This window comes from Tyto alba, unplaced genomic scaffold, assembly GCF_018691265.1.
Source record: "Tyto alba isolate M040663 unplaced genomic scaffold, T.alba_DEE_v4.0 Super-Scaffold_19, whole genome shotgun sequence".
Classification (NCBI taxonomy): Eukaryota; Metazoa; Chordata; class Aves; order Strigiformes; family Tytonidae; genus Tyto; species Tyto alba.
The window spans coordinates 10,701,634-10,843,169 of record NW_024881281.1 but is presented as its reverse complement, the minus strand read 5'-3'; the positions used below and the strand labels follow the sequence as shown (position 1 = coordinate 10,843,169).

Here is a 141,536-nt window from a genome sequence, read left to right as displayed (position 1 = left end):
CTTTATTTAACTGGCTGAAGCTGTGTCGGCACATCTTATCCATGGCCTCGGTGAGGACCACACCAATGAATCAGGAGTTGTGCTCCTTTGTACTCAAGCCCTGGCTACAAACTATTTTCATATGACAGATTTGGCTGCTGTGTTTTATAGCAAATAGAGGTTCAGTGAGACTTGTGGGCAACAGACACTGATGCTGGACTGTAATTGCTTCTGCTTTAATATTTTAAAGCTGTTTATCAGTCTATGAGCATTGGAGGCGGTTTTATTTTGCAAATTACAGCCAGGAAAGCATAGGGAACGGTCAGTGAGAGGCACTCGGCCCACATATCACACAGGTTTTGCTTGCAATGATGTTAAGTGCTTCAACTCACCATTCTCTGAAACATCCCAGTAGTGACCACAAACCCAGCACATCCCAACACCCAACTCCACACATCCACACTGTCCCTGAAGATGACCTAAACTCAGATTATAACAAATCCCATTTGCCCTTGTGACAAGGGACACAAAAGCCTCGTGGGGGAAGGACCCTGGCTGCTGTGCCAGCCTGACGTCAGCCCCTGACACGGTGGCAATGAAGGACAGAGGATGGAGGAGGCTGGACTGGGCAGACAGCACTGAGCCCGGTTGTGCTGCGTGCCCATGCAGAGATGTCCCAGCATGTCACTAGCCATACTGAATTTTTTGTGCTACCTCCAAGTGACCCTAGGAAAAGCCATATGAAAGAATTGGGCTTGTTAATGCACACATACAGCCTGGACAACATCTGAATCACTCAGTTTGATGTCAGGGAAGAGCAAAAACTCAGGAGACCCCTGTTTCCAAAGCTGCTTCTGTGCATGCTCCTATCTGGCACTCAATGAAACTGACTCAGACCTCAGAGCCTCCCTACCCCAACCTCCTCTTCTAATAACCATCAAGAGTGCAGGAAATATGCCAAATGCAACTTGCACCATGCACAGGGAGAGCTGGACCCCATAATCCAGTGGAAGAGCAGTCTTCTGACCATCAACTGTAAGAGTACATGCCGTTACAGCTTGAGGTTGCACACGTGGGCATAGGCAACATCAACTCACACAGACAGGTTCCTTGAAAGGGTGAGTGCAGAATTTGTGCAGCAGAGGGAGCAGATTCCTGGGGCTGAACCTGAGCAAAGAGGAGGAGGAGGAAGAGGAGGAGAAAGTGTCATGGTTGCTGTCACTTGCTGAGCTGAGAGGCAGCGTGATTCCCAGGAGAGGGGGCAGCAGTGGCAGGGAGCACAGCTTGCTGGAGGTGGCATTTAAACAGCCAGAAAGGGGGTGTTTCAAAATAACTGAGAATGTCATATTACATGAAGTTTGAAAGGCTTAGATTATTTGTAAAATATTAACAATCAAGGCAGTAGCCAGACCCTGTTGATTCAATGAGAAAAATAAAGACTTCGTAATTCTGGGGTAGTTAATATTTAGGTTCTTCACTGCAATAATGACTTTTCTAATGTCTGTACCATGGTGAGGTAAATGGTAGGTTAAAGGAAATATATTTTCAATTGTTCTAAGGGAAATGGATTAATCTCAGATGAGCCATCTTCTGCTGCAATCTGTAATGATATCTCAAAATTGCCACAGAAGATGATACAGTGATGAACAAACTAAAAAAGAAGAAATCAAGACAACCTGAACTGCTAACAGTCTGCAAGATCGAGGTCTAACCCTCCACAATGGCCAAATCCCCTCTGATCTCATGGGAACAGAATTGAGCACTCAAATCAAACCAGTCTCAAAAACACTGCAATTGTCGCAGTGCCTTCAGGTGACTGTGCTGCAAAGCAGGACACAGCCGATCAAAATGGGCCCTGGGCACCTGCAAGCAGCCTGCAGAAAGCATCTCTTGTGGCACTGAGAGAAAGAAAAGGGAATAAGTGAAATAGAACCAAAACCACAACACAGAGCAGGGAGTGAGCACACACACAAACAGACACGGCACATGGCATCTGGTTTTAGTGTGAAGTCTGGTTTTTAAGCCCGATAAGCCCAGCCTGCAGCAAAGGCTCCAGAAAAGCAGGGGAGCCTGCCAACCCTGCAAACCAGCACACACACCAATCTGTGACCCTGAAGAACAGAAAACACATGTAAGCAACAGCCGATCTTCTGGGTTTGTTCCCTGGTGGGGTTATGTGGTCCCTCCTGCACCAGTGTACAACCAGGAGTCTGCAGTAGGTGCTTGCACATGTCAAGCCAGAGACCAAAAGCCACATGGACCACACATCACATACAGCTGCACCCACCTTCCACTGACCATGAGAAACAGCCTGCCCGCTCCCTTTGCAAGGCAACTTTGTTCAAGGCTGGCAGCCTCCACTCAGCTGCCTGCTATGCAGTAAAAAGAAAGGGGGCGGTTCCTTTTTAAATGGAGTTTTCTGTATTTCAGTTTGTGCCCATTACCTCATGTTCATTCACTGGGCTCCACTGAGACAAATCTGCCTCTGTCTTCTTTGCTGTCTCTTCCCATCAGGCATTTACACACACAGAGAAGATCTCCAGCCTTCCTCCAGTCCCATCCCCTACTGCTGCCAACGTTCACCACCCATGCAGGAACCTCACACCTCCAAGGGTTCCCCCTCTGCCCAACTGGCCTCAAAAGCTGCAAAGAAGAGGAGCAGAGAGGAAAATACACCACCCTCCTCCTGCCAGGATGAGTTTACAGAAGTCTTGTAAAAAACATGTTAAGCAGCTTTCCTTTCAGTGCTCTGCATCAAGACTAAGCAGGTTACAAGTGAACCAAGGGGTTTCCCAACCACGAATGCTGCCAGCTCAACTCTGGGCCTGCAACTGTTTCCCTACTCAAATTTCTGGTATATATTCTGCAGCGTGGCCCCATGAGCCTGAGCAGCCTCTTGCTTCCTCAGCAGAGCCCACAGTATACACTAGTAAATAAATTAAGGAGAAGCGAAGCGGCAACCTGAAATTGTGCAGACAGGCTGCTGCTTCAGCAACGGTGTCTCAGCCCACAGCTGCACACCAGCACCCAGCAAACAGTTTGCATGATTCCAGGCCATTGCTTTCCTCCTCCCCAATTTATTTATTTCACCAGCATATTTCTCAGTCCTGTCTGCCTCCTCCCCTGCACCCATTAGCACCTTCAATACCAACTGCCATGGTTAACTCAGTTTCCGAGGTGCTCACAGATGCTCAGATTTCTTATTGCTGCACAATATAGAAAAATTCAATGACAGAAAAGCAAATCACTGCAGAACAATGCAGGTATAGTTTAGGAGCAGCAAAGTGGGATCTGGGAAAGCACACATATAGATCATCAACACAAAGTAATTCAGCATCAGATATCTTTGCCAGTCTCAGATCTCACAGCACAGACCAGCATTGAGGTTAGTGTTGTTTAAAAAGCATCCATAACAAACTGAACAAGCCACCAGGCAGAACAAGTTCACATTTATACATGTCAGTCTGAGAGGTTCATCGTCCTCCCAGATAAGAAAAAAGCTTTGGGCTGCCTTTAAGAGATCTGGAGGTATTTCAGGGGATATAGCAAGTTGTTTAGTTCTGTAAGCCAGCTGAAGTGAAAAGTCTTTCCAGCATTTTAAAAACATTAATTTCCAGCTGTTCCAGGATTGCCAATCTACAATAAAAACATACAGCACAGAACACAGCAGGCTTTACTTCCCAGCAGTTCAAATATGGGTAGATATTTCTATTCAAGGTGATCTCTGCAAAGACTTTTGTGATAAATAATAGAAGAATTTTGCTTTTGCTAAAAGTAATTAAACAATTACTTTTACTGAGTTAGGCTAAAGCTATTATTAGTACAACGATCCACATTTTAAGAAAAGTAAAATAATTTACTAGTGGGAAAAGAGAAGGGGGGAATTGATCAGAGGAAACAACAATCCAACAGCCCCCCCCTTTTCTTTGGGATGCTCACCAGATGGTCCATATCAAAGGGTGGTAACTCCTTTACAATGGAATGAGAAAGAACAGGATGGGCCATCCCTGGCATCTCCTGTCCTTGAGATAAGAGAGGAACTGAAACCACTGAGCCATAAAGACAAAGGAGCTGCAAATTGGCCCAGACTTGAAGGACAAGGTGTACCTGACCACAAGACTGAGTTTGCGCAGAAATAAGGGTCAACGAGCGAACACAGTGAAGAAGACTACGAGCCTTCATCTGCAGACCCCTGCCCACGACCACCAGGGAGCACTGCGCAAGCGCGACGGGAGGAATTTGGGGTGGGGGGATATGTTAATGATTTCTCGGAACTAATTGTAATATTCCCTCCCTATCCTTAGAAGTAGTGATGCATATGTATTAGAGTAGATGAATATGTAACCATTTATACAATAAAAGGGAGCCCCTTTTGGCTCCAGGGCGCGCCATTGCACCCAGCGCTGTATTCTTTGCTCCACTGACTTTGTCCCCAATAAAACTTTTTTATATATACGTGGGCTTGTTTCTCACACTTTTAACCAGGGAAATGATCTCAGCACCCATCTTTAAGTGTCCTCGGGGCTGAAGGTCTTCATCAACTCTGCTAGTCTGCATACCCCAAGGCAAAAGACAAAGCACAGAACTACACAGGGCAAGACAAAAAGCAGTGAACGCTGTAAGAAAAGACAAACGGGCTTCAAATCCAGAGCTCAAAGTATTTGCTGCATTTCCACATGGAAAACCCACATCTTCTGATAATCCTCACGTCTTCAGAAACCCCAAGACTTGAAAACATGGCCTCAGTTAACCTGCGCAAAATCAAAGGCGGCAGCAGCGATGCTCTCTGCACAGAGGGAACAGGCTCCGGGGGCTGAGCGACAGATCCCACAGGAGTCAGAACCAGGTAAACCGCTCCTACGATTACCCTTGTCCATGCACACATAAGCCAGGCTGCTTGGAAACGTAAAGGGTAGAGGGCTTCCCAATTCCTTTGAAGCCTTAAACTTTAGCTCTTTAAGCCCAAATGCACTTTCAAAGCCCCCGGGTCAATGACTGGAGATTATCCAGAGTCACTAGGCAAAGGCTGCAGGGGAGAAGGCTGCTCTTTTGAGTCACTCCAATGCTATTCCAGAAATTTAGGCTGATGATAATCTCAGCACTTGTCAGAGCATGAAAAAGGCTTTGCAGCACCAAAGGAACAACAAAAGTTTCCAGGTGCAGCTTTACTTGGAAAAACAAGTATGAAAACACCATCCTGTGGCACCGGAGTTGCACCCCAGATTCTGGCTGCGCACAGCAAGCCTGCAACTTGAGCAAGCCTGCAACCAGAGCAGTGCCCCCCTTCTCTGTGGCTCCAGCTGAACCCTCTCTGAAGCATTAGAAGTGACACAAACCCATCCAACACCTCTATCACTTCTGCAGGGCCGCAATAAGAAGAGCAGAAAAAGGCACGTTTCTGGTCATCAAGTCAGCAGGTGCAGGAGCAGAACGGGGAGTAAATCCACTGGGAAGGAGACATCTCTTGGTGAGGGAAGTGCAGTTTTTGACAGCAAGACAGGATTTAGTCTTGCCTAGCATGCCCTGGTAAGGCATGCAGAGCTGCAGGAGGAGCAGGCCCAGCTGAAGACACAGGGACAGAAGAGAGACAGCCGATACTGATCGCAGCACACAAGGCCATCTCGTTGCAGAATCAAAGCCTCCTTCCCAGCCTCTGACTAGGCCTGTGGCACCTTCCTCCTGCACACAGCAGGCAAAGCCAAAGAACAACGCCTTGAAAACCCCAGAGCAGCTAGGAGCCATCAACTTCCAGAGAATTTTTAGGCTCCTCTCTGCCCTGCCCTGGGCTCCACTGCAGACGATGCCGCTTCCAAATAAAACCTGAATTTGGCAGTTTCCCACCAAAATTTTCAAGGCAGAGGAAAGGCAAATACAGTTTAAGAGGAGAAGGGGGAAGGAAATATGACCTGTGCAGCTTAACAACAAGCAAAGACATGTGGAAAGATGGGATGTGGTTTACAAATGTAGTTTGGGCATTGCTCATGCACCCTGGCCTGCCCTGTGCCCAGCAGGAAAATACTGAGGAAAAAAATTTGAAGCCAACTGACTTGGGCACTGGTCACAATACCTGCTACCATTAGCTATCCCATGTCCTGGAAGACATCCCTGTGTTGCTGGCAGATAAATTACACTGCTCTCGCTACTCAGATATCCTTCCCTAGTTGCCAGGGGAAAAGAAATCAAAGAACAAAACTGGTAACAACATGGAAAAAAAAAAAAAAAAAACAAACCCAAAGCATGTGTTTAAAAGTCTTGCTGGCTCCCAGCCAGGGTGCTCAGCACCTTTCAGGATGCATCTTGGAACAATTAGTCTGTGTGCAGCCACCGAGTTTCCCAACACACTGCTGCTCTCTGCAAGGAAAATGTCGGCTCTACTCCAGCAAAACACTTAAGCACATACTTGAACTTTAACTATGGTCTGAGGACATCAGAAGGGACAACGTTTATGTGCCGAAGAGTCAACAACACTGAAAATCTCAGCCTCAAAAATGTGGAAATACTCATATGAGTGTCTGGATTAATGTGTTTCACATGTATCTAAACAAGAGAGCTGCCCAGTTCCACTGAAGCCATCACAGGGCTCCTTTTCCAGCAGGGGAGGAGGAGAAGAGCATTTTCTTCCATATTTGCGTTTACAGCTCTTCCTTAGGCTAGCAGGGCTCACATCAAGGAAGCATCAGAAAATTCCCACTGCATCCATCCTCTTAGATGGGGTCCAACTCTATCCACCTTACTTTCTTCCACCTGGGCAAGCTGCAACACCATCAGCCACACTGAGCTCTGCATCTTATCGCGTAGCGAGGAAGAGCAGCACACAGCAGCACCATGGCCCCAGCACTGCCCTCGGCCCCCCGGGCACACACGCAGCACGGCAGCAGCACTGGGCTCTGTCCAGATGAGTTTGCAGCTGCCTACACACAAGAGATGGAGAGCAAGGACACAACCCAGCTGTGGGGTCTGGAGGGCTGTAGGAAGGTCTCATCTGGTCATGCAGGTCAGCTGTGCTCAGATCAAGTCTTCCAGAGCCCCTCCTGCTCAGCTCCTCTCACTTTGTCCCTCTCCAGCCCCAAATCACCGTGGCTGTTTGCTTTGCAGCTGCCTGAGCCCATGAGAGAGGTGCACGGGGGTGCAGGGAGAACGGCCATCTCCCATGCTTTCCTAATTGCTTGTTGATGTCTGGGAGGCACACATACACAACACTCACTTGGAAGGGCTGCCAGAAACACCCAATATCAGCAACCAAACACTGAGCAGAAGTACAAATAAACCCAGAGGTAACCCACACTTGGAGGCAGCTTTATCTGCATTCTCCGCATGTAAACTAACCTAACCTGGAAGGTTTTCTGTGCAGTAACAACACTAAACTGCTAACATTTGCCTTTATTATATTATTATTATGTATTAGTAGTATTCCTTTGCCTGTGAGGTTTAGCAAGAATCTCGTAAATTAGTTACATTTTAAAACAGAGAACACAAAGAAACTACTTCTGCAATTAAAAGAGGCAAAACAAATTGGAAAACTTCTTGAGGAAGTGATCAATTCCTCTTGACTTGACTTCTTCAAAAGGAAATGCTGGTAAAATCCTCCACACTTGTGACCCAGGAGATCTAGCATAGACAGTTATAGAGACGTTAAAACCTACAAGCCTGTGAATTATTCTCTTAGTACCTGACAAAGGATACTCATAAGAAAACTATTTTTGGCTTTCCTTTCACCAGTTCTGTTTAACAATAAAACCCTATTCTTCAGCTTCCTGTTTTTGAAATTGTAGCCTAATACATATCAGTGGGAAATTCTCATTTACATAGTATCTGTCACCTGCCATGACCTATCCATGTTTTACAGACGGTGCCTATTCACCAGGGGCCAAAAGAACATTTACAGAGAGGAGTTAGGAAGAGACACTTTCCCTCAGGGTCACCCAGACAGCAACACAGTGCTCAGTAAAAGCAGCCCAAGTTTCTGATTCCCAAACTCTGGCTACTTTGTGTGCCTTTGTACCCTTCCTGTATTTGAACACACCACTGCAAGAGTAGATCTAACATCAGCATTGTTTTTCATAACACAACATCATCATTCTGGACACAAACCAAAACATCTGCACTGGTGTCATGCTTACAGACCTATTACTGACAGTCAGTGCATCCCCATTTTCAATATCTGGAGCACTGATAAGAGTTTAACCACATCCAGTTTAGCAAAGCCTGTGCCTAAGCCGGCAGCAACGCCCTGTGTCACTCCCTGCACGGCTCTCCCACTTCAGCTGCCGCCCAGCCACATGAGTCAAGTAAGAAGCAGAGATCACACTGTGCCACTCTGAGCTCAACTGATTCATCAGGAACCTGGTTTGATCAGGAATAGCCTACATTCTATTTGTTGCAAGATGACCGTGAGATTAGAAAGAAGATCGACATTAGAAAGAAAAAGAAAAAAATAGTTCATTTGCTATATAAATCTTACAGTGGATTACAACGTAATTTCTCATTGTTTCCCTAGGTTCTCAGATTCACTTGCTTACACATATGCACATTTCTGAATAATCGGGTTCAACTTCTTCAATATTTTGGTAATGGAAAAATATAGTTACATATAAATAGAAGTTGAGAACAGCAGGGTTTTATTTGCACAGCAATCTTGAGTGTGTTTCAGGGGCCAGTTTCCATCTAAGGATGCTTTTATGTACTGCTGGTGGCACAGGAATTTGAGAATAGGCTCAGACTTGTAGCTACCCACATTGTGGACTCACTAGAGTAACCTGAGAACAAAGCTTAGGAAGTCTGATTTGAAACATGAGATCACTGTGCCTGACCAGGAAGCAAACAGCAGCATTAAAGTCTCTCAGTGCTGTAGAATTCAGGCTAAGCTCCTGGGACGCACCTTACTTTCCAGATAGAGCTGTCTCCTCTTCTGTCCAATAAACCATCCTGTCACGTTCTTTCCAAAGGCCTTGATTTGACTGTATTATCTTCCCTCCCACAATCATTCTGTTTTTAGAAACTTTTTAAAAAATTATCAAAGGGGGAGGTAGAAATTTTAAACTCATCTCTACCCATGCCATTCTGGAAGCACCCAAAAAGAGAAGCACTTATTCTAAAAGTGACTAAGATGTGAGTCATCTGATGAGTAAGCACATTGGCTCTAGAAGTCTCATTCAATCCATGACCATACCCAAATCAATTCATTACCTAAATCACTTGTCCATTTTATATGTTAATGCAGCAGCACTCCAAGGTCAGGAACGGGCTCCTGTTTCCAACACCAGTGCTGAAACAGCAGAGGAAAACCACTGTCACGAGTTTGCATTTAAAGTGTCCTGAAAGTCAATTTTGGAGACGCCTCCAACCTCAGCTAACACTTGGGTTACGCATGTACAAGCTGCTGGCACCAGTCACTTGTGCAGCTGATCACCCCTGCAAATACAAGCATAAGCCCTGCTCCTGGCAGGGGGAAAGGCAGAGCCTGGCTCCGGAGCCAGCGGGGCTCTGCAGGCAGGTGCCAGGACTGCAGCCAAACTCTTTCGACATCCCTCTGTTACTCTTGCAAAAGCACTTACATGAAACTGCAAAAGCATTAAGTTAAACCGCTTACGGTACTTAAATATCTCTCCATTCTGGAGGAATACAAGAACCTTGCAAAATAAATGCACTCATTTTCACATACATCCTGTGGGAAGCATCCTTGGGCAGGGGAGCAGAAGTAATTCTCATAAATACTTCTTAACAGACCCTAGCAGATACCTTGATGCCTTTGTAATGTTAGTTTAAGAACCGACAGCAGGTCTATGGCAGATGTCCCTCTGACCTCTTCCAAAAACCCAGGTGAGGACATCAGTCAGCAGGTCCAGTCTCTCCTCCAAAGGCCATTCACACCGCTGTGGTCCATCAGGGCAGCCACAAGCAAAGAGGCGGTAACGCACCCAGAAAACAGCTTGGGCGCCCCCACAAACCATTAGTCTCTTCGATCTGTTTTACAGTCCAGTGCACGGCCTTTCTGTGGGGCTGCCAGCTTCTCCATGTTCAATTAGCACAGCACAAAAAATACACTCGTAAGTGGAATAACTTCACAGAACTAATTTAAATTGTCTGTACCATACTGCTGGCAACATACTACAACCAGTATCTTGGTACTGCACTTCCACAATTTTTAGGTTTTTCAAGTCTTTCACTCGCAGGAGAATTCAGCCAGGGTTTTCACCTAACTGGCCGTCCCTGTGAGCATCTGCCTTTACATAAATATAAAAGAATAGAGATTTCTCACCAGGAAATGAATTTGCAATTTGCCTGTGCTGGACTAAAGGTGTTCACAGTTGCCAACACCCACCTGCTTTCCTCCACAGACCTGAGGCTGCTTTGCCTCCATTATTCTCTTTGGCCCAGAGGAAAACTTTGCACCCCTTCGTGCTAAATCCAGTGAACGCAACTCAACCCCTCACAAACTCAGGTCAGATAACAGGACCTAATCCTATGAATCCATGGAGCCTTGGCTCCACAGCTGCTGTGCCAGAGCATGGCAGTGATCTTCCTCAGCTGAAACATTAGACTGCCGATGCCTCCTGGCCACCTCCCTACACCCTGCTTCCCTCCAAGAACTTCAACTTCACCGAAGAAATAATCTAACATGGAAAATGATCCATCTCAGGTAGCAAAAGGGATGAGAGCCCAGACAACAGGCTGGCCTGAGGATGGAGAGGCTTACACCCAAAGAAACAGCCCAGAAAAGTCTGGATGTTGTAACTCAGTCAAAATTACCATGAGCCAGAAGTGGCAGCTGCCAGCATTGATGAGGAAGGATGAAAAGGCTGAAAATCTCCACAAACGCTCACAACAGCTGCCTGCAGGTGCAGGTACAAGATTAGCAAAGGATAAGCCAGTTTTCAGCATCATGACAGCAGAAAACACTAAAGCTGCGGGTGGGTGGACACACACTTCTGAAGGGTTCAGAGGGAGGCCCTCAGGACTGATATCTTCAGCTGTGAACACAGCCTGGCTGCTGCCAGGATGGCACATGCACTCACATACACCTTCAGACACACATGCACACAAATTTAAGTGAACAGCTCAGACCCCACCAGCACATCATCATCTATTTCTCTCCATGGTGATCATATCAGATGCACAAAGTCTCCAGGAGCGAGGAAAACCCAACAGCCTTTAAGAGTGCACAGCAGCTCTATCACAAATCCACTTCATACTGATTCAAACACATCCCCCCCTCCCACACTAAAGGCATCCTTCAAAATAAAGGGTAATTACCATCTCTTCTGCTACAGTTATAACATCATGAGATCTGTCTGCTCCCTGCTGGGATAACCGCTCAGTGTCTGTACCCGTCCAAGCCACTTTCCCAAGCACCGATGAGGCGGCAAGACTTCAGCAGCTGCCTCCAGCTCTCCAGGCCATCACACAGGGCACGCGCTGGCTGCTGGAGGATTACAGACCAGCACGCCACCACGTCACTTTGAGCTTACACCTCTGGCACTTGTGAATCACAAACCCAAAGACAGATCCTCTCAGTAGATAGTTGCACCTTGGGGAAAGAGAGGCAGGCAAAAGGAGCTTACTGTTATCCTTAATCCCTTCTCTAGGAGTCCGCTGCAGAGGTGTAAGGACAGTCTCACCCTTGGAAATACTCCCTCAGCTGTTTGCATCTGACCTGTGGGCAAGGCTGGTCTGCTCTTGGGGTACCGGCAGCACACCGACGCAGCTCTCTTTCCTAGCAGTTGAATTCAAAAAGGACTTCAGGGAACAAAGAAGCAGGAGGAAAACATCCAGAATAAAATACTTTATAAAGACCCACCCATTACAAGCCCCTGGTTTCAGGCTAAGGGTTTCACCCTGCTCCAACTGGAAAGCACTGGTGAAATTTCATTCACCCTCTGCTCTGTGACAATGCAAATCCCAGACAAGTTATACACTTCACACAGATTTCTCACCCCTGGGAAGACTCCTTCCCACCCTGCCGTAAGCACATTAGTAAAGTCAGTAATGACAAAGCTCCCCAGGATGGAGGGAGCTGTGTGCAGCCACCACCACAATGCCCCAACGCTGGCACCCGATCTGTTCTGCAGAGGACTGCTGACTGTGGCCAAAGCAGCTTCAGAGAGCTCTGGTTGTTTAAAAACAGAGTGGGGATGAAGTCATTAACTCATATAAACATTCCAGGTCTGTTTAGGAAGCTCCGTTTTCACAAGCATTCATACATTCTTGAAAAGCAATCACTGAGCGCATTCAAGAAGAGGTGAAATCAAGAGAGGAAGAAGCTTTTCCTATAAATAGTAGAACATTTATCTGAGTGCATGTTGCACAGCCTGGTTCCTCCAGCTCTACGCCTCACTCTATTTTGTGTCACACAGCCTTTAAATCCTGTTACCTTCAACATCTGCATCTTCACTGTAAATATTTTGCCTCCCCATACCATTGCTGCGTTTTTCAGAAAGTCACAGCCAGCCAGAGCATTTGAGGCCTGCCCCAGGGAGACACTAGTCTGACTAGCTAAAGATTGATACTTTCTCCCCTGCTTCCCCAACCTTCTCTCCTTCCCTTGCTACATCTTGACCTTTAGACAGTAAGTTTGAGTCAGGGTCTGTCACTGACTCTTTGTATGGCACCAACACCATCACCACAGTATAAACCATAAACAACTGAAATGCAAAATTCTGCTTGTACAGTGTCTGGTCCAAAGCTCATCGGAAATATGTCTCTCTTCAATGGCAAGTGGACCAGAGTCATCATACCAGCACGAGCAGAAGAGAGCGATTTGCAAAGCTAACTATTTGGGGAATACAATCATGCAAAAACATGATCTTCCAGCAGAATGTCTTCGCACTTTCCAACAGGCCAAAAAAAAAAGCGTGTGCACACGTATATGTATGTTTTTATCAAGCGTTTTTGGCATAGGAAGCATTCTGATGCCATGGTGACGGGTGCTCTTGCAAACCCTTAACATAATAGATATAGATAAACCTGAAGCCAATTAGGAAAACAATACTGCTGTGCTTACATGATCCACAGCTACTCTGAAAGGGACAAAAATTTAACTCTCATGAAAAAGATCAAAACAAAAACCCAGATCCATTGTTAAACAGATTAATCAGACTCTTGGAAAGCTCATCAGGGATTGGGTTCAATCTCTGCTGTTGTTATTAGCATAAACCCTGTACAGCACTAACAAAAGACTCGCCTAAGTCCCACGCTCTCAGTTTACTTTTCAATGAGAGTCTGCTCAGGCTCATAGCATTTAACATACAAACTCTTAATTAAGGGGACAGGGCCAAGAAGCAGAATTTGTCTGAAATTTATACTGTAGCAAACCAAAACTCTTAATGGCCCTTTTTATAAGGGTGGAACTACCAGTCCCTCCTCTCCAGAGCAGGGCCAATGTGGTAGAGAAAAGACCTCCAGTGCGACCATCACTTCCCCTGACCCTGCAGGGTCTGGGCACGATGCTGTGCAGGGACCCAAGCTGCTGCAGGCCAGGCACCAAACAAGAGCCAGTCCTTCCCCAGGGAGATGACAGCCCTGTCGGGGAGAGAGGAGAGCTAGGGATGACTGTATGCCAGCTAAGTAAAACCATGGTGCGTTGGCAGGAGCGAGCCTGGAGCTGATGGGGCATCAGGGCTGGGCAGCACATGGCCCATCAGCAATAAGCCACAGATGGACTTATAGCAGAAGGGCTCCTGCTCACCAGGTGCAAAGGTACAGCCAATTAAAAAAAAAAAGCCAAAGCACAACCCCAAAGTGGTTCCCTGCAGCTGTGGGGACTGGATGGGGCCCCTCGTGTGCTGCCAGCTCCCAGGAGAGGCTGCAGGGACATGTTGTGGGAAATGGGTTAATGGCATCCAGAGAGACATCTCCGCGGGAGTGCTGACAGGTAAATGGAGCACAGGAATGACAGCCTGCTGAGAAACAACATCCTGCACCCCTCCTTGGGTGTCAATCACACGTTCCCAAAAAAGTCCCCAAATTAGAGTAAAATACAACGCTGCCGCCTCTGCACCAAAACCTATTCATTCCATAAAAAGCATTTTCCTATATCTCTCATGCCTTTTCCATTCCTCTCCGGGCCCCCTCACTCCTCTCCCACAAGAGTCATTTGATTAAGGAACTTTTCTAATTGCATCATTCTGCAAACTTTTCTTGCAAAAGGGTTAAATGAGCCTCTCTCTGCAGGGATGGCTACTGCAGGAGGGAAGGGCTCACCTCCAGTTACATGGGCAGTGGCAAGGGGATTCTTCCCACTGCAGCTGAACATCACATCTACTTTGCTAAAGGCAGAGAGAGTTCCACCACCCCTTCCGCTGTGATTTTATTATACTATTCTTCCAGATGTGCAGATCACAAGTAAGTAACTACCTCAACACCTGCCTCATTTGCTTAGGTCTTGTTAAAGCTAATCATATTGCTTAGGGAAAAACTGCTGGATGGGATCTGTGCTTTGCTCACCCAGTGCTTTGGGTGGGCTTCACATGAATTAAAGATGTTTTCTAGTCACAGCTTGGGAACCTCCGCAGGAATAGAGATGGTGGTACATGGTCTTACATAAAGCAACATCTAACAGTGGGTCCAGGGAGGACACGAAGCCAGCAGGTTGCTGCACAGTGAGGCCATGGATTCAGAGCCAGTTGCACAACTGGGACTGGTAAAAGTGACCTCCTTTTTTCAAGCAATTGCCTTGCACTTCTATTCCAGTCCAGAGGAATACAGCTTCTACTAGTGTAGAAGCAGGTAGCCCAAGTCCCTGCTGGCAGCCTGATGCTTGCAAGCTGAGTTTTACTCCTGACTGTCATCACTTTGCCACACAAGAGTCAGACGTGTTAAACCCACCTTGATGCTTCTCCACAAAATGGAGCCAGCAACTCCTCATCCTCATGCTGGGAGGACTGAGCCATCACCAAGTATCTCTCTGATCCTGTTCTCCTGCAGCTCCCACTGACTTCTACCAGTGCTTGCACCGAGTGCCACGCTGTCATCTTCTACTGCTCAAACTCCCAACTTCCATAAATCAACTGTAGCACTTTCATCTCCTGCAATGTTTAACTGGGACAAATGACAGCATATACTTTGCTGGAGCATTGCTTGGTGAAGAGTACACAGAGCCATAACATCAACCAAAAGGTTTCAAGTCATAATTAATCAGCTACAATAATAAATAATACATATACTTTCAAGTGTTTGCTCATTTCCTGAATGTCTTCCATAAATACCTAACCAGTAAAGCACACTTTGAACAGTGGCACTTATATCTTTTCCCTTCTGAGCTAACTCTGTGCTATTTACTTAAAATAGAAAATTCAATAGCAGAAAAACAGGTTGAAAGGTAACAGGATTTTGGAAGTATTTTGAGCACTCAAACCTGCTCCGAACAACAATTACTTAAGTGTTTAATCTTTTCTCAGTCTTACATTATTTTATAGACAAATTTTACACACCTGTTTTAACCCCTTCAGTCAGCCAGGTTAATGGTCAACAGCTTTCATCAGCAAGCATCACATGTGATGCTCACTGGTCAGGCTGCAGTCCTGCCAGGGCAGAGCTTGGGTGTGCAGCCTCATGGAAGCCAGCACTAAGAAAAAAGCCTGGCCTCAAAAATACAACCCAAAGTGGCCTCCACTGAAGTACAAGACCTTTGCTGTTAATGTAGATGGAATTTCTAGTTCAGGCTTTTGAAACTAAGTGTTGTGTTAAAAAAAAAAAAAAAAAAAAAAAAATCAGTGCAAATCTCCCCCAGAAAAGTTGTCAAAACAACTGGAACACTCTTCACAGCCTTCAGCATTTGTTAAAGAAGGGGCTGGAAAAGGTCAGTGTCATTTGGTTCTCAGCAAGGCTTAAATGAGTTTCAGCCCTTTAGGTGGGTGCTGACCAGTCTGATAGGGGTTAATTTACAATACTGAACCCTGGCACCCTGCACGACATCCCAGCACAGGCAGTCCGTGCCAGAAGCTGCTCACCACTGCCATCCTCCCTGGGGAGCTCCTCAGGTGACACCAGTCTCACACCGACCTCTGCACCATGGCCAGTCTCTTTTCTATCACAGCACAGGGACACTCAGCCGTAATCACCCATCCCATCAAGGCTGAATGGGCTTTTATGCTACATATATAGAAGGAAGGTGCAAAAAACCTACCTTAATATTCCAGATGGTACCTAATCCCTTCAACTCTCCTGGAGAGGTGCTTTTCATTTCCAAAGAAAAGTGAGTTAATGTTCTTGCCAGTACTGTTAATCAGAGCAGTAAAGCCTCTTTTCATCACGCAGGGCCCAGGTGACTGTTTCCAAGGGATTAGCTGTTACTTCATTTAGTTCAGTAAAGGGTTTATCTCAGCCACGTTCACAAAGGCCGACTATGAAGACATTCGCCTGCTGAATTCCCGCGGGCTGACACCTCGTGCAGCCACAGGGCTCAGCGCACCGGGGGAAGGCATGAAATGATGAGTGTTAGGAGTAGGGAATTTTTCACTGGTCTTTGGCACAAGAAGCCAGGGCAAGAGACAGATCTTTGAGGGATACAGCCACCACCAGCTGCCAGCAGACTGGGCTCTCCAGACGAGAGAAGGGTGAGGAAGCCAGGGGCAGGAGAGGGAAGATTTTCAGAGGCCCCTCCAGGGCAGGCACCAAGTCTTTTGGTAATCAGTCTGCTAATGGTCACAGCAGCTGCTGTCAGGGACATCTGGTTGACAAATCCATGAAACATATTCCAGAGAGCCTCTGAAAATTGCATGGAGTGAAACCATTGGACTTTTGCCACCAACTTGAATCTAGAGCTCAGTCAGACTCTACTGAACACTGTGAGCAAGTAGTGCTAAAGGAAGCACTGGTGTCTGCAGCCACCCTGAGGGTTTCAAAGGAGACAAGTGGTTAGGCATCCGGGCTCTTCTCAAAGCAGTGCAAGCTTCCAGCTGATGGAAAGGAATTATGTTTTAAAAATCTAGATTCTGTGCACTGCTGTTCCCTCTGGCATTGATCAAGCATTTCAATTCTTAACTCGCTGCCTCCTCTATCTTCTCGAGCAACAACTCAGGTTTTCATTAGTGTCAAGGACAAACACTGAAGCTTTGGGACTGCTTCCTAAACTCTTCAGGAGACCAGAGGGAAATTCATATTTTTCCTCTTAGTCATTGAGAAAGCAGGCAGGGGTGGGGCTGGAAAGACTTACAAAGCCCTGTGTGCCCAAGGAGAAGAAATTCCACTCTGATGCTGCCTCCCCAGCTCCCCCCAGGCTTGCAGAGGGCTCTGCTGGCATCCCACACCAGCTGGCCGAGCACTCACTGCCTGCATTGTGCCAATACAGCTGCCTGCAGCCCCGGAGAGCGCTTTTATAACAGCAGTGTCAAGTGGCTGAACGAAGAAGTATCAGAAAAGAAGGCTGGAAGAAGAACGCCTGAAGATACCAGTGAGCAGGACCTCACCGGGCGTTCAGAAGAATGACAAAGGCTGTTTTCACAAATGGAGGGGGGAAATAAAGGAGAAATGAGACTGGAGACTGAAAACAATTTCCTAGTGTTTGGCATGCTCTAAAATTAGTGCTGTAATGGATCTCATCAGCCAGCATTTATTTTCCATTCTAAAGACAAGAATTCAAATAAGCAAGCTGCAGCAAGAAAAGCTCATGCTTAGCTGAACAGCCAACCTCTGACACAGGCAGCAACTCAGACCCAGCTATTCCATTCCTGCTGTCTCTTGCTCTGTGTTTTTGTAAACGGCAACTCAAGTTGGAGGCCCATTTTGCTTGATCACATCACAAAACCCCGCCACTTCAGAGGTGACAGAGCCTCTGGAGCAGGGGGGGTCAGGCTGCCCATGGCAGAGGCACTCTGGAGGTTTGCTGCATTCATACAACTGTGAAAGACAACTGAAGGAGACCCAAATTTATTTATTCTGCCTGGACCAGACCTAAAGCAGCAGGTTACACACCACACTTTGAGAAACCCCTGCTGTTAATCATCCTGACAGATCTCACTCCTGTTGTCCCCAAGGAACAAGCCCTGCTCACCTGGCTCATGCCTGGACAGGGCGACCCCGGCAGCTCTGCCGTCTTGCTGACGGCACAGGGGCACAGGGCCAGCTCTCACCCAGCTGAGCTCCAACCCAGTCTGGCCCCAAAATCCCACACATGGGTTGCCAGATCCCAGGAAGATGTGCTGGTACACATCAGCATCCCACTGTGCTGATAGGCATGCCTTGAGGACCTGGCCCACAAAGCTCTGGCACAAACAAAGGCTACATGTTTTTTAACTGAAAAAACAAACAGCAGATTATTGCAGGCCTCATCTTTCAACTCTTACAGCTATACTCCCTCTCTCCAAACATGCACACCCCACAAGGCTGCAGAGCACCAGGGACATGCAGCACTGATGGGTTGCTCTGGAAAGGCCACCAAGCTCAGCCAGAAGCAGCAATGGGAGCACTGGTGTGACACATCCATTGCTCTTTCAAAGTTTCAGAACAAATCCCCGATGGCAGAGGAGAACTGGCAGCATCACTCAGCTATGAGGTGTCAGAGATATTTCAGGCAGCCAGATATTCCCATGCAGAAACCCAGAAAAAAAAGTCACCTCCTCACTCCCCCAGCTGCCTCTCTTTGCATTATTGCTAACATGGATGTGACTCACTAGAGTTGGGTTTATATTAAACTCCCGAAACAGATTGTTTGGCTGTTATGTAAATCCAGTAAATGTTAAAATACTAGAATAAATCAGTCAAGCAGTTACCATAGTCAGCTCTCCAGAGACATCCAAGAGTTTGTTTTTTTTTTTTTTTAAAAAAAGAAAGGTGGCAAGAGATGAAGGGGGTGGAAAAAATAATATAAAGAAAAAAATCACAGGAGTGGGAAAGCTGTGCTGGTGGCTACAGTATCTGTATCAGCGCTGCTACCAGTGTCCTGCCCATCTACATACAGGCAAATCACCCAACTGCTGATCAGCACAGATGAAGTTATGAAGCATCACCTGCACAAAACACAAGCTCTGTGTCAGCAGGACTGCCTCCTTACCATGCCACATGAAACAGCAATGCGACCTCAGGGGATGCCAGTATGATAGTGCTGATACTAAGGATAGGACTTCAGCCATACTATGCTTTACAATAAACACAAAACTGGGCATGAAGGTGCTACTTCCCATCCTGTCACTGGGAGGGAGGTTCTGCTTTAGGAGCTGTCCCTCTCCCACAGACCAGAGGGCATCTGCCACCTAGAGAAAGTCTCCTGCTCACAGTGACATCAGCAAGCAGGCACAGGAACAGATTTTAAAATTTGCAAACACAAGTGTTTTTACCAGAAACCTGACTCCAGGATTTTAAACAGTCTACCGGCCAAAGGATTAGTCAGAAAATTATCTGGCAAATAATCTGCAACAATAAGCAAAAGCAGAGCATATCACCATCTGCTCACAGATACCTCCTAAGATAGAAATAAGGAGCCTTCAAATTCAGGTCTTCACTTTGTATCCAACTGTTGATAGCCAAGCCATCGTACTCAAAATGCTCCTGTACCTACATCAGCAACAAAAAAGGAAGCAGGTAGAACCCCAAATCTTCGTTGTACTGTAAAGCATGTTAGCTGAGCTGTCACTTGAATGGGCCACGTGGCTCAGCCCGAACACCTGCTCAGCTTCACGGGCTGCCCCAAGTGCCTCATTCCCCATCATACTGAAGGGCAGCTGGAGCCCCTCCAGGATTAGCAGACCATTGGGCACATCTGGGCGGGCACATCTGGGCAGGGGACAGTGACCCGCCTGGCCTGTGCTCTGGCAGACTACAAGCTCCATTTCTAACTGCCCCAGAGATGTGACTGTAGAGCAACATAGTCACAGCATTAAAATGAAGCTGAAGAGATCACCGAGTTCTGTTTAATTAAATATAGTCTGGGAAAGTCTTTGCTTTTGTTAAACACTGCCTCAAAAGAACAGAGCTGAGTAATCCACCAATGGGGAAAAACATATTCTTTAGCTACAAGGTGTTATTATTATAGGCTTAATATCAAAACGGCTTGTTCAGCTTATAATAGTAGACTGGAACAAATGCTCCCAGCCTTGGCAAGACTCAGAGATACTTTTACACACCTACATAAGCACTTGAGGTTCATATGGAGAGGAGTCTCCTGTCTGGAGCGGTAAGGCACTGACTTGCACCAGGTTTCCATGGCACAGCAAAACTGGTTAGACAGATTACAGCAGAGTGTGCATGTTGTAATGGGCACCAAGAGGGACAGGAGCCAGCACTGCAGCAAGGCCAGGGCAATCAGTGGCAGGAATTGATCTCATTGACCAGGGCCAGCAGCATTACAGATGGGTGGCTGCAGAAACTCCAGGCATGGACAACACAAGCATGGGCCATCAGGGAAATGCTCTGCAGGTGTACTGAATACTGAGGGCACCTTGATTAGCACCATATGTTCAACACTGAACCTACACCCTGCCTAACTTCGGGCTACTGCTTCCTCACTTTCCACTTCTGCAAAACAGAGATGCTCACATATAAACACAGGTAAAAGGCTTTGGAGTGGCGGGTTAAGCAGTATTACTGCTACTGAGTCTGTCCTTGGGGAATCCAAGCTGCAGCAAGCAGCCACCGATTGCTCCGTGCTGGTGCAGCACTGTGGGGGCTGGCGAGGCCTTGCTGCCACCAGCGCCCACTCTCCTCCCCGCAGGCACAGCTAGCCCCAGGCTGACTCCCATCTCAAACACCTAAGCCATTACAAATAATAATTGCAATAATCTAAGACTTCCTGAGAAACCATGGCATGCAAGTCTCTTTTTGAGCATTCAGTGAAGAAGAATCTCTCACAAGTTGAAAAACAAACCCTTTCTCTGTCTTTAATTGCTAATTAAATGCATTCATTGTATTCAGATCTCATTTTTTGTGCATAATGTTTTGTCCATCTGTTTGATTAAAAAAGAACCCAACCATCCAGCTTCATTAAGCTAATTAGATGCATTCAGCCATTGGTTAATATTCTGAAGTACTTTACAATTATTCTCCCCAGTTATTAAGTCTCCTCTGAGGATTTTATTTTCTGTGCTGCACTCTTTATTAACCAGCTCCCAAGTCAAACTGCATTTGCCCACTCCTTACCCACATGCAAACATCCCACCAACTCCTTCAGTGGTTTGTGATTCAAGACACAGATAAATTCCATGCCTGGATCTGACACTGGCCTCAAAACAGCACCTTTCTCCCTCTGTGGAACAGGAGTTCAACACTGCCCACCCAGGCACTGCTGGAGGATGACGCAGTGTTAAAAAGAGCACCACAAATTCTGTTCCCTGGGGAGCTGTGTCCAGCTGAAAACTGTAGGATTATTTATCTTTCCAATATTTCTCTGTTCCATATTTACTCCCCCCATATTAACTTTTAAAGGCAAAAATTGTCTCAAAGGCTCAGGACTACAAACCCAAGTGCACCATACTAGAGGATGAAAACCAACACCAACTGAACTGGTGTAGCAACAGTACGGCTGTATGGCATCACCCAAGGTCGCCTTGCTGGCAGTCCTGTGAAGAAGGTTTCTATGGTGTCTTAGGGTTCAGGTTTCTGTCCTAAATTGTGGTCAGGAAAGGTACCTGCATCCTGTACCCCTAACACGCCAGTCTCCCCAAGCTCTCTGCTCTATCACATAAAGCATGCTGCAGCTCTCAGGCTCGGTCTCTACCTATCACAGTATCACTGCCTCACAGCTTCTCCAAAATGACTGAAGCTTTGGCCAGTATTGCCCCCACAGCGGCCCAGCCCCCAGCCAGAGTGGTCCCTGCTCAGCCTCAGAAATGGTCACAGGACAAGGATCCTCCAGGACCAAGCACTGTGGGCAGGCAAAAGGAAAGAATGGCACTAGAAGGATGGCAGGAAAGAGACTGAAGATGAGAGAAGCAGCATTAAGTCATATTATCCCGGTACGAGCAGAACTAATGACTGGAACCTCCCACCTTTCCCACACTGTAACATCTTCTTCCTCTACCCAGCCATCCATTTCCATGAAAACTTATAACAAATCTTTGCAGCCTTATCTACTTGCAAGACCCTTGAGCCCAGGACAAAGGCTCCCAAAGCTGACAGGTGGCAGGGTGGGAGACAGGACACAGCAGACATCTGGCTTGTCTTCTGCACAGGGTCTGGTTTCAGAAAGAAATCAGGTTAATATATTTTTTTTTTTTTTTTTACAGCAAGTTCTGATTTACATGGTTCTAGTCCCACCTCCCATCTTGAGAAGGACCTGAAATAGAATGATGAAACTCTGCAGTCATGCGCGTTATGGACTCATGACTGCTTTTCCTTCCTGAACCAGCACAAAGTTTGAGATGTAGGTCAAAAGCTTCTAGAAAACAAGCCGGCAGATAGTTGATAAGAAAAGCTGTACTGAGTCAGGACACATATCTACCTTGCCCTGATTTCTGCCTCCAACAGGGGCCGGTAGAGGATGCTTGGAGGGGTGCTGGTACAGAAATTAAGAGCTTAAAAATAGTAATGATAATCAGGAAAAGTTTAGAGTTTGTCCTCCTGACAGCACCTCCCAGCTTCAAGCAGTCACTCAGAGAGCATCTCCTAATTCATCTACCACCATTCTGAAGCTATTTATTTTTTCAGCCTCTACAACACTTAAGGGAATTGAGCGCTGCAACATGACAAGCACTGCACAGAAAGCACTATTGTGCCATACCTGCCAGCCACACAGCAGAGCTCAGGTACCCCCAACACCCATTTCACATGATATTAGAGGATAAACCCCCCCACACACATTCACTGCCCCGTGGTAGACCCCATGGGTCAGCAGGAAGCCAACACAAATACTCCACACAGTGTTACAGAGCAAGAAGGCCTAGGAAGGGAAGATACTGTCCTCTTCTATTTGCTTCTTCAATCCCAGCCCAGCCACCATTATTTGGATTTAGAGAAAACAGCCAATTCATTCTCTCAGTATAAAAGGTGGTTACAATTGCAAGAAATCACTTGCTGGTAATTTAACTGAAGGAGGAAGAAATTTAGAGGTTGATGCAGCTGTGATTTGATATGGGCTGACCTTGGGCCTGAGGAAAACCTTAATGACATTTCCTTCAGGCCAGTCTGTTCTCCTTGGTTCACACTGTAATTAGCTTTCTCTTTTTGACATCCAGGCAGAGAGCCTAGACCAGCACTTGAAAATTTAGCCAGGCTATTACAACTTTTCAATAGCCTGGCAACAGCACCAATTAATATAGAGCTCACTGACCCACTGTGCTTAATGCTGTAAGGCACACTGAAAGGAAAACTTTGGCTCAAAGAGCTTAGAATCAAAGCAGGCATTAAAAAGAGAGCTTAAGAAATTATCCCCAAAGGCCAGTGCATTTAAGTGGATGCTCAACTTCCTTGAAACTCTAGTCCCAACTGGCATCTGCACAAAAAAGCATACTATGTCTATTTAGGGAGCAGCAGCAAGGGAAACCCTACCAAGTGACACAGGGCTATAGTTTGAGGTGTGATTTGTCAAAAGGCTCATACAGTGTAACAGCATCTGTGACATACTGATGACTGACTACCCCTCAGCAGATGAATCACACTCCCAGATTAAAAAAAAAAAAAAAAAAAAAAGATGATATTTTGTTCCTTCCTTAATGCTTCCTTTCATTTGTCTTCCAGGTTTGGAGCCTTACAGATTTAAGGTTTTGACCATTTTCTCTGATCCCAAGGTATTTCTGTATGCCATTTATAAATGACAAGGTGAAAGTCACCCAGTTACAGGACTCCAGCAGGTCTTGAAGGCACCCAAATACCATGCTCCAGCTGCACACACAACTCAGTTTGGCTCTGTGAAACTTACCCAGGGAGCATAACAGAGAGATCTGAAAAGCTGCAGGCAAGGTGGGACCACCAGCTCCCCACTGCCCCTTCACGAGTGCACAGCTTTTGTGAAATCTTACTCCAGCTAGACTGAACAGCCAACAGCTCCACAGCCCTCCAGAGAAGGGAGGGATTTAGGATCAGGCCTCACTCCTGACAAGCTCTGCCTCCCCCAGCCTTCCCCTGGGGACGTAGTCAAAACCAAAGGGAGAACACCAAGGGCTGGGTCTGAGGTCCTGGGAAACACAAAACAAGCTGCTCTTCTGCATCTCCCTTCCCCTATCACCAGCAGTATTTCTTCATCTTAGCCCCAAGGAGAAGTTAAAATTGCCAGGGACTAATTCAGGCTGTTCTTAGGGTACCACCAAGGAATAGGTGAGCTCTGCTGCACATCCCGCTGGCCATGAAAGAACCAAGGGGCAAACAGCTGACAAAATAATGCCCATGTTAGTCAAACTCAAGAGCAGTGCTGGCTTTCAGCCAGGGGTTACTCCAGATTTGCTGTGTCCTGTATCTTGGCTGCCTTACACACTGCTTTCCTCACTCATGTCCACAGCAGAGACAATGATCTTGTCCCTCTGCTGAAAGGGCTACAGGTCCCAACAGGAAGAACACAAGGCTGCAGACTTCCAAAGGGACAAATCTAGTGCTTCACTTCCCTGAACTCCCTTTATTCAAGCTGAATCCACCTCTTGCCACTGACTCCAGGCACCTTCCCAGCATACTGTTTCAGGGAAACTGGTTGGTACCCACAGGAGTGGGAAGCGCCATCCCACCCACCCGTCCCCTATTAACCCAAGCAGTGCCAGCAAGGTGGTGGCAGGTCCCATCTCCCTACCTCCTGCTGAACAGTGCGACCCAGGTGATCTGTGCCAAAGCCGGTAACAGCAACAGCAGCTCCACAGCATTATGCAAACTAGGAATTTACATCCTCCAGTGAAACCACTAACCCACTCCCCAGACCCAAAAATCTCTTCAGTGGTTTCTTCTTGGAATCAGCCAATGCAACAGCCAACCCAGAGGCCAGGAGTAGGACACTACTGCCTGGGAGAGACCTGCAGCAGTACACAAATGCACTGCAGAAAGGACCCCCCTCACTCCCAGTCTTCCTTTTTGTTTCCCTTAAGATGATGTCTGCAGCTAAATGAACACATTACAGCAGAAGTTTTATTCTTAATTTATCCCTTGGGTGTTTTACTGACCCTACTAAGAACTATATTTAAACATGCAATTTCCTGACTAGGCTCATTTGCAGTCCCTTCCCCCCTGGCTGCCTGGGCAAGTCTGGCCCAGAATCCAATTAGCTACTACCACCCTTTAAATCAAAGGAATTAAAAAAATTCAAACAAGAAAAATAAAATTAAGCATTTTAATTACATCATTCTTATTATATGTCTAAATACTTACAACTCCCCTGATCTCTGGGAGGTGGGCTTGAAAGGCTAGAAAAGCAGCAAGTTTCCAAGCAGACAAAATTGTAGCCAGACCAAACAGTTTGACAGGAGAGAGACTCTGCCCACCCTAATCATCAGAGCACTTTTGGTCTAATACACTGCAGAGCCAGATGCAGGACCTGCCTGGCCCCAGGGGAAGGAGCAGCTGCTCCCCAGCAGCTGGGAGAGGTGAGACAAGCCTCATACCTGAAGGAGCAGCCAGCTGCAGTCCATCTGTTTTTAAGGAACCTCCTTTCATCAGCACCACCCCAAGATGCCCAGGAGGTGTCATGACCACAGTTTTCAGAGGAGCCTAAAGTGAAGTGACCTGAAGCCCACAGACACTTTGGGCATCCCTTCAGCTAGGATCACAGCTCGTGGCAGCTTCGGTATGGGGAGTGGGACTAGGACAAAGAACAGCCAGGTTGTGGTTTACACTTGGTCAGAGACAGCTATCTTCCACAGACAAGCCCAGAGAACACCCACTTCTGTTTCGAAGTGACCCAGCAATCAGAACACTGGTTTGCTTCTGGGATTTTGCTAGTGTCACACTTGACCAGTTTCAGCTGGTCATGGTGGCAGACACTGCAGCAGCTGTACTGTGTTCCCTACAGCACAGCGCAGGAACAAGGCAAGGAGGATGTAGATTCCCAAGGCCATGTATCCCAGGCCTTCACCAGGACAGAGGGGTGTTTCACTCCTTTCCCTATCACATCCTTTACAGCTCCAGCTTTTGCAAGTCAGGCTCCCAAATGAGCGTTGCTGTGGCTCTTCAGACTTAACAGTGATCTCAGTGCTTCTCCAGAGTCCCTTTTGAGCAGGCTTCTCCAAGCCCCTCCTGCTCAGCAGCCTGTGCTCCCGCTCTTGGCTTCCCACCTGCCTCCAGGAGCTGCTCAGCTGATCCCCACAAAGCCTTTGGCTCCAGTAAGTCTCCACAGAACTGTCTAGCCAGAGGATGGGGCTGTGCAGGGCTGGAAGAGCCAGGCCCTGTGAGGTTGGAAGCCATCAGGAAAGCAGACATGCCATTTGCCCCAGAGCTGGCTGACTACAAATGCCTCGGCCTGGACACTGGAGTTCCCAACTGCCAGCACTGCTCAGCTTGGGAGACACCAGGGCTGCAGAAAGGCACAGAGGAGGCCAAGGACTTTGGAATAGCCAAGGTGCTGCTGGAAATAGTGCTTCTCAATGTCAGCAAGTAAGGAGTTGCTGAGATGGCTTTGCTTCGAGGTATTAACTGTCCAGGTACAAGCAAGCTGCCTTCAGCTGCTGGCAGGAGCTCTGTCCATCCTGAACAGTGCAGCCACCTGTACCTGCTCCTGGAAAACACAGGGGCTTTGCTCAGACATCCTGCCCTTCAGGAGCCAAACCTGACACCAAATCAGGGAACTGCAGAAATCCCACAGATGAACCAAAGAACTCTTTTAGGAGAGAGTGTTAAGAGAGCGCAGCCTCCTGGGGAACGGAGCAGGAAAGGGCTCAGTATGAGTCACAGGCTTCTTGCCAAGGAAGTAGAACAAGAACTGCAGAAGCACCAAGTGATCCACAGGTCATGACAGTGGAACAGACAGTTTCAAAGAGGCACAAATCAGTACACTGGCATGGTGGGAACAGGGATGCTCTACAGGAGGAAGGATTCCCAAAATAAATGTATTAAAGCACAACAATGAAATATCTTTCTTCATTGACTCCCCAATCCCACACCCTTCCTTTAGAGGGGAGCAGATACACACAGACAGAGCTGTCAGGCAGTTTTGTAGAAAACCAACAGCTAGTAAGAACAATTCCCCAGGAGATGAACAATTCTGAGCCACCTTCCTCTTCTCTTGCATGCAGCTACACTGACAACTTGCAAAAATGTTCTGCAGAGCTCCCTAACATGCTAGAAACCAGTTTGATGGTGAAGTGTCAGCACATTTCTAGGTTAGTAAAAGCTGAGGCATGGGAGGAGAGAGGGAAAGAAGGAGACTGATTGTCTTAGACAAAGACTGGAATGGATTTCACAGCAGGAAAATGTTTCAGGCCAAGGAAATACTTATTAATACCCAAAAAGCATGGATTACTAAAGACTCTGGAAGGCTTCCTTCCCTCCACATGAGCTTAGTGTAATGAGACTCTCAGGACTTTGCAGTAACCACCACATACCCTTAATGAATCCAGGTGGTTTTATCCAGCTCACAGCAAAAATTCAAAAATAACTTAGCACTGCAGCCACGCCATTAGCAGGAGGCTGTTTCACCCATTGCGAGGAGCAAGGAAGGGCAACCAGCCTCAGCCCTGGGAGCAGCAAGGGCCATGGACCTCCCTGGGAGCAAAGGGAAGGGGCTTCCCCAGGGAAGCTGGGCAGGCACTGACCCAAAGGCAGCCCAGCACCGCACTACTCCGGAGTCAAACCAGAAACATCACCTTAGCCAACAGCCAGCCCCGTGGTCTTGCATCCCCAGAGCGTCTGCAGTCCTTTGACTCAGATCTGGAAGCTTATTTTCCATTACTGTGGCATCTCAGACACAGTTATCACCTGTGCCTGATGCTGTACAGAGAAAACACTGGTCCCTGCTGTGAAGTTTATGCTCTTCACACAGGAAGTAATGAGGCAAGCAGACAGATGTTTGGGAGAGGATGAAGAAAGCCATACTGGTTTTGCTCGTTCATTCATTTGGTGGCTGGGAGGATGGGCCACAGAAGAACTGATTCCCACGGGTGGGGCATCATCTTACATTGCCTTTTGCATCTGTGACAATCATTCTGGATGGCAGACAGATACATTCGGGTGGAACAGCCATTTTTTGGCTCACTGGAAACAGCAAACCCTGAAAATTAATAAAAATTGCCAGTTCCATTTTGCAGTCTGACGTAAATCAATCTGATTGGCCTGATCTGCCAACTGAGAGCACTAAAGTTCGTGACCACTACGCTGCAGGACAAAGGCAGGCAAAGCCCACATCACACCCTTGAGTGCACTGGGCTGGCAGCACTGTAGAGGAAGCTACGAGCCCTCTCAAGTTTGCATAAAACCCTTCCTTCTGCCTCTTTCCCTACTTGTTCACACTTCCCCAGCCTTTCCTCCGCCAGTGCTGCGCACACGAGACAAGCTGAGCCAGAGGACCTTGTTCTCACCGTGCCAACGACTCGCACCCTGCACACGCAGTAACCCCATACCCCAGCCCTGAGGCAGAGGCGCACATTCTGTTCCCTCGGTGCTCAGCAAGGGTTGGCCTGACAAGCTGCACTCGGACATCTTCCACTTCTCCAGAGCTGTGCCTCAGCCCGGGAACGACGCGCGGACACAGCAAAGCAAAACATCCCCCATCTCCTGTCTGTTTTACACTCGGCCTTGCAGAGCTGGGAGCCACAGCTGTCATTAACCTTCGTCAGTCAAGCTACCTGACAGCTACAGAAGGGTCACTTCAGCATCAAATCATCTCATCAGCAAGAGGTCAGTGGATGAATCTGCTGTCCTCATGCTGCCACACCATTGGCACGGGCAGACCCAAACCCTTGGTTCCAGCACAAGTATTATCACAGAACAGCACTACCCAGACAGCATTACCAGAAGCAGGTGTTAGGAAGTGACAAAATTAAGACTTGATTTCTCTAAGTGGCTGGCTTATGCATGCGTCCTGTAATAACTTGTCACAGCAACACTACACGGGGTCCTCCTGCCTTTCAAGCACCTCTGTTTCTTCGGCACAGAGCTACCACCGTCTTCTATATTACCAGTATCCAAACCCTGCTCTCTCTCCTTCCCTCTCAGATTTTCCACACTGAAGACAGGGAAGGGAGCTCTGAAGAAGCAGAATAAACTTTTCCAAGGCTGCACTCAACATCCTTGGGGGGCAACAAATCCATCCTTTTTCTTTCATGTTACCGTCAATCACTTTTCACATCCTGCAGCAAAGAAGCCTCCTTCCCTAATGGAGCGGTGCTTCATCCTCAGATCACATTGACCCTGGGTTCCTAATAAGGAGGCAGCTCACACACCTGCCAGCTTCTTGTCCGCAAACAGGCAAGGTCCCATGTGCTGGGGTTGATGAGGGGAAGGGAGGGTCTGGTGGCAGACACCCAGTATGAAGCAACAGTTATAAATCCTCTTCTAGCAAGGGTCCCTTTGAGCATCCCAATTTCTCTCCAAGAGCCCGTATCAGAGCAGCTAATCAGACTAAGATCACCAGCTGCATCTAGCATGTGAGGAGGTCCAGAGGCAGAAGAAAAGTTCTAGTGATGCCTGCGTGTTGCCAGTACCATGGTAAGGAAGCACAAAGGCAGGAACTAGTTGAGAGTAACTTGACAGAGCTGGATGCAGCAGCAGAACAGCATGGGAGCTGGTAATTGGAGCCAGCCTCAGGTAGGTATGCAAAGCTGTGCTGGCACATTTTTTTTCTGCTGCTGCCTGATTCCTTCAGCTTTAGCTACTGTAAATGTGACAGCCTGAAACTGTGGGCTTCATGAGGCTGTGCCCATGCTACTTATATATTAAAAAATCCTATCCTCACCAGCCCTTTTGCTGGTTTAGAACTCACTTCTATTCTATAAAAACCTGAACTACTGACTAGAGTGGGAGTGGGGAAAGGAGAGACAGACACCCATGGTAGTCTCTCATGTCTAAAGGGGATCAACAGCAAAACAGTCTTTGAGTTAATATGTACACCATGCAAAAGCAGGGCAGAAACCAAGACAAACTATGGGGTGGCTGGTCCAAGCTTTGCTGCCCTCACAGGACTGCAAGATAAATAGTGAATAATCTCTGCAATAGAGGGACAGCTGAAAAATACAAGCCACCAGCAGGAGAGCAGCATCTGACTGCAAAGCACTGCTCCAACACAGTACCCAGCTGTCAAAGGTAGGCACTGAAGTCCAGGTCACCAGAATATGATGATCTCACACCCCTCGGTACCACTGATTCACACCTTCATCAGTCACAAATGCAACACTAACACATCCTCAGAAAGTGTTATTCAGACTGGGCTTCCACAGCGCTTCTTTATTCCTCCCCAGCTGAGCCCTCATGCCTGCTCCCAGCTTAACACCCATGCTAAGCATTTAATGTTTGGGTCTATCTATGACTTGGAGCTCCAGGTTACCAAGGAAATCTGCAGCCAGAGGAAACAACTGAATGAGTCTTCTTTGTCTTAATTTAACACGCTACATACCAAATCATCCTTCTCCACTTGAAAGCCTTGTGGGTCTGTAGGGCTTGAACTCTAAGCATGCTACATAGAATCAACAGCCACACCAGAAATCCATGTAAAGTAAATACCAGAGACAAGTTTTTCCTCTGAAGTTGAAGAAAATGTTATCCGCACAGCTGTGCAAAGTCAGGAGTCTTGCCCTGCACAGTTTCCCCATGGGAACAGGCACAAAACATCCATCCAAAATGTGTCATTAATGCTTTGTCCTCACAAGGTCACACAATTATGGAGCCACTTGGCTGAGAAAAAACAATAACCAGACCTCAGAAACATTCATGGGATATTGCACAGGAACTGAAGGTTTCAGGGAGCTGCCCTCTTCCTCCAGACCTTGGCACATAGCTCTGTGCTCTTGGTGGCTTAATACAGACCCCTCTGCCCCATCTCCGCTCTGCAGCAAGGACTTCCATCACAACCCCAGGCTCTGCTGCCAGCTGAAAAGGATGGGACAGTCCTCCTCACTTATACTGGTATGAGTGGAAGCTATTTGAGACAGGGAATTGCAGAAGGTAACAAAAAAGTGAGGTAATGAATTTGGTTTCACTGACCTCAGGGGAGCAGCTGCTGCTCAGCACCAGTATCAACAGAAATGAAGGCTGGACTTCCATGGCTTTCCTACTTGTCCAAGACATACACACCTGGGTGCTCTGCAGAGAGTACAGGAAAGGGGAAGGCTACCTATATCTCAAAAAGACACATATTCAAGTGCTGCTTCAGCAGCCAGTGGCACATCACAGCCTCACTGTTTACACTCACACCAGAATAATTAGAGTAGTCACTGTTAACTAGCTAACAACTTCACCATAAACTCTCTGAACAATAATGAAGAATTAATCACAATATTTCACAGCCTTCCCTGAACACAGCCACCAATCTACAGAAGCACTGAACCACCTTGGAGGCAAACAGGCTAAATTAATCCCACATGACTTCTGGTAAAAAGAGCAACTATTTCATAGGGACTCCCCCTAAAATAATGCCTGCCCAGGGCAGCAACCCAAAAGAAAAAAGTCCTCAAACCACACCTTTATCCACAAGGCATGACCCAGCTCATGTGCTGACTACCATCAAGAAATAAAATACAAGGGTTCATATTCAGCCAGATTCACTCCCTAAACCAGCAGGTTCTGGGCTAAGAAGCTCCCAGGTGCCATGTGGCAAATTTCCCTTTCATCTGCAAGCCTCAGTCCACAGAGAATTTGTGTCCTCAGAAGGTTTTGACCTTTCAGGAGAACTTCCCCATCCAGAGACACCAGCACATAAAACTCTCTAATGTAATCTCTTTGACACTTATGACAAATATTTATGCTTCTCCATTTCTGGTCATATCACTTATGTCAAAAATAAAACTGAAAACTGCAACCGAACAGGAAAATGTTTCTAAAGACTTAATACAGTAGGAAAAGTGACCAAAAAATCCAGACTGGAAATTCCTAAGCAAGTTAGAAATGCAAGTTATGCAGTGCTTGACTATACCCCATCTATAAAATTATTGTATTTTTATAGGGTACAGGGAAAAAATAGACTGGAAAGCAACACAGTAGCTGGAAATTAGGAAAATAGGAAAGGTTGAGTTAGATTTTCAGATGGATTTTTTGATAGCCCTGATGTTTGATTCTGGAAAAAAAAAATGCAACACTTGCTAATTCATAGCAACCCTTGAAGTAATGCACAAGCCTTCCCTAGAAGCCCACAGGAGACCTCCCTGTTTCACCACATCTCTGGTTTCATCTCTTCTCCCCTGTGCCTGTCACCAGGTGCCACTTCTCAACCAGATCAGCACCAAGGGCCCCCATCTGTAGAACAGGCAGCTCTGGGCCTGGGGCACACCACACCAGCTGGTGCAGGGCTGCAGCTCAGGGCCTGAGCTGCTCCATTTCATGACAATTCTGCAACATCCTGGTCTGGTGTAGATGTCCCTAATTGAGCATGTTTCTGTTATTAAGGCTCAATCCTTAAAGCCACCACCTGTGGCCAACTACACAAGCCTGAGAAACATCTGACTTTCTGAAGAGCTAGAAACATGCATGTACACTTGCACCTCACCCACCACCACAAATCAGCAGCCACTCACCCACACATCCATGAAGTCATTGCAGCTTCTTCCCACCATTATCTTTCCAGATTAGTATCCTACCCTGATTTATCAATTATCAGGATTTCTTCTCTTTAGATTTCAAACATTTTTCTCCAACCATGCTAAGCTTAACCACCATCTTAAAACAACATGCTTGACTACATTACATTATTTAATATCATTCATTTATCTGCTGTACCCAATGCTTTGATGCTTTATCTATCACAAATATCACTAACCAACCTTCAGATCTGCCATGATGACTGTGTTATGTCAACGATTGCTTCTGTACACTTCAATCATCCCCACCGCTTTTACAGTCAGCTACCCACATTCATTTCTTCAACTGCGTATTTTCTGATGACCGGGTCACCTCCCTGCATGTTAGATGCTTACTTCTCAAAGCAGGTGGCATCCTATGCCAAAAAACATAAAGGACTGGAGATCAGATCATGAGAAGAAACCATGAAAAGAAAGATGTAAGAGGAAGAATTTTGATACGGGTTACTGTGTAACTAGTTTTCCCCAGATGTTTCTGCTTTCTCACCTTTTAAGGTACAAGCCAATAGCATTTTATCTCATACCAGCTTTAGACTTGGAGTTTACACTGACAGCTCAGGCCTCGCTTTCGTCCAAAGGATGAAAGGATAACTTGCCTCCTTGATGGTTCTCAGCAAAGGGACAGGCTCAGCTTCCTGTCTTCTCCAACTGCGAAACTTCAGCAGCAGTGGCAGGGTTGAGTAGCAGGAAGCATCTGCCAGAGGCCATGCAGGAACAAGTATTCACATACATCCCCCCCCCCCCTCCCCCGACCCTGCCCCAGTCAAATTAGAGGTGGGTAAAACGCCACCCAGAAATCTTATTCACCCACCCTCCTTCACACTCAGGTGTTGGGAGAGCTCCTTCTACAGCCTGATGCTGCCCAAACCTGGGCTCTGCTGCTGACCTCACGCAAACCATTTTCCCTCCCACCTTTTGCCCACTTACATTGCCTAACTCTGTGTGCTCAGCATCCCCAGAGCCCTGAAGCCAAGTGTGTTCTCCCACACCAGCTGAGCCCACCTCCCTCTACCCCAGTGTTTATCAGTGCTTTGAGTGGCTGAACAGACCCATCGACACTCCACCTGCACGTCGGGGCAGCCATGGGTATGCTCTCTCCAGGCATCTTCCTAAGGCAGAGTGATCATGCATATTGATTTCAGAAGTTAGCAAACAAACTGTCTTCCACAACTCCAGCACAGACAAAATCCTCACACTGACCTCCCCACCAACACACATCCCTTCCTCTCCACTAGCTTGGCATGCTCTGATTTGCAACAAATTTATCCTCTCTGCCCCTCAGCCAGGCAGGTATGTCCTCTGGAGACCCGAACCACCCTGTTAGTAGTCCAAAGAAGCCATCTAGCACCCCCAATCTTTTCCTGAAATCTCCTACAAAAGAAGTTTCTCCTTCCTCTGCTCTCAAGTAGCAATGACCCTATAAAGGCTCTTCGAAGGTCAGCTCTGACACTTAACAGGAGACCTGGCCTTCAGACAGGACTGTTCTTTCCACAGTTTGGGAGAGGCTGGCACAAATGACTGGGTTCGTACACCCTTCAGTAACTTCAGGGATCAAACACCAGCAAGAAGAGATGCTGCACTCTGACAAGCAGACCCTTGGCTGAAGTACAAAGCTCAGCATGGTGCCACCTCTTCAAACCCAGCCAAGGTCTAAACCACATAAGCGTTTGTGGCGACTGCTACCTAAACAGTGCTTCTTCCTCCAGCACACAGCTACAACTGTCCTTCCAAATACCTCCTCTGCCGCAGGCTGATGAGATTCCCACTGTAGCCACCCCACAAGGGAAAAGAAATCCTACAATCCCTTCCCAGAAAAAGAAAGCAGGGCTTTGAAAGGCTGGTTAGTGCAAGCACGATTCATTGTACCAAGCAAAGCCATTCAGGGCTCAATGAACACCCCAATTAGGGGGCATCTGTGCCCCCAGCAGCACAGGCTTTGAAAGCCATGGCAGAAGTAAAGCACCAACAGGCTGTGTGAATCAATGGGGTGCCTCGGCACTCTCTGGAGCAACGCTAGCACAGACAGGGTCCCCTTGCAGCTCAGCTCCAGAGCAGACTGGATGAAGCACCCTGCCCACCCGCTCTGGGCCAGGAGCTGTCCTGGGAGCATACGCACCCGCACACATCCCACTCCAAGCACTCCAGCTCTTCTTCCCAAAAGCAAGGAAAAGAAATTGCTGGAGACAGTTCCAGATTGAAGGCAATTCATGCCAATGAACACTGCTTGCCTCAAAAAAGAAAACTATTAGGATCCAGTAGCCCAGCACTTACTGTGACTTAAAAGCCAAGCCTTCCTACCATATCAAACAATAACATGCCTGAACTCCTCGCTGGAACAGTAAGAGGCTGGTGCTTGTGCTCCTGGTTGCTAAGATCTGGCCTTCTCCAGGCAAAAGCCAAAGAAGCAAGCCCAGGAAAGCAATTTATTGCTATGCCTGGAGACTAATCCTACTCACACCATGCACCCCAGCCCGAGCACAGGGTGCAGCACGGCAAGCTGCGCCATGCGCAGGGACATGCTGGAGCACGGCCCCAGCATGCTGGCTTTGGTTTTTCTCTTCAAGCAACCGAGATAACGGCTCTCTGTTTGCCTTATCCAGTTTCAAAAGCAACACTTCAAAGCCATCCCATGTCAAATGCCAGAACAAATTGGAGCTGCCAGAGATGCCTCACAGGGAAAAAATTAACACATTATGGGAAGTGGCACTGTAAGCTTAACTTGGAACCACAGACTACCGTAAGTAGAAAAGCAACAGTTTCCTATTAAACAAAACCTTTTCCATTAAGTTACAACTACAAGTGAATGGTAATTTTAGCTCCATCAGAGCAGCTGAAGAAAGTGATAGCCCTGCAGAATCAGCAGTTTTCCTTGTTCACAGCATACAGGCCTTTGAGAGCTGCAGCTTATTTTCCCCTCAGAGACAAGGTAAGCAGAGAGAAGATAAGACCCTCTTCACACTAGCCTGGCCGCAAGGTGCATGCTCCGAGACACTGCCAGGGCAGGGCACCTCATACCAAAGCACTGACCCACGAGAAAATACAAACTCTGAGGAGCTCAGCGTGATCCCCAAGGGCAGCGAGGAGGATTAGGAAGCAGCGACAAACCCGCATGGAGCTCACCACACTTCTTACATCCTCCTCTGACTGCTCTCTCCCTCGAGAAAAGGGTGAGATGACTGGCGTGATTAGTAAATTGCTCAAAAAGCCCAGTTTTTTGAATGATTTTTTTTTGTTTGTTTTTTCTTCCCTATTTATTTTCGGGCTGGGTAGAAGCGACCGCTCTGGAACTGCGGCTGCCCGTCCCCACGGCGCATCCCCAGCCTCGCTGCGGCGGCGGAGCGCAGCTCCCGCAGCCCGGGGTGACGGCGAGCGGCTGCCCGGCAGAGCCCACCCGCACCGGCCACCCGCCCGCGGCCGGTGCGCACACCCGCTCCGACACCCGGAGCTCCCACCCGCCGCGCTGAGTAAACCCACGCGCGTGTGTGTGCGTGTGTGTGTCCCGACACACCCCTCCGCGCTGCACCTGCCCCACAGGCACGCCGGGGTGGGGCCGCCGCCCCGCGATGGGTTTGGAGGAAGGGCGGGCGACCCGCGGGGCGGGCAGCGCGGCCTAAGCGGCCCCTCAGCGCGCCCGGTGCCCTCAGCCCGCCCGGCGGAGCAGAGGAGCGGAGCCCGCCCCGGGAGCGCGCGCGCGCGCGCCCGCCGCCGCCCCGCGCGCTCGCGCTCACCTGCACCCGCCGCCGCCGGCCCCAACGTGACTCTGTTTGCAGCGCCCGGCCAAACTCCCCGGCCCCGCGCCCTATCAGCGCGCACCGCCCCCGCCCCCGCGCACCCTCCCATTGGCCAGCATTGGGGGGGGGGGGGTGTCTGAATCTCCCCCCTCCCGCGCGCCCGCTTCCATTGGCTGGCGGCGGCCGCGCCTCCCGGGGCGCGCGCGGCCGCCGTGTGGCCGTGAGGGAGAGGCGGCGGCGGCGGGGTCCCGCACAGCCGCGCTTTTTTTTTTGAGGCAAAACCTTTCCCCCTCACCTCCCCCAGCTTTTTTTTCGGTGGCGTGCGGTGTCCAACCAAGAAGCACAGCCGGGCTGGGGGGCTGGGTAGAAAAAAAATGGGGATTCTTGCCCCGTAGAACCAGGCAAAATGGTGCTGGGCGGACGGGGAGCGGAGCGTCTGCTGGGCTTGGGGGAGCGGTTGCAGGCAGAGGGATGGGGTGTGGAGCGGGGACGGGCTGTGGGGGACCCCCGATGGTGCGGGGGGGGGGGAAGGCAGCAAACTGGCTGCTCCCTGGCTGTGGGTGCGGGTGGTTCTCCCGGGGCTGAAGCAGCCTGCCCGTGTTCTCCCCAGGCACCGAGGAGGCCGTGGTGGGAGCGTCCCTCCTGGGGCTGGGGGGGGTTGTTCTCCGGGGTGCTGGCATGGGGATGCCTGCTCACCCCCCACGCGGCTAGGTGTCCCCTCATCCAGGCTCCATCTCTAGATTAGTAGCAGTCAACCTTGATCATACACACAAGCACCTTCTGAAGTCTTACCGCAATGGGAAGAAGCGCTGCACATCAACTAAATCCATTGCCATCACTACAGGAATTCCTGCAAGCAAATGTCCTCTATGTTTCCTCACTCGTGTTTTGGCTTCTGTTTTCTCTCTGCTCTCTTTTACCAACTTGGCTTACGGTTACCCATGCCCCTGGGTCGATGGGTTCCCACTGCAGCCCTGCACCCAGCTGTGAAGTGTGTTTCCTGTGGGATTCGTGAGGATATTGGTTCAGTGACAAATGACTGGCGGCCGGGCTCGCTGAGCTGTCCTGTGACCCCACTGGTGGTCAGGGTCCCCACCAGGGAATCTTGGCTTTAGCCGGAGAGCAAAAGTTGGATTAAATCCACATCCTGACTCAACCCACTGCTGACTGCTGATCCTTCCCTCTGTGACAACAAGCAGATAGAAATGCCTGCACTTACTTCCAGTGCGTCTCAAATAATCCTCTGCTTTGGAAACATTAATTTCTTACCACGGGTTTCATATCACAAAACAACATTTTAATAATGCAGCTTGTGGTACCAGCTTTGTTTTCCATCCCAAAAAATTTTGCTCAGGTTGTCCCTGTGTTTAGAGAAGCATTGAAATGTCATTAAGAAACAGTAATGATTAAAATTGCACAGTCGTCTTGCAAGCCTTGCAAAGCCCATGAACTTTTTCACTTACTCATTCCATGGGTATGTGTCTTCTTATAGTTGGACATACCCTGCTGCAATGTACCATGTGCATCCACGTCTTACGTTTCCTGCAGGAATGTGCTTTGTCACCCTGGCTGGTCATAGGCAGCTGAGCAGCTCTCTACAGATGAACAGGTTTAGCCAGGGCTAGTGCCCTTTCACTTCCACCTAAAGTATTTGTCCATTCTCTTTGCCAATTTTCAGTCAAAAATGCGTTGAACAAAAATGCTTTGAATTTTGCTTGAAACCTTTGAGAACTTACTTGCCTACTGCTAATCCTTAAATTGACTAAGAAAATAATGGATCCATTTATGTGACTACAGCATATTCTGCCCCCTTATTTATTTTTAAAGGAAGAAAACAACTCAAAAAAAAAAAAAAAGCGAGGGCCAGGGACCTCCCTGGGAGCAAAGGGAAGGGGCTTCCCCAGGGAAGCTGGGCAGGCACTGACCCAAAGGCAGCCCAGCACCGCACTACTCCGGAGTCAAACCAGAAACATCACTTTAGCCAACAGCCAGCCCTGTGGTCTTGCATCCCCAGAGCGTCTGCAGTCCTTTGACTCAGATCTGGAGGCTTATTTTCCATTACTGTGGCATCTCAGACACAGTTATCACCTGTGCCTGATGCTGTACAGAGAAAACACTGGTCCCTGCTGTGAAGTTTATGCTCTTCACACAGGAAATAATGAGGCAAGCAGACAGATGTTTGGGAGAGGATGAAGAAAGCCATACTGGTTTTGCTCATTCATTCATTTGGTGGCTGGGAGGATGGGTCACAGAAGAACTGATTCCCACGGGTGGGGCATCATCTTACATAGCCTTTTGCATCTGTGACAATCATTCTGGATGGCAGACAGATACATTCGGGTGGAACAGCCATTTTTTGGCTCACTGGAAACAGCAAACCCTGAAAATTAATAAAAATTGCCAGTTCTATTTTGCAGTCTGACTTAAATCAATCTATCTGGCATTAAGGAATGGACTGCCAGCAATTTCTATGAATAAACCATGCCTTTTCACTATTGCTTCAAGGCAAATTACAGGCACTGCTCACATCAATACCGTACAAGAAAGGAAAAAGCAGAAGCCTGATTAGAGTATGGAAACATGCTGGAAGAGATGCCTGATCTCTAATATGTAAGTGCACAGCAGTAGCATGGCCTGATCTGCCAGCTGAGAGCACTGAAGTTCGTGACCACTACGCTGCAGGACAAAGGCAGGCAAAGCCCACATCACACCCTTGAGTGCACTGGGCTGGCAGCACTGTAGAGGAAGCTACGAGCCCTCTCAAGTTTGCATAAAACCCTTCCTTCTGCCTCTTTCCCTACTTGTTCACACTTCCCCAGCCTTTCCTCCGCCAGTGCTGCGCACACGAGACAAGCTGAGCCAGAGGACCTTGTTCTCACCGTGCCAACGACTCGCACCCTGCACACGCAGTAACCCCATACCCCAGCCCTGAGGCAGAGGCGCACATTCTGTTCCCTCGGTGCTCGGCAAGGGTTGGCCTGACAAGCTGCACTCGGACATCTTCCACTTCTCCAGAGCTGTGCCTCAGCCCGGGAACGACGCGCGGACACAGCAAAGCAAAACATCCCCCATCTCCTGTCTGTTTTACACTCGGCCTTGCAGAGCTGGGAGCCACAGCTGTCATTAACCTTCGTCAGTCAAGCTACCTGACAGCTACAGAAGGGTCACTTCAGCATCAAATCATCTCATCAGCAAGAGGTCAGTGGATGAATCTGCTGTCCTCATGCTGCCACACCATTGGCACGGGCAGACCCAAACCCTTGGTTCCAGCACAAGTATTATCACAGAACAGCACTACCCAGACAGCATTACCAGAAGCAGGTGTTACGAAGCGACAAAATTAAGACTTGATTTCTCTAAGTGGCTGGCTTATGCATGCGTCCTGTAATAACTTGTCACAGCAACACTGCACGGGGTCCTCCTGCCTTTCAAGCACCTCTGTTTCTTCGGCACAGAGCTACCACCGTCTTCTATATTACCAGTATCCAAACCCTGCTCTCTCTCCTTCCCTCTCAGATTTTCCACACTGAAGACAGGGAAGGGAGCTCTGAAGAAGCAGAATAAACTTTTCCAAGGCTGCACTCGACATCCTTGGGGGGCAACAAATCCATCCTTTTTCTTTCATGTTACCGTCAATCACTTTTCACATCCTGCAGCAAAGAAGCCTCCTTCCCTAATGGAGCAGTGCTTCATCCTCAGATCACATTGACCCTGGGTTCCTAATAAGGAGGCAGCTCACACACCTGCCATATTTTAGAGTGACCAACAAACGTTTTTTCTAGTTTTTACTATTGGCAATTTGTCGGTTAGTCTCCTTCAGTGTAATTTATTCATAATTCTGACAGTGTTTCTGTTGTTTCATTTCTTTAATTACTATTTGGTCCAGTTATGCATTTCAGATATACACAATGCCTTCCTGAGTCAGCCAGAGCAAAGAAACCAAAACAAAAATATAAATGATGCCTTGAGGGCCCATGGTTTCTGAAGAAGGATGGTTAGGACAGCATTTCTCCATCCTTGGATAAACCACTGACAGATGGAAATACTTTTTAATTTTTCTTTCCATCCAGAAAGCCTTTCTGACAGGAATAAGAAGGGAAGAAAATACTAGGGTTTGTTTTCAACACCAAAGCCTTGCACAAAAGGTTTCCAGCATCTCAAGCTGCCTGGGTTTTCTGGGACCTTTCTCTTCCAGCCCACGTTCAGTCTTTTCTCAAGGCAGTGGAGATTCCTTTGGCTAAAATCCAGAACATTTAGGAACAGGAGTTTGGCTGGTCTTTCTCTAGTAGTGCCCTGGTTCCTTTCTGTGTCCAAAAAACAACAGCAAAGCTGGTGAAGGGTCTGGAGCACAAATGTTATGAGGAGCAGCTGAGGAAACTGGGCTTGTTTAGTCTGGAGAAAAGAAGGCTGAGGGGAGACCTTATCGCTCTACAACTACCTGAAAGGAGGTTGTAGCTAGGTGGAGGTCAGTCTCTTCTCCCAAATAACAAGTGATAGGACAAGAGGAAATGGCCTCAAGATGCACCAGAGGAGGTTTAGATTGGATATTAAAAGTTTCTTCACTGAAGGGGTTGCCAAGCACTGGGACAGGTTGCCCAGGGAAGTGCTTGAGTCACTATCCCTGGAGGTATTTAAAAGACATGTAGGTGTGGCACTTAGGGGCATGGTTTAGTTGGCCTTGGCAGTGCTAGGTTAACAGTTGAACTTGATGTTCTTAAAGGTCTTTTCCAACCTAAATGATTCTGTGATTGTAACAGGGCAGCAGGGAGCCTTATCACCTTGAGCTCATGCATCCAAAGCTGTTGCCTTCTTCCAGCAGCTCTGGATATTAACTAATGATCAACAATAAGGTAACCATCTCGAGACTGCTCATCTGCAATCACCAATGAGATATCATCTCAGACAGCTACCAGCCTGAACTCTTGGGCTGTGTGTTGGCCATGGTGGACTCTCAGGAAAAGCAAAATGTGCCCACGAGCAAAAGCAAAGCCTCCTCCCAGCCTTGAGCAGGGAAAGCCCCAGCAACCTCCTTCTCGGATGCCCAGATGTGAGTGCCCAGGACCCAGGAATGTGGCTGTGCCTATGCAGAGACTGTGCTCCTGTGGCTCCAGGGCACGAGAGGTGCTCTGAAAGACCAAAACATATATAAGATAAAATGCTGACCTGTTTCACAGGAGCTTTCAATTCAGTCAAGCAGGGCCTTGCTCATACAGGGACAACTTGGCTACTCTTGAGCAATGAGTAAAACTTTCAGCCTCCTGCTCTTGCCATAACTACCGCTGAGATGTATTTTCACAGGTTTCAAAAGTCATTTGGGCTGATTCACGTTTGGCTTTGAGATGACTAGAAGATGCTGGCTGCTTGGGAATTGCTGAGGATTGGCCCCTAAAGACCTGTCTCTTGTAGCATCACGTAGTTTAAATCACCAGTGACGTCTGAAGCACTGTTTTAACACCAGCATCAGGGTTTGAAACTATCCCCTCTGGCAAAGACTGCTAGCACTTGACCTAATGAAATAACCTGCTTAGCTAGCCTCAGACAGAGTCTGCTATTTCTTCCAGAAAACTGAACAAAACAGTTTCCCTTTTCACAGTACACAGGTTATTACACGGCAGAGCGGCAATGACCAGTGCAAAAAGAGTCTCTCTGATGCTTAGACCATGATGTCTATGACAATGTTAAAATAAGGCTTTGGTATATCTGTTCAATAATTACTGGGTATAGTTGGTTGGTAACTGTTATTTCCCACTTGTTTTCTGGGTGCAAGGACTGGGAGGGTGTTTATTTAACCTGTTCTTGAGTTACAGTCATGAGAGGGAGACTTTACATATCCCCAGGCATTTCACAAGTATGTTTAGATTAAAAAAAGAGTTGAAGCTATAATTTCTTTTAAGAATGGGTTAGTCCAAATCTCTTTGTGGTGCCACAAAGCTGAGCAGGATCCATGCTTGGTACTGGTAGCCAGAGCTGGAACAATCCTGACATCCCTGCTAAAGACCCCGTCGGTTGACTGTGCTGTTGCTATATTTAGAATCCATTTAGACACTTTTGACTTTTACACTTTCTAAAATAAGGCAATAAAGCAATTAGAAATAGATAACAGAAGAAGAGAGAACTTCACCAAAGAAAGCAAAGAAAATAGTGTGACATAATTAATACAGAGCTGGCAGCAGCGAAAAAGGGCTGTAAGAACGTAACTGTCACTGGGAGCATGACTGCAGGCTGAGCTGCAGACGCCTCATGCTCTAAGGGCAGAGAGGGTCCCTTTGCCACCCAGCACAATCTGGCCCGAGAACGCACGTCTTTGGGACAGAAGGAAATATAAGCATCATTTAGAGCTGGGAGGACATAAATGCTCCTGTCAGTGCTTCACTGTGTGTCAGCCAGAGGATTTATCAAACTGAAAACACGTTCCCACATCAAAAGGGAATTAGGGTAACCAGAGAGGCAGGTACTTTTTTAGGGAAAAAATCCAAGAATGTCTTAAGTGGAGGACTGGGTTAAAAACAAAAGGGAGTCCGCTGTGCCAGAGAAAGAATGAGTGGAATGAGAGACAGGACAGATTGCATAGCGAAGGAGCTATCTCTTTCTTTAGTGTTATTCATTTTTAATTTGCATTGTTGCAGTGACTGGAAGCACCAGGTGGAAACCAGAGCCTCATTGTGATGGGATTTGTGCACAAACATAATGATTAAATGTTGCCAGATCTGCAGAGGTTGAAATCTAATTCCTCATCTCTGCAGCATCACTACCCAGCGTAATTATTGCCAAATAAGTTTTTCTGCAGTTGCTTTTCTGGAATTTCCATGCAACTTGATTTCTTTCAGAGGAACCACACATGAGTAGATGAAAAGCTGTGTTTGTACTAGGTCCAACTGAGTAGCCTTCACAGATAACAGTAGCTGGTCAGACGCAGAATCTGCTCACCACATTTGCATACACGTTCAGAAATTATTTGCTTGTGTCTTGGTTTCCCTTTCAGTAAAATGGGTATAGTAACACTGCACTCACAGTTTGGTCTCTTCATCTAACACCCATGATCAGTGCCAGAGTCCTCTGTTAGACCCTTAGAGCTTGTTAGTGCTGTTTGTAATGATTAGGAATTAGCTGGAGAATATATGTTCTTTCTTGTGTGTTTGGAGGCAATGTTTCATTTGCTGAAGTTTCCTTTTCTATTAGCGAAATAACAGTGTAAAAACCAAAACACAATTTAACAAGGAGTTTTAAAAAAAAACCACAACCCAACCAACCCTCAACTGCCACAGCATAAATAGGAAACAACACAGCAAACTGTCATTGCAGGGGTCTTTGCATGATGACCAAATCCCTTTGGGTTTCTATGACACTTTGGCTCACCGCTCAGAGCTCAGAGAGCAGCAGGATACACTGGCCGCCTTTTTACGGCTTCAAATACAGTCGCTTTCTGGCCGCAACAGATGCCAAGCACAGGGAATTCTTCCCTGACCCTAAGAGCAAGATCGGATCAAACCAAGAGGACAGGACTAGGGTCCTGCTGGTGACCCACACCTCCCCACCGGGACTTGCACTGAAGGATCTCCATGCAACAAGCTCCGCAGCAATGCCAGCACACTGCAGGGTGCAGCCTTTCTCAGGGCAGATCCTAAACCTGTCATTATTTCAATTTTTCAGTGCTTTAGATGTGCAGACATTTAACTGTTGTGCACCATTCTGCATTCAGTAACTTTGCATGAATTTTTGCGAACTGGAAGGCCCTGGGAGAAGGGGCTGGGACCTGCAGTGCTGAAATAAAACGTCTACACCAGCAAAGGCTCCCGCACCGGGCTGAGCAGACCAGCCCTTCCTCCTTGCTCTCGCACCCCTGAGCACCAGCTCAGCCCCTCCGGCAAAAGGAGGGACAGAGACAATTGCCATGGGCTTCCCCTGCCTTTTCATACTGCAAAGGGGACCGGTGGTTAACATTAAAATCAGCCACTCGCTCAGTTTCAGCCAGGCGGCTATCGCTCTGCATGGAAAGACCACCTGAAAGCCACAGCCCCTAAGAGCCCTGGCTTGGAGGAGGAGCTTGGTTTTGGTGAGAGAATTAAAATTACAATATGTCATTCTGCTGGTTGCAGAAATGGTTGGTGAATGAAAAGTAAAGCAAAGGATCCCCAAAGATTGTGCATTTTAAAAAACAGTCGAGATGAAAATAAACCCTCCCACAGTTTTTAAAGCAGTCTTGGGACTTTTAGGGATCCCAGCTCAGAGGTTTCGAATAGCATCTACAGGGGATCATTTACAAGTAGGATTTTTCCTAATTTCTTATTCTGCCTCTTAATACTTCCTAGGAAAGAATAGAGGCTTTGCATTACAAGCAGCTTGAAAGATTGAACAGGCTGAAACAACCCCCTGCTCTACCTGCAGCCTTGTGTGGGTTACTTTAAGTTATGATTAGAGATTGGCCCAGTTTAAGTGGGTACAAAAGGTTACCTGAACACTCTCGCTTCACTGCCTCTAATCTTTGGCAACTGAATTTTCCGCAGGCGTGTCTGTATGAAATGGTCTTCCAGTCCCCTCTGCTGGTTGCAGCTTGCTGGAGAGCTGCACCAGGCTGCAACTGTGCGGTGCTTCACCCCGCTGAGCGCTGCAGGAGGGCACACGCTGCGTGGGCATCGTGGGGATGCCACCAGCCCCACGCCCCCAGCGCCTGCTGAGAAGGCGCCGAGTCCTCCAGAGACCAGGGAGCTTTCCCTCACCTTCATCTCTGCACCTTTAATAGTAGCACTTGGCACCTCTCCTACACCGGACGGCATCATGAGAAAGGGTGAAAAAGTTAGCCAAATGGATAATCTTAAAAAAAAACCCCTGCCTGTGAAAGCTGAGGCATCCTTCTGAGAGCGAATAATCTCTCCATGGGGAATATATGGCTTGAAATGTTGGTTGAGCTTATGACCAAATATCACCTGTGGCACGTGGCCCTGCGAGCCCAGCACAGTGCGGCCACCCCGCAGGCTGCTGCCCACGCTCCCCGCTGCCGTCAGCGGCCTCGCAGCCACAGCCAGAGCGATCCCTTCTTTACTGACTTTCCCACGGCAGGCAGGATCCAGTTTTGAAGGGACCCAGGCAAAATTTATTCCGGAGGGTGCAAAATGACATGCAGAGACTGTGCAGAACGCCTGTGCTGATGCATCCTGGAGAACGGAACAGAGCCAGCAGCACAGGGCAGGGGCTGCTCGTGGCGATGTGGGGCTTGGGCACAGCTCCCGATGTCCAACTGCACACGCTGAGAGGCGCAAATCTTCCCGCAGAGAGGGCAAGTTTTGTTCCTGGGTGCAAAGTGCTGGTTTGCGAGGCTACCGCCGAGAAGGTCAAATTCTGACCGGCTAATACTGCCCGGCGTGGGCAGCGGGAGGCAGAGCTGGCGCGGGGCAGCCGTTCTTGATGGCTGGCAGCACGCCAGCCAGCCTGTCTGAGGAGGAAACCCAAGTGACAACCCTGCTAAGAGCCCTGCTCATGGCCGGAGGCGCGGGGGCCCCGCACGGGAGGGCAGAGCCCCGGGGGAGCCTGCACCGAGCCCGCCACAGAGGCCCCATGCTCCAGCCTGATTTACAGGATTGCTTTGCATGCACAAACCCCCCCAGTGCCAAAAAGCACTGCGTACCCCACACCCGGGGCAAGCATGGGGACCACAAAGGGTTGTAGTAGAAAAACTAAAGGTTTATTTTTTTTTTTTTTTTTTTTTAATAAAATACATCCTTACAAAATAACCACTTTTCTCCCATGCTGAGGGCCTGGTCCTTGCCAGCTCTCCTTCCCTCCTCCTCTCCTCAATTTGGAGCTCTCCAAGGGTGCCACTGGGGAAGGAGAGGCAGTGATGTTGTCCCGAGGGGCTTTTTGGGTGGGGGATGCTCTGCCACAGCCCCAGCACAGCAGGCAGGGCGCAGCGGGAGCCCTTTGGAAGTATCTGCAAAGGCAGCAAAGCCCAGTGCCCTGCAGCAGGAGGGCCCGGAGGGTCCCCTGGTTTAACCCACGCGCAGCATCGCAGCGTGTCCCGGCCGGCCGGCCCCTGCCCTGGCTGCAGGGCCCCACCGTCCCATGAGCCGGGGTCGGACACTGCTCCTGCTGGTCCTGGGGCTGGTGCCGGGTGGTGACAGGGGATGACAACCGTGTTTTAGGAGAGGAGGAGGAAGAGGGTGCAGGTTTGTCAGTCAGTGTGGATTCTGCCGAGAGAGAGGTGCGCAGTGATTTCTGGTGTCTTGCCCCCCACTGCCCCTCTTCAAGCGATGCTGCCGTCGAAGATGCGACGTCAGTCCCACATCCCGTGCGCTTGCCTGCTCTGGGAAATGCTGGCCCCAGGTTAAATATTACAGCCCACAGCTCAGATTTCCCCCTTGCCTTCCCTGGAGCCCTGCTGCCTTCCCAGGGGAAGGCCCTTGAGACCCATAGCCCCCACCCCTGCCAGCCGTATGCTATCAGGGCTGGGGAAGCACCACTCACCTCTCACTGCGTATTGTCCAGCTCCTTTTCCTTCTTATGCGACTTTGACTGGGGGTTAAATGAGAGAAAACAATGATTCTTTTACAAACCTGCACCTTTCTGATGCCAGGGAAGAATGTGGTTGAACATCAACTTCTAACCTCCAATGTATGAGCATATTTTCAGATGAATTTGAGGGGAGCTGTTTTTGTGTCTGATGAAAGGCCATGAAACATCCCAGGGCCATGGGGATGTTCTCAGAAAGCAGAAGAGGGGACATCTTCCAGTTTGCTAAGGCACTGGTCTGCCCCTGTTTCCCTTAAAGCAATGCAAGTGTTGCCAGATATTGGAATATCTGGGGATAAAGGGAGGGAATAAAGCTATTAACAGTGAATCACACAGCAGATCTCTGTAGTTTTGGAGAATAAATTCATGGATCCCAGTCTGTGACAGTCCCAAGGGCTCAGGATTCCCACTTGTTCAGGAAGGTGCTTGGTTGCCCCTCAGTATAAATGTTGTTTGTGTTATAGCATCTTTACTCATGCACACATCCACGCTCACACACCTGCAAGAGCCTCCACAGGGGAGGGACTCACTGTTACTTACGGGCTCTTGTTCTGCGTATTTGAATTTCTTCTGCTTGTAATAGTCCCGTCCTTGGAGAAAATGCAGCAGGAGCAGGTCGCAGAGGACAGAGGCCTTAAATCAAAGTGCAGTTAGGGTTGGGACTGCCCTCTCAGCTCATCTGTGCCACCTTCTACTTCCAGCTTGTTCCAGTTTGCCCCACAAGTTAGAGTCACTTCTGCTTCAACCCACAACGTGGCAGCTGCTAAAGAGCATACAGTCCCTGAACATCCATTTAGGACAGAAGTGAAGTATGCTGAGTTCAATAGTGGGCAATTTAAGCCAACAGAAATTAAGTGTTTCCACTTTTGGCATATGCAAGAGCACAACACCCTCCAGGTCAAGCTGAAGTCTTTAATAACTATAACCAAAGAGCATGCTGATTTTCTGTCATGCATGAAATACTGCCCATCACCTCTAAACCCCTCCCAATACCAGCTCTAACTTGAAACTATCACGATGCCAAGACATGTCCCTGCCACAAAAGCCTGCCTTCCCCTCACTCAGCAGGGCAGCAGCTCCCTCTAGCAGAATTCACATCAGCCCATGGTCAGCAGGAATGTATTTTTCTGAGCTAGCAAGGCATGAGAGCACCTCCTTTTCCCCTTTTGCCCATCCCCTGTTCCCTGAGTGGGAACCAGTATTTCACAGCAGCTCAGGGACACTTCCCTACAGATGTCACAGGCAAAGAGAATAATTTGAGAGTCTCCATATAGAGGCTGGAAATATCTGAACTTACCACTCCAAAAATACCTATTCCAGAGCCAATTGTGGTCATAGTCGGGATGATGTCAAATTTGCCTGCCTGAAAAAAATTGGAGAAAATAGGTGATATGTTACAACTAGTCCAGGGGAAAAAAAAAAAAAAAAAAAGGTACCATAGCTGTAGGTGGGGCTCAGCTGAAGGGCCTTGCAGCAACCCAAACCACAACCACAGCACAGAAAGAAACAGAAGCTGGGTAAGAACTGGTTTTAATCTCATTGTTCAGACAGAAAGTATGGTAGGTTGGGTTTAGGCTGGCACAAATTGAAATTACTTTTCTTCCTGTATTTTTAATTAAAAAAATCAAAAAACTCTTTAAGTATTCCCGGTGAGAACTCAACGAGGAAAGCCTTGTCTCCCAGTGGGAAGAAAAAGACAAAATTGAAAAATGCAAATGTTTGGCTTTTGGATACATCAGTAAAAGGTTTTGACTTCCCACAGTTCCCCCCACAACTTATCGTGACGTTTTTTGGGAAAAAACCACTGACCAAACAGCTGCTGGTAGATGTGACCTGTAAAATGGGCTTCCCCCTCTATCTTCCCTTCCCCAGCACTTCCCGAGGGGTGCTGTGAGAAGGCCAGCACCCAAGAAAACCACTCACACAGGTTTTCCTGGCCCCATGAGACCCCGGTGCTGCGTTACAGAGCTGGTACCTTCCTGAGGACGTGGCACTGCCGTCCTGGGGATCCGGGGCAAACCCAGCGCCTGGCCACCCTTACCTTGCCATTCACCAAAATGTCGAACCGGATCCCAAACACCTTGTAGAGAGTCCTCTTGTCCACCCCGTCTTCTTTGTAGTATTTGGCATATCTGTCCGATTGGATGGTCACCGTTAATGGCCTGCCAGGGTGTCTAACAGCCCCCTGCAACCCAACAGCAGTGGGACCTCGGTGGGCTGCAGAGCAGGACAAAGATCTGGGGATGCGTTGTCATGGACCCGCTCCTGACCCTCTCCTTAAACACACCCTCCCCCCCGCCCCCAAAGGAGCTGAGCTGTTGGCACCTCTCCCTTCTGTGCCTCAGTTTCCCTGCCTGCAAGTTGGACTTAAAGCTCCTGCTTGTGCTGATACCTGAAGACCCAAAGTGCTACGTGACACTGGATATTAGTGCAGCACTAGTGGCAGCTTCTCACAGAGCAGCAGCTCGTGCCTAAGTGCCGTGCCATGGCTGAATGCATTGAAGTGGGAACACATGAGGACCCTGCACCATCTCCAGTCTCTCAAGGGGCTTTCTAAGAGCTCAGCTGCTCAGGAGAGTCTGCAAGGGGGAAGAGACGTACAGGGAAAGGCAATGGGGTAATCTTGAGGTCAAAGGATGGGTTATAACTTTTCCCACGCCATTCTAAAGAGATCACTGCTGTCTGGCATTGCAAAGGTAGTGAGTATTTGGTGAACAGTCCCTGATCTTCCACCATCCCTTAAGTGCTGTGGGATCCTGAAAGATGTCACCTCTGAACTCCACCTGGAGAGTTAACAGTGGTCTCCTTACCTGAAGTTGAAGCCTGGTGAAACGTTACTGTCATCATTGTAAAGTCCGTGGAACTGGTAAATGGGTTTGCAGTACCGGACAGGCCAGTCAAGGTCACAGTTCCAGTCTATGGTGATGCCTACCACTCCACCCTGCAGACAAGAGGGGAGTCATGAGGTTGTCCCTCCTTGCACCTGGCCCGCACTCAGAAATGTTTTCCCTCCTCGTATGTGGCCTTTCCTGATGCTATGGAGGGTCCTGGCTCTCCAGGGCACACGGACCCACTGCTCCCTCAGCCTTTGGGGCAGCCTCAGCTTTGTGTCCTATACGTCACCCTCTGTCGAGGCACTTGCATCTGCCCTAAATGCTGGATACACAACTAAATCCATGTCCTCCTGTTCCTGAGCAGCACTCCGTGTCCAAGCCATGGTCCTGAGAAAGAGTGCTCACTGCAGATCCCCCACGGTCCTTGTGGGACAGCCTTCCCTTGCCTGATTTTGCCCATGAGATTTGCCTTTTCTGTGGCTTAACCTTGCCATCAAACTATTAACATCACAGGGAAAATAAAAGGCAGTTCAACATGGTCATAGAAAAGAGTGCAATGAACCCATGAAAATCAAACCAAAAAAACCTCCTCTAAGAGAAGTGGCCACCTGCTAGGAAATGAAGCAGTCCCTCCCAAGCTCAGTTCAGGTTGTAACTAGCTGTGCTCCAGAGACTTGTTGTTTTGCACCTTTAATATATGCAAGCCTCTGATTTTATTTAATGCCTGGCAAAAAGTTAGCTTAAGGCTCTGCAGTGCAGAAACTTCTCCATATCACCCTGAGAAACATTGGGCAAAGCCACATTTCTGAGCCTAGGGAGAGGCTGCAGTTTCCACTGTGCAATAACCAATATTTGACCAGCCAGCTGAGGTTTTCCAGCTCAGTCGGATGAGATTTGGCCACACAGCTCTAGTTATTCATTGCACAAATTAAAAACAAACTGAACCCTGGATTTACTGCCAGCAGATCAAATCTTGTCAATCTTACAGGGAAGTCTCCAAGAAAGGCTTAAATATTAGGCTATGTCCAAGGAGATTCATAATCTTTAAGAGCTAATTCTGACACTGCCTCACAAGTCCTTGAGAAAACAGATCGCTCACGTCTCAGCAGATTGGGGATGATTGTTCTGTCGGTGTCGCCCTCCCCACATCAGCAAGAAACATCATTTGAAATTGAAGTACCTTAACAGCCAGGAAGGTAAAATTCTGACCCGATTCCTTCACTATGTATCCCAGGTCAAACACAGGGCATAGGGAATCAGTGACTTTGTGATAGGTGCATTTCTTCAGGTACTGTTTGGTAACGGTCTCAACCAAGTTGCGCCTGTGAATGAAAAGAGAGTGAGAAAGAGTCTGAATAACCCGATAATTTGGGTGGGAAAGGACCTCTGGAGGTCCCTGATCCAACCTATTGCTCAAAGCCAGGTAGTGTCAAACCTTAAGGCCTCATCCTCCTCCTCAACGTGGGTCATCAGACCCCATACATGGAGAATGGGCTCTTTCCTCCAGCCCTGCCTGGTTTCTTCCACCACATCAACAACTCATTTCCCCTGAACCTCCTCCTATGGAGGAAGTCTCTCTGCTGTTTTCTTTCCTGCAAATGTTCTCCACCTCTGCTTTGCCTGCTGCCCAAACCCAGCACATGTCTGCCTGTCCTCACCACTTCTAGCAACCCCCTCTCTCGTTCCTCAGCTTTGCAAACCCTCCCGTGGCCTCCACCATCCCTCCCAGCTGCTTCTCCCATTCACACATCAGCTCGCCCATGGGTTCTGCCAGGCAATGCTCCGTGCACCAACGGTTTTCATCTGGGACAGCTCATGGGTGGTGTATCCCACAGCTTTTACATTTAGCTGGATTTTGCTATCTCCTCCAGAACGGGTGAAAAGGAAAGGATGACGTCTTGCCTTCCACCCCGCTCTTCTCTTTCACCTAAAAATAGTCTTTCTGTGAAGCTGCCCTGACCCTGATGGTTTTGTAAGACTTGTGCCTTGCTCAACCCCGTCCCATTGTTTATGCTCAGCAGTTAATTAGCAGCAGTGATCAAAGGCAGGAAGTTTCCCCATGACCCCAGCCAGCTCTGGCTCAGCAGCCAGCCCGGCCGCCCTCACGTCCCAGGACCTGCTCTCCCCCACCGTGTCCCCTCTCAGGTTCCCACCTCTCCTTGCTTCTAGTGGGGGGATCCCCCCTCCCAGCCACCTCTCGGGGTGCAGCACGAGGTTGGATCGAGACTTTGCCAAGTGTGCTGGCTGCCAGGGCATTTAACTTTGGCTACAGTGCAGGGATGTGATCGGCTTTGAGAAGAATCTGCCATCTTCCACACAAATAGCTTCTATTAATTTGTTCCAAAACAGATATATAATCAGTGTCATCACAAATCCTCTTATGTGTGCACCTTCAGCTGGCAGCACTGTTTCCAGCGCTGCCTGGAAGGGGCTGACCCTACAACCCATTGCAGAAACAAGTGGGAAATATGATGTTAAGAAGGACCTCTGCTAATTTTTGGGCACCAAGCTTGTCCTGGCTGCTCACATCCCACTGTGCCGTGTAGTGTTTTATTGTTATCTTCAGGGAGGAAAAGAGAGAAGAAAAATGAAGAATCAGAGGAACTGTATTTTTATGAGCATCATGTGAGAGTAACTCAGGGGACATTAATTCCAGACACCTCCTCCCTGTAACCACAGCTACCAACTGAGGTGGGACAGATTTGGGAGGGAAACATCTCAGTTCCTATCAGCTAATCTGGTGGTCAGTGCAGCAACTGGAGTAGTCCCTGGCTCGCTGATGCCTCCTCTGTATCAAGCTTCCAGCTACTGCCATGGTTTCCCCTCAGGGATGTGGCCGGGGGAGCTGAGCAGAAGCCACCACCCCAAACCTCCCCTTACCTGGACACCTTGAACCTGGGGAAGGTAATGCTGTTTTTGATGAACAAGGTGAACTTCTCCGCTTCTGACAAGAGGGCAGGGCTGAAAAACACAAGTGTTGACATGCATCCATCACTCAGCTCTCCGGCCTCTAGCCATTTGGTGGAGATTCATCCAAACTGGGATGAGCAGAACCCAGAAAAACTGGTGATCTCATCCCTTCCCCATCTAAGTGAAAGATCCTAACAGGGTTCAGAAAAGACTCGAGGAAGGATGGAAGTGCCTGTTGGGGGACAAGGAGGGAGTTAGGTATTGGGATTTCTGTTAAGAAAGCCCAAAAGCACAGTGAGGTGGTTGGAAGAGAACTGGGCAACTTGCTGGAGCCATGGCTGTCCCTGTGGCCCGCCTGTGGGGAGGGGAAGCAAGGAAGAAAAGAGCTGTGCATCTACCAAGAGGTGCTTGGCAGTGGCCCATGGAGGCTGGAGGTGGAGAACATCTCATGGGCAGAGCAGAACTTTACTCTGAAGGCAAATGGGATTGATGGGGGGCTGCTGGTCCATGCACCGAGCATCCAGCAGAGATGGGGTGAGCTGCCAGCAAGGCTGGGGGAAAAATCACATCAGGAGAGGCACAAACCCGCCGGGGACACTGAGCAGCATCTACTGCCACAGGGTCTGCATCAACCCAGGCTGTCCTGACAGCAACCCCCAGAGCCCCCCCTTGCTCTGCCCCACATCAAGTGCAGCTGGGGTGGGACCGGGGTGGAAAAGGGGGCAACAGCATCATTCCCTACCTGGGAACATGGTCATCAACTTCAACGGGGCACCAGCCAAAGATCTCGCAGGTCTTCACAGAGGTGTTGAAATGCACACACTTGCCCGTCATGAGCCCTGGGGGGGAGAGAGACAGTTGCTCACAACCCTGGGTACTGGGAAATCCTAGCCTCACACTGGGATGGACAGGATCTGGTTGGAGCTCCAACCCTGCCACAGGCATCCAAGGCACAAAATACTCCAGGCTTTAGGTTCCCCTTTATAAAAAGAGTAATTAATTCTGGCCTCTCAGCTCAGGGCAGTGGTTTCTTTTGTACTACTGTACAGGGGAACAACTGGGCACTTTTCTTGCTAAAATACACCTCAGAAAACTCCAAACTGTTAACAGGGTAGCAGCTTGGGTGAAATAGTTTAGTTTTGATCAACCTGTTATTGGCAGAGCTTTTTGCAGCTGATACCTTTCAGAAGAGGCAAGCAGGACCAGCCCAGGTGGGACCCTCACCCAGCATGTCAGAGGTTTTTCCCAAACCCTTTCAGCTGGTGGTCCAGAGCAGGTCCCCCTGCCAGACACCCCAGCCGGGTGGCTTTGCTGCAGCACAGGGCTCAGCGTGTCTCGCCAGAAACGCCGGTGCCGTACCTTGTCCCTGCCGGCTGTATTTCCCTTTGCTGCAGTCGCTGTCCCGCACGCAGAGCCCGGCGTCCGGCAGCTGTTTGGAGAAAGCAGGCAGCATCTCAGCATCACATCCTGCGGGCTCAGTCCCTCTGTCCCTCCTGCCTTCACCAGGCAGCATTTTCCTCTGGGGAAACACCACTCGGATGCAGCCAGAGCCTCGTCCGTACACAGCCTCCCAATCAAGGATGTCCAGATTAAGCAGGAAAAAGGGGGGATTTTTTTTTTAGACTCCAGGCAGGTGCTTTTATTTAAGCATTAATTCTGCCCTGCTTGATCATCTCAGCGGGAAGAAAATGTAAATGGATGCTGGCCATTTTTCAGCAGAAAAAAGGCCCTCACGTAGCACTCGCAAATCAGGAATGATAATATGGGGCCAGGCTCAGGCTTTTACTAAACCTCTCAACGTCAGGAAAACGTAGTCCCCAGTGCCACCACCACAACACCCCTAAATTACAGAAGCTGAGGCTGCTGAAGGAAGCCAGTGTGTTTACCTCAGGGCAGTTTCCTTGTTTCTGTCCAGGGGTGACAATGAAGTTGGTCATCACCACGAATGAGCTGTCCCCCTGTGGAGACACAGCCAACAAGCTCACAGCCGGCACGGCGTTTTCTGATGGAGTCTCTGCGAGGAGCCTCTCCCTGGGGCAAGGGGTAGGGCACCCAAACCACCCGGGTACATCCAGGCAAACGGCACCTTTCTTCCTAATTTTGGGTCCTCCGCCCTCCTCCACCACAGCCCGGGAAGCTGGTGGTGGCCCTGGGGAGCTGCAGTGCCACCAGCTCCGGGGACAGTGGAGGACCCCTCTTGCTGCCCGAGATGCTCGTCTGGAGGAGCCTTGATCTTTTTGGAGGCAGCCTCAAACGTGCCCCGTCAACCATGGTGGCTCCCAAGCACCCAATGCTCCCCACGGGCGAGGTGTGGGCAGAGGTTTGTGGCAGGAGCAACCCGCTTTCCACCACAGGGACAGCGTGTCATGGTGAGCCCCGGGGAAAGGCTACGCCGAGGAGCCCATCTCCACTGCGGCACACGGGGAAAAGCAGCTGTCGGGACAAGAGCAACCCTCCCCCCTTAACACACCCACCCTGCCTCCTTACCTGGGGTGGGAAAACATAATCCACCACATCCCAGATGTGAGGGCCCATGACGCTCTCATTGGTCAGTGTCAGGCCTTTCAGCTTCACCGACACCGAGCTGACGATGCTGTCCTGAGACTGGTAGCCCTTCTCGTAGAGGAAAACCCACCTGGGTAGGGAAAGGTGGTGAGGTGAGCACAGCCACTGGCGCTCATCCTCAAGAGCCCCAGGTCCCAGCACATCACTGTGGACCGGGGCTTCTTCTACCAAGGGGGGGTTTATTTGCCAAATTTCCTCCAGCTGGATGAGGGATGTGTTGCTGAGCTCGCCCAGCCTTTCCCCGAGGCATGCGGTGGCTACGGGACCTGACTTCCACTGTGAGATGATTTATTTTGGGGACTGGGACACATCTTGTGGTTAAGGGTGTGTGAAGGCAGGCGGAGCAGGGTGGCCATCGGCCATTTAGGATTAAAGCCTATGGCAGGTTTGCAGCTTGCTGGGCTCAGCGACCCTCCTGATCCACTTCATAGGCACTGTCCAAAAATCAGTGCCTCCAGGGCCAAGACAGGGGTAAATCTGGACATAGCTCATGCCTAGGGCCATCGTTCCTTGTCCATCAAAGGGAACCACAGAGCCATGGCCCTGGGTGCAAGAGGGCTGCAGGAGCAGAGACACTGCTGTGGCTGCTATGGGGATCTCCCTGCATTTCCCAGCCCATCACACAGCCATTAGGGCTGGCTTCTGACACTATTTAACCTATGGCATAAACAATCTGCTGCTGGATTAACTCTGACTCAGGGAGACTGTAAACACAGGCGAGCAACCATTTCGGGTAGCGCTCCCGGCAGCGCGGAGCGTTCCTGGTGCTAAAAAAGGAGCGATCTGGTTTTTGTCCCACTGGTCACAACAGAGCCAGTGCACTGCCCGTGGGGTGGCCTGTGACGCCTGCCCGGCACATCAGCCCGTCCTCAGGCACCCAACCGACGGGCATGGGGGAAACTGGGGCAGCCCCAGGTGCTGCCCTACGGGTGCTGGACCTTACGGGCACTTCTTGGGGACGGTGCATTTTGGCTTGCAGCCCCATCAGAACCCCAGGAGAGGGGATGAGGGGAGCTCAGGGTTGGCGTCTGCCCCAGCACCTGGGAATGGGAGCAGAAATTGAGCATTGTTGCAACCAACCCCAGCTGGGACCCCCAGCTCTGACCACCTTCTCCGAGGTCATACTGAGTTACACTGGGCATCTTCCCTGATGCCCTTGGTGCTGCAGGAGGCAGTGAGCCGGGCACCACTGCGGTGGAGTGTTCCCCTAAATCTGCCTCCAGCGCAGCCTCTGCCACCTCATCCCTCCCTGGCAGAGGTGACTGTGGGCACACAGGGCTGGGCACCCCGCTGTGACACGGTGTCCCCATGGCGGGGCAGGATGCGGCCCCCCACCCCACCGTGGTCACAGCAAACAGGGTGTCATTTTCCCATCACGTTGTAAATGCCACATCGAGCCCTGCCCAGGTGGTGAAAGTCCCCTGGTGTCACTCCCTGATGTGGCAGAGTCACCGAGCCCTCTTTCCTCACCAGCCCTGTCTTGCAGCTCAGCCCACAGCCTCCTCGCATGCGAGGTTTTCAGGAAATGAAAGCCAGAAAGCGATATCCAGCCAGGGAGTGCATGGCATTGCCTGGCCAGCAGCGATACCACCTTATCTCAGTGTATCAGCAGAAAGAAGAGCTGCTCCCCAAGGGTAACACCAGGTCTCTCAGCAGGGTCAGCCCCACATCCCTCCTCGGCACTGCTGTCACTGCCACGCGTCCCTCCAGCACAGCCATGTGTCGGCATGCATCCCCACGAGCACCCCACGCCTGCTGCCAAGGGGGACCAAAGCTGGGGTAATTGTAAATAAATCGATGTTCTGCCTGCCAAACTTGCTTTCAAAGAAGAGAAGATCTCGAGCATCGCGGCTGGGACAGGCGGGGAACCGGAGGCAGCGCAGCAGGCAGCGAGGGGATGCCCGTGGCCGGGGGGCTATGGGCAGCCACACTCACAGGCAGCCCCTTGCGAGCGGTGCCCGACCCCACCAAAACAGCAAAAACTTAGGAATTACAGCAACTTTATGCCAATCTCCTCCCCTCTGCCTCTGGCTGTCACCCCCCAAGCTGGTTCTCTTTTTGCTCCGTCCTGGCTGCCCGCCCTGTTTCAGCTGGGTTGCTTAAGCCACGTTTCCTTAGCAAGTACCGCTCTGAGCAACCGTCGGTGCTGGTTCTCCTTCGCAGCAGCTGCTGCCCCCGGCCCGGTTTGCTGGAGCCCTGGGGCTTCACGGGCTCAGCCCTTAGGAGAGCCAACACTGCTCCCATTAACACCAGTCCGGGCCAGTGCAAAACCCTTTGCAGCAGAGCAGCCTTTAGACCTTGGCCCACCAGCAGTTTGGGATGAGGATTACCCTTGTGAGCCAAAGCACTGGTGAGCAGGGTGGGAGTGATGGGGGGTCCTGCGGTGACCCCCTGGGAAGCTTTCCCTCCTTTCCAGGGGATCCGTGCTAAAAGCAGGGATGGGTACTGCTGTTCCCCACAGCTACTCGCTTGCACTGAGCCCTGGGAGCTCCTGCCTCTCCTTCGGGCTGCACTAGGTGCTCTGTGCCCCCAAAATACCCATTTTTTCCAGTTCATGGTGAGAGACCCCTCTCCCTGCAAACCTCCTGCCGTGGGGCCCTTCCCGATGGAAGGGTGCCGGTCTCTCTCTTGAGGGCTGAGCTCACAGCAGCCATGGGGGCACGGCAAAGATTTTTGCACTGTTATCAAGCATTGCATCCCATAGCACAGCACATCGTACTATGCTGAGGGGACGGGGACAGAGTTGCTGTGGCAGGAGCAGCAGCCCCAGGGCACCCAAGGACATGCATCCTTGCACAGCTCTGAGCCTGCCTGCTCCACTCGTTGCCTTTTTTAAGCAGCTGCTCTTGCACCACGGCTGCTCTCGGAGCTGCCTCCCACAAGCAAAGCAAACGAGGGATTTGGAGCAAGGCTCTGTCCTGGCCCCAGCTGCTGGGCTGGCCCTGCCTCCCTGCCGGGGCAATGGACGGGGAGATTTATGGTCCTGTCTTAGGCTGTTCAAGTCTCACAAATCACCACACTGGCCCCAAATGCCTCTTATTTAATATAAATGAAAATAAAAATAACAACAGATTCTCAGGCCACCGTCCAGCAGCTCGAGCAGAATTTGGATGCGGCTCAGCGAGGAGCCGGGGCCCCAGCATGCGGAGTGGGGCTGGGCAAGGATGAGCCTCCAGCCCAGACACGCAGCAGCTTCTGGGGAGGACATAGGGACCCAAAGGCCACCTGGAAAACCCACGGTGGGACGCTGCGCAGCACAGGAGTGGCCGTGGCCAGAGGGATGCTGTGCCATCAGCAACAAACCCGCCTCGCTTCGGGCTATAGGGGATATACGAGTCCCTTCATCTCCATTGCTTTTTAACCTTGTGGCAAAGCATTATTTTGCGGGAAAGCAGGTGCCACGGAGCCTTACCCGATGATGTACGCCAGGACAATGAGCTGGATCAGCCGGAAGGTCAGTCCCACCTTCTTGTTCCTCACCAGCACCATCCTGGGGGTGTCATACTCAAAGAGGAAGGAGGACACCTTCTCCATGCACTTCTGCCCCATGGTCGCACCAGGGCTGTGCCGCAGCCTCCCGCCAGCCCCGCTGCTCTCCGTGCTGTGGGTCGGGCCGTGCCCGCTGCCGCTTGAGCAACTCCTCTGTTTGCAGAGAGGAGGGGAAGGAAAAAAAAAAAAAAAAAAAAAAAGAAGAAAAAATAAATAATAAAGACGCTATCAGCGTTGCTCTGCGCACATCTGGGTTGTCGGGTTTCCTCCTCTGCGTGGGGATGGGGTTTCCTCTTTCTATAAGCTCTGGGGTGGGAGCAGCTGGTGCCCTACATGGTCCGGGGGACGGACGGGGTGCGGGAGCGGGAGGGCACAGGGCCACCCCAGTGCCGAGCCCACATGCCACCAGGACGGAGCTGCCCGCCCTCGGGGGATGTACGCTGGCCCAGGGAGAGCCCCTCCCTGGGGACGTAGGGGCTGAGGGCAGGGCTCGGGGTGAGCTGGGACCACAAATCATCCCCGGGGGCAACGGCGGGATGGAGGAGGTGGTGGGCATCCCAGGAGAGGATTTTAGGAACTGGGGTTGGGGGGGTCTCATCTTTTCTGCCCCAGCAGCCACCTCAGGCTGTGGGTCTCCTGTTCATGTCCCCAACCCATGTCGTCCTCTGTCCCCCAGAGGCTGCCCCAGAAAAAGGGTCAGGAAAGGGGAGGGTGGGGGCACAGAACCCCCAGCCCAGCAATTCGGAGCTAACCCACGGGGCAATCGGGTGCCTGGGTTGGCTCCCTCCTGCGGTGAGGCCACCCAGCTGGGGCTTGGCCGGTTCCCAATGCTCGCACAGGGCTGGGCTGGGCACATTTCGAAGCATTTTCAGCATTTCCAGCATTTCCTGAAAGGCTCGGCTGTGAGCAGGGCTGGGAGGGCGAGCCTGGGTCACGGCGAGGGATGCTCGGCAGGGTGGTGCGGGCACTGCTTTAAGTGAATATCACTGGGAAAGGGGCTGGATTTGTACGTGCCAGACCGAAAATCTGGGGGCCAACATCGCTGCAGTGGGGTGCTCTGATGGGGGTTTGGCTCGTGGCTGGGGAAAGCGCAGAGGCTGTGGGTGGGGGACCCTGTACCCACACTGCATCCCACCGGGCAGCCTCACAGGCACAGCCCCACAGGGGCGAGCTCTTTGCTGGGGAGCACTGGGGCTGAGGAGGGTTGTTTCAGGGGGGGAACAGGAGATGTTTCCCACAAAAAGCCCCGAGCCCAGCAGCTTCGGCACTCGCTGCAAGGACAGGCTCCATCCCACGAGCCCGGTTCATTCTGCTGCCGCCCGTGACCTCGAAGGAGGTGCAGGATCACTGCAGCCACCAAGTCTGGGACAAGATCCCTCTCTGCAAGGGGAAATGTTTTTGGAAATAAGAAAAAGTTTAACCTGACAGCATAAATCTTTCTTTTCTGGAACATTTCTTTTAATATCATTACCTCTCATGTTCAATTGCCCATCGCTTGGCACCATGTTGACCTTTCAACTCGATATTTTCCAGACCTGACAACTGCGAAATGAGTGGAACGAATCAATTATCTTTACTGGACAAAACGGGGAAAAAAGCAGTTGAACCATTCATCCAAGTCCTTTGGATGTACCATGAACCTTGAGAATCGAAATCAGATGATCCCACGTTACAAGTGACATGACACCATCCCAACGCTCCAGTCCTCAGCAACATGGAAAGCTGTCAGACAGGCAGCCAAAAGCAAATATGAAATGCTGATGCTAATCATATAAGATTGAAGGCTGATACTGCTATTGAGCAGAGCAGACAAACCTTATAAGCTTAGATATCTGTCAGGAGAGAAACAAATAACTTACTGTATGAAACGAGGCCTTTTAGGGAAGGCTGCTCACCCTTGCCAAAGCCATGGGGATAATGAAAATAGGACAGCTAAATTTAACAGCAAAATGACTTGTAAAAGAGTCACTTCTAACCTTCTCTCTGGTACTTGGAGTCAATAAAATGGTTATAGCATGGATTTAGCTAAAATACTTTCCACTGGGAGATAATATGCATCTCCCATTTTAGCATCTCTTGGAGCCATGTTGTAGCTGGAGAGTGGGGCTGGACCACGTGAATGCGGCCAGGGCGGTGTGGAGCAGGGCACCCCAATGTGGGAGCACCCGCAGGGCCTGGGTCTTCTCCTGGGCTGCTATCAGCACCCGACATGAGCACCCCCTGGGCCATGGCACCCAAATGTTTGAAAAAAAAAATCATAGCCTAAGTCCTATTGTGCTCGCTCACACCTCTCCCGCACCCGTGCCATCCCTGGGTTTGCTGTTCTTTAAATTACTTTATAACAGGGAATTTGATAGGTTTGGGCTGGCCTTGCTAAGCTGCCTGGCCCCGCAGCAGTGACGTGGGTGTGCAAGTGGTGGCAGCTGGCTGGCGTGCCCGGCTGCCTGCTGGGGCTGCATCCTGCACCCCCCTGTTTGTGGTGATGCTTCTCCTGGTGATTACCCATGTGAGCTGCTAACACACCCCATGCCTCTGCCAGGTGGTTATCACAGGGAAATGCTCTGCTTGGGCTCTTAGATTGTTAAATTACCTGCCCAGACAGGGCAGGCGCCTGCTGGGAGGTGCTGAGTCCATGGGTCTGTGTGAGATGCTTTCTGCTGTGGCTCGGGCACTGGGCTGTCCTGGTGCAAGGTCAGGGCTTGCTTTCTGTTTGCAATAATCTGCTGTGATAATAAATCTATTACTGTAAGGCTTAAATGAAAAATAAAAATAAAAAAAGAACGAGTGGACAGAGTGTTTTATAAGTGTACTGTGTAGGGTGCAGCCCAGAGAGGTGCCCACGGCCAGCTGCGCAGATGCTTGCACGGCAGCTGTGACTCTGGGGATGTTTTTATCTCAGGTTCCTGCAGTAACAAGCTTGTACGGTGCTGTCGATATGCTCGCAGTCATTTCCTTTGAACAACTTTTGCATCTCTCGCCCGCTTTCAAGTGGAGCAGGCGGGGGGCCCGGGGGTGCTCTGCCTGGGGCCATGAGGTGCAAAGAGCACAGATGCTGCTGGAGGAGCGGCGGCAGCTCGAGCTCGGCTGCAGCAGGTCCTGGGTTTGCCCCGGGCACAGAAAGCACCGAGCTGGGCTTGACCCGAGCAGCATGCAAATGTGGAACCAAGTGGGGTGGGAGTGGGACAAGGTGGGGACACAGGGCAAAATAAGGTAGAGATAAAGAAAACGAGCCCATCTAGCTCCACTGCCCATGGGAGGGGAAAATGGAAGCAGGACCAGCAAATGAAGCTCTAAAACCTCTGTGTTAGTGTCCAGGGCTGAAAAGCCCCAGGACCAGATTGCCCAGATGCTCTCCTGGGCCAGCCAGCATTGCCCAGTCCCCGGCACGGGGCTTGGCCTCATCCACCATCTCCTTCAGCTCCAGCTGGGTCAGACACCAAGGCCATCGAGGGTTGGTGACCCACCAAGGGCATCCCTGGCAATGCTGCGTGGGGTTAGCACAGGACTCAGTCCACAGCTGCGAAAGCAACTCCTTCCCCCTACCTGTTAAACAAACTCAACCTCTGCTTGGGGCTGTCAAGAGAAAAACGCAAAAAATGGTATTTTTAAGGGAGACATTTGGGAATGTGAGTTCATCCATGCTTCCAAGTGGGACATGGACCCAGAGGATGGAGGAGCTGCTCGGGCACAAGGAGGATGGTCCAAAAGCCTCTGAATGGGGCTTGAGCCCACCCATACCCAGGAAAGAAAAGCTGTGATAGGCATAAAAGCTACCAGGTCTTTCCAGGCTCTCAGACATTGCTTTTTCAAAAACTTCTTGGTGGGAAAAAAAAAAGTAAAAATAATAGATGAAGCTCATTACACAATCCAGACTCATGCCTGGCAGCTTCCAGCACAGAGCTCTGAATTTCAGCACAAAAATGTGCAGCATGCTGCAGATCTGGGGATGGGGAGGAATAACATGGTGGCAAGGACATTTAAAATATGATGGCAGATGCTAAGGGGACCTGCTGTGGTCAAGGTTGCCAAGAAGAGCCCCTGAGAGCTGGTGGCTCTTCATAGCCGTTTTGGCCACCACGGGCCCCCTTGCCCCCACCGGCTGGAGGAGATGCTCACACTGCCCCGCTGGCAATGGGAAGAGGGGGGTGTGGAAAAAAATTGGCAGATGAGAGCAAGCAAAATCCTACAAAACAGCATGTTCAGTTTTCTTTCCAATTTTAACTTGTCCTTGACCTCTCTTCACTCCTTCCCAGCAGGGCTGGCTCCGCTCCGTGCCCGTCCCGCGCTGCGACGCCCTGGCGCAGACGGATGTTTTTGGTGGTACTCACCCCACGGAAGCGTCATTTCCATCCCCGTTTGCTGCAGCAAACACGTCTCTGAAAATACCTTGGCCGTGGTTTAGCCAATGCCAAGACAAACGCATGACCCCGAGATGCTGGGGGTACCGAAGGCCCTGTGCCCATCACAGCTGCTGGGAGCGTGGCAGGCACGTTCCGTGGGGCAGCTGAGCACTGCCATGGGGTACAGGGACCCTTGCGGGATTTTTTGCGGGGGGGGGGGTAACACCTGTTTTCTGAATCATGCCTCTAAAAGTCATGCATAGCCCCAGAAGTGATGATCCCCAGAGGTCCAGGGACTGATGAAACATCAAGTGGGGATTTTGGGGGAGTTTTGCCTTCACTGCTGCGTGCTGAGACAGCGCTGCATCCTCAGGAGTGGCTGGTACTGGGGAGCGGCTGGAGGGTCACCTCCAGCCATGGCAGTGGTGGTCCTCATGTGCCAACACCGGAGACCACGTCTGCATTTGGAAAGAGGAGGCCAAGCTATGGCCCTTTCCAAAAATCAGCATTTGCCTGGGTGTCCCCCACCCCTCTTTGTAACCCCCTTTGGGTTACAAAGGTTTGGGGTTCCCCTGTGCAGCACCTTTCTCCTACTCATAGCATTGGGAAGGGGCACAGGGGGCCACATCCCAGCAAAAATGCACCATGGGCGCGTGTGGCCATGAACCTGGGTTTGCTCCATAACACAACCCACAGCTGCAGCAGGATTTTCCGCTCAAAACATGGCCATGGGCAGAGCTCTGGGTGATGCGGAGATGGAAATGCATGGCCCCAAGGTCTCATGCCACCCCCCCCAGAGGAGGCCAAGTTATTTAATTATTATTTATTTAATAATTATTTCTTTTGGAGGCGGTTGCAGGGCTTACTTAAACCTCTCTCAGCTAGGGGAGATAAGGTGAGGACTATTCTGGATACAGTCAAAATTAGCACTGTTATTTGTATTCTTGTGCCCTGAGAGTGAATTAGCTGGTACTTAAAAAAATTCCCAACAGTCATATCATGCCACTCCTTTCATTTCGCCTTTGTCATCCTATGCCAGAGACAAGCTCAGCTCCATTTCTAGTTTGGCTGCTCTGAAAACCCACAAGAAATCCTGATCTGGTGAGCACAGCTCCTTTTACGGATGAAGAATGCCCTCAGGCACTCTGTACAGCTCCATGGGCTCCCAAATGTCCCCCAAATCAGCCACAAATGGGGTAAGAAAACACAGAAAAATTAATAAAACAACAACCCCCTCCCCCCCCCAAAAAAACCCAGAGTCATCCAGTAAAATTGCTTTTATTTCTGTAATTTCGTAAGTATAAAACAAATCGGCCCAATATTGTGTGAACAGAGTGGATCATATGAACGTGACCATGAGGAGCCTTCCCACATCTTCACGGCACACCTGGCTATGTACAATTGGACAAAGGATATGATTTCGGAAGCAGTAATTTAGTGGAAAAATACCTCTCATATAATAAAATAGGAAACCTTGTTTCTTTCTACCCCTCAGATAACACCCTCCCACCCCCCCTAAGATATAATGATTTACCTTTTGCTACGAAGCACGAACTCAGAGATCTCCAGATTTGGCTGTTCAGGCATCTCATATAAAAAATCAGCATATTCCCAGATTGAAGCCAGAGGGCACCTGCTGGCAGCTCAGCGGTCGCCCCCCTCTTGGTCCCAAGCACCTGGATCGACCGGGCTCGGGCACCAGCCGGGGGCACCCAGGTCCCCATCGCTCCAGGCGCACACAGGTTTAGGCTCATTTAATGCCTCACTCACACCGAAAGCTGAACGGCACCAAGAGGACAGGTCCAGGGAGCACAATTCACCCTGTGCGTCCCCTTCCTCACTGCAGCCCTGAAAACTGTAACCCAAACTGTGCCGTGCAAGCTCTGCATGGGGTGAAGTCCTTCTCCTTCGCCCCCAAAACCTGACCCCCGGGCTGTCTCCCCGCCTGGGACAAGCCCTGCCAGAAATTGTCACTGCAGAATTGGGGGAAAAAAAAGCCCAGGTGGGACTGAACAGGGACAACTGAATCTCTGGCATCATTTATACAAGGTGATGGCCACGCCACGTGTGGACCAAAAACCACAAATAAGTCTTAGGAGTTGGTATTGGGGGCTCCCGTGTGTTTGAGTTTCAGGAGTGATACGATGTCAGGGTCACTGAACCTCATGAACATCTCCCACCGACAGGGACAGTGTTAGCCTGAGCCCATGTGCAGCAATTATTTGATGAGTTTTGGCAGAGCATGACCCTGACTGGGAAGCAGCACTATCAACCTGACATACAAAAGCAGGACCAAAAATTGCTGCTGAGTTTTCCTCCTATTGCTCCTCTGGCCACTTCTGCCATCCACACCACGAGTGGGGACTCCAGTTCAACCCCAGATTTGATGCTCTTAGAGGAATGAAGTCCCCCCAGCCCTTCCAGTAAAGCCTGTCCCTCCTACTCCTGACTTCTCCAGCGCCTGGTGGTACCATCCAGCCTTGGCTGAGCAGAGCATCAGAAACACACATACAACATCTTCACAGTGCCAAAGTCTCAAACACACAAATAAAAAATCTCACCCAGACCCTGAGCCGTACGATGTCGACATGACAGAAATAAAACACAGGTTGCAATACTTCTTTTCTCTGAAGAACATCTCTTTTTTCCCTTTTCCAACATGCCTCCCGACAGCATCACACACCGCAAGGGGAAGAGCTCATCCAGCAACTGGCCACAGCGACACGATGTCCCAAAACAGCACAAAACACTTTCCACAGCTGCTGCCCACAGCTGGCACCCCGGGTGCTGCCTCCAGGGGCGCGGGACCCTCGCCTGCCACTTTGGCTGTAACCCAGCACGGTGCCTGGCCCCTGAGAAAGGAGTATAAAGTGCTCGTGGCCACCCCCACGCCGCCGTGCATCTCGCATCGCTGCTCCCATGCGCGCGGAGGATCTGTCACAGCAGCCCACCAACGCTAAAGGTCTTGCTGGAAAGACCTAAGCTTTATTTAAAAACTGTGTATATGCCAGGCAGCACCATCAAAGTAAAACTAAAAAGGAAATCATTCCTGATCTCTGTTGTCAAAAAAGCAAGGATCCCAGAGACTTCTCCCCTAAGTTGCTTTTTTTAACAAGCTCTTGGGCAAAACAGCCACCCAGTGTCCCATCTCCCTTGTATTGCACACAGTCAGATGCCTCAGTAAGACACAACACCCGATCCCAGAGCGATGGTCTCGGCTCGGGGATCTCCAAGTCTGCACAAGAACATGCTCTAGCCTGTAAAAGTGCCCAACACACTGCTGGTGGCATACATGCAATAAATAACTACTCTGTGATTTGTCCTGACCCTTCACCGAAGCATAAAGGAAAAATAATTAAATCTATGGATATTTTTCTATTTCATTAAAATATTTGAACTGTAAGCCTCTGTAATGAAAAAGCATGGAGTGAAACCTGTATTGCAAGCAATTAAAGAACAAGGGGAGAGAGAAACATGTTCAACCATTCAGAATGGGAAACGGGGATTTGTCAGACTGGTCCCTCCTAGCAAGGGGAATGCCTGCTCCAGCTAGCCTTAGTGCAGATTTCCTGCATTATGTTCTAGGCAGATCTAGAGGCTTACAATGTAAAGGCAAATGCAATTTGCTGCTGCTGAGCAAGCCTCTGGCTGGGACACAGCTCTGGTTTCTTGCCCGTGATGGTTTGGGTTTCGGTAACTCACAACCGCTGCCCAGTGACTGCACAAACAGGCTGACGCTGCCCGGGCTTGCAGCAGCATGGAATCTCCAGCATCAGTAAAATAACAGCAACTCGGCATCTCTATCAACAATAAGATAACAAACTCAGCATCTCTTCAAATAGCTGTCCTGTCAGTGGGTTCAGAAGGATGCCTGGTATAACTGCCTCCAGCTCTCTGCCGTCAGGTGAGACTAAGCAAAAATTACCAGCAGGAGTTTAATGGCGAGCTAAAATTGCATTAGTTCATCTCTGCTCTGAAACAGAGCTCTTATTTTTTTTTTCTTCCTTTTAGGTCTCCTTACTTTAGAAACTCCCATCCATTATTCAGTACTCATTAGTGGGACCTTACACAAGAAACTGCTCCACACAGGTACGTATTTGGGTAAATTTAACAATCCCACACCAGACCTTAAGCCCAAGGAAACCACTATAACCCAGGCAGTGCAATACAGAGCAGGTGGACCAAGCAGATCCCTGCAGACCACCATGTCCCAGGGAGATGCCATCAGGCAGCTGAAAGCCCTGCTGGACCCTACCAATGGGGCTGGGATGCTCTGAATCCGGTTCAGCCTCTCCCTAACTGGTTTTCAGCCTCAGGGAAACACAGAAGCAATTTCCTCTGAAGTCACCCAGCTGGTACTGGATTAAATTCCTGCTGGTTCTTTCCCTGCACAGAGAGCTGGAGGTGATCTGTAATAAAATAAGGTGAAATCCACCCTTTCAGGGAAGGGCAAATCACACGTCTACAGTGTTACTCTTACTGAAGCCCTATTTTGAAGGCTTAAGCAGTACCTGGGTCAGGCCCTGGTCCTCTGCGCCAGGGTCAGTCTCATCCATAGTGAAAATCTTTAAAGAGGAATTGGTTGCCCCATGGGATCACCAATTAAATCAATTAGACATAACACATTTGAAAAATAAAACTTCTTCAAGACAAAGTATAATATTTAAAAAAAAATCAGCAACAAACTTCTAACCACAGAGTATCTATAAAGATCTTTTTAAAGAGCTCCATATTAAAATTCCTTGAATACATTATATATTAAATACAGTAACAACATTTCATGCAAGGTTTTCTGTACAATTAAATCAGCTCAGTAGTATAACAATTCTGTACATTCCCATTGGTCTGGGGGCTCTGCTCATCTTCAATGCTGGTGGTGGAGAAAAGAAAGGAGGGATGATATTTGACACCTACTGTACAAAGGAAGAGTAGCTCTTGCCCAGGTAGAAGAGAAACAGAAAAGCACTGGAAGCTTTTAAGAGGCAAAAAGTAAAACAAAAAACCCAACAGCAAAGGAGCAAAATGCTACCCAAAACCCTGGCTCTAGTGCTGTTGCTGGAATTTAAGAGAAAGGAAAGATAGAGGGTCTGGCTAGCTAAATATCATGAGGACGGATCATAGGAGAATGTGAGGAAAACAGGAGGGTGGATTTGGAGAGCTGGAGAAGAAATCACCCGCTGTCAGCTTCTCAGCTGACACAGCTCAATGGAAAAAGATCAGTTTGCTGGATCCCCAAATCCACTCCTGATCCACAAACTCTCACTGCAGCCTGTGTCACTCCTGCTGCAGAGAAATCCCAAGAGAATAAAAGAAAGTTGGTGCCTTATAAAAAGGGATGCCACAACAAACACCTTCACAGAGAAGGGCTACGTTATGTACAAGCATACATTCATTCCCGTCTTGGAGGTGGATCACCGGTGTCAAGGATGCCCCGTGCAAGACAACGATGTCCCCCAAAGCAGAGGACACAAACTCATGGACATGCTCCTAAGGACTTAAGCTCTATTCCTGCTAGGGAAATAGTTAAAAATCAACTGAGGAAAGGAAGTGTGACAAGGAGGGAGCAGTAGACATGAGGAATGCGAAGTTGGTCATCCCATGCTTTGCTTTAACTGGTTGCCCCTACGAGGAAGAGGGCTACAGCTTAAATACAGCAGATGGGAGCTAACAAGATGCCGAATGGAGAACAGACAGACCATGTCATGCTTTGGTGTCGGATGAGCCTGAGACGCCGCAGGGCTTTCCACAACACCGGGATCACACAGGACAGCGCGATCAACGGGGAGAACTTCATCTTCAACCGCACGCACCCGCCCGCGACAGGTAAACACACGCCCGCGAGATCCACGCCCCGGAGCTCGCGCTCTGCGGCCGGTTTCAGCTGCCACAGGCGTCCTCGAGGGTTGGCGACCCCAACCCACGGGCCTCTCGCCTCCCTCCCCTGCCCTCGCCCACCGCCAAGCCCTTCCCAGCCCCGCGAGCTGCCCTCACGCATCCCGTCCCTCCGGGGGACGCAGCCTCCCGCCCGCGCTCAGCCTATTGCCTAAAATCCCCACTCCCCCCCCCTTGCTCTCCCATGAAGGACACCTTGCCTGAGCTCACCCGGTCAGGGTGAAAATTAGAAAGAAGGCCTTAAATTTTGCAGGAACAAATCCCCAAGGAACCGCATTGTAACGACCCAGGTCCACACAGCTCCGTCCCCAAACCCAACGCCAGCCGTCCAGTAATTGCACTCTTATGTACAGGAAAAAGAAAGCTACGAAACAAAACAAAATCAGTATTTTTCTTTTCGACGATTCACCCGCATTTGTCTGATAGTCGGACACATGCATGTCCTGCTGGCTTCTAGCGATGGTCACGCATGCAAGACATCAGTCCGAGTTACAAGTTAGGGATCCTTTAGTTAGGAGCGTTTCCTTCGTGTCATTCATTTCTTGTCTTCTTCTTCTGAAACAGAGGGAAAAAAAAAAAAAAAAAGAGAAGAAAAGGTATTGGTGAGGGTTCAAAAGCAAATCAGCTCCCTGGTTTTTGTTATCAAGAGAGGTTGCTCCTGGGTCAATCCCAGAAGGGACCTGGGATCCTGTCTGCAGCCGCAGCAGCTCAGGCTGCATGAGGAGGAGGATGCCGGTCCCCGGGCGAGGAAGGGCTCTGCCCGCTCAGCCTGCAGGAGGTAAGAAAAGGGCCGAGTCGGAGCCATGCAGGCAGGAACAGCGGGAAAGTGAGCGGGCAGGGGTCCCCCATTATTGCTCCCAGTGAGAGCATCAGGCAGCACCCAGGGAAAGGCAGTGGCGCAGAGAGGGGGGAGCTCACTGCACCCCACCACCCGTCCCAAAGCCCCGTCCCTGCCGCAGCCAGATAGGGGGATACTGCTCCGGGAGCTGACACTACTTACGCACACACTCTATATATTTACATCCACATATACCTCCAGAACAACTAGCAAGGACCAATCTACCCCTTGCAGGTGCTGTCCCAGTCCCGGGGCTGCCCTCCCTCCTCCCTTCTCCCACCCTACGGGTGGATGGAGCTGGACATGGAAGGTAACTTGGCTTGGAAGGAAAGCTGTGGTGTTCAGCTTGAACTCTGTGAGCAGTACAGAAATCTCCACCACAGCCTGACTCACATCAACTAGATCCCCAATTTCCAAGCAGTCAACAGCAGCAACCCCAGCCCCCCAAGGCAGCAGCTACTCTTCAGTCTAGGGCTGGAAGAGACAGTGCTGGCAGGTCTGTCTGCCCAGAACAGGCTTTTTTTTTCTTAAAAAAAAAAAAAACACAAGGCAGCACTTTCTGAGAAGAGTTAGAAAAATCACTTATCGTGAATCTTATGACCATATTTCTCTATCTTTCATCGCTGCACACATCACCAAACACATCTCGCCGAGGACCACTGTTACTGTGCTCTTGATAAATAGGGGTCCTGCCTGGGGTTACCAGCAAGGCTGCGCGTCTGCTGCCAACCCTGGTGCCGACAGGCTTCCAGGGGAATTAATAAATAACAGGGGAGAGAGAGAGAAAAAAAACTTTTTTGCAACTTCTGCCAAAATTTCCTTCCAGCGCTGGCTGGAGAGCCCAGCCCTCGTGTCCTGAGATAAAACTGATTGCTGCAACAGCAGCATCCCTCGGGATGACCTCTGCACCGCCGGCTTCAGAGCAAAGCGGGGCTGCTGGCAACCGCTCTGTATTAAATCCCATTGCAATAATGAAAATTCATCTCCTCTGCGTTGCAGGGCTGTCTCTTCTGCAGCTCCACCAGCTGAATGGACCTTGACTGGTGACACAGCAGCGGTTATTTGCCAGCCACGGCGCTTCCTCTAAATGCTTCTCCCGGTGGTTGTGCAAACAGGGGGGGCGGCCGCGCCGCGCAGCGACGGGAACGGGACACGGCGGCACCGCTGACAGCAAGTGTTTAACCACGGTGGATGCTCTTCAAAATGCTACTCTCAAGCCTCTGAGTAACACCCCCGGCACAGAGAGAGAGGTGTTTCCGTGAGACCTGCAGTCAGGCGAGGCTCCAGCACCCACTTTAGCTTTAATGGGGTGCTGGTCCCCCCCACGCCAGTGTCTGGCTCTCCTCTCTGTGCGCTGGTGACAGGAGCAGGGAGGATGTGGAGACCTGTTTGCAGGAATGCCGGGGTGGTTGTGATCCGTCTGGATCCTGCCTCACACCCAGTTTTTTCAGGGGTGGCACAGCCCTTCAACTCTTACAAACCTGCAACCGAACAACGCAAGCTCATCTACAAGATCTGATCCTCACCAGGACAGCAGAGGCTTTTTGGAAGGTTTTTCCTTATTGCTTTTGACTTTTCTCTTAATGTGTTCCCGTAAAAGGTGGTGCTGGGGGGATGCAGGCTCCAGCTGCCAGCCCAGATCACTCCCTCCACTCAGGGAAATGCTGCAGCCTTGAAAATTGCACGTTTCCCCCCATTACACCAGGGCAGCCCGAGCTCCAGCCGAGACCCCAGACCTCAGGAGAAAACCAAATAGGAAATCCTCCTCCCATCCCTTTGCAGCACCAGGGCAGCGGCACCGAGAGCGTCCCTCTGCTCTCCCATTTCTAAAACATTGCACACACACACAAAAAAACAAACCAAAACAAACCAAAACAGGGGAGAGGGAGAAATAAATAAACAAAAAAAATAATAAAAAGTAAGGCAGTAGAACTGTAAAATCCCATCTGGATAGATTCCGGCACTGAAAGGTGCGGCACCACTCTCCTCTTGAGCATCCCACAGCTCAAGAGAACGACTTGGCCCGTGGGGAGCATTCCTCCCCCAGCGCCAGCGCCCAGCCAAGGTAGCTCCATGCAGAAATTACCCTACAAGGGCAGGCCACGGCCGCGGGCGCTCGCTCCCGGCTCTCCGCGGCGGCGGGGAGAGGGATGCCTGCCTCCTGGGCAGGGAGAGCGGGGGGCTGCCGCAGCCCCGCTGCCCCCGGGGGGCTGCCTGCGCCCCCAGCTGCGGGTGCAGGGAGGGGGAGATACGGGCGAGCAGCTCCTTTTCGCTACGCGCTGGAGGTTTTTTTTTTTTTTTTTTTCCCCGACGGGACGCGGAGGTTTTGGTCCCTGCGGATTTGGGGCTGTCTGAGAGGGGTGGCGGAGCCCCGGCCGGGAGTGCGACACGCCTCTGCCTGCTGCTCTGCCCTGGGAGGATGCTGAAGCATAAAGCTGACGCTGCCGAGACAAGCGGCCAATTCTCCCTCAGCGGTGGAGATGCTCACCCAAGGGCGCACACCAAGGGGAGGGGACAGGTACCCGGCGGTGCGGCCACCACCTTGCAGCTCCTGCAAACTCGCCCAGGGGCTGCCGTCCTCACCGGGCGTAAAGGACGAACAGCTGCGTAGCCACTAATCTGCCACAAAACACGCCGAGGCAATTCTTGTGCATTAAAACTTCGGATTTTCAGTGACGCTGCTGCTGTTGGGGCAGTTGTCTTGCAGAAAGCACCAGCTTCTTGACTTGGCCCTGCTTGCACCTTGGCAAAGGTGAGAAATGGTGAAGCCTGAGCACCCAGGCAGGGCCTGCTGCTTAATGTGCAGGAAACAAGTGAAAACACCACAGTGGTTACACTGACACCTGCGATGGGTTTGCTTCAATGTGCTGAAGATGAGGAGACCCAGGGACAGTGCAGGAAGGGGAAGGCAGGAGGGGAGTGGGGTGGCCACAGCAGCAGACTGATGGCACACGGAGGGACGTGAGCACTGGGCTTATCTCAGTGTCCTGTCTGGATTTGGTACCTTTTGAGAACCACTCGGAAAAGAAACTTTTGCAAGATCTTGGCACAGGTGCCTGGAAACCTTCCTCCTGCATGCCAGGGGGCTCAGAAAGATCAATACACTTAAATGAGCATGGCAAATATTAAAAATACTAGGGCAAGGTGTCCTTGAGGGTGGTCAGCTCTTGCGAGCCTGCTGGTGTGTGACGGACCCCTGAGAGGGCCCTGGAGAACATCTCCACGTTCCTGACCAGGGTGTCTGCAGGTCACACTGAGCTCAGCCGTGCACTTCTGCTTGCTACCTCACGCTCACGCTGCCTCCCAAAACTGAGACAGCAGAAACCTCAGAGGGGGCAGAGGTGGATGAAGGCAGCAATACATGCAAAGCGTGAAAGAAGTGACTGGGGGGCGAGATGGGGAGAGGAATGTAAAGCCACTGAGCCCATGGTGAAAACTGGAGTCTCAGCTTTCTGCCACCTCAAGGACAAGGAAAATCCAGCACAACGGAAACACGACTTATCTAAATCTGATCAAAGGAGAAACTTTTCCATGTAAAACCTGAATCAGCAGAACTCACAGCTATAACTTTTGCATCCCTCAACTGAACACCCTTGGCCATCCCTCAGAAGGTCCCATGCTGGAGACCATCCTCAAGCATTGTCTTGCAGAGACCGAGCAGTAGCCTGGCTCCTGGCCAAAACTGCCACGCAGACGGATACTTCGTGGGCTTTTTAGACCTTATTTTGAAGCAAAACACAGAAGCCAGTGTGGGGAAAGAGATCCTGTCTAGGTACGGAGTCCCTGGGCTCCATTTTCGGCTGGTTCACCCAGACATGTTCCAAGCAGGTCACCACCACACACGAGCAAGACTTTGGAGGAAGCTCAGGGATACGGCATTCGGGGATGAGACACGTAAGAAAGCCAACCCTTGCTCTGGAGTCCTGCAGGTTTTCAACTGCTGCTCCCCGCTCCACGTGTGTCTTACTGTCCTGAGAATGCCTGGTAAAAAAAATCACAATACCACATTTAAAAGTGGCTTTTTGAGTTTTTTTTTTAGTTTGCTTTTCAAAGCCCAGAGGAATTAGGAAGATGCAGGACTTCAATTATTTCTTTCAAATGTGATGATTTAAGCGTGATTTTGCCCCGTAGCCGTGATTGAATAGTTGCACATGAAACCCTTGCTGGATGAGACACACTGACCCATGAGCATCAGCAGCATCGTGACCATGGGGATGAGGGCAGCTCAGACGGCCTGGCATGTTGGGAACATGGCATGGGAGGAGGAAACACTCTGAGCTGGCGTGATGGGATTCAAAAGGATCGTACGCCTGCCAGAAACCCTGCTGCGCTCAGAGCTGCACTGGCAGAGCCAACGAAAAGCCCTTCCTCCAACAGCACTGAGTTTTTATAGAGAAATGCAAAGTGTGGGAGAAAGACAAACTCATCCCCCGATGACAGATGGTGAAGTGAAGACCGAGGGCATGCATGGGATGCAACAGCCAGGAATTAACCAGCTCTCCTACGCCCCAGTCCAGTGCCACACCATAAAATTGTTGCTACAGGCTCGTAATCATACAACAAAACAGATCTGGGTGAAGCAAAGCACATATCGGTCTGAGAGATGCAACAATTAAATTAAAATCAGATAGAAACAATTTCTATGTGGTCTGTAAAAATAGGAGCCCCTGCATCTCTGTTTCTCAGTGGAGGCTCCTCTGAACAATCCCTGTGGTTATGTATCGGCTCACTGCAGACAGAAAGCTGATGTGAGCACCCACAGTGTGCTGGGGCCCGTTGATGCGGGGCAGGGCAGCCAGTTTGTGATTGTTTCCTGCTTGCAATACTTTCCCAGCCCGTATTTCCAGCTCTTTGCATGGTTCTGCTGCATGAGAAGCCAAACAGAGCTGTTACGATGCTCCAAAGCGCTCCCTGCCAGAGTCGGATGGACCTGCCTGAAAGGCAAGAGTGGCTTTGCAGAGTTTTCCTGGGTCATTATTGAAGGGTGAAGGCAAAAGGAGGGGCTTGCTAGGACAACGGTTGCCTAACGGGTGAAAAAAGGTTTGCGCAAGGTGATGCTGTGGAAGGACACCCAGTCCCCACATTCAGGTTGTTCATCTGCCCCCCAGAGCCACTACATCTTCCCCAGGCAAGGACAGTGTCTCTCTTGCCCTTCTTCTCCCTGCTATCACTGTTGGGGCAAGCACACCTTCAACAATTAATAAAATCTATTTTCCTGGAGAAGGGCCAGCCCTGTGGCAGGCACAGCACCGCTTGGCAGCCGTGGCCCTGCAGTCGCCGCTGGGAAAACCTGCAGCTTTAACTCAGCGCCGAGATATCACCCACAGTAACATCTTTGTAAGAGTGAAAGAAAAGATTGTTATCATCTCTTTGGAGGGCTGCCTAAACACATGCTGTGATTTACAGCACGGAACCCAGGAGCACACAGGAACGACTGCCCCAGCGTCACAGGAGCTGCTTCTTCCCCTTACACGCCACGGGCCAGACCCTGAGAGGTGCTGGTCAAGGGCAACCCCATTAAAACCTGATATAAGGTGTTCAGCTCTCATTTGATCTCGACATAGAGATCGCAAACGCAAGATAAGGATGGACATAGAGAGGTGGAAGATTGAGGGGAAAAAAGGAAGGATTCCTGTTAGACACCAGTGTTTGATTTGTTTTGCTTTCTAAGAGAAGGGATCCAGTTCCCAGAGGTTCGAGAGGAGCTGGAAAAACACACGTAGCAAATTTATCTACTGCTCCAGCACCTAAGGGAGTATTTCAAGCAGAGGTAAGTACCAACTGCTCCGCCATGCGTGGCACCTGGGAAGGAAGAGGGTAGGAGAAAAAGTCCCTTTTTCACAGCAAAGGTGGATGAACATGCAGGTGCAGACACCACACGAGGAGGGGAGGTGAGCAAGATGTCCATGAAGCCACCACGGACCCCAAGCAAAGCACCATGAAGCAAACAACGGATTGTGGTGCAGACCATGCTCACCGTCCAGGTGGTTGCGGGAAAGGTACTTGAGTCCTTCGTCCAGCAGGATAACGGGCAGGGAGATCTTCATCACAACCACCCACTGCGGCCAGCTCAGGGGGGTTACCTGGAAGATGAGCTGCAAGACACAATGGATTGGACATGTCGGTAGGGAAGGAGGTGGGATTTTTTTTGTTTGTTTTAAAGGTCAGGTTGTTGTACGGCACAGGTTGAGGGAGTCATCTCAGGTGCAAGGAGGGAGGATCCAGACAGCCCAAAGAACAGGATTTCTTCAAGGTCTGTCATGATCCCAAGAAGGCTCTTGGCCAAGATCAGTCAAAAACGATCTTGAGGAGGAAAGTGAGGCACAAACTAGAAATGTACATGCTCACAGGCACTTAGCTGGGGACAAAGGACAGTGCAACCTCCTGGGCACAGCAGCCCACATCATCTTAAGCACCTTTAAGCAACAACTGAGGCATCATCAGCCTTGGGCTGAAAAGGGAGGCAATGCCTCCAAAAGGAGCTGAGACATCCACACCCTTTTGCGCTGCCTGTAAGAAGAGCTTCTGACTTAAGTAAAGGCTCGTTGAGGCAGGGTGTCTCCCAGTCCCTATGTTGGTTCGAGTCACAGGACCTGGTCCTGAGGGGACAAGCTGAGGACAACCGTCCTAGAAGCTTCCAGACCCAAAGACTGTTCCAGGGATGTCCTTGCCCACCGGAGGAGCCCCTGGGCTGCGCGCGGAGGTGGCACAGGGCACTCACAGGCATGGGCTTGACGTAGAGGATGAGGAAGTGCAGAGCCATGGACATGACGATGGCCCCCAGCAGCCAGATGTTGAGCCATGGTGGCATCCGCAGCAGCGACTGGTTCTCAGAGACACTGTGAAAGCAAGGGGACAGCGTTGGCCCCAGTAACCTCCTGCTGCCCACGCCTGCCCAAGCTGGGGGCTCCACTCCTCTCCAAGGTGCAGGGCTGTAAGCTACAGCCCTTCTGTTCCAGACTGTTCAGCTTCAGGCTTTGCTGCGATTTGGACCTGGACGCCAATTCTCAACGCCACCAGAAATGGATTAGGACCAGTCGTTAACAGGGCCAAACCACTAACGGATGTGGATCCAGTCCCTCCTTCACCGCTATCGACAGCAGCGCACTGGCTTGGAGGAGTTTATTTATGGCAAACCCATAAATTTGTGAAGATGCTCCAAATGGCTCTGCTGCATCAAAGCAAAGCCCTCACCCCACCAACAGATGCTCAAAGAGACCCTACACAAAATCGGTCATGCATAGAGCATACAGAGCAACCCTGTGACCACCCTACCTGTTCAGAGCGTTGCACATTTCGATCGTCACCAGCACGGACAGAGCCATCGTGGTCGGGTATCGGGACTCAAAGATCTCACAGTCAATTCCTTCAAAGATGGGGTTGTCCTCGGTGCACCTCATGAAGTTCCTCTGTCAGCACAGGAAACTGCTGGTAAATACGTGGCAGAGCAGCAGTGTAGGAAAGGCAGGAAAGAGGAGGGAGAGGTCTACTCGTTGTGGGGCACATGGTGAACCCCGATTATTAGGGGTGTTGTTCAGTATCCCACAGTTCAGAGCAACTGATAAAACTGTCCGAAGTGACCCCGCTTCTGCTGTGGCTGGGGCTTTGGGGTTATGGCTGCATAGTGGCTTAGAAATTTTCACATGCAGTTAATAAGGTGTTTGAGCACCCATGTGTTGCTATCAAAAATACATCTTCCACTGCACATGACATTGGGGTGCAATGGCACCTGCCTTCCCACCATCTTGTTCAATAACGTAAAAATCGATTCCTTTCAATGTGGGATCAGGTACAGGAGCTGCTTTTAGCTTCTTTAGATCAGGTTGGTTGCTGGCTGGAAATGTGAGCCTGAGGGAGAGAATTTGCTTTTCTTTTTAAATTAATGTCTCCTCCACCAGGAATTTGGGAACACTACAATAACGACAGAAGAAAGGCAGAGGAAAGACCCCAACGCCCGAATCCATGCCCTCACCCACCCGCTCAACACGTCAGCCCGTTCCCCTCCCCACTCACCAGCTGATGGAAGGAGACCTGCGGTCCCTCGGCGTCGTACAGGAACCACCAGGTCGCTGCACCCACCGTGGCCAGGCCCACGTACACTACGACCAAGAAGAGCCACCCTTACCCCCAGCACCCAGCAAGGGGCCCCCTGCCCCACGGCACCCCATGCCCGTCCTTGTCCCACCGGCGCCCGGGCGCGCTCACCTCCGATGGCCAGGTAGCGGAAGAAGAGCCAGCCGCTGATGAGGGGCTCCTTGGGGTTGCGGGGCAGCTTGTCCATGATGTCCAGGTCAGGGGGGTTGAAGCCCAGGGCGGTGGCCGGCAGCCCGTCCGTCACCAGGTTCACCCACAGCAGCTGTACGGGGATGAGGGCCTCGGGCAAGCCCAGGATGGCCGTCAGGAAGATGCTGTGGGGAAAAACCCAGAGGATGCGAACTAGATGAGCTCCAGGGTAGCCAGAGAAAGTGTCTGTGTCATGAGAGGGGAGAGCGAGCGGGAACCCTGGATCCAAACACCCCAAACTGAATATTCACCCAAAGTCCTGCAGATGAACCCGCAGCCCCTGAGTCAGGAGCCTGAAATGCAGGACTGAATTTTGCGGCTCAAATCTGTTCCGCTGTCAAAATTTGCTTTGCAGTTGAAACCCAACTATCGATGTCCCCATGGTCACATGGGTTCCCATTCCCAGCACAAACACCCCTGATGAAACGCAAGGGCAAAGGATGCCCAGTGACCCCAAGGCCATGCCCAGGGTGCTGAGGACGGTGCCGATTTACTGGGAGGGCTGGTCAGGGACAGGGAGAACTGCCCAGGACCTGATGCAAAGCGCATCGGTGCGAGCTGGTGACGACAGTCCGTGCACAAATATCTGCACCCCACCTTAGGTGGCTTAAATAGGCAATGTATTAACAAAACAGCTCGATTATAAAACCACACAAGAAAAATCGCCCTGCCCCTGGGGAATGAGACAAGGCACAGCTGCTCTGTTTGGTACCCGGGGTGACGACTTTGGGCACCACATGCTGCCAAGGGGCAGAGGACACGGACAGGCCCACGGGTCACCTGCCCCAGGGGACGTGTCCCCATTGCTGCTCCCCACAGTGTGGTGCCCGGTGTGGGGGGGACTCTCACCAAACGACCTCCCCGACGTTGGAGGAGATGAGATAGCGGATGAACTGCTTCATGTTGTTGTAAATGGCCCTGCCCTCCTCGACAGCCGACACGATGGTGGAGAAATTGTCATCGGAGAGCACCATCTCGGCGGCCGACTTGGCGACGGCCGTGCCCGACCCCATGGCGATGCCAATCTCTGCTTTCTTCAGGGCCGGGGCATCGTTGACGCCGTCACCCGTCTGCATGAAGCCGTGATTAACGGGGGGCAAGGGATTGGGCCGGGGGGGTGGCGGGGCGTCCCCAGGGGACTCACCATGGCGGTGATCTCGTGGAAGGACTGGAGGTACTCAACGATGCGGGACTTGTGCGCCGGCTCAACGCGGGCGAAGCATCGGGCGTCGCGGCACGCCTGCCGCTGCGCCTCGGGGGGCAGCTCATCGAACTCCCGGCCCGTGTAGGCTTTGCCGGCCACATCCTCGCTCTCTGAGAAGATGCCGATCCTGCGGCAGATGGCCACCGCCGTGCCCTTGTTGTCACCGGTGATCATGATGACGCGGATGCCGGCCTTGCGGCACATCTCGATGGAGGAGGTGACCTCCTTGCGGGGAGGGTCCAGCATCCCCACGCAGCCCACGAAGGTCAGGTTGTTCTGGTGGGGGGGGGACAGTCCCGGACCTGCATTAACCTCTGGGGATGCAGCTGCTTCCCTCCACCACTGTGAAACCCCCCTGGGTGTGGGGGTTTCCCCTGGGAGGAAACTTTCAGGAGGTTTCCTACCAACAGCCCCATGGATGCACCCTATAGCTCCAAGGTAATGGGATGCTCCTGCCCCCTCTGCTGCTCCTCACACCATTTTGCTTCGCAATCCTCCTTCCCATCCCTCTTGGTGGTCCCCAGGCCCCTCTCAGCGGTCACCCCACAGGGGTGGATGCCCAGTGGGATGGGACTGTTGCCCTTGGGACTAGCCCCGCTGCATGCAGCTCTGCACTGTGGTTTGCAGAGGAGGAGCTGAGCCATTGCACAGCCTGCTGCCCACAGAGAAACCGGAGAGAAAATACTGCTGAGGCAGCTGGAAGTGGGTGGCAAAACTTTGGGAATGAGTAAAAAAAAGCTCCCCGGAGCCGTACCTCGTAGTGGACGAAGGCGGCGGAGTCGTGCAGCTGCATGGTCTCCCGGCGGACAGGCGTGTCGTGGGTGGCCAGGGCCAGGCAGCGCAGCGTGTCGATGCCCATGCCCCAGTCCCGGATCCGGCCCAGGATCTTCTCCCGCACCGGGGCCGTCAGCGGGACCCTGGCAGCGCCCACACGGACGTGGGTGCAGCGCTCGATCACGCTTTCCGGGGCGCCCTGGAGAGGAGCGGAGGGCTTAGGGGCTGGAACGGACCTGGAGGATGAGCATCTCTGGAGGATGAGCATCTCTTGCCAGCACCAAAGGAAGTGCCGGAGGGAGGGAAGGCACCAAGTTTGGGCAAAGAAGAAGGAAATCTCCCCAAAACTCCGACAGGCGCATCCCGGCCCAGCGGCTCAGCGCACTAGATGGCAGCGTCCGACCGAGCACACGGGGACCGCGGCCGGGAAGGACAAACCCACGTCAGGCCACCAGACAGCAGGATCCGCTCTGTGGGGGGATTCGTCTGGCTCCTGCAAAACCTCCTTGTCTGCCCGAGCTACTCCCACACCCCAGATCCCCTCTCAGATCTGGAGGGGATTAGGGCTGTAAATCTCTGCGGAAAAAATGCACCGCTTGCGGGATGCCCGGCGATGCCTTTACAATTCAGGAAAACATGCCCTTTAGCATCACAGTATTTCACCTCATCCCTTTTGACCTTGCAAAGGACCCCTGACGTTGCTTTTTGATATAAATCTTGCAATCCTTCTACGGCTCCTCTTAAGAAAGCTTGCCCAGGACTGCCAGGGCCACAGATGCAGTGGCTCCGGAGGTTCCCGACGTGACCTGGGGGAGCTCACCCACCCAGAAGCTCCCCCAGTGGGAACAACAATATCTGAATCTTCTCAGAGTCAGCAGGGGGAAATTCCTGCCACATCTCTTCTCTTGAGAAGAAAATGCCCTTTAAAACACTATTTTATTTATGGTTACAGTTGAAAGCTGGACATCACCCTTTGGGCATTACTGGTGTCCGGAGGGTTCAAGCTGTTAATAAAGGCAAGTGCCCAAGTTTTGCACAGGGGCAGCTCAGCCCCAGCAGCAGTGCACTCAGCACCTTTTCCTCCCTCTAAATCATTTCCCCACCTTTTTTTCCTATCAATACTGCAAAGACTCGCCTCCCTCCTGACCACACCAGACTACCTGCTGGCTCCTGGACTCCCAGACAGCCAAGGGAGGAGACAAACTGCAAAGCATCACTGCCTGCTACCGTAAGGGCCAAATCCTGCTGGGGTGTGCAGGGGGAAGGAGGATCCTGCAGGGTGCTGAGGACCTTCCCCCCCTACCTTAACGAACATCTTGCTGCCGGCGGAGTTGTGGCCGGGGCCGGTGGGCGTGCAGTACACTGACATGGACTTGCGGTCGCGGGAGAACTCCAGCGTGCACTCCTTCCTCATCAGCTGCTTGATCACCTGCGGGGACAGCGCGGGGACATGGCAGGGACACAGCAGCCCGTGCTCTCCGCCTTGGCTGACAACCCTGCCAAGCCAGCACAGCATCGGTGATGGGAGGAGAAAGGCAATGCCAGGAGCCAGGAGGGATGGGATGGCGCAAAAAGCAGAAGGAGCTTTCCCCGTGAAATTTTTCAGGAGAATTTTAACCCCTCTGACTACATCATTGCTGCCCAGCCCACAGCACCTACCAAGTGTGTGCCAGACCTTTATTTCACTGACCCCACACAGGATGCTGAACAGCTCCTGTAGCCTAAGGTAAAGTCCCGTTTGCCAGAGAGGTGGGGGAGACTTTTCCCCGCCATTGGACTCCAGCCGTGCAGCAGGAAAGGGAATTGCATCCCACTCATTGCAGTTGAGGGGCTTGCCCTGATCCTGCACCCACAGGGGACAGGGGGAGTGGGAGCACCAACATCACCCGTGGCTGGATTTGTTCCCATCAGATTAACCAGCTCCGCAGCTGAGACTCTAATTAGGCTCATTTCAGGACATCCTAATTACCCCGAGGACTGCCAGCGAGGCAGTAGCAATCACTCACTCCGGGGGTACCTGCAGGTTTGCAGGGTGAGGGCAGAGCAGGGGCTGCCCCAGCACATGGCCCCATGGGTGCAGGCAGTGCCCACAGACAGGCTCCTGAACCCCAACACCCCCACCACAAACCAGGCTCTGCTGTTGCTACTAGTTAATTACTTAAGGAGCCAAATGCCCAGCAAGACGGCAGCCAGGCCCCCTCAGACCAGTCCCCCTCTCGCGCATCCACATCTGCATCACAGCTCCTGGGAGGACACATTTTGTCCCAAAAAAGCCATTTAATGATGCCCCAGGTCATCTGGGGTGATCCAAAGTATTTTCCGGAGAGGGAGGCAGGGATGCTGATGCCAACCTTGCTCTGCATGGCTCAACTTCTTATATGATTATTATTTTTTGTTGCCAGGAGGGTGTTGCTTGCAACATGGATGCAAGCAGCTTTTTGCACAGGACTCTTACAGCAACTTAAATCTAAATAAACCAGTGAAGGGAGCAAAGGAAAAGAAAACTCCTTTTGGGGTAAAACCTTGCAAATTCAAAGTTAAAAGGATGCTCCTACTGCAGCAAAGCTGCGAGAAGGAGCTGGGGAGGTGGAGAGATGTGCAAAGGGGATGTGCCCATGCAAAAGACGGACACCGTCTGTGGATATACCAGGCAAACGTTCAGATCTACCTAGGGAAGAAATGCCAGAACAAAGAGCCCTTCCTTCAAGCAAGCAAAGACATTATAAGATCTAACAGTATGATGCCAAAGCCAAGTAAATCCAGACATGAAATAAATGTATTTTCACCAGGAGGACAGGGAGACACTGGTGAGCTGGAGTAGGGGGATAGCCAGCACAATATATTTTCACATCAAAAGTAGATGTTTCCAAAGAGCAAGTCTCGTTCAGGCAGGGATGGCGCTGGGGAACAGGGTTTGGTTCACACTACGGAGGTGGCTGCTCAGTGCAAACTGGGCACCTAAAGATTTGCTGCAGAGCTACAAGACTCCAAACCTCATCTGCAGCTGGAGCTCTGGCCATCACCGAGACTGTCTCTCCTGGCTGAGCAGGGACTGGGCTGAGTTTGAGCCTCGGGGATCACCCACTCCAAAGCTGCATGTGGACCCAGGTTAGTCCCCACGGTCCTGGCATCAACACCCGCCCCCCCTCCCAGGGCCTTTGAACTATCTATCTGCTCCAAATATAGCTCAGACCCCTGCAAGACAGGAACCTGCATCCTTATGGCAGATCAGTCCCTTAGATCATTGCAAATCACCATCGTCCCAAAGCCCTCCTCTCCCGCCTGTCCCCCAGCACCGGAGCTCACAGGGGCCTTGCCCCCACTCACCAAATTGCAGGCGTTGGCTCGCTCCACCTTGGAGAGCTTGCTGGTGTCAGTGTTGAAGACGTTCATTTTCTCCACCAGGCAGGTCAGGGCTGTTTCAGTGGCTTCCCCCACCTTCTCGTAGACTTTTTTGGACTGGAAGGCAGGAAAAAAAAAAAAGAGCTCAAGCTCTAGAGCACGTCCTCTGCCTGCTGCTCCGACCAAGGATGCTGTCGCCCACGGCACCATTCCAGGGCTCCCAGAGCATCGCCTTGGGATGAGCTGAAGCCAGGGAAGGGGATCCCAAGGGACAACCCTCCGCTGGCTTTGCCCCAAAGCGCAGCGAAGAGCATCGTCAGTCCCCCGCCCCGGCCCTGGTGCCCCCCGAACCTCGTTATAGTCCAGCGAGGAGTCGTTGCAGAGGGCGCAGATGGTGGCCAGCTCCACCAGCCCGTCGTACTGCCCGCACCGCACCGGCTGCTCATCCTTCAGGCTGCGGGGAGAAAACAACCCCCAAAGCCTTACACCAGCTTACATGTTCAAATAACACTGCTTCTCCTATATATCCCTTGTAAAAATTTCTGAAAAGAGGAAGAAAGAGCCCAGTTAAAGCCCCAGGCTTGGCAGTGAATGCTTGGGTTCACATTTTGCACTTTACAAAATTGGGCAGGACTAGTTGCAAATAAAATATCACAGGAGGCAAATAAACTCTGGAAGTGGCCCAGAATAAAGGGGGCTGCAGAGGAGCTCGAAAGAGCATTGGACCAGAAAGCTGGGGCAGCCAGAAGGCTGATGATGAAGATCACGGATGAGAAAAGGGGAAAAGAAATTCAAGTTCATGTTCACTCCCCCAAGGGTTTGCAGTTGCTGGGGATCCTGAGGAGCTGTAGGACCAGCAGCAAGTTCCTTTTCCTCCCTGTGATGCTGCTTTGTGCTCCCGTGAGCCCAAAGGCCCCCAAGGGAGCATTTAAAACCAGCGGGCAAATTTACCAATTGCATTGCTGTGGCTGTTTCCAAGCAAGCAGCGAACAGTGGTCTTTGCTTCCTAAATAGCAGCTCTTTGCTATGTAAAGGAGCACAAACGTCACTGGAAATGAGCAGCCCTGAACACACCAGTCAAGCCTGGGTGCTGCTTCTCGCCCGCTGCCTGGTGGCAGAAATGGCAGTGGTGGTTTTCAGGGGAAATAAAAAATTATCCCTACTCCAGGAGAGGTAACTGCAGGTTAGAGCTGTACAAACCCAGCCGGTCATCTGCTTGCTGGAAAAATAATTTGTCAGGCATTTATTAGGATCAGTTTATTCCACTGCTGGTTCCCAATGGAAAGAACATTTTGGAGCCCTTGTTACAGCTTAGGAGCGGAAAACAGGGAGCGGCCAAGAAAATCTGAAAAATCTGTTTGCTGAGGGATAAGAAGCCGCGCTGGGCTGAGAGCGGGCAGGGGAGAGCTGCTGCCTCCTGCCCAGAGGATGCTGCCCGGCCCCGGGCTCACAGGCAGGGGAAGGCAGTGGGTGGAGGAGGGAGCCCGTAGGCGCTCTGGGCTGGGTTTTGATGCTTGGGAAGGTGGAAATTGCAGGGGTGGCTTTTGCAGCATGTGGTTGTTGCCGGGAAGGGATGGGGGGATACGTCCCCATCATCGGCTGTCCCTGCACGGAGCCCGGCGAGACCCATGTGCCGGGAAAAGCATCAGCAAAAGTGCTGCTGGCTGGTGCTGCACGAGGATGCGAGCAAAGCCAAGGTCAAGCACGTAATAACCCCCACCCTGAGGCTAGGCTAAAGCAAAACAAGCATTTCAGTCCCACCAGCCCTGGGGGAACGAGGGGTTTCTCTCCCTGACACCTACATGAGCCCTCGCACCCCCCTCAATGTGCAGTACAAGCACAGGGATGAGCAAAACTCCAAAGCAACATGTGTTGTTGCAGACCAAGGCGGAGCCTCCCTGTAGGCTGTCCCCAAAGAAGAGGGGACACTGAGCTTCAGAGGTTAGCAGACACCAGTTCAGCCCTTCAGTCTTCCTCATTTAATTGAAATGCACTGATTGACACCAGCTTATGACCTGGCTCGCTTTTTAATGGAGATTCCTAGCCAAGGATCAAATTGGCTCTATAAATATTAATGAAATTAAGTCTGAGGCTGGGATGAATTAGTCGCTCCACAGATGAGCAGAAGGGACTGTGGTGAAGAACGTGCCTGAGATCACACAGCAAAGCGAAGGGGTGCAGAGAGTGCTCCAACCACTGGCTGAGCGTCTCATCTTCCTCCTTCCCAGATTTTCCCCGCACTGGGGAGCATCACCCCCTTTCAAAGGAGCAGGAATAAACAAACACAACTGCAGAAAACCCCACATGTGTAATAACGCACCGGGGAAAAGCTGCTGGCTCCCACTCTCTGCCCTCAGCTGCAGCTCAGCAAAGCCCACGTCTCCCCCCGAAATGCACCCTGACCTCAGCAGGATTGTGCCCCGGGCAGAGCAGCCATCTCGGCTGGCCCTGCCGAGGACACGGGGCTCAGGGAGCACCTTCCTGCTGGGGTTTGCAGCCGTTTGTAAGTCCCTTGGGCACATCACCGGCGGCACAGCCCCTGGGGAAGGCGCCTGCTTGGGGCAGGGGCAACAGTTACCAGCCAACCCCGACAACGTGCAGGCTTCAGAAATTCTGAGAAGGAGCACATGCGGCGAAAAGCCTCATTCGTCGCTATGCCCGCACTTGCCATCTTCTCTGGTCCAAAAGCAGGCTCGTTTTACTGGGATTGCTAACAAAGGGAGAGCCGAGCGTGCGGGACCCCCTTTGCTGGGCAGGGTGGGGGGCAGCAGGCAGAGCCGGGGTGTGCACCCCCCACATCGTGCCGGGCGGGAGCCAGCGGTGAGGGACGGTGACACAATTGCCCTGGCTCCCACCGAAAGCGAAGGGCAGTCACTCAACTTTTGCAAGCCCGTCGTGGCCAAAAACCAGCTCCTGGAGGGTACCTCCGTAGGCAGGGTTCAGCGTGCAAAATGCTGTGGAAAACCCCCTTTTTTCCCCAGCTCACGGGGCGAGCCCCCAGCCATGGTGACCGTCCAGCCTCCCCCTGACCGTGCTGCCAGCCCAGGGCCACCCCACTGTCACCCGCACTCACATCTGGCCCTCGGGGGCGTAGGTGGAGCCGGTGATGCTGAACTCGTGCAGGCTGCACTGGGCGCCCTCCACCTTCTCCATAATGAACATCTGCGAGGGGGAAAGATGGAGACAGAGCATCAGGCAGCGACTTTTTGGCACAACCCATCCTGGAGACCCACCAGCCAGTACTACCCCAGCGATGGCCCTGCCGGCACTGGGCTCAGCTCCCACCCTGGTCACCCACCGCTCCTGGCCGTCCCCGAATCCTTCCAGCTCTCCCCTGCCTTTTTCATGTTTGCCTCCTCCAGCTCTTTTTTTTTTTTTTTTTTTTTTTTCCATCGGAGAGGAGTGATGCTGAGCCAGTTCCTAAGAAGGTGCCTGTGTTTTTCTTGGAGAGAGAAGGAGCCGGATCCAGGTTTCCGCTCCTGCCCCAGCTGCCCTGGAAAGACTCTGTGGGGCAGGATCCGAGCGGCTGCCCCCGCCGCCCCTTCCCCCCAGCCAGCTCTCGGCCACCAGCTCGCCTCGCGCGTTACCGGGATCACGGCTTGGCTCCAAGCACCGGCAGTGTGGCAGCTCAATAATAAATCCCCAGGGAGCTGTAAAAGTCCCACATGCTCTATTTTTAGTGATTTTTGCCTTTCGAACTCCTTCCAGCTTCTCTCTTACTGCTATAATGAGAACAACAAACCACAAACTCACTAAAATACAATAACAATCCCCCCTCCCCAAGTTCTCCCCGTTCCCCCTTGTCCCCTCCCAGCACAGCCCAGCCTTCGGAGCCGCCTCCAGCGGGAGCAGGAGCAGTGCCCGACCCCGGCCGAGGCGACAGTTCGGCGACGCTCCTTTCTGCTTAATCGTTATTTATGACCCACGCTGAAGCCAAAAAGTAACATAATAAATAAATAAATAAATAAAATCAGTTTGACGAACGCGTTTCCCTGGCCACGGTTGCCTGTGGGGAGCAGCCAGGAGAGAGGATGGCTGCGGGGAAGCGATACTCTCCTCGGCCCCATGAACCCGCTCGGCAGCTTCAGAAAGTGGCTGCGGGGGGGCAACTGTCCCCCTCCACCCTGTCTCAGATCATTCTTTTTTCCCTGTTGGGGAAATTCCCTCTGGTTATTTGAGATGTTCCCCAGGAGAGAGAAGCAATAGATGCTGGAGAAATTGGGAGGCATTGCTCAGCACCAGAGATGCAACGGCTCCAGGTACCACCCACTTCTCTCCCCTTCACACTTCCTCCAGCAACTAAGAGAGGTTAATTTACTGTTATTATTAATGATTGTTAATAATACAAGGACATCCTGCCAGTGCAGCCGTGTTGGCTGGTGGGTGAGTATCCCCAGGTGCAAGCTTAGGGCCAAACCAAGCAAAAAAGGTGAAGCTTGGGGAAGCACATTTACAGCAGGTTTAGCACCGGGACAGCTCGGCGGGTGTTCTCACCTCTGTATTTTCAGGTTTGGGCAAACCAAAGCAGGAACTTCAAAGAGTACATCTCCTGTGGGAATACTTCTGAGCCCAAAACAACCCTCCCATGGCTCCACTGCTTCATAGCTACTTGCAGATGCCTTGTTTGCTGGGCTATTGCCCTCAGCTCCTTTCCCAGAGCCCATCCTGGAGGCCCCTCAACATCCCTGAAGGGTTTTGAAGAATATCACGAGCCAGAGGGTTGCAGAATACATGACCCAGGTCCTCTGTTGAGGCACTGAGCTTCTCTGGCAGAAGGTACAAACAGTTACACATGAAGGACCTCAATAAAGAGAGCCAAACCACATCCTATCTCCTTTGGCAACTGAAGCTCCCGGGATGATGGGCTCCAGAAACCAAGGTGAAGTGTGGTGCCCAGTTTGAGACAACGCCAAAAGGGACCTCTGAAGGCTGAGCATCCTTCAGCTCTTTTTGAGACATCCAATACCATCGGCTTTCCAGAGAGCCAAAATCTCCTGGTGTTTTAAAAAAATGGACTCCTACACTCAGAAACACCAACCGGACTCATTTATTAAAAAGTCTGAAAGCATCCACCCCAGCTACCGGTGGTTTTCGCTGATATGGGCCTGTTTGCTTTCAAATGCTCATGGCTACAAAACAATTACTACTTGCACAATAGCAGCTTTCTTATTAAAAAAGGAAAAAAAAAAAAAATCCAGGTCCTTTATTTTTCCATGCCTATTTAAAAAAGGTGCTGCATAACCCACAATAACCAGAGGTTATATCAAATTTCCTGCCTGCTCCCAGCTTGCGTGACTGGCAGAGCGAGGGGGTGGCTGGGGTATCGCAAAGGTGTTTTGGTGTGATTTCCAGGCTGAAAAGGGGGCAGGCTTGCAGGCAGTGGCACCAGTCCAGAGGAAATAGCTGTGTCTTAATCTGTAAAGAGGATAGGTAAGGTTTCCCTCATAAAAATAATATAAATAATATCAGGAGCAATAGAAGGAGGTGGCAAAGCTGTGAGCCGCAGCTCAGCTGGGCATTTTGGGGAGGCTGCTGAGGAGAGATGCTCGCAGAGGGGCTGCCCGACCTCTTGCACTGCCATGGTGAACGCCAGCTCCAGCACCCAGCAAGCGGAACCGAGCCAGCACCACCCCAGGGCTTCCCCTCCTCACCCCCACCTTAACCTTTTTAAAACCACGAAAGCAACTTGGGGTTTTAATACAACAGAGAAATTGGGAGGAAAATGTTACTACGTGTTCATGAAGAGTACGTTTTGCTCCAAAAGGGTTTCAGGCATTGCTCCTCCTGCCCTCCGGGTCTCGTCTAGCCCCGGGGCTGCATCACACAGCCAGACGCTGCCGGCTTTTTATTTTTGGAAAGCAAAGGGCACTCATGGATGCACCGTCCCCGGAGCAGCACATGCCATCTGGCTGCAGGCTTGTGGCACGGATGCGAAGGATACATCTCCATATTTCTGTATTTTCTGTAGTACCTTTAAAAGAACGACTCATCAAAAGGCAGACAAGATGGGATTGCTGTCTGGAATCGTAAGAGGCTGTAATCATCAGTCATTTACCCATCAATCAGCCCACGGATCAGTATCATTTTCCTGCTGCGCTGGAAGCGGCTCTGGCCAACGGGCACCCACCGGCAACTGCCACAGCCAGTGGCTCAGCCACAGCCCCTGGGAAACCCCCAGCAAGGCCTCCCATTAATTAGTGACTAGTTTAGATAGGCAAAACTGCTAAATCAGGGCACGGTGTCCTGGAGATTCAAAAGAAAATAGCACCTGCACAGCTCCTGGGTGGCTGCACTGGGGATGGGAGTTTGCACGACCAGGCTCTGCTACGAGGTTCATTGAAAGTAAACCCCTTTCTGTTCTTGATCCCCAAAACACCAGCCATCTCAGTGACAGCCAACTGTCACCAGCCACCTCTCCCCCAGACACGAGGTGCCAGCATCTCCCTGCTCCTGCTCTGCCCCACACAGCAGCAGCCCCGAGCCCTCACGCCCACACTTGCGTCTCCACTTTGGGTCCCGACTCAAACACCGCCCTCAGGCTCCTGGAAAATGAAGTTACGGTGGGTAAAAGGGTGCTGCAAGTTTTAGGAGAGTCATTTAAATGTGCAAGAGCTGCAACGCCTCTCTGCCCCTTCTCCCCCTTGCCAGACTCCCATCGCTCCCAGCCGCCCGGTTATTTAATGGTTGGGAGAAGGCTGGTCCTGGTTGCTCGCACTGTGGCTGGGCGAGATGGTGGTCTTGGAGACCCCCCAAGTTGACTGTAAGGTGAGCAACTCAAACCACAGGTTTAATCTGATTTACTACATGGGTTTGTGGCTTTACTGCGTTACTGCAGAGCTGTAACCTCAGGTGGACTTGAGGTCAGAGCAAAAACACCAAAGTCTTGGCCACTCCAGATGGATGAGACCCCCAGCACAAAACAGTTCAGTGGGCTCTGAACACCCATGGGCATTTGGGGGGGCACAGCTTCACCCCTGCTGACCACCTGGGATCCATATGCGTCCTGCTGAGCTGGCACAGCCGGCACCCTGCCACGAGACCCAGGCACCGAGCAGGACCCAGAGCCGGCAGCACAGCCCTTAAAAAACAGCTGAAGGTTTTAAAACAGACCCGAAGCCTTTCAAGAGTCACTTCACAGCTCTACAGACCTGATGCTGGCAGCGAGAAGTAAAGGGCACGCACTGCTCAGCAGCATAGCCCGTGGCCAAGCAGCTGTGCTCACCCAAATTCAGTGCCTGAGTTAATTAAATCACACTCAATTAACACATTTTCCCAGGTTATCGATAGGCTTTTGTGACTTTTTCACCCCTGTTGCTGAGCCGGCTGCTGGGTGCAGGAGCACATCCAGGACACGCCAACAGCCGCCCAGCACAAATATTTACCCACCCGCCGCTCGGCAGAGCCGCCGGCAGCCTCCGTGCTGCCTGCGTCAGCGCGGGAATCCCTGTCCGTTAAACATTAACGGCCGTGTCCGTGTGTCCTGGGGCCAGCCCGGCTCTCAGTATCACACCCTGGGAGTTGGGATTCAGCCAAGTGAATAACATAGATATCAGAACAGCGCTGTGGGGAGATGGGGTGGAGGATACATTGAATTTTGAATTTTTTTTTTTTTTTTTTTTTTTGCGAAGTTGCCAAGTTCATTCTGCAAATGATGATCGATGCTAAAACCCTCTCGTGTGCCTCTGTCCCCCTCCTGTCCTCTCCCTGTCTCAGCATCACTAATCCTGCCTCTCCTGACCACACCACACCGTGGGAGATGGTGGCACTTCTTCCCAAGATCAAGAAGCAGATGATGCAGTAGGAAGCGGTTTGGGGAAGGTATTGTCACTCCTACTTCTCTTTCTGCGGTCTCCAGAGCTAAAGAAACCCCAAACGCTGGGGCCACCCTTTATTTGCTTCTCTGCGTCACTGGGTCAGAAAATGGCCTGGTGGGAACCTCTTCCTCATGCGAGATGTGGGCAGCTTGGGCACTGCCTCGTTCCAGCGGTGTCTTGTTTTAAATCATGTACATGGCAGAAGTATCAGACATTTCCAGTCATCTGCAGTTTGTGCTGAGCAAACCAGTGGCCAAAGCCCGTGGCCAGCCTGCAGCACGGTCACGGCTTCCCACCACGCTACCCAAGTCTCAGAGAGGAGGGACGGTGGCCAGGTCCATTTTTCCCCACAGCAACACATTTTCCAAGGTTCTCCTATAAAACCGACGTGCCAAGGCCATGAAAAAAAGCTTTCCTGAGACTTGAGGATTAATGGGGAAACTGAGAAGTACTCAGATGGTCCAGGCTTTCCTAACAAGTCTCCTCTCCATGCAGCCAGGCATGCAGGACCCACTGGTAGACCAGGAGCCTTCAACCTCTTTGCCAAACCACCCCAGGGATCCCTCTGTCAGAAATGTTTTCCAGCCCGAGCCCAGCTGCACATGAATGCTGATGGCAGACCTTCTGCCCGGTGAGCACAGGTAACCAAAGCACCGTTTCACCAGGTGTCTTCTCTTAACCCCTGGATTTCTGTGTGAGCTTGTCACAGACCCACACATTGCAGTGACCCTCCAAGTTTTGGCCTCGCAGGGCCAGGCTTTGTAATTTTGCACGGTCCAGGATTTCTCACTGGTTTGGTTAAAAACAAGGGGGAAATGGGCAAGAGAGCAGAGGAGGCCGATTGCATCGGCATCTACAGGAGCTCTGTCTCAATGTCACATCCCAGCAGCAAGAAATGCTCTCTGGAGAGGGAGCCCTGCAGTAAGTCTGCAACATGACACCTCCGAACCGGTGTGTTTATAAAAATGTTTTCTAATTACAACCAAAAGAAGCCATAAACCTCCTTGCCCCCAGTCAGGCAAAGAGGGAGCTCAGGTCTTCCCATAAACCACCTCCCATGCCCACCTTCAAATTCCTAATATAAAACAAGTCCGGTGAGGACAGCAAAGCCCGTCACCCTACCGTGGGGATGGAGCGATGCAGAGCGTTCGGGTGCCTACAGTGTCCCCCGTCCACCCCCCGAAATGCCCCCAGCACTCACCCGGCAGACGGACATCTGGTTGGTGGTGAGGGTGCCGGTTTTGTCGGAGCAGATGACGGAGGTGCAGCCCAGGGTCTCCACCGAGGGCAGGCTCCGGACGATGGCGTTCTTCTTGGCCATGCGGCGCGTGCCCAGCGCCAGGCAGGTGGTGATGACGGCTGGGAGACCCTCGGGAATGGCGGCCACCGCCAGTGCCACCGAAATCTTGAAATAGTAGATGGCCCCCCGAAACCAGGAGCCCCCGTGGACAGGGTCGCTGAAGTGGCTGATGTTGATGACCCAGACGGCGATGCACACCAGGAAAATCACTTTGGAGAGCTGCTGGCTAAACTCGTCCAGCTTCTGCTGCAGGGGGGTCTTCTCAGGCTCTGTCTCCACCATCTGGTTTCGGATCTTCCCGATCTCGGTGTACACCCCGGTTGCAATGACAACCCCTACTGCCTTCCCAGCGGCGATGTTGGTGCCCTGGGAGGGAAGAAAGGGGACGGAGTGGATATTTGGGCATGAGACCTCTCAGCCTGAGTGGTGAAGTGGGTCGCTTGTTGTGAAAGGAGAACATGAGATCTTAGCTAAGGGGAAAATGAGACATCCTGGGATTTTATATAAACCCACCCTAAAACAGAAGGAGACTCTCCTGAGAGCTCTCTTGCCCCTCACGGGCTTGAATTCTGCCTGAGAGGATCATGAGCAAAGAGGAAACCCAAATTTGCAATAGCTCCAGGCTCAGCCACAAACCTCTTCCCCACCCATAATACATCCTACTTGATGGAAAACCCACTGAGGTTGCCCAGGGCATTTAAGGGCTCCATGTGCCACAGCCCAAATTGAAGCAGGTCCTCATTTTTATGAATGTAGGGCTCTTTTTATGGATTCATTTTTTTTCTCATGCATGCACTCCCTTTCACTGCTGAGAGATCTCCTGTGTCCATCAGCCTCTTCACTTGGCAGCTCTTTGGAAAACCACAGGAGAGGTGGGGACAGACTTAAGGGACTTACGGAGAAAAGCATGTTCTTCTTGTCCTGGTTGACAGCCCGGGGGTCGGGGATGGGGTCAGCATGTTTGATCACCGACACAGACTCCCCTGCCAAGACAAAAACTGGGGAGATGAACCACCCACATCTCTCCAGCCTCCGCTCAACGCTGTTCTGAGCCTGCATCACAACCCCCGCCGCTTTCTAAAGCAGCACGTTGCCACCAAACCATCAAAACGTCCATCGTGGGGATGTCAGAGCTGGACCAAGGCGCTCTGAAGATGGGGGCTGCAGAAAAATGACCCGTGCGGATTGCGAGCTCCCATACAGCCCAACGGGACAGGGCCAAACCCCCGCGCCCGGGAGCTGCTGGCTTGCAGTGCAGGTTTGCACGGTCAATTGGGATTTGTAGGGCAGCACAACAGAAAAGGTGCCCGAAGCCCTTCTGCTGCAGGTTTATATGTTGTTCTTTGCAAATTTGCCCTTCTGGTGCATCTCCTCTTGCCCTTGGAGAACTAAGTTAATGCAAAGCCATGTTTCAAGGAGAAAGGGATCCTTTTCCCATGTTTTTAACATTTTTGATTGCTTTTCCTCCTGATTGCCATCTCCTAACTCAATACCTTTACAAAATCACACACAAGAACCGAAAGAGAAACCCTTTTTTGTCATCTGATCATTCACTGGCCTTCCCTGATAGCAGAGAGAGAGAATTTCTGAAATATCATAGATTATCATCTTTAAGGGCTTTTCCAGTGCTTAAAAAAAAAAGCCCCAAGTATTGTCACCTCTCCCTAAAGTCACAAAGCCTCGTGCACCAGCGGTCATTGTGCAACAGCTGCACAGGGGGAGTGTTGGCAGGGACCGAGCAGCCCCTCGTGAAATCCCCCATGCCTCATGGGACAGCTTCATGTTTTGCAGCAGGGATGCCCAAGCACCAGGCACATCTCGTCTATGCCGTGACTCTTAGATGGCGCTGAGACCTCCCCAGGTCCTCAATCTCATTCTCCCACTCATTTCCCACCCCACTAAAGCGCTTGGCTCGGTGTCAGCCCCCAAAATTCAGCCCCGGGGCAGATGGCAGAGGGAAAGCTCTGCCTTTGAGGATGGACCTACCTGTGAGGATGGACTGGTCGACCCGCAGGGTGGTGGACCGGATTTCAATGATCCGGATGTCTGCTGGCACCTTGTCACCAACTACAAGGGCAAGAAGAGCAGAGCAGCTCTGTCAGGCAGGACCGGCAGCGCCCACCGCCCCGGGGCAGGGGACGGCAAACCCCGAACGTGCCAGCATAGCCAGGCTCTGCCCCAAGGCTTGGGGCCACTGGTTTGCACCTCAGTTCCTGACGGATCCCCTCATTTTCTCTTTCAGCCGTCCAGTCTCCAAGTCAGGGACTGGCTTGTGCTGTGAATCGCCGTGTCCCTCCGTGGCATGGGCACACGGCAGCACCCAGCCTGTGGAACCAGGGTCCTGCCCTGGGATGCTGCCTTTCTGCATGCAAAGCTTATTTTGGAAAATTTAAACATCAAAAAAAAAAAAAAAAAAAGAGAAAGCTGGGAAGAGGCACTCTCAGTTGCAATTGGGCAGTGCAGTGATGGGACCTTGAGGAATTACTAATTTTAGGGGATTATCTTGTACAAAAGCAGCCAGCCCAGGGAGCGGGGAGCAGCACCGAGGCCCAGGAGGTTACTTGTGCCGTGCCAGGAACCCTCCACCCTCCCCCATGGACCAACTGCACCTTCCAAGCATCACCTCCCTCCGCAAAATTCATCAGGACCGAGGGCTGCCCCGTCCCTGCTGCCCAGGGACGCTGCCAGGGCGGTGACCTGCCTGCCAGCCCTGCCCGTCGCCTTCCCCCGCTGCCACCCAAACCAAGCTAACCGTGGTTCCAGCCAGGTTTGCCAGGACAAGAAGCAAAGGCAGGAGCTCTGCATGAGGCACCTGGGTGAGAAAAATGACCCAAATGGGGACCCAGCAAGCACCCACGCAGTGACACGTGCCCCTCCGCAGGGGCCGGGTCACCCTTAACCATCACAGGCAGCGAGCACCCACATCCCTCCTCCTGCCCACGAGTGGGCCAGTGAGCAGGCAGGAGGGCAGGCATCTTTTCTTTTCTTTCCACTGCAGTTAGTGGGGCTGGGGCATGGTCCTCGCCCCAACCAGCATCGCACCCTCTGCCCTCCAGCCAAACCCCGGCGTGGCCCTGCCTGCCGCCCCGCATCGCCCACCCTGCCACCTCCCTCTCTCTTCCCTTCCCTGCAAAACCGCTGCAGCACCCCCATCTTGCTTCTTCCCTGAAAAAAACCCCAAAACATCCCCATTTTGGAGCAGCCCAAGCCTCCCAATACCACTCTTAACCCCGTTTCAGGGCTCCGTGGGCTGACTGGAAGCTGCTGACACTGAAAGACCTTTTGTGGCCGAGACAGACAGCCGTCCATGGGTCTCCTGGCACCCCACGGTGCTTGCAGGTGAAAGCAGCCCCCTCAACGGACAGCCACTGATCGCCACCCACCGAGGGGCATGTACTTCCTTTTTAAAAAAAAAAAACACATTTAAAGCTGCTTTTCCTGCTGGGTTTCCTCCTCCCAGCTCTTCCTCCTGCTTCCTTATCAGCTGGACGCAACTGCGCTCTGGAAATATTGAGGCAGAGAGCGCCCTGGCGCACAGCGCCTTACATCACGTTACACAACACCGCCGGCTTGGCCGCTAACGATCCTCTCAAATCCCAGACTTTAACGAGCGCTTCCTCCCGGGGCTTGTAAACCCTCCCGAGCGCAGCGGGAGGGGGGCTGGCACCGCTCCACCACCCAGCCATTTATTCCAGCTGCAGATCCGAGCGCTCTGGGATGCAGCGTGCAACATCTGCCGTCCGGCCAGACGTGCGCCGCTCCCCGTTACACCCGCTTTGGGGCAGGGGGGCCGAGCTGGGAAACGCTAAGCACGGGGGCCCACAGACCCCTCAACACTCTCACTTCGTGAACAGACTCAGACTTCCCATCTGCTCAAGGGAGTTGGAGCACCTTAAGGGGAGCAAAGAGCCCCTCTTTCCCCCCTGGGAAAGGCAGGGAGGGGTTGCAAACATTAGCTAAACCTGCGGATGAAAACTTTATTGCCACCATCCAGAGAGAGCGTTGAGCACCGGTGCCATGGGGGGGGTAGCACCCGCTCAAGGGCAGATAGTGCGACAGCATCCCGGGGGGCTTGCTTGGCACAGGATGTCTGTAGGTGCCCCGTTAGCCAGCTATGGGACACGCGCCCATCACCCAGGCGCTGCAAGTCTCCCCCGTGCCAAAAGCCAAGGGAAAGAGAGGAAAACGGGAGACAGCACAGCGTGACCACGGCCACCAGCACGGCCCGAGCAGGCGGTGCAGGACCTGCCCGAGCTCCCCCAGCAATGCCCTGCCCGCGCTTTTCGGGCAAGGCAGAAAGCCGGTGCTGCAGCTGAGTTTAAGCCCCGTGCAGCTGCCTGCACGAGGACTCACCCCCCCACGGCCTCCTTACAAAAGGGTAAAAATCAGCCGGGTTTAAACAGCTTGCCAACTTGCAACCATGACTCCCCTCCTGCCTTAGTGCAGCAGGTTTTCTGCTCCCTGCTGCCAAATTTATCGCCCTTGCACCTGCAAACAGAAGCCGGTCCCTCCTGCCTGCGCTGTCCCTGCCGTCCCCAGGGTGCTGCCTGGATGGCCACTGCACATTCAAAGCTATTGCTCCTGGTGTGCTTCCCTATCAGGCAGCCTGACGGTGCCTTTGCCACTTGCTATAAACTCCTAAACCCAACATTTTCCAAGTAATTTGCTAATAATTTGCAAACCCTTCCAGAGGAGAGCTCAGCTCTTTTCCTCCCAGTTATGATGCTGAGTGTGCCACTAAAAATAATATTCGGCTGCTGACAGGTAGGCAGCAAGCACTTTATTTGGGGAAAGCTGGCAGATTTTAATCAATTCATAATTAATTAATTTAATTAAAGGCCAGGTCAGCAGCTGGAGTGCATTGCCAGAGCTGCCTTGGGAGCACAGCCAGCTCACCCAGCTGAGGATCTGGCCCACACTCCTCCGCTTGATCCTCCCCGCATTATTTTTATGTTCATCTTCCAGCTGAAGCCCAACTGGAAGACATAAATAACAGCGAGCTGGCTGGGCGCGGGAGGGATTGCAGCATGTTTCCACTAGCAGGGCCACGAGGAGGAAAGGAGAGGATTAGTTTTGCGGCTCTGGGGGGCTTACAGCATCATTTGACAAACAAACAAAATGGGATAATTGAAACGTACCCTCTTCAGCTCTGGTGGGGCAGGCAGGAGAACCCCAGGCATCCTTTGCTGAATGCAAAACCCTGACAGAAGGGCTGGGAGGGGACAACGCGACCGGGAAGGCAAAAGCACCCTGCAGCCTGTCCCTTCTCTCTCGCCCTCCCCCAGGAACAAACCCCAGTTGCCGAGGAAGCCTGCCCACGCAGGCAGGACCCGTGCTGCTGCAAATAAATCTCTTTCAATAAGCAAATAACCCGCCGGCAGCGTTGACCCCCCCCCGTGCTGGCGGCAGCGCTCGCCTGGCACCACCGGTGCAGCACCCAGCGCCTCGTCCTGGGGATGCGCGTGGGAGAGCCGCTTCCAGAGAGAGGGAATCTTGGCGGAAAATTAAAAGTTCTTCCAGTTCTTCCAGAAAACGGGGAAACCCTCCCGAGACACAAAACCTGTGCCAGAAATACACACTTTTTTTTTTTTTTTTTTTCTTCCCTCTTTTTTGCTGTTCTCTACTGCTCTGAGCTCAGGGAAAAGCCTCAGCAGGCTGATGAGCCCCAAACCATTTCACCTCTCTGGATTTGAAAAGAGAAACTAAAATCTCAAGTGTACACCAACGAGTTGACCTGGCAGCCGTGCCTCCAGAGATGTGCTCGGACGCCGCGGCAGAGCCCTCCTGCCACAAGGACCACGGGCTGCCCGTCACCAAAGCCCCCCTAAGCCAGAACCACCTCCCCAGCCCACCCTGTGCCCCAGGGTGGTGGCACCCTACCTGCCACCTCCACGATGTCCCCGGGGACCATGTCCCGGGCGCGGATCTGCTGCACCCCGCTGCGGTCGGCGCGAATCACCTTCCCCATCTCAGGCTCATACTCCTTCAAGGCTTCGATGGCGCTCTCGGCGTTTCTCTCCTGCAAGCAGAGGAGGAGCAGAGCTGCCAGCGGTGGGGTTGCTCATGCCAGCAGGCTCCTTCCTCACCCACTGCAAAGGCAGGAGCACCCAAACCCCAACCCTGGCTTTAGCATCCATTTGCACCATGGATAGGGCAAGTGCCGTGTCTTCTTCAGCTGCCCTGAAATGGTCCTCGCTGCCTTAAACCACACCAGGTTCTGGACACTGCATGGACCTTTGGGCTTGATTTGCTCATTCTTGGTTTGCGAAGCAGCATACTCCACCCAGATGAATTTTTCCCCATCCAGCAACCCCACCTCAGATCAAGCTGCAGATAAATAAATGGCCTTAAAGTAAATATATAGAAGAAGAGGAGCGTTGCTGGCTGAGGCATTTGCTCATCCCCCAGGAGGGATACAGCAAGGTGAGGGACAGCAGGCACTGTGGATTTCTGGTAGAGAGAGCAAAAAGCTTCCTTTGGAAAACACATTTGGCCATGGCCAGGAGACAAGCAGTGTTTGCCTGAACAGCAAATAAGTGCAAGATGCTAAACTCCAAACTGCAAAAGTTGCCAAAGAAAGATTGGAGGAATGAGCCAAGAGGCAGCCAACGACTGAGCGTCTGCGCCAGGGCATGGGGCAGCAGCACAGCCAACATGAAAATTGAACCTTTGAGGAATGAGCTTCCAACAGCAAGAAGCAACCAGACCGTTGAATGAAGCGTCTCAGCCATGTGGAGCAGAGACCTGCGGGGCAGGCAGGGGGGCTCCCACTTACCTGCCACACACCCACCACGGCGTTGGCGATCAGGATCATAATAATGACGATGGGCTCCACAAACGCCGTCGTGGTCTCCTCTCCTTCTTCAAACCAGGCCAGGATCTGGTAGGGAAGAGAAGAGAAGGACCACAAGGTGGTTGAAACAACAAACGCCAACATTTTAAGAAAAAGGACGGGAACATGAGCCAATCAACACATGGTGTTTGGTGGAGAGAAGACAACCCAGCGTGGTGGCCAGCCCCACACGGCCTGGTTAAAGCGTGGACTTGCCATATCCCACTGCCAGTGCTTAACTCAGGTGCCTCCACTCTTCTGCTGGGGATAACCTAATGCATCGAATGAATAGGGCTGGAGCAACCAACCATGCAAAGCCTGGACAAGTATTTGCACCAGGAAAGCATCTATTTTTGTTTAGTGCACCTGTGGGGAGACCATGGCCGTAAGCAGATGAGCGAGGAGACCAGGCAGCACTGCCAGCTTCTCAAACAGCCGCTGCCAGCAGCAGCTGGGCAGCCACCGCGGTCCCTGTCCGCGGCACGGTCAGCCCCGAGAAGCCCCTCCTGGGCAGGAGTTAAGCGATGCAATATGAGTAATTGATGCAGTATGAGCAGCTCTGCAAAGCGGGAACTGACCTCGTGGCTTTTTATCCCCCTGATCCCCCTCTCCATCCCACAAAGACCTCATACCATGATACAAATGAAGCGCGCATACACACACAGGTATTTTCACTCCATTTAACTGCCTGTCGACATGCACTGTGTCAGCACAGCAACACCTCGCTGCTCTGCGGCAGAGGCACCGGCACACAGGACCTCGGACACGGGGGTTCACACCTCCTTTACCGATTAGCAGAGCCACCGCCGCAGACTCGTCCATCAACCAGACTGCAGCAGCTCTGCAATTTCACCAACAAACGGGTCGCTGCAAGTTCTTTTGGGAATGTACTGAACCTCGCAAGGGACCAGCCTCCCTCCTTATCTGCCCACGAGTCGTCTCTGAAAGGAGGGGACAGGCTGTGCCGTCCCACTGCCAAACACCCCGAGTATACTCAAAAAATACGTAATTCTCCAGCAGCTTGGTGAGAAGTGCCTCCTCATGCAGAGTTGCTCCCAAGGTAATGGTGGGCAAAACTGAGCTAACGGCTCAGTACTTGGGCACCACCAATAAGGCTCAAATTGGCGATTGGGGATCAAAGTGCTGCTGATAGTGATCACTTCCAAGGCACCATGGAGTGCAAGTACAGCGGGGTGTTCATATGGCAATTCCCCAGTGCCACCCATAAAGGCACCTTTGTTGACCATGAGGGTGTTGAGTTTAGCAGATCCCACATCACCTCTCGGCATTGTTAAGCGTGGAGGAGGTCAGCAGCCTGGAGATGCACCCGCTGCCGGCTGACCGCCCGCACGGCCCCGGGGAGGAGAAACTGCTCGGTGCTCACAGGAGGTGCTGGGGGTGAATCACGGCTCCTCCTGGGAAAGGCACATAGGGATGGAGCCTCTCCCCCGGTGAAGGTGGGAGAAGAGCCCCACTGGAGATACACCACCGAGGAAGGAAATGTTTGAGGATGAGCAATTACACCATCTGGGGAAGCAGAAGCTGGATGGCACCGCCCCAAAGGCACCACACCGGCAGCTCTGCTGGCAGGAGAAGCCTGGGCTGAGCTTCACGCCCAGCTAAACACAAGGAGAACCCGATCCTAAGCAGCTCTCTGACATTGCCCGAACATAACATCATGTTTTCCTGCTGCATGGTGCACCGAGAGGCGTATTTTGCCAGTGAGAATTGACCCTGCCCCACACCTCGGGAAAGGTTTAAAGGAAAGCTCTTCACCCCACACTGGGCTCTGATACTTGCCCTGAGCACCACCGGCTTGAGCCTCACCAACGGAGATCCCTGCGCCCTCCCAGGCACGTGGGCAGGGCAGAAGGCAGCGAACAGCAGGCAGGAGACACCTCCCACGCCGGCAGCCGAAATGCTGCCAGTCCGGCTCAGCCAGAGGGAGGGAAAAAAAAGTTAAAAAAAAAAAAAAAAAAAAAAAATTAAACAGATTGGATTTTAATTTTTAATTGAAAAATGAGCAGAAGGGCTCCGGGAGGGAGACTTCACTCCAAGGAGGGCAGGCGCACGGGGTTTGGAAACGCTCCCAGCCCGGTATTTGCCTCCCTCGGCGGATGCACGCTCTTCAGGCAGGTGCCGGCTCGCCAGCGGAGGGGGAAGGTGGTACGTGGAGTTTCTGAGTCGGCTTCGGGCACCTGAAGTGCTGCCCTCACCTCTCATCACCCATCACCCAGTGTTCTGGCCAAGAAAAAGCAAGCCATGCGATGTCCTGGCAGCCTCTCCGGGCTTGGCAATGCCAAGAGGTGATGTGGGATCAGCTAAACTCAGCGGCTTGGCCATTACCCCAGGAATGTATCTGCATCATGGACACACACATCTCCATGTGTCAGAGGCAGTGTCCTCCGTTCCAGTGGATCCTGACATGGATCTGGTCACGCTGCAACTTAATACTTTCAAAAATGTCCAAGGAAAAAAATAAAGAATGGGGTAATATTCTGTTTTATCATCTACGCAAGTTGAGGCACAAGACATATTTTACTGGATGGAAGATGGGATTGAAAAGCAATCGGTAAGAATTAATATCAGAGAAGGGACTTGCAAATAGGCAATGTGGGTCCTAACTCAGTGAGGTGCCGGAGCACAGACCTCAGTCCAGACACTGACCATGGCTGCACAAATGGGGGGCAGGAAAGCTGACAGCATCAAAAATTAGGAAGGGAAAACATCTAATGGATTTAAGAGGGAAGTTAAGAGAGATAGTAACAAAGGTACCTTCTAAACTAAAAATACAGGAAACAAACTTTTTTGATAAAAACCTTGTAATGAGATAGAGACACATCCAAAGGACCTGTGTTATATCATGTAGAGGCTTCAAACAATGACAAACACCCATGGATCATAGGAAAGAGCATCCCAGGACTGAAAGCTTTGGGCAGCCCTCACCTGCCCTTGGCAGCCCCTTGACAGCCCCACTCTTGCTGGGGCTCTGCACTGGCTCTCTGAAAACCCTAACCCTGACCCTACACGTTGCCTGGGGCCAACACCCATGCCACCCAGCATCCCAGCCAGGGTGGAATGTTTCCATGGCCCTTTTCTGTCTTTGTCTGGTACAGTCCTGGGGAAATAGCCAGAAGCCCGGGCAGTTGTTCGATACCATTTTTGGATCAGCACTACTGAACAATGCTACAGTCTCATCTTTTAAGTAGATCTAATGATACTGTCACTATACCCTGGAAAACCACTGCACTGCTGCTACATCTCCTTCATCCAACATGCACCTTCCTCTGGCTCCTTTGCTGTTTGGCTGCCGCCTGGGTCCACACGTGCCCTGGGAGGAGCCCACCCCCGAGCCCGGGGTACTTACGAATGACAGAAAAGCTGCTATCAAAAGGATGCGGACGAGGAGATCTTCAAACTGCTCCAGCACCAACTCCCAGAGGGACTTTCCTGGTGGGAAAACACGAAGCCAAGCACAGTCAGAGCTCAAAAAAAACCCAGAAGGCAGGTAATTTAGACCACTGAGGCCTCTTAAGACCAACAGGACCCTGTCCCCTACTTGCCCCCATGAGAACATCCAGCACTGCAGTGGGGGATTTTTCTCTCTACTGTTGAACACTTTCATTTCTGGCATTGTCCTGGTTTTACTATGTATGGTTTTAACTACAGAAACCAAATCCTCTGTGTTTCTATTCACAGCTGGTAGCCCTGCCATCACAGGAAAGCTCTGTTGTCAGCCCAGCTTTCTCTGAGATTAAAACCAAGATTAGAAGACTCCAAAGACTACCCCCTCCTCACCCCCAGCACCCTCCACCTGGACTCAAGGCATGTACCCACCCTCACCTCCAGCCCAAGACTTACCTTCTTCTGCAGGGAGCTCTGTGGGTTTTCATTGACAGCCCAGCCAGCGTAACAAAATAAAAAATTATAAAAATAAAAAGATTAATGAGTGATTTGGGCCCACACTAGCAATCCCTTCCCTTATGCCCCAGCAATCCATTCAGTACCCCAAAACGCAATTTGTTCTGCACATATTCCTGTATCAAGACAGCTTGTCCTCAAACTTCTCAGTCTGACACCACAGAAGCAGCACTGGATGCTCCCTGCACCAGGGAAACACCATTTCCCTGCTGCAAGCAGCTCCAGCATTATTTATTCCTGCACTCAGCCTAACTAAGAAATACTGCTCAGGAGCTGCCCTCTCCAAATCCAAGACACAGAGATCCAACCATCCCATAAAACGCCCTGCCAGAAGCCCAATACAGACCCGCTGGGGACTGTAACTTTCAGACGACGTTTCCTACTAATCAGTTGTTCTTTACAGCCTGCAGTGCCCTAGGAAAGAAATCCAAAGCTGATGCTCAGCTGGTCCAAGCCTCCATCCACACTGCTCCCAGTCAAACCCGAGCCCAGTCCTCTGCCCAACCTGAAAAAAAAACCAAGGGCTCCCAAACACCCGCCACGGTCTCCCCGAGGCTCCCACGTCCCCGTTACCTTCGCACGCCGCACGCACCGAAGGGTCCCACGGCCGCTGGGCATTGCTCAAACCCTGGCATCCACCAAGGGCATCGCTCCTGCTTCCTCACCCGGCAGTCACGGGTGTGCTGGCCCTGCTGTGGGCAAGGTTTGGCCGAGGACTGCAAGGTCCTGCACCCAGGGAGGGCTCAGGAGGGACCCCCTGGTTTTGGCTGATGAGGGGTGCTCGTCTCCATTTGCGCCCACTCTTCCCGCATTCGGGGTGGATCCTTTGGCTGCCGGCAGAGCGGGTGCCAGGGGAGCTTGCTGCTGGACCAAAACCTCTGCCAGCCGCCCAAAGTGGGGAAACACAGGCACTGCAGCTGTCTCACGGGAAAGGAAATGCAGGATTTGCTGAGCACAGCAGGTCTTGCTGGGGACGGCGAAACCCGAGCCGCAGCCATGCATCGGCAAACCCTCGGGAGGGCTGTGCTGGTGGCTCAAAGGCATGGCACAGCGCTGCAAGGGACAGAGGGGTGCCAGCACCGAGGTGACATGGCACCAGGGCAGGGTACCCGCTGCCTCCATCCTTTGGTGCTCTGGGGTGGGAGGGGACCAGAGAGAAAACCCCGACCCCAAACCCCCCAACAGGGAAAAGTTCAGGCAGAAACCTCCCAAAGAGCTGTCCCAAAGCCTCCGCTGTCTGCCACCTACTTCTGCGCCCCATGGGGTGATAATAAAACAAGGTGTTCCTCCAACTCCTTGCACTTCTGGGAGGGAATAAGGGACTGGCCAAAGTTCAAGAGGAATCGGGCCAAGGCAGACAAGTTTGATGCCCCATCGCTGGACCAAACGCGGGGTTGTCTCCAAGCACCCCTAGCACGGAGCCCTGTGTGAGAGCAGGAAGTGAAACCTGCTTGGCTGTTTTCCACCATCTATTTTCACTCAGAGAAATGAAAAAAAAAAAACAAAACCAACAAAAAACAAAACCCAAACCAAACACAAAACTTTCAGCAAACAAACAAGTGAAAACAAAAAGCCTGAATGTGTTCACACTTCAAACTGCACCAGCTCCTCGGTGCTCACAGGCACATTTACTACAAGTTGTTTCAAACCCACGTCCCTCCTAGATAGGGCTACTCTGATTCCCTGTCATCGCGAGAAACACGACTAGTATGTAACACCTATAATTATTCTTATAGAAAAAAAAAATATATAAAATCTTGGAGCTGCTTCAACATTTTGAATCACTCTGCAGAGCGTGTCAGAAGGAAAGTGGCTCTTCTCCCTTTTGCAGCTGGCTCCTCTCCACCCCCGGCTTCCTCTCCCCAGCCCAGAGAGCCACCAAAATTAAAAGTAGAAGAGATCTGCTGATACTATTTCCATCCAGACTCCATTTTAAAGGTGCAAACGTGCGAGGTGAGAGGGCTGGGGGCAGGCAGGTGCCCTGAGGGATGTTGCTGGGGCTCCCACAGGTCTTGGCTCTGCCGGGGTGCCCAGGGGTGACTTTCCACCCCGAGCAGCCACCCAAAACGCCACGTTTTGGTCCTCTCTGTGCTTCTCCCACTGTGCCGCAGCAACGCCGTTTGCAGAGCTGGGACTTTGCATGAGCTCTTGATTAAAGCATGAAAACAGGCTTCCGTGAACTCAGGAGGAAACACGTGCAGTGGGGCAGCCAGCCGAAACACCGCCGGTGGCAGTGACACTATGTCATCACTGTCACCAAACCTCAAACATTAGCAATGCTGCTGCAGGCGCCTCCCTAAAAAACCCCAATTTTGAGTATACTGAGAACCAAGCACCTCCCCTGCCATCAGTGACTCCTTCCATCACCCTTTACATGGCAGCTCAGCATCCATTTTGCACTAAACACCCAGAGAAAAAGGGCAGAAAGTCACAATAAACTCACAGTTTTGGGTCTGAACCAACCAAAACCTACCAGAAAACAGGGATGTTAGGGGTTGAAGCCTCTCCTTCTCACTTCCAAAGTCTCACTAGAAATAGGAGGGCTTGCTACTCACCGAAAAATGAATTTTATGTGAGTCAGCCCCGTGGCACCAGGCAGGGCAGCAGTGCTGGTGCTGAGCTGCGGGGCTGCCACGGCCCACCCAGCCACGAAACCCACCGCAGGCAGGGAACCAGCCAAATCCCAAATCTGCAGTTCCCTTGGGATGACACGATGAGCTCAGACAGGCTTGAAATGGAAACTGGCACTTGAACAGCCCCTTTCTTCGGTCGGTGGCTCAGAACTCAGCGCGGAGATCCTGCTCGGTGCCCAAGCTCCCCGATACGGCCCAAAGACAAATGCAATTAACACCACCAAGGGTAGAAAGTGATAACGGTTGGTCAGAGTATCCCAAAACGGGGGCCACCCACTCACACCACAAATTTTCACCTTCCCAAGCCGAGCAGTCCCGCTGCAGGACCTGCACCTTACAGATGCGTATCTGCAGTTTCTCTGCTCCTGCTCTTCTGCTTCGTGGCTTTGGAGAGCAGAGCCAAGAAAGTAGAGATATTACAACGGGGCAATGGGTGCCTGGATGCCACAGGACCATTCCCACCAGCAGAAGAGCGTGCTCTCCTCTGGGTTATTGAGCGGAGAGGTGCAGGCAGCCCCGGCTCCACTGGCTTTGCCTTGCAGGGACACAAAACACAGCCAGCTCCTGGGACCGCTGAGGATTTGCAACTTGCTCTGACTTCTTTCACGATTTCTTTCCTCACTGTGCCATCATGTCACACGGTGACCGCGGCCCAAGCTGGGCTGCAAAATACCGGTACGAGATGGTCTAAGGGCATGCAACGAGCCTGGCCACCCCGGGCAGACACGGAGCTGGCGTCGGGCTATTTTAGCCAGAGGTTAATCTCCAGCTCCTGCCAACTCAAACAGGGCTGGCAGCCCACGGGCTGGCGCCTGCAACATGGCAGGGCACGGTAATCAGGTGATGAAAAGGTAAATAAACACGGGTGCCACCCACGAGCGAGGCGGCGCGGGTGCGGGCTGCTGCCCGGGGGCTCTGTGACAGCCTCCGTGTCCCCGGGGAGACCCTGCCCCACTTTCCAGGCCAAAGCAAACAAATAAAACACGACAGGGTGGCAGTGGGGTCGCTTCAGGGAAATGTTTGAGTTTCTCCTGCTGTAATAGGATCAAAACTCCCCAGAGCGGCACAGCCCTACAGCAGGCAGTGTTTCTGCCTCCTGTATTTGAGGTATCACATCCCAGTCTGCTTTTGGGGAAACCGAGGCACGAGACGACACTCTCAGGCCAGTGCACGGTAAAGCAAACCCTGGTGCATGCTCAGACCTGGCATGTGACCCGCAACAGCAAACACCTTGCAGGGTGAACACTGAAATACCATTTTCCTCACTATTTCAGGAGCTTCGCTAGGATAAAATCAGATTTCCCTTATGGGAAACACTTCTGACACCAAGTGATGTGGGAAGGGTAGCGGCACGGTGCCTACCGTGGGGGATAATGATGAGCATCATGCCTGGGCCCAGCTTTCTGCTCCAAATAACTTTCTTCAAGCTATATTTCTATGTTGTAAACGCTTTTTTTTTTTTTTTCCTTCCTGCCTTTAATTTCTTTTTCCGTATGTAGAGAAGAGGAAATGGACAGGCAAAACAAGGGATTCATCTGATTCCTGGACTTTGACAACAGGCAAAGAAAAAGGCCCCAGGAAAGTAGTGAAAAGAGTAAGAAAAACCCTAAAATATCTGCAGCTGGGAGAGCAGTCCCATCCTGTGACATAAAGCAGGAACCCAGGCAGAGCTGCTCTGGGATCCTTCCACCATCCCACAAGCATCAGGCAGAATAAATTGTTATTTTAACTGGCTGCCTTTCCCAGGGCCGGCTGCGCTGGCAGGATCCCGTCCCGGGGGGACGTCTGCTCTCCCTCATCCCCGGTGACAGCCGGCACCGCCGCACAGCACCCGGGCTCCACAGAGCCGCTGGGTTGCACAACCCAGAGAGGCTGTGCCGGGTTGTTTGAAAGCCAGTTCAGCCCATCACCTGCTTGGTGTAAATCCCACCTGGGGATGGAGGTGTGAAGCTCCTCATCACCTTTGCACAGTCACACCTGAGCTACAAAACTGTTAAAAAACCAGCGTTTGCAAACTAATCCCAGGCGTTTTAGCGTTATGTGGGATGACAGACACTCAAAGCCTACTGGTGCTAATGCTACCCGATGTTCACAGAGGACAAAACATAGTTATCAAAGTGCCTCAGCTGTGTATTAATTAAACTAACCCACGTGGCTTTGCTTTTATGTACGGCTTCACATCTGAGCTTCCTGAACGCCGCTGCATCCCTGGAGGCTGTCCTGCACCTCACCTCGGGGCAGGATGCGGCTCCGCTCGGGAAGAGCGGGGCCTCCAGGTGCAGCCAAAGGGACTTTCTGAGGTTGTTTCTGCTCCTGCAGAACGAGCCAGGCTTCAGCCAAGGTCTCATCCTCTTCCCGGCCGAGCTCCGCTTTGCACCACAACCTGCTGCCGGAGGATCTGGCTCTTCCCCGTGCCCTCCATCACCGCCACGGAGCCAGTCCCAAATCCACAGGTGCTTTTCCTCCTATTTCCCTCCCTTCTGAGCAAAGGCAGTGGTGGCCCTGGGTGTGCCGTGGTGGGGGAAGCACCTCCGGCCCCCAGCACCTTATTTGCTTATCGCCTCGCAGCTGCTTTTTCCTGCGCGCCGGGCGAGTTTTGGTTATGCTGGCTGCCTGCAACAGCCGCTCGCTCGGGGCTGCTTCAGAGGGCGGCAGGAAGATAAAAGGTAGAAGATGCAACCCCCCCCCTCCCATGGCAAACACCGGCGGTTTGCCGTTCCTGTAACTCCCCGTGCTCACCCCTGCTCGAGCCCTGGCCCATGCTTTGCAAAAGCCCAGTGCCCCTCCTGGCTGGGGGATCCACAGCCCCCAAAATAAGCAAATTTGGGGCCAGAGGAAGCGCTGGGGATGGTGACAGCCCAGGGCGGGCGAGGGCTGGCTGGGCGGCGCGTGAGGATGGTCAGCAGAGGTTTAAGGGCCAGAAATGCCCTTGCTGTTTTCCAGGCAATGCTTTAGGGTGAAATGATCCAACTGGTTTTCTGGATGGCACTCGGACGTGATAAGTGGCTGGCAATAAAATCAGCCCCAAAAAATTCTGGGTTTGGGTCACAAGGCTTCCCACGGCAGACAGGGCCCTGGACTGACTGCTCGTCCTACCCCCACGCTGCTCTTCCAAACCCACCGATTTAGAACCCAGCCCAACACCATCAGTCCCTCCAGGACGGTGACAGGGTGCCAGGGGAGAATAGGTGCATTCGGGCACCCACAGCCCCGCTGCTGCGGCTGGAGGGGAGAAGCTGAAAGGCTCATTTGTTCCTTTTCTGGCCAGCTAAGCTTATCTCGGCAGGTCAGGGAATAGGAAACGCCTTTATCTCGGATGTGCGCCTCAACAGCACCAAAGCACCATGCAAATCTGGCCCCGCAGTATCTCGTTTTCCCCAAAAAATCAGCACGTCCCCGTGTTGAAGCATAAGCCACCAACAGCATGGCCCGCTGTGCGGGTAGAGGGAAATGGGGATGGAGGTGGGAGCGCGGCATCAGACCAACGGTCCAAGAAGCTCAGTGAAATAAATGAGGAAAGCCTCGCCCATCCTACCCCAAACTTCCTTTATTCTTGGAAATGGCTCATCCCCAAAATGTTGGGCAGCAGGAGCTTCCCTCCCCCATGGTGCAGGGGGTCCCGGCATGGGGCCACGGAGCCTGGCTGGCCCCAAGCGTCCGCCTCCCATGCCGCGGTGAAAAGCAAATTCCTTCCCTGCTAACCCACCTCTTTTTCTTAATGCTATAAAAACAAGGGGAGAAGATTTTGCTTGTTTTGCCCCCCAAAATGAAGCCACCACTCACGCTTGCAGCTCCAGTGCCTACGTGGTATTTGCAAGAATAAAGTCTTGGGGAAAGTTAGGGGAAAAACCCTGGGGAAATGGGGCTGCAAGTGGTGGCCTCGTCACCCCCACCCCTGTCTCCGTTGGCACCCGCAGCGGATCCCCAGGATCATTTTGGGAGTGGGAGGCAGCAGGGTGGAGGAAACCTGTGGCTCCAGCCTGGGATGGATTATTTGAGCAAACTAAAAGCAGTGGTTTGTTCCCTCCTGCACCAACGCAGTGGAAAGAATTTCCAGCTCCAGCTCCTGGGTGGAAAAGCTAAAAATCTGCGTTTAAATAGTAACAGGTTTTGGAAAAAGAAAAAAAAAAAAAAAAAAAACCATACACACACACAAAACCCCCACTACAGGAGCTTAAATAAAATAAAGCTTAAGCTGGGGTGTTTTTTTTTTTTAGTTTTGGGGTTATGATAGGGTTTTTTTTAGCTTCTCCTTATCTCTGCTTTGAGCAGACCCTTTCCGAAGGCTCAGGGAAAGGCAAAGGAGTGACTCTGTCACATTTGGGAACCTTCTGCCAGAATTGCCACAATCCCAACAAGAGACATGCTGCAATTTCAGTATATCCTCTTCTTACATCCTACAGTTACCATTTTATTTCCTCCTTTACTGCCCTAAAACTATTTTTTCAGCTAATTTCCCACTGATACCTCAGTGGTAAGTGTTAAGTAAATCGGAGACTTTTGCCCAGTAATGTTTTTTCACCCTTCTGGCCTCCTGCCCTTGGGTGCTCAGCACTTGGCTGCTCCCCACATCACAAGTGAGATGCCCAGATGCCAACCTGAGCCAAAACCCTTCCGACCCTGCACGGTGGCAGAAAAGCACCAACCAGGCCAGGGAAAATCTCTACCACGAATTTGTAACCCCTCCAGGCACGACGGGCTGCCACACACCACCACAAATAGGCCACTCACGGCGAGTCCAACACCCAGTGACAGAAAATTTAATAACATTTTCCTGGCAGCACCGGGGAATTGTTTAGGAAACCAAACAGAGGGAGCTGTGGAGGCGGCGGTGCCGGGAGCCCGGGCGATGCCCCACGCTGCCGGGGCAGCTCAGCCGCCCGCCCTTGCCCAGCCCCAGGGGGCTCCAAACGCCCCAGGGGGGGAATTTCAGCACCAAAAATTGGGTTGCACCTTCCAGCATTGAATTCTGAGAGACTTGGGGAAGAGCAAGGCAGAACTGTGTTTGGGGTTTTTCACTTAAAAAATAGGAAAAAATGAATATTTGGGCTGAAAAGGCAGGTAAGAAAACAAGACTAGGATGCGTTTTCAAAGTAGGATGCATTTGCTCCTGGAGGAGAGATGCTGCTCAGCATGCAGCAAAGGGCTCCTGCGGCTCAGTGTGGGGACTAGCATCCCTTAAAACCACCTCCTCGAGGATCTAGTGTGTGTTTACACAGAGCTAAGCATCTCTGATGAGGCTGTAAGTAACCACTGAGGATATCACACCTGTATGGCATGCCAAATAAGGCAATAAAATAACAAATAAGTAATAGAAATAGATAATTATAATAATAAATGTAACTGAAGTATTCCACCAGCCAAGGGCTGTGGGTGACTCCTGGTCGCCGGGCAGCTCAGGCACATCCCTTTGGCAGCATCCCTGCTCAGAGGCCATTTCTCCCACCGCCCCGGGGCCGGGACCAGCCAGCCCAGGGGCTCTCAGTGTTAAACCCCCCGGTACCCCCCGTTCCAGGGGAAGGCAGGCAGGGGGGGGGGGGTTACCTACCCCCCTGCCCTGTAACCCCAGCGTTCTCCCCGCTGTCCAGTGCCCATCTCAGCATACGACGCCAAAACCTCACACCCCAAACCTGCCCTTGGCGGGAAGGAAAGCACTTTGACATTTGGGCACAGCAAACAATATGCCACTTTTTTTTTTTTTTTTTTTTTTTTCTTGCTTGACATCATGTACGTGGTGGTAGGTTTTGGGTTGAATTGCAACTGGTGTGGACCCAGCTCCTGAGACAGCTGTAAGAGCTGACCGATGAGGGTTTGCAAGGTGAAACCCCTCAAAAGCAAAGTAAACCAGGAACATCAATTAAAAAAGGAAAAAAAAACAAACAAACAAACAAAACTACACGATACCACTTTTAAATCCTGACAGGATTTTCTCCCCTTCCCTGAAGAGATGAGGAACCCGCTCACCCTCACCCCTCCAAAAGCTGATGTTTTAATAGATACGCTTTAATATACACGTTTTAATAGATCCTGCTGCCACGTGTAGCCAAACCACAGCATACGATCCGGGCTGTGTATTTATGGATCAGGAAATCCCAAACTTTGCATGTTGGGTTGGAAGGAGACCCTGCCCCAAGCGTGGGGCCAAAGGGAGCCAACTCCAACCTAAAAGCACAGAGGTCTGGAGGGTGGGTTTGGGTTTTTTTTTGTTGTGGTTTTTTTTTTGGTTTTTTTTTTTTCCATTGTTTGTTTTCTGGAGGAAATGCCTCTGCCACTGCAAAACTTTGTGAAATTTGGAGGTTTGAATACAACATCTCAACACATCTCCTATCCACTGGTAAATAAAATTGGGCTGATAAAACGCAGACAGTGTATCCCCAGGGCGGTGCATCCTTCGACCCCGACCCACATGAGCTGCTTTTCAACTCAACTCAAACTGAGATTTTTATTATTAATTTTTTTTGCAAAACTTCTTGCCCTGGCTGACCTGTCTCCCTCCCCCACCACACACACTTGCTTTTTCTGGTATCTGTTCTCAGACCATGGTCTATTTTCAGCAGTCCTCTTGGATGGGTTTTCATGGAAAATGAAGTCTACACTGCCCTTAGTTTAGATTATATCAGAAGAAAAAAATTTCTGTAGGATAGAAAAGATCTGTTCTTCTGGATGGGAAAAAGGGTCAAGTTGGACAATTAATACTTTTCATGAATGAACTCTCTGGGGATCACAGATCTCTGTGTAGTTGAATGAGTACCCTTCCCGGAGCATGATACTCAGAGATCGCTGGAAATATGAATCCCATCTAGGGTTTTTCCATAATCTCCTTCCAAATATGTACAATATCTGTATGCGTGTCTATAAAGATGAACTATTTTTTTTAATATCTATACATACACATTACCAATATACATTTGTGTATAAGGATAACATTTGTTTATATATATATATACACATAGATACCTATACATATTTATGTCAAAAAGGGGTGAAAAGGGGAAGAATAATTTGAATTAGGCTTTTATAGATAAGAGCCCCAGCACAGGTGTGAGCCAGCACTGCAGAGCAACCCCATCTCCCCCCAGGTCACTGCAGGACTTCCCCCCAGAGAGGAGCAGATCAAAACACTATTGCTCCTCTGATGGGATTGCCATTTACCTGCAGGCAACAGAAGGTCCCTGACCTCCAAAGCGTGCAAAAGCCCAGAAAACCTGCAAAATCCAAAGGATGTGGTCCCCCTAGGGCAATCCTCTGCGGTGGCCGGAGCAGGAGGGCCAGGGACACAGCTCCATCGCTTGCTCTCTCCCATCCCGCACTGCTGAGCAAGCCTTTTTTATTTTTATTTTTATCCTCACTCCCCACATTTTCCTTTCAACCTTCTGTTGACTTGGAGGTTGCAAAATGGAAAAAGAAAAGTGCAAACAGGCAGGTAAAGGGAGGGTTATCCCAATCCCAGCTGCCCATCTCCCAGGGACGGGCGCTGCTGGCTCGGCTGAGTCGACGTTCTACAGGGCAAATCCTAAATCTCTGGGGACCCAGCCATCACCGGCGGGGCTGGAGTCCCTGCTCAGCTCATCGAGCTCCTCCTCAAGGATCTCTCTGCTTTCACTCCCTGTGGCGAGGGAAGCAGAAGAGAGAATCTCCCCCACCCACACACCCTTCACAAAAACCAACTGATTTTTATTAGCAACAAATGCAAGAAAAACTGTTTTCAAATGAGAAGGAGAAAAAACAAAATAAAAATCCCCACCCCTCCATTAAAGCAAATATGTAAAATACACAACACATTTGCTCAGAGGGTGGCTCTATAAGGGCTTCAGGGATTTTCTCCAATAAGATGAGGAAAAAAAAAAAAAAAAAAAGGAAAAAAAAAAAGAAACAAAGAGGCATTTTGCCCATTCATCTCCCCAGGAGGACATGGACCAGCCATGGGCACTAGTCTCAGCACAAGGGACAGCTTTCCCACCCAGCTCCTGGGAACAGCATGGCCACAGCCGGTGGCTTTGGGGATCACGGGTGAGCTGGAGGTTCTTTCTCTGGGATGGAGCAAAACCCGTCAGTGCCGGAGCTGCCCCGGCACCGTGTCCCCCACCGCTCCCGCGGCCGCCCGCACAAGGACACCCAACACAACCCTGCCCTTCGGTTCCAATTAACTCACATCCCTTCCCCACCTCCCCCCGCACGCTGGTTTAAAATACACATAGTGGCTAAATAGCAGGAAACACCCAAAGCAAAAATACCGTGGACAGGAACCCAGGGGCACAGGGGACACGCAAGAGCAAGGAGCGGATTTCCTCCCCAAAACATTGCACCTCCGATGTGGACGGTGACCCTGCCGCGCGGCTGGGCCGGGCCACCAGCACGGTGTCACTTGTCCTCGAGTGCCTTCACCCTTCAGCATGGATCTGTCCGCTCCCGATGGGGAAAAAAAACAGCTTTTTATTGACTGTGGTTTGTTTCCCCTCCATAAAGGGGTCTTTTATTCAAAGGTGTCCCATGGTGACTTGCAAATGTTAGTGTGGGGAAAAAAAAAAAAAAAAAAAATCTCAAATGAGATACGTATATATAAAAATATAATCTCAAATGAGAGAGAGGTATATATAATCTCAAATGGAACACATACGCATACCTATATATAATCACAAATGGGTTCATGTGGGAACACAGGTGACAAAGCCAGGACCTGCGTCAGTACACGCAGCAGGTTGCTGAACATCTATATTTTAGGAGGATTTTCATGATCAGAGCAGAGACACCTACATTTAAGGGCACTACAGGTCTAGGCTTCAGAGAGGTACAAAATTTCAGCTTTCAGCCGCCGCGGGTCACAATGAGACCATCCCAGCACATGGCCTGAAGAAGCCTGCTGCCTGAGGACGTGGTGGACGGGCGGTGCACGGGCACGGACCCCGTCCCTGGAGGTAAACGGGACTGCGGCCGAACCACAGCCTGACCTTGGACATACCACCTCTGCAGGTGAGAAAGAGAAAAAGGCTTTTATAGACTGATAACGAGCAGCCAAACCACAAAAACTGGGAGGTTCCCACAAAAAAAATAGCAAATACAAGTTATCGACACGAGGTTAATTGCTAGCAAGGATTAATTCAACTTCTCTGCAAAAGAGCAACACTTTGGACCCTAATCCAACCCTTCTTTTGCAAGGAGAATAGCTCAACTCCAGCAAGTCACCCACCTTGGAAAAGACCCATTAGCATTAATTGTGTTAATCCTAGCAGGAATAATGAGTCTCCTGTCCCGGCACTGCTCATCACCACCCGCACGGCCACTGCTCGGATGCTGGCGGAGCAGGCAGCTGCCTGCAGCCCTGCCCGTGAAGGGTTAACCACCCACGGAGGAGCCTCTGGCACACGCTCACGTCATGGAAATACTCAAGTAACCACAATTTTCTCTATTGCTTTTTGGCTCCGGTTCTTCAACATTTCTGAACTTCTAGCCCAGATCTCTGCTACCTGCTTTCCAGCGAGGTAATTGGTACAGACAGCAGCTCGACCAAGCAGTCGGTAATTTTTTTTTAATATAGGTTACTGTTATACTTTCTACCTCCAGTACTACCAACACTGCGATATAAAAAAAGATTATGAGTCACAATACTGGCAAAAAAAATAAATCAGATGCACAACAATAAATGGAGGTGGGATGGGGGAGTTGGTGCTTTCTGGGTTTTGTTGGGTATTAATATTGCAGCGGGTTGGACTGAGCACCAGCCAGCTCTGTCCTGCCCACCCAGCCCACCCACAGTGGCCGTGGGCCCCTCTCCTCCATCCCTCCCACCTTTCCCAGTCCTCCCAGTTTCCCCAGCATCAGCCGTTTCTCCTGCCTGAGGAGTACCAACTGACCAGGAGGGGCTGCCTTCACTGCCTTCACCCCATCTGAGATGCAACGGGTGGTCATCCACGAGTGCCGAGTGAGAACCAGGGGAAGGGGAGGGAAAAAGAAGGGGAGGGAAAAAAGGAAAACAGATTCAAAAAGCAAGCAGAAAAACCCATCCCTCTCCTGATAATCACAACCTGCCTTAATATTTCCAGCCTGTAACTGAGACCGGGAGCACCAGCAAGGCTCCTGGAAATCGTCAGCCCAGCGGCTCGGCTCCCGGCTGCTCTGCCAGCCGCTCGCCGAACCAACCCACAGCAAACCGGGCCCGGGATGAGCAGAGCCAGCCAAGGGGCCAGGCGGGGAGCACTGCTCAAGCGCCCGAATGGCCCTTTCCCAGGGGAAAAAAAATTAAATGGGAGTTTTAGAGCATCCTTGTGCAACGTCAGCATGCAGACGCCTGGCCTCACCTGCCGAAAGAGGTTTGTCATTCTGCTTTTACTGCCCCAGTTCCCCGTGGAGTGCAGTTTAGGTGTTGCTGCTCTTAATACTCCTTTTAACAGCCCTGAGAACATTCATGGGAACGGGGCACCCACCGACCCACCAGGTGAGATGGATGGACCAAGGGAAGGATTTTGTGGCTGCTCCGGACACAGCAATGCCTGGCAGGGAGCAGCCCCTTCCCCAGGAGCAGGGCTGGGTGGGAGACACAGGGTGCAAACACTCAACACCTGGCTCATGGCTTACAAAGAATAATCCCCCCAAACCCCAACATTTTGGAGGGGCATCAGCATCCCAACTGACTCTGCAAATGCTGTGCGTAGGAGAAAAATCAAAGCTGGCTCCTCCAGAGGTTTGATCATATGAAAAAGCGTCAAACCACCTCATTTTTCAGGACTCTGAAAATGAAAGCACCTCAGGGTTGTGTGCAGCCCCGAGAGGTTTCTGACGCCTTTTGATAACCGGTTCAGATCCCACGGCAAATCACAGGAGGGCAGAGGGAACGCTGCTCTCGGGGCAGGTTTTGTGCATCAGGGAGGGCGCAGGTCAGCCGTGCTCAGCCCAGCTCTCCAATGCTCCACACGGCAGCTATCACCCCCAGAAAAGAACAACCATCTGCTTTAAGTTGCCTGAAGTTGGCCGTGCTCAGCCCTACCTCGGGTCAGCATCTGCAATTTTGGGCACCAACGGGGATGTCCTGCGGGGCCCATGCAAGAAGCATTGCCTGGGCTGCGGCTGTGCCAGGACAGACCCGACCCGCAGGACGAGGTGATTTAGCAGCAGCCAAGGAGCCTCCTGCTTTCACACCATCCTTTCTGCAGGAGGAGATCAAATGCAGAGCGAAAAGGCAGCGACTTGGATGCTTCTCAAAAATTAAAATTCTCCTTGGTAGGAAGAAAGCAAAAGCAACACCAGGCGTTGGTGTGATGCTTTTTACTCAAGAAAAATGGTTTGGAGGGAAAGCTTTAAAAAGGAAAAAAATTTACTTGCAATGTAAATATCAATAGTATCTCTCAGAGATTTACCATGGAGCAATATGACCATAGAAATGCAACTCAGTAGCTTAAAATTGGATCTGGCGATTGGAGAAGGCTTAAAATACACAGAAATACCAAAGTTGCTAAAAAGGCCAAGAGTGAGCAGCCATGCGGCTGCACAGGGATGGTGAGGACTGCACCAGGCGGGCCAAAAACACTCAGTGCCAGGAGGGAGGTCAAGATAGGCACCCGAAATACTGGGGAAGGGGATTAGCCTGGGGCAAGGGAGGCAGTTTGCTGCTAACGGGGGTTTTGGAGAACCCACTCCAGCCCCTTTCTAGAAACAGGGCACCCCAAGCCAGCATCCAAGCATCCCGAATGCATCGACTCCTAAATCAGTGTTTTGTAGCGTAGGTTCCACCACCCCCAGCTTTAAAACCAGCAAATTAAATAAAAATATGAATGAAATAACATTTGTGCCATAGGGGAGGCCAACCCCAAGGGCACACACAAGACCTGCACACATAACCCCTTCCCTGCCAGCACAGCCCCTGCCTCTCCTCGCCCTGCAAATTTTCCCTCCCCAATTCCCACAGCATTTTAAGAGCAGACATAAGTTTTTCTGCACATTGTTCTTTATTCACAGGGGTCTTTTTAAAGGTAGGTATGAAAGCAGGTAACCTCAGAGGACAGCACAGGGATGAAAATCCCAAGTTTCCTCTTGTCAGATCAGGAAAATTTTGTGTAGTCTCTCCCTAAATTTGAAGGCGCTCGCAAGGTTTTAATGCCTCAGCATTTCTCCTAAGGGAATGGATTTGGAGGAGGAGGAAAAAAAAAACCCTGTAGCATGTTTATGAATCAGACTGCTAAGCGTGTGTTTCGGGGGTGGAAAAGGTGGGCGATGCGCAGAGGAACAGAGAGCAGAGTTAGATGAGTCAGAAAATGCTGCTTTTCCTCTCCTTACCGGCTTCTCAAATATTTCAGCATGAAATAGAAATTTTTTTCTTTTTTATTATTGTCAGGAGAGAGTTGGAGTGTAACCTTGGCTGGTTAGCAACCGCCGGCAGCTAACCCGACGTGAAGTAACACACCGCCACCCGAGTACGCACGGGGCGCGTGCACGCACACGCGTGTGCCGAGGGAGGCACGTACACACGCACCCACAGCCCGGGGCACAGGCTGGAAAGAAAGAATATATCAGTGGGTTTCGCTGCTGCCTCTAGCAAAGCAGGGGCTCGGATGTGTGCTCCCACCGAAGAGCAGAAAGTTCCTCGTGAATAAGCCTCCGTGGGCTTCGGGGGAGCGGTAACATTGCACAGGCTGGATTCGGGCTCGGGAATGTCTCCCCTTCCCACCCAGGTAGGCTCAGGCACACACAAGGACTCAGAGAACCTAAAATAAAGGTTACAGAGATGTAAAGATGTGCGTTATCAAAGAAAAGTCAATTTACTCACGGGCTTTGAGTTCACCCAGCGCTGAAGCTGGCTTGAATAACACTTAAAGCAGCCATCACGTAAACACGGTTATTACCGCACCTTGTGTGAGGCGCGGGAGGTTTTGAAGAGCATCAGGTACCACGGTGGGGGTCAAGGAGGGGATGGGTGAGACCCCGAGGAGGGCTGAGGGGCAGGGCCCGATCCTGCCCGGCGGCGTTGCCACCGCAGACGGCAGCAGGGCTCCTGCTTCCCAGCCCAGAGAGATGAAATTCAAGACGAGATAAACGCCCCTATGCTGCAAACAGCCGCGCGCTTGACTCCACTGACATTCACAGGCCATTTAGGTTACCAGTGAAGCAAATAAAATTATGCATATGCTTTAACGCTAGCAATATCCTGCCTGAAATGTATGCTCATTTACACATGGAAATCCATTTAGAAGAGAGAAATCACAGCTATATTTAAAACAGAAAATCACTTGACTGTCCACGGGGCAACTCCCGTTTACATCTGTCATTCCTTGGCAAAACTGAAATCATTTCAGGGTATACTGTGCCCTTGGTTTTACATTTAGAAATGAAAGTGCTTGCACCCTTGTTTCAGCCTATTCTAAGAGATACACATTTTTGCTTTTGTATAAAAAAAAACAACCAAACAAACAACAACAACAACAAAAACAAAACAAAACAAAAAAAAAAACCAAAAAAAAAAAAAAACCAAAAAAAACAAACCCCAACCAAACTGTTGTGGTGTAAAAACAACCTGTGGAGCTTGGTGCTGGTGGAGGGGAGGGGGCATAGGGGAGGCTCCTGCCCAGCACACGTGGAGCATCCAAAGCATTTATTAGTTTAAAATTGACTTGGAAGATTCAGGAGCCTTTTGTGAATCGCCATGGTGAGACCCAAACGTTCTGCAGCTTCTCCAGTTTCCCTGGCAAATGAAATGGCCATGCTGACAGCACTGATGACAGATCTGAAACTGGAACAAGAGCTCTTCCTAACAGAGAAATATCTTCTTCCAGTCCAGTAATCTATATCTCACTGCTTGGCTGCCAAGCCACTAACTGGAGATATTAAATAATCAGTATTGCTCTCTGTTTCCTCCTGCAAATGTAAATGTGAGCATGGGAACTGAAAAAGCAATTTTAGGCTTCAAAAGAATGCTCCCTTCAAAAAAAATTTTTTTTTTTTTTTTAATATTAAACACACCAATGGGCACTGTTTCTCACTTAACATTGCAGCTCGTATTTTTGAAATGCATCAACACAATAAAAAAAGCAGACAGCCACTCTCCAAAGTGTGTCAGGAGGCAGTTTTTAAGAAAGATGATGTATTTTAGATTGTGATTCATGACCGTACTGGCAGTTTGATTTCAGGTTTAGAAGGAAATGAATGAATGTGAGACAAGAGGGTGCAAAAATGAAACTATCTGGAGCTGGAGGTCTGCTCTGCGCTTCAAGCCATGCAAGATTTGAATCTTCTTCCCCCTTCTGCACGAGCTCAAGCAAGTCACTGAACTGCCCTGCACTTCCGCTGCCAGAGCTTAATTAATAATCCTAAATTAAAACGCGGTTCAGTACAAGCCATCCGGGTGCGAGCCCGGGTCGCCGTCCCACGCTGCTCCCCGCAGCAGCTCTCCTGAAAGGAGCACCCAAGGGCACCCCGGGGACATCGGCTCCCGCTGCCGTGACATAACCTGCAAGTTCTCGCCATGCTGGAAAAAAGGTTATTTGCTTAACATCGAGCTTTTAAACCAAACAAACCGCACAGGCTCCCATTCCGCATGATTTGAAGCTGTGCTAACCTGTCCCCATCTCATTCACGCCACAATATAAATACTGTACAAAAAAAAAAAAAAAAAAAAAAAAAAATCGCAAAAATTCAGAATTCTTAAAAGTCTTCAAGGACAGTTGCACTGCTGGTTGCACTGCCCACGTTACTGCTCTCAACATCCGTGCACATCACTGTGAGTCGTGTTGCAGAGGAGATGCAGGGCTCTGCTCTGAAGGCGAAAGCCACGGGACATCCCAAAGTCAGCAGCTCTTGCGAAGCAACAGCCAGCAAGAAAGCCAACGCTGGGCTGGATGGGAAGCAAAACTGCACAGAGAGGCGAGCGCAGAGCCATTGCTTGAGAGAGGAGGAAGGAAGAAGAAAAAAAAATAGAAAGACAAACTAACTGCCGCCGCTAACCCTTTGCTTTGCACCTATGTCAGATGTTCAGGCTACCTTTGTCAAGGCAGAGCGGCCGGCGAGCCTGACTCAGCGCCGATGAGTCACTCGGGCAAACAGGAGGATGAAGCCACGGCGAGCCCCACGGCGAGCCCCACGGCGAGCCCCACGGCGAGCCCCACGGCAGGGATGGCTGCAGGTGACACGCTGCTGCACCGCTCAGACCAGCCCCGGGGCCTGAGGGACGGTGCCAAAATGTTGGGAGCAATTACACCTTGACATCAGCCTGTTTGCTAAGGGGGTGTTTTGCATTCAGCCCCCAAAGCAGAGGGATCCCTCCCCTCCCTGCTAAGCGGATGGGTCCCCAGTTGTCCTCCCCCAAAACCAGGTGGCACGAGGACAGGCGCGACGCTCCGCTGCTCGCACCCTGTGCGGAGCGCGCCGGGGTAAGAGCTCCCACGTCCAGCCCCAACCGCCCTGGCTCAGGGAACAGAGCAGAAGCTGCCGGGTGCGGGGAGCACTGGCGGGATGGGGGTCCCCGAGCACCCCAAGCACAGCCCAGCACGCAGGACTGCAGCTCCAGGGCTGGTCTGGAGGAGGCACAGCCCTCGCATCCCACCTCCCACAGCCCTCTCAATGAATAAAGATGCCGAGAGCAGCCCTGCCAGCATCTACTCAGTCTTTCCTCAGCCTCATCCATGAGGAGCAAGTGAAAAGCAGATGCAACAAGCTCCAAGCCTGGATGAGTTTACACTCTTATCTCCTTGCACAACTTCAAGAAAGGACTTGCTACTCCAAAGCCCTGCAGCAAACTCACCCCCAAACCCTCCTGTTTCCGTATGCAGAGTTGGTGACCTGCCTTCCATCACAGCCTGAACAATCCAAATCACTATTTACCCTGGTAGGGTCGGACACCCCAGCAACTCCTTCCCACGCACACTGAACACTTACAAAACAAAAGTTTTAAAATTCCCCTTATCCAACCCAAGAAGATGCCCAGCTGCTCAGCGAGGGCCCCGCGGTGCAGCGAGGCCGGCGCACGTCCCGTCACCCCATCTCCCCCCACCACCCCATCTCCCCCCGCCACCCCATCTCCCCCCGCCACCCCCTCTTTTTCCGCGGCAGCACCCACGGCCCAGCCAGGGCTGTGGCGAGCCGGGAGAGGGGTGTCCCCCCCACCTTCGTTTTGAGGCTTCCCTCTTTCACCCAGAGGCAATGGGAGAACTTCCCTCTCTCTTTCCTGGCGACGTATCCGTGTCCCTGCCCCGCCGGAGGAATTAATACCCCGCTAATTGCCCGTACGCCCAGTAATTAGCCCTTAATGAAAGCCGGCAAACATTCCCCTAATCAACAGGTGCCCCGCAGCAAAGCCCCGGGGCGGGGCGGGGGGGGGGGGGATGCCCTTCCCGGTCCCCGGCGGGATGCCGGTGACCCGTTCGGGCAGCCCCATCCCGGCTCCCCCCCGGCTCCCCCCGCGGGCCGGTCCCGTCCCGTCCCGTCCCGTCCCGTCCCACTCACCATTGGGGCCGTACTTCTCCCGGTTGCGGCGGACCTGCTCCGGGCTGAGCCCGCAGCTCTCGCTGACACCGAAGCGGCGGAGGACGTCGAGCACCGGGAGGCTGTGCGCCGCCTCCATGCCCCGGCCCGGGGGGATGCTCGGGGAAGGGGAAGGGGAAAGGGGGGGGAGGGAAAGGGGGGGCTCACGGAGGGCACACGGGGTGCCCGCTCGCACGCCGCTGCCTCGGCACCTCTCCGCCCGCCGCCGGGCCCGCCTCCTCCCGCCGGCACCGCCCTGCCCGCCGCTTCCCCCGCCCCCCCGGGGCCGCCCTGCCCGCTCCATCACCCCCCCCAATCCCCCCGGGGGCCACCCTGCCCGCTCCATCCCCCCCCCCCGGGGGTCGCCCTGCCCGCTCCATCCCCCCCCCCTCCCCCCTGGGGGTCGCCCTGCCCGCTCCATCCCCCCCCCCACCTCCCCCGGGGTCTGCCCTGCCCGCTCCACCCCCCTCCCGGGACACCCCGGTACGTGTGGGAGCGGGGTGCCCCCGGGCCCCACCCCCCACCCTCCCTTTGCAACCCAGGTTGCAAACCTGACTCTTTCCCCCCTCACTTTTTTTTTTTTTTCTTTCCCTTATTATTTCCAATTCTTGTAAATTATTTCCAAACTTGTCCGAAGTGATGCTGGCAGCCCTCCCGCCGAAGGGGAAACGTCCCCAGGTTGCTGGTTGCTCGTTCAGGTGCTGGGGGATATGGGAAGGGGTCGTGCAGCCCCTGCCCGGCTGTGCGGGGAGAGAGGGTCCCCCCCATCCCCTCCATCACCCCTCTGCCAGCAGCAAGGTGGGAATGCTCCCCCAGCCTTGCTGGAAGCAGACCGGGTCCGTGTCCATGTCCATGTACCTCTGCGGGACCAGAGGCAGTGTCTGAAGCAATTCCTGGCAGCAGGAATTTGCTGCCTGACACTTGTTAAAACCACCGCTGACACTGTCCCCGTGGAGGCAGCGGGTCTGGAGAGAGGCAGCTGTGCCGCGCCGCCTTCGTCCTGTGAAATGTGAAATGTGAAACGTCACCGCAGGGAGATGCGGGGAGGAACCTGGGCACCTCGCACGGACCTGGGCATCGGTCTCACGGTGCGCGTCCCGGGCCATCACCCTTCTCGCTGCCCGGCGGCGGAAGGCACAGCACCTGTGCTGGAGTGAATGGGCTCATTCTGGAGGCACCCGTGGGTTTTGCAACGGTTCAGCACTGCAGGGCTGGCCTCGACCCCTCTCGCTGCCCTTTTTATCCAGGCCCCCCCATCCCCTCCTGCTCGGATCGGGGAGGGCCAGCGTCCCGATTACACAAGTGCTTTACATCACTCTTCTGCAACACTTGCTCACAACTACTTAAATGACTGTTTCTAGCAATAAAATGACTGTTTGTAGCAGATCCCTCACACAGCAGAGACCAGCAGCGGTAACGTGAGGAGTTACCCCAATCTGGTAAAGGAAGGTTGCACCAAAACCCATGGGTGCAACCCAGCTAAGGGGTAATGACCATCCCCTTCTCTGCAGGACTTTTCCACTCAGTGCACCCAACCAGACTCTTCACTCGAGCAGTTTTCCTGTGACCCGGCTAAAACCTGCTCCCAGTGACTGTCCCCAGGTGAACACCAACTTCTGACTTTTCAGGTACTTCCAGTTTTCCCACTGCACCTGCTGCTGGGAGAAGCGAGCGGCTGATGGCGACCCGCATCGCTCTCCAGCTGAGGGTGGAGAGGCCAGACAGCTGGGGGGTGATGAACCCAACTTCTGCAGAAACGTACCCAAAGCAGAGCCCAGAGACAGCGGCGAGCGCGAGGAAGCGGCAGCAGCCATCTCGGGGAGGAGCTCTAGCTTATTTATTTCTATGTAGACTCATTTATAGAAAATGTTTTGCAGCACCCACTGGAGCAGAGGTACTGAAGGAAATTGTAGGTTCATTTTTTTTTTTTTTTAGCTTGTTAAACTCTCTTTTTTTTTTTCAGTTCACCGCAGCCGACGGCGTGGGAGGCAGAGGGGTGCTCTCGCCGAGCTGCAGCCCGGCGGGCCCCCCCGCGCAGCGCCGCAGGAAGCACAGCTCCCAGCCCTGCGGTCTGGCCTCGCCTTCAGCTCTGTCGTTGTATTCATCTGCTTCTCGTGACCATTTTGGGGGGAAAAGCGGTGTTTCTGCTGCTGAGCCCCCTGGGCAACAGTGCTGTGCTTGGCCAGGGACTGCCCCGGGGGCTCTCCGGCTCACAGGGCTGAGCGGTTTCACCAGGTGCCTGGGGATAGTTAACAGAATCTGATATTATTAAAATAAGACATGCTCTTGACAAGGTGCACAGAGGACTTAAGGCAACAGAGGATCCTCAAAACTCATGAACTGCCCTCAAAGCAGCTGCTTTTGCTGGGGGTTGGATCAGAGACCTGCATCACCCAGCCCGCTTGCAGGCAGCTGCCCCATCCTCCGTACCCTGCTCCAGGGCAAATGCCCGGCTCCTAGAGCAAGGTTTGTGGAAAGAGAGTCCTTCAAGTCCTCCTGGGTGTGATTTAGGCAAGGCCCTACACCACAAACTGCCTTCACCTGCACCCGAGAAGGTGAGGGTCTGATTTTATGCTCATTGCGCAGGTGAAGAAGAGAGACGAGACACACTGAGGTCAAGCTGTGGGACCGTGTATGTACAACCAGGAGAGCCTCATTCCTTTCCCCAGCATCCCCTGACCCTTTTATCACGTTCTGGTACAGCAGCAGTTCAGACCACAGTTCCCTCCAGCCCAGCAGTGGCTCCCCAGCAGTGACCCACCCCAGCCGTGAGCCCCTGCCACTGGGCAAGGCACGGGCAGGCCCCTACAGCGTTTTCCACTAGCACCCTTCCAGCGTTTCAGCATTTTAGTCCGTAACCCCCAGTGATGTCTCTTCCAAGCCCTCAGCTCGACCTCCCCCGGGGACACACCACCTCCTGTCCTCACCCCGCAGCTCTGCTCCGCACCGCATGAAGACCCACTCCTGTTGTTCCTGCTTCTCCCAGTTTCATCAGATGATGCCAGCCCTTGTGTTGGAAGAGAGTGGGAAGACCATGCCCCTGCTCCAAAAGTTAAAGTTTGACAAAGCTGGGAGCCATTGAGAACAGTTGCAAAGGCAACATCTGACAGCCCTAGCAGCACCTTTGACCCCACCTACAATTAAGCAATCCATGAAAATGAGTAGCGGCTTGGAGCCATAAATTAGTCAGTCCAACAATCACCGGTGAGGGAAAAGGGTCTGTAGTAATAACACTGTCACTATTGTGAGCAAAGAGCCCGTGGCCACTGCAGCGAGCTGGGCTGGGGGAAGTGGAGCTCCAGCCCTGGCAGCCCCCCCGGCTTGGGAGATTCCCTTCTGCAGCACGTCAGCCCTGAAACGAAAGACAAACCTCCTTATTTATCTTGGCTTCCCCCACGGTAATAATTTTTGGAGGTAGACAAGCTTAAGAGGGTCATAAAAAGAAGAAAGAAGTGGGTTTAACACCTCCCGAGCTTCTGAGGGGGTTTTTTAGCAGCAGCTGCAGTGCAGGAGGGTGAGCAGGACTCAGCCAGTGCTGACTGAGCACTGTACGAGGCATAGAAATCTACAGCCAGTTTTGATTTTGATCTTGTTTTTGCAATAGGAAATTGGGACTAATTCTCCCGAAAGCTGTGGATTTGCACTGCTGTGCTCCTGGGTTGGGGGCGAGGGGAGGGGGAGAGCCAGAGCCACTCCAGAGCCCGTCGGAGCCAGCAGAAAGGCTGCCAGCGACGCTGAACCGACGCCACGCTCCTCGCCCCAAGGATTTTACAATCCATGGAAGATTAATCTTTTGTCTCCACTTTGTTCCTCAGAGATGGGGAAAAAATTATGTTTGCTGGAAAGGCTGAGAGAGCCGCCTGTGTGCTGGTAACCAGCTCCAGGCTCCGGCTCCAGCATGTGAAACAGGGCTGGTAACGCACGCTAACCGAGCCCCAGCGCAGGCTGAGCACGGATTTAAGGATCATTAGTGCCAATTATGGCTTGAAGGGTGGGAGAAAACGTACAGGGCTTTCAGCTGACCGTATTTCACCTTCCTAGCAACGTGGTTTAGGGTCCCCATCTGCACTCCTTGCTCAGGTCAAGTTCATCTTAATTCAGAAGGGAATTACGAGTGGGTGATAGATGCAGGTGCCAGTCCTTGGCGTGTGCATTTAACACCATTTTGGGAATCTCATTTACCCCCCCTGCACACACCTGCAGCTGCACACTCCTGTGTGCGCCACCCACCCACCAGGAGAGGAGCTGTGAACCTAAACAGAGCAAATTCAGGGTTAACCACCCCAAACAGAGAGGCTAATGCCAGACAAGGAGGTGTGAATCCCTTCTGTCAACAGCTCTTCACCTTCAAAAAGCAACCAGGGGTTATGTACCCTGCCTCTGTGCTGCTCCTTCACCCTTCCCGGGCTCTGGGGCCGTCACACAAAGTGGCATTAATTAATTAAAAGTGACAATGCCACTGTCGTTTGCCATCCCGCTTCCAGGCTTTCTCCCACCACATCCCCCCAGTTCAGGTGCAGCAAATCCCCATCCACAGGGGGATAGTCAGGAGTGGCTTTACTTCCACGGCAGCTTAGATATTTGCTTTTCCTATGAAGAAAAAAAAAAAAAAAAAATACTCCTTGAAATAACACTTTGAGACTCTTCTAAATGTTACATGCCAGCTGACCTTTCAGAGCCAGATTTAGGGGCTTATTTTTAATCCCCCAACCAGGACTCCCAGCAGCTGAGGGCCAATCCTGCTCCCCGAGGGCTGGATCCAAAGGGCACTGAACCATCAATCCTCACCACCACGATGCTCAGCGCTGGAGCTCCGGTATTTCCACCCTTGCTGGAAATATGTACCCTGGGCTGTGCGTCCTTCACTGCCCTGTGCACATTTAAGGTGCTGTAGGAGTGTGTTTACCATCAGGATTTGGCCTCTTGGAGCAGCAGCAGAGCGGCTGAAGGCAGCAGGGAAGCGCCAGCCCTGCCGTGCATCCCGCCGGGATGCTGGGGATGATGCGGATCTGCAGCACGGGGCTGCAGCGGGCCCGGCTCTGCGGAGCCCCCCCGGGGCCATGGATGCAGCGGGATGGAGATCCTGGAAGCACCCGGCCAGCACGGGGTTTCGAGGCAGGCAGGAGGTTACATCTAGGGAAAACGAGGAGGAACGGTTCGTACAGACAAGGCTTTTCTGTTGGAAGGCGACGGATGCACAGGACAGTCTCCCTATTTTCCCACTTTGCTCCCACTGGAAATGGCTATGAGGAATAGGATTCCCAGTGTCAGACAATATTTAGATTGGCAGCTGTAAAGCATCTGCACTGAGGTTGCCTTTCCTTTCATGGCTCCATCCGTAATTAAGCTGGAAATGGGGCTTTTCTAAGTGCAATGCCCCAACTGGGGCATTTCTGGAGCGATTGCCCAAGCTCTGCCAGCTGGATTTGAACAAGAATCCCGCGGTGTTTCCAAACACCCTGATATTTTCCCCGCAGTCAGCAGCAGCACACTTAGGAGCCTCTGTTTATGAATCCAGACCTGTATTGAGTAATTCATATTAAAAAAAAAAAAAAACCAAAAAAACAAAAAACCTGTATTCCAATCCCTTTCAAAGGTAGGAAATTACATTAATATCCATTGAAGGGGGAACACCGTGACACTCGCTCTGACGCTCAGATGGGTTTTTCCCTGATGCAGAATACCGCCTGGAAAAAAACCTGCCTTTGTGGTGTGTCATTCCCAGGGGTTTTGCTGGAGTTTAGGAAATAGCGAAAGCAAATAACACAACAGAAGGCTCCAAGGCAGCGCTGAGCAAGCCGAGAGCCCTGCACGTACCTGGGGCTGGGCTGATGTTTGAGGTGGTTAATTCAGCCTTTTCGCTACAGGCAAAATTTCACTCCACATTTCCCTCCAGCAAAAGCACAAGCCAAAAACAGAAAAACGTCTGGTTTTAACTAGGCAGAACGAACAATTCCGGCTCTCCATGGAGATGCAACGTTCACCAAGGGGAGGGTAAGGTCTGGCCGGCATGCTCGGCGCTGAACCAGCATCAGTGGGGTTTTGCTTGTCTTTCTTTCCCATCTACGTGCTTTTTCTCTCTCCTAATTAGCAGGAATCACACAATATCACAGCGCCAGGAACCGGCCCCCCTCCCACCGCAGATCTCCCTCGATAGCAGACAAACACATCACGGTGGCTTTGAAGCCAAAACTGCTGGCAGGAGGTGGCCCCTCCAGCCGGAGGGGTGCGACCCGGGGCGCGACGCGGCCGCGGCGCTGCCCGAAGGGGTGTCCCCGGCCCTCTGCACCCCGGCCCCCCGGAGGGATGGGTGCCGTGGGTCCGGGGAGGAGGGTGCCCACCCCAGCACCAAGCAGCCTTCTCAGAAGCGAAGGGGACATCGGCACCCGGCGTGCTATGTGGGATGGTGGGCTGCAACTAGATTTTTTTCCTGTGCAATTTCTTTTTAAGGCCGATTCCCCAGTCTGGAGGGTGGGAAATAGGGGGGGGGGGGAACAGGGGTTTTGTGAGTGCACCGAGTCCTTCCCGCAGTTTCTTTGGAGATTGGAGATCGGCTGCCTGCGCTGAGTGATGCTGAAGGCAGGTCTGGAGCTGGCTCCTGCCCTACACCATCTCCCCCTGCCTCCTGGCATCCCCCTGCAAGCCACCCAAGCCATGCTGCTGAGCCCAGGGGACTGACTTGATCTCAGCAGCTGAGCTGCACACGGAAAAAAAAAAAAAAAAACCAAACCAAACCAAACCAAAACCAACAACAACAAAAAAAAACTTCTAAAAAAATATAACATTAAAATATAACTAAATATGAAGCACTAGGGGTCCAGGCCCTGTGCAGCACCCAGCAGGACGTTGTCCTCACAGCGAGGAAGGGAGCTGGGACGGGCCAGCTCCAGCTCTTCAGCCGTGGAGATCCCACCGTGGCCCTCACAGCCCGACCCCGAGGAGGGGACCCCGGCTGTGCTTCGCTACGATGGAAAATAAAACCCACGTAAAGCCTGGAGCTGGGCTCTGCAGCGCCGTGAGCATCCCTCCTTCCTCTGGGCTCTCCGCTGCCTCCAAACCATCAGAAATGTGCCAAAATGGGACATTCAGTGGCGTATTTTCAGCGGTGGGGCTTGGGGAAGTGACCTTTAGCAAGGACGGGAACCCCGGCCCAGCCAGCCCTGCTATTTTTAACCAAGTATCAGGCCGAGCGATGGCGGGTTTCCTTCCTCTTTCTCTTTCGTGAGTGCTGAACAACGGAAAAACAGAGAAACCTCCACAAAACCCTCCACTTTGAGGCAGGGAAGCCCACTGAAAAAAAAAAAAAAAGGTAACCCAGCACATTTCTGTACAGTGTCGGGATGGACGGTTCAGGCTGCGAATCTCTCTGCAAATTGGGAGAATACGGCAGTGACTCTACTGATACTTTTTTAGCAGAAAAAATGCATCCAGGGGTAAAAGGGACCAGTTCGTCTGGGGAGTCAAGCTGGAATGAACAGGGGAAAAATAAAAAGCAGCAGCATTATTTTTTCCAAAAGTCCCAGGATCTTATTCCAACACTTCCTAGGCAACAAAAAAATGGGAACTTTTCCCTTTAAAGCATCACAGATTTAGCTCTATTTAAGAAGGGGAGGAATTAAAAATTATAAAAATGAAAGGTTTCATTTGTTGTAGCTCCCTTTCCCCAAATTTTTTCTTTATTTCTTGTCTTGAAAGGAGAAGGCAAGCCACCACCACCACAGTTTGATGCCCTCACCTAGAAAATTTCTCAAACATCTGAAAATTTGACATGAATTACCAACACACCACTACAGCTCCAGGACACCTTATTCTTCTGGGTGCGTCAATACCCAGAAACACGTGGACCATACCCCTGCCTGCAGGATGGGCAAGACAGGACCAAAATCCCCTTGTCTTTCCCAGGAAAACATAAAAATGTTTTGCATCAAAAAGCTTTAGGGAATTGGCTGTTGGTGGTGTAATGACTGTATATACAGCTTCTGATAGTGTCTGTGTTTTGCAGGTAGTCTGCAAAAAAGTGGAAACATTATGTGGAGTGTGATATATATGTATTCAGCTATATATAACTCGCAAATATATCGGTTGCTACCTACGCGCAACATAAAAGAAATTGTTTGCCAAATACTTAACCTGCTGCTGTCGGTTTCTCCGATTCTCTCCCCTAAAAAAAAAAAAAAATACAAAAAAACAAAACCTGCATTAATCAGAGAGCAAATATATAGCATGACAGGAACAGCATTTGGCTCCGCAAAGGAAGAGCATGTGCGATTGCTCAGTTCATTTTGGTTTGGATGCCGAGCCCAGAAACACTGACGGCTGCTCACGCCTTTGCGGAAGATGTAAAGCTTTTTTTCCCACCATTTTTTGCCTGTTTTTTCCCAGCTTGATGGACTGGTGATGGTTTCCCAGCTCAGTCATCACTCCTGAGCATTGCTCCAAATCACGTTGGTTTAGTTGTTCTTACCTTCTCGCGAGGCTTGGACCAAGCAAGTTCAGGCTGTGCCTGTGCCCACAAATGGGGGACTCAGGAGGTAAAAATAAAGAAAACAACCCCCAAAACCCCAACCCTTTGTAATTCTCCTCTTTGCATGGCTCCAGGGACCGGGGCTTTGGGAGCAAACGCGTGCCCGAGACGTTCGGTAACGTCGTGAGCAATGGCCCTGGTGTTGCCTCAGAACCCGGAGCCCGGCCGGGATGACCCCGGGAGAGCTCGGGGGGACTCGCCAGCTTCCCGCGGCACGAGCCACATCTCGGCCGTGTTTGTGTGGGCCCGGGCTGGGTCCCCAGCCAGGGCCACCTCCGCTGGGGACACTTCTGCTGGCAGCAGCTCAAGCTGGCACTCCCCATCCCGCAGCCTCCCTGCCGACCTCATGCAAAGCCACTGTGGGTTCACCAAGGGGAAACGCTACATCTCGTCCTTCCCAAACCATGGGCCAACGCTGCCTGCTTTTATTTTTTTAAAAAATATATATATTTTTATAAAGGCACGGCTTGCTTTGCTCTCCTCCTCTTGCTCATCCAAGCACAGAGGCTTCGTGTGGTTGCTCCATCCCAGCAGGCTCCCTCCATTCCCGGGTTTTCCCAGCAAATAGTTCCCATTAGCACACAATTCCCTGCCACGGCAGGTGGGTGACAGGGATCTCTGCAGTGCCGCCGCCGCTGGGGCTGTGCATGGATGAAAGCGGGGGGCTGGCAGCCAAGAGGAAAAGGCGCCTGCCTTCCCCTGGGCGATCAAGGGGTTGCAAAGCAAATTAGCTGCCAAAACGTCCCCCCGGCCCCCCAGCTTGTTGGGCAGGGGTGAGCGGGGGCTCTGGGATGGTGGTGGGATGGAGCCAGGTTTCGCTCGCCGCCCCCGGCACCGGCGCGGCGGAGGCTGCCCTCGGCGTGGCGTCACTGCGGTCGGGACGTCGGGAACAACCTTGCCACAAAAATCGAAGCCGGGAATCTGAAAATAAAAATATCACACATGATTTCAGGCTTGCTGAAAGCATGATTGACTGTTTAATTTCCAACCACCCCCCCCAAACACACACACTCCTTTCCTCCCAACCAGGGTGACTCAGCCCTGGCACGGCTGTGGAGGCTTCTCCTGGCTCCTGCCCTCGCCGCGAGAGCGGAAAACGTACCCTCTCGTAAACGCCGGCAGCGATAATCAAGCCCAGCGCTCGCGGGGCCAATTGACTACTGCCAATTAAAACAGAGCCAGCGGCACTCTCCCACGTTCAGCCCGGGCGGCAAAAGCACCCGCTGCCGAGAGAACGCTCTCCGTCGCCCCGGGATGCCGCTGCTCCTGCTGAACCCCAAACCACCAGGTCCTGGATGAGGATGCTGAGCAGCTCCGCTGCTGGGCACGGACACGTGTGGCGAAGGCAGCTGCCTGTGGGAGCCGGTGGGGTGGGAAAGCCAAAAGCGATGATGCTGAAAGTGCCACCTGGGCAGAGAGCTGCTGCCGTGGGCCAGCCTCTGCTTCCAGCCATGGTCACGGGAAACGCTCCCCGCCAGCCCAGCCCTGCGCTGGGCTCGGTGCTGGGCAGGACACTCAACAATAAACCCCACAACTCGAGGGAAAAAGATGAGCCCCTTGGGATTGCCCGTCTCCCAAAGCCGCTTCTTTTAGTCCTGTGCAAAGCTGCAAAGAGGAAAAGGAAGCCAACAATGTGAAAAGCATCGGTCCCCCACCGAGGAACTAGAAAGGTCTGTCAAAGGAAAACAGGCTCCTTTGGGGCTGGCTTGACGCAGAGCTGTGTGTTTGTGGGGCCGTCGGGGCCGGGATGGTTTTGGTTTACTTTGATTATTTTTAGTACCTGTAGGCCTTCATCATTTACTAAGCAAAGGTAACCCGCTCCATGCAGGGAAATAAACCCTCGACTGGCCCAGCTCCCTTTCCCGGCAGTGAGGAGCAGCCAGTGATTTTAAAGATCACCTTTTGCCAATGCCCACCCCCAGCGATTAAACAGAGCGGGCCCCAGGCTCAGCCCTCCCCTCTTCCATTCCCACCCCCAGCTGTAATTTTGCTGTGCTATTTCTGCTCCCTTGCTCCCCCCGGGCCGGGCAGGCGGAGGGCAGAGGGATGCTCTCTGCCCGCAGCCACCACCACATCTCCCCGCTTCTGCCGCGCTGTGCGTGCCCCCCTGCGCTGCGGCCGGCGGTGCAGGATCCCCCCAGCTGCATTTTGGGGCTGCGCTGTGTCCCCTGACTGGGGACAAGTGGCTTCGTGCAAGTCGCTGTGCTGCGTGCCTGCCTGTCTCTTCTCCTGAAAGTCTCTCACACCAATCTTGGCTTTTACATTCTTTTTACACTCCAAGTTTCTAGCTGTAGACACGCAGTGAGTGCTCTCCAAGTGCAAAACCCAGAATTCATGCATTTAGAATCCAGCATTTATTTAAAAAAGCCCCAAATTCACTGCTCGAAGGCCCAGGCTCTGGAGGGAGGACCACACAGGGCATCTCCTGTTACCGGTGGGATGCGGCCGAAGGACTTGGCTCCGTTCACCCCCTGACCAGCAGCGCCTGGCGGGAGCTCGGCTGGGCCGGGAGTTCCCGCGTCTCTGAGGGATCGCTGGGAACTCGACCTTCACCATCTCGGCTTCACCCAGCAGCAGCACGAAGCCGAGCTGGGAGACACCCTGAGGGCGCGGCGGAGGTTTTTCCACCGTGGGTGGATTTTCCCTGGGGAGGTTTAATGCAGCAGGGAGATGTTTGCTCTGCCCTGGCCAGACCGCGCTGCTCTCTGCAGGCGTGCAAAGGCCCGTGGCTCTGCACAACAAAACACCCCCCAAAACTCAAAAGCAGCGGCCATGGTGTTTCCTTACTGCTTTCCCAGCCTGTAAAATGACACTTGCCTATTTTCAAGCTTCCCTATGAGGCCAGAAGCTCTCTTCCCGCAGTCAACCCGATCCACAAGATCATGAGGGCCCAAGTGCACTTTAAGTAAAATACAAAGAGCCAAACTGACTTTTAAAACATAAGCACCCAAAGGTGCATAAAGCCTCAGAGGGTTTGCAAGCCACCCACCCTGCATCTCTCTGAAGACGAAGCAGATCTGAGTCCTTGTCTCCCACATGAGAAGCAGCCTGCGGTAAAAAGAAAAGAGTAAAAAAAAAATGAATCACAAGAACATTTGCTGCTGGAAACTGCTCATGGGAAGGGCGCGATGTCTGGAAGGAGCCTGTGCACACACAACGTGCGCCAAGGAAGGGGACGAGATGTGATATCTCCACAGCCGCGCTCGCTGCAAGAGGCAAAGAGCATCCCCCAGTTTGGGGCCACGGCGGGCTGGTGGCCGGCCACCGCCGTGCCCACCACGAGCACCCCGCACGCCAGCCCCAGAGAAGCACAAACCAAACAGTTAAGTAAATTTAATTTTAACACGGTGAGGAGGCGGCTCTCTGCAGATGGCATCAATACCAGCTTCACTGCCAGCTCCACGGTGTGTCATCGGTTCTGCTCAGCCTTAAGTGATGCAAATATAGAAAACAATGTCATTGTTGCTAGGATTTTGGGGCTCTGGCTGCCTGGTCAGGCTGAGAGCGCGCGGCGATGCTGGGGAAGGACGGCCATGAGGAATGGTGTCATTTCAGATGAAGAGGAAGATGAGTAACTTTTCTAAAGGTTGAGTCCTTTCAGTGCACAAACGCATTCTTTAAATGGCTCAGCTCTCAGTTATCAATAACGTTTCTGGCTCCCGTGGGCCTCGAGGACATCATAGCGTGTGCCTGCTGTGGGTTTTGGGATGGTGACAAGAGCCACCCCAACGGACCCCATGCCCTGGGTTTGCTGAGCCCCAGCCCCGAGCTCTGAACTCACAGGGACATCGTCACCCCAATGCACAAAACGACCAGAAATCGGTATTTATAAAACACCAGACATACGTATCTACCCCTGAACCTCTCCCCCAGCACCAGACTGACCACAACCTCGGGGCACGATGAGGACATGGCACAGTGGCTTTGCCACCACCTCCCACGGGGCCGCCACAGCCTCACCCCCCCCCCCCAACCCAGCCTGGCAACCTTCACACCGCAGGACCCGGCCCCTGCCCACACTTTCCGGGGGCATTTGAGCAGGCACGGCAGCAGGTTCCCACCTCCACAGGCTGCCCACAGGCAAAGGCACCTGCGGCGAAGGGTTTTGACTGTTCTGCTCCCAAAGACCCACCCGTTTCCCCCACGACATCCAAATTCAGCTGGCTGGAGAGCTCTAGTTTTTTCTCCTTGCTGCTACCAGCTGGCACTGCCCAGGGGTTGCGGCGGTACGACAGGCAGCCTTCTATTCCCCGTGCCCCTCAAACCAGCCGTGAATACACCCCCCACCCTGTAAAGCCATGCCAGCGAGGCTGTTGCACAGCCCTGGGCTCCAGGCACAACGAGGACCGGAGTTTCGGGGCTGTTTAGGCAGCTGCGAGGCTCACCATGCTCGTGGTGCTCTGGAAGCATCTAAAGCACCTGCACAAGCTCCACGGGAGGTCTGGGACTTTTTGGAGCCTGATCCAGACTCTTTCCAGTCCCTGTTTTGCAGGGGGAGTTGTGGGCAACACCATCACTCCACTCAAAAATGGGATTTCTCTTCTAAAAGCTTCTGTGCCTGATGGCTACCAGCTCTGAAACCTCTCCGGGGTGCGCGCGTTTCCCAGCGGTGACGCGTCCTCCTCGCACACCCCATGCTGCCCATGGCAGAGCCCCGCTGTGGGGAGACGCCAGGAAAATTAATTTCTACCTAATTAACCGATGACCCCGTCTGCAGCCCGGGAATAGCAGTCAGAGGCTGCTTTGGCTGGGAGCTGCAGACCGTCTCGCTCCGGCTGCAGGACGCAGGGCGTCCCTGGCGCGGGGCCGGGAGGATGAGGATGGGAAAGGCGAGGGGAATGGTCTTGCACAGGAAAGCCTGCGAGCGCTCCGCCGTTCAAACATCTGACAGCCAGCCCCAGCCCAACCAGCTTCTCGTCCCTGAAAATACACAACCATGACCTATTTCCAGGGAGTGGGAGAGCCCATTTAAACAAATCCCTGACAAATGAAGGCAAGAAACCATTTCCTCCCTATTTCCTTCCATTAGAAATGAAACACTGCCATTAATCACCAATAAAGAAATAAAAGCCCGAAATGATCTGATAGTGACGGCATGAGTCAGGTCCCTCGCCTCGAGCTCACTGCAGACCTGACCCCAGGCATGGCCAGGCTAACTCTGGCCCTGCTGAGCCAAGCCATTGCTCTCTCCCACCTACCCTACATTAAAAAAAAAAAAAATGAAGATACATAGCTGTTGTCAAGGGATGTGCTGGGGTTAGATGATGCTCAGCCCTGTGTGCACCCCTTCTTTTATATACTCCAATTAATTTATTTTTTTACTCCAATTAATATTTTTCTTTTCCTCCAGGTAATGTTTGTGTGCAAGAGCCCTTTGGGAAAAATCAGACCCCACATTGGGTACAAGTTACTCCTGAGGAGATTCCAACTGGATACAAGAGGAAAATTTTTCACAATGAGAACAGTCAGCCACTGGAATAATCTCCCCAGGGAAGTGGTGGATTCCCCAACATTGGACACTTTTAAGATTTGGCTGGACAGGGTGCTGGGCCATCTCATCTAGACTCCAAGGAAAGTTGGACCAGATGATCCTTGAGGTCCCTTCCAACCTGGTGCTCCTTCTAGGATTCTGTGAAATATTAGGGTCTTTTAATAAGAGCTGTCGTTTTGCAAACCCTCCGGCAGCCTCCGGCCACGGCGACCGTTTCACCCCGCTCCCTGCCTGCTCCCCTCTAACAGCAAATCCCACCTCCAAGGTGGCAGCGAGCAAACGCCTCGGTGGCTGTGCCGGCACTAAAGCCGGGGGAGCAGCCGGTCCCTGGGACACGATGTCCCGGCCAAGCGCTGCCAGGAGTCTCTTGCTGGTACAGGGAGCAATTAGCTCCAGCAAGGCGGAGGCCAGACGCTGTTTTGCAGAAGGCGCAGGAATTTTTCCTGCATTTGCAGGCTTGGCTTGTGGGGATAACTTCGGGCTGGTTTGCTTTTTTGGAGCCAGATTAGGACCTTTCTCGTGCATCACGCGCGGGGCTGTTTACTAAATGCTGTTGGCAGAACCCAGCCCACCACAAACCTCAGCGGCGGCCGCGCTGGATGCGTGCAGCTCCCAACGCCGGCTGCAAGAGGGGGTGCAAGGCCTTGCTCCGACACCAGCACCGGAGCTGGCTGGGGCACAGGGGCACCCCAGCAAGCGCCTGGGGTTAGGAAATCCCTCGAGCCCTGTGCGAAGAGTGCAGAAAACACCTTTTCCCCAGGCAGGTTGGCTATTGCCAGCCATGCCGTGGAAGCTGAGCACGCAGAGTTGTCCTTGCTTCTGTAGCAGGTCAGAGCGATGCCAGCACACCCCGGGGGGTGCTTGCCTCGCTGGGGTGCCGTGAGGGTGAGCGCGGCACAGCCCGCGGGGCGCTCGTGCCGCGATGCTCGTGGTTCACCTGCGGGGCCACCGCCGCGTGCTTACGCGCCCGTAGGACGGGGATGTCGGCAGGTTGCTCCTGGCCACGCTGCTGCCCGGCTTCCTCCAGTCCCACCATACCCACGCTGGGACCGTCCCCAGGAGGGGACCCCACAGGAAAGCCCAAGAAAAACCCCAGAGACATCCCCCTCTGGCCCACCGGGGAGGAGCTCCCAGCCCAGCCCCACTCCGTGCCGGGGAGCCCAAACTCGCTCTCGCCCAGCGCAGAGCGAGACGCTTCCTGCTCCGGCGCTTATCTCCACGGCCAGGCGGCCTTGAGGAAGCCGAACACCCTCACGCCGTTGCTCGGTGGCTGCCGGCCAAGGGTGAGCTGGTGTTTCACACAAACACGGCGGGGCAGGTCGCTCCCGCTGCGGGCACGGCACACGGGGGTTCGGGCGGCAGCGTCCCGGGGTGGCAGCGTGCCCCCCCCGAGCAGCACGGACCCAAGATAAATATTTTTGACCTGATTTCACTCTTACATCATGCAAATCCCCATGGACGCATCCTCTTGGTGCTCCCTCGGGGAGAGCCTTTGGGGGGACGTGCTTTGGGGTGCTGGTGGTCTTGCAGTTGGGCAGAGGCAGTGCCAGAACCCCACGTCTGCCACTTCCCCGCCCCCCCCGTCCCTCCCTGGTCACCTCACCAGTGCTCCAGAGGATGTGGCCCCACTCTGTCCTGCGTGGGCAGTGGGGTCCCCAGAGATACCCTCACCCAAGGCACATGCAAAGCCCCAAACACCCCCCAAGTATTAAACCTCTCGCTGATGCACCCAGCGCAGCACCCGCTGCACATGGCTTTGCTCCTGCCTGAGAGCTCTCGAGGGGGAGAAGATGACCCAGCCAATGTTGTGTCCCTCCTCCCCCACTGACGAGCTCCACAACCCACTTCATGAAGGTCCAGCAGCGTGACCCAAACCTCAGGCGGCTCGTGGGACGTGTACCTGCAGGAAGAAAGACGGACCGTGCCTCCAAGGGCTGGGGCAAATCCCTGGGGGTTTGGTCCTGTCTTGGAGCGTCGGGTGACCCTGGCATGGGCTGACTTCCCATGGAGGCCAGCAGACCCTGACATGTGCTGCTGAGGTCTTTCTCGAGGACATCCTCGGGGACAAGGCACCAGAGCAGCCGGCCCTGCCTGCACACCCACTGCGAGGCATCGGTGCCTCGACTTACGCACATATTTTTGGTGACGTGCTAAGAGGCAGGGGGGGAACATCAAGAGGAGAACTGCAGAAAGCAAACCCTGTGCTCTGCAGGTGAGATATGATATTCGAGGTCCCCAGGTGTCCCCGGGGCATGCGAGTGCTACAGGGATGCACCCCAAGCTGCTGCTGCAAAGCCTTCAGCAACTAACCATAAGCAACAGACGAGCACAAGCCCCTCAGCAAACCTTGGCTGACAAATCATGAATAGAAATAGCAGGGAATTTGCTAAATAACTTGTGCTGGGAGTCGCTTATCTCTGTTAAAATACCCACATACAGGGGGTGCAGCTTTACAAGGACCTCTCGCCCCAGTGCCGCCGGCATTTTGCACCGTGCAACTGCCCCGGGGGCATGAAGAAATGCCAAGAGCATGCAGAACCTCGATAAGGTCGGTGGGTAGGAAACGCAGCCGAAATCCTTGAGTTTCGTAAGGGGGTTTGACAATAGCCCAGAGAGCTGCCAACTTTCCTTTTACGCACTGAGCGACAAGTGCGCTCGGAAACTTCAGGCTCGCTGAAAAGAAAATAAATTTTGCCGAAGGAGGGAGTTTTGGCACGGTTTTCTGAATTTCAGCTAGTTTTGCTGTGAGATGGTGAGAAATGCCCCCTCCAGCATGGCTGAGTTGGGGGCTGCCCTTGCTCATCCCCAGCCCAGGAGGGAGCAAAGGAAGTAAGTATGAAATTCAAGAGCAGAGGGAAAACATAATGTTTCTGGATAAATATTTAGGCTTTGCTATAAACTCCCTGTTGCAGTGTCTCCCTTCGCAGCCAGACACTTTTTGCATTTCAAAGTTGGCATTTTCAATGCAAATGCTGCTGATCAGCCAAACCTGGGCCCTGCCGTGGTCCAGGGGACTGTGGTGTAAGGGCACCCTCGGCTCTGCTGGCCACCAGCCCTGCGTTTTGCTTGTGGGGAAATCCTCAGTCCCGCGGGAGGATGGGATGGAGGTGAAAATCTGAGGAAATTGCTCAGGTGAAGCCTTTTCTTGTCCCTAATGGAGATGGGGATCTCCAAGGGTTGGAGAGATGATCCCACCACCCCGCTGGGGAAAAGGCAGCTTTAAGCCAAGAATCATTATCCAGCAGCAGAAATGGGTGAAAAAGCAGCATATCTGGGAGCTGAGATCTGCAGTGGGTTTGTGCCTTAATAGGGGCTGCAGAAACCCAGCTCCAAAGTCCAGGTGAAGCGTTCAGACCCCTGGGAGGACGCACAGGTCCCAAAATCCTGCCTGAACTCCCTTGCTGGAGGCTGGGGACCTGGCGTGACCTTGATTCCGGGCAGAGCCAGGAATGGCCACAGGGCCAGACCACCCCATCACCCTCCCTGGGGACAGGGGGGTCCCACTCTGCTCCTTCCCAGGGCAGCAAACAGCATCCCCAGCCCCGACAATTAACATCTGCACGGGTCGCTGGGTTTGCAAAGTGCTTGGGATTTGCATTTGATTAAAATTAAGTGCTAGGAAAATAAAGGCACACCAGTTCCTTATTGCAGCTGGGACAGGGCGAGGAGGGCGAGGTCCAACAGTGTGACCGGCGTGAGGGAAAGAGCAGGGCCGGGGAGGACAAAAACCCTGAATTTGATGTAAAAGGAGGCGAGGGCAGGGGCTGGAGCGGGGGCTGTGACCTGGGGAGGCTGAACACAAGCCAATGCAAGCACGCCCAGCACTCAGGACGAGTCACAGAGTTTGTTGGGCTTTGTCCTCTCCGCCTAGTGCAGAATTTGTATATGGAAAAAACATGCCAGGCGCACGATGACAGACCCACTCCATCTGGAGAGATAGTTAACCGAGTAGTCAAAACCGCTGGTGCTACAAAACAGCTGCTGGGACAGGAGACAGCCCGAGAGGAGAAGCATCACTGGAAAAATGGGACGGGAGGAAGGAAGCGCTCGAGCAAGGGGATGTGCCAGAGGGGAGGAGGGAACAGGCAGCGGTGGGCCACCCCACGAGAGCTGAGACCCCCCCCAGCACTGCCAGGGCACCCCAGTGCCCCCCGCCCCAGCCTGGCCTGGGCTTTGCTGAGCATCTCCACTGGAGCATCCCCAAAAGGGGTGCTGGAGCGGGTGGCCATGCCCCTGCCCCAAGCACTGGTGCCCAGCTCATGCCACAGGGCCAGGACATGAGGATGCCCCAGGGGGATTGGTGCTGGGTGCAGCTGCACCCACAGCCCCGAGGTGGGTCCCTGTCTGGAGGCCTCAGACTGGGGCAGCATCCCCAAAATCTGCCCAGAGAACCAGAGGCCTAGGAAATGTCTTCACTGGGAGAGCTGGAAGTGGGAACAGGAGATGGGGGGTGATGCTGGAGCCACTGGAAGCAGAGGCAGAGCTCACCCAAGGCAGCACTGCGCATCCCACCCTAGGCTGGACATCACCAGGGACAGGGGCTCCCTGAAAAGGACTTTTAAAGGGGGGAATGGCCATTTGCCACCTTGACAGATTAGGCAGGGTTTAGCCCTATTCCAGACACCTGAACCAGGTGCCTACACCTGCAAGCCCAGATTAGCTTCCCCCTACCTGAGGCACAAGGGGCATGCTTTCACCAAAAGGGAAGTTTTTCAGCAGAAAGCTCATGGCCAGTGAGCTGCCTGTCCCCAGACCCACACCCTGGACACCACAAAACCCCACAGCCGTGGGCTAGATGGGAGCTGCCGATGCCCCCAATGGCTTTTCATGAGCATGTCCCTGGGGACTGGGAGGTTCATGGTGCTGCGAAGGGGCTGGAGCTTTGGCATCTGCTCCCCCCTTCCCCAGATCCAACCCCCCCCCACCCCCCCAGACCCCCTGCAGCAAAGCCTCTGATGGGCACAGCTCTGCAGGGTGAGAGGGACGGAGCCTCTCCTCACCCGCGGGTGCCAGGATGCAACGCAACACGCTTCGGTCACAGCAGGAAAGATGTTGGGATCGGCGGCGTTCGGGTGTGCAGGAGCCGAGGGAGATTTTGGGAAGGAAAGACACAACAAGGGCTGCACGGCCGGAGCCGCTGCCAGGGGACAGCCAATTTTGGGATGCAAAGCACTCGCGTCTGCCTCGCTGCGACCCGCAGAAGGGTGACGGGGACAATCACTTGACGGGGTCTCAAATCCACCTCCTGAAGGAAAACGCCAAGCCGAGGCTGGATTTTACCATGATGTAATGATGGAGAACTGTTTCTGAGCCCTCAGCCCTCCCGGACCTCT

At 51.9% G+C, this 141,536-nt stretch overlaps 3 protein-coding genes across 18 annotated transcripts in view; all 3 read right to left on the bottom strand.

Annotated features, from left to right (window-relative positions):
* The window catches only part of CAMKK1 (calcium/calmodulin dependent protein kinase kinase 1), a 105,866-nt gene extending 69,535 nt beyond the window's left edge, over nt 1-36,331 (bottom strand). The window contains exons 1-2 of one of the 5 annotated variants that reach the window (XM_032993682.2): nt 16,103-16,173; nt 9,166-9,244 (exon numbers count right to left, since the gene is read on the bottom strand). The gene's annotated coding sequence lies outside the window, so the exon portion shown is untranslated. Of the gene's footprint in view, nt 1-9,165; nt 9,245-11,232; nt 11,257-16,102; nt 16,183-36,268 lie in introns of those variants that run through there. The other 4 variants (XM_042791419.1, XM_042791418.1, XM_032993681.2 and 1 more) reach the window with 4 other exon arrangements.
* Nucleotides 36,332-45,931: 9,600 nt separating this feature from the next.
* Nucleotides 45,932-58,701, bottom strand: P2RX1 (purinergic receptor P2X 1). Of its 3 annotated transcripts, none has more exons than XM_032993713.2 (13): nt 58,496-58,701; nt 55,006-55,153; nt 54,405-54,476; nt 53,878-53,947; nt 53,261-53,357; nt 52,489-52,569; nt 50,789-50,930; nt 49,585-49,715; nt 48,816-48,906; nt 48,072-48,137; nt 47,315-47,407; nt 46,730-46,777; nt 45,932-46,563 (listed from the first exon to the last, which is right to left on the bottom strand). In XM_032993713.2, exons 1-12 carry the CDS (start codon nt 58,630-58,632, stop codon nt 46,733-46,735), a joined length of 1,173 nt encoding a protein of 390 aa, XP_032849604.1. In that variant the 5' UTR covers nt 58,633-58,701; the 3' UTR covers nt 45,932-46,563; nt 46,730-46,732. The 3 variants fall into 3 exon arrangements, with proteins under 3 accessions (XP_032849604.1, XP_032849605.1, XP_042647490.1); XM_032993714.2 differs by having other exon boundaries at nt 45,932-46,452; XM_042791556.1 differs by having other exon boundaries at nt 45,932-46,777.
* A 10,451-nt stretch (nt 58,702-69,152) lies between these two features.
* Nucleotides 69,153-122,411, bottom strand: ATP2A3 (ATPase sarcoplasmic/endoplasmic reticulum Ca2+ transporting 3). 10 transcript variants are annotated; one of them, XM_042791478.1, is made up of 22 exons: nt 122,171-122,411; nt 103,053-103,070; nt 102,559-102,641; nt 99,135-99,239; nt 98,240-98,378; nt 94,346-94,426; nt 93,257-93,342; nt 92,261-92,725; nt 86,319-86,407; nt 83,597-83,699; nt 83,231-83,362; nt 81,207-81,332; nt 79,884-80,102; nt 79,070-79,405; nt 78,775-78,995; nt 77,848-78,050; nt 77,656-77,741; nt 76,918-77,051; nt 76,364-76,481; nt 75,611-75,737; nt 73,551-73,623; nt 69,153-69,359 (listed from the first exon to the last, which is right to left on the bottom strand). In XM_042791478.1, exons 1-22 carry the CDS (start codon nt 122,286-122,288, stop codon nt 69,284-69,286), a joined length of 3,138 nt encoding a protein of 1,045 aa, XP_042647412.1. In that variant the 5' UTR covers nt 122,289-122,411; the 3' UTR covers nt 69,153-69,283. The 10 variants fall into 10 exon arrangements, with proteins under 10 accessions (XP_042647412.1, XP_042647414.1, XP_032849601.2 ...); XM_042791480.1 differs by having other exon boundaries at nt 75,620-75,737; XM_032993710.2 differs by lacking the exon at nt 122,171-122,411 and adding an exon at nt 118,584-118,846.
* Nucleotides 122,412-141,536: the final 19,125 nt, after the last annotated feature.

Bases quoted from the DNA above. Each gene is read 5' to 3' on its own strand.
- ATP2A3 (XM_032993710.2), bottom strand. From the start codon at position 118,824: ATGGCCTGTGAATGTCAGTGGAGTCAAGCGCGCGGCTGTTTGCAGCAT. The intron at 99,240-102,558 runs GTAAGTACCCCG...CTTCCCTACCAG, and splicing joins TAGCAGCTTTTCTGTCATTC to ATCCTGGCCTGGTTTGAAGA. The intron at 76,482-76,917 runs GTAGGGTGGTCA...TTGCTTTCACAG, and splicing joins ATGTGCAACGCTCTGAACAG to TGTCTCTGAGAACCAGTCGC.
- P2RX1 (XM_042791556.1), bottom strand. From the start codon at position 58,632: ATGGGGCAGAAGTGCATGGAGAAGGTGTCCTCCTTCCTCTTTGAGTAT. The intron at 49,716-50,788 runs GTACTTCAATTT...TCTTGTCTGCAG, and splicing joins TTACCTTCCTGGCTGTTAAG to GGTGGAGTGGTAGGCATCAC. The intron at 46,778-47,314 runs GTAAGTAACAGT...TTTAACCCCCAG, and splicing joins AATACGCAGAACAAGAGCCC to TCAAAGTCGCATAAGAAGGA.